Source organism: Pseudopipra pipra, chromosome 3, assembly GCF_036250125.1.
Source record: "Pseudopipra pipra isolate bDixPip1 chromosome 3, bDixPip1.hap1, whole genome shotgun sequence".
NCBI lineage: Eukaryota > Metazoa > Chordata > Aves > Passeriformes > Pipridae > Pseudopipra > Pseudopipra pipra.
The window spans coordinates 88017726-88161904 of record NC_087551.1 but is presented as its reverse complement, the minus strand read 5'-3'; the positions used below and the strand labels follow the sequence as shown (position 1 = coordinate 88161904).

Here is a 144179-nt window from a genome sequence, read left to right as displayed (position 1 = left end):
GCCCATCGTCTCCAAATGAGGGTCTTCAAGACACAAGGGGGTCTCCTTTCACCCCTCTTGGCTCTCCTTCGACTCCAAGCGAAGGTCTCACTTGTGGACTGCCAGCAGGGACAAAACTCGCTTCACCACAGGCATATCACGAAATGCAGGGGCATCTTCGTGAAAGTCCCTTCCTCAGGGGTTCACCCCAGAGTCAGAACATCTTGGGCAGCTTTTAGTTGAAAGCCTTTGCCTCAAGAGTTCTACCAGAGCTCCTGTGCTCTGTCTCAGGCTGTTAGGCTTGTCAGCAGCAGCGAGGGGGGCCAAGGTCAACCCCCCCCCCATTCCTTCTCCGTCCCGGTCCAGCTTCAGGACATCTTTGAGCTTCTCAACTCCTCTCTCTCTGGTGCTGCAGCACTCCAAGGCTCCTCTCCTTAATAGGAGTCCATCTCCCTCCTTTCTCAGAGGACTCAGAGGAGTATGGGGTCTTATTCTAGTTCTTACCCCAGCTTCCTCTCTCCCTGCTGCTCTCTTGGCTCTCTCTTCATTAGACATCTCTGTCTGCTTGCCTGGTTGCAAGCCACCTCTGCTGCGTTCTTATCTTTTTGGCTCTCTGCCATCGCTTCTGGACGTTGCCTCTGCCGCTGCTGTCTCTGCTCCCTCACAGTGGAGAAAACTTTCTTAGCTCTCACCTGCAGGCACCTAGCCCAGCTTTGTGCTGTTCCAGGTCCCTGCAGCCCCCGCTGGGGGCTGGGGGGGCCAAAGGCCCCCAGGGGGCTCCTGCCCTCTGCTCCTCGTGGCCTCAGAACATGGTTACCACTTCTACAACCAAACTACAACTCTTCCGGTCAGCTTGTGGTATGTTTATATTTCGCAGGACCGCAGATTGGTTCAAATCTCCAGTGTCACCACCCCTTAGGGGTCACCATTTTCTTAGCTTCAGGGGGAAAACCTGGTTCAAACCACTACAGGAAGATAGCATAAATTTTTCTAATGTTGTCCTGTATCAGCACTATTTCATTAATTAAAATTATTTGAAGGGGATGTCAATGTCCTGATGCCTAGACAGCTATAATATTTGCTGTAAAAATTTTCTACTATGAATAGGTGAAATGAAAGACTCATTAAATTAAAAATCTGCCAAATGAAATCCAACACATTCCAGACACTGGCAAATATAAAAAGTTTTATGGAGTAATTATAGATTCTCCAGCCTTTGTAACAGTAGGTTCTGAATGTCTTTTCACTTGTGCTGATATATTTAAGAAACAGATTAATTTTAAGAGAATTTAATTAAGCAGTAATAAAACCAGAGGAGACTCCAACACAAGGTTTTCAGTTTCTTCTCTAGCATATATACTTTCCCACTGACTTTAAGACATATAATATAGCTAAAAATGTACTGATTCCTAAGACCTAAGCTATCTGAAAAACAAGTATTTAATTTCTTGACTTATTTTGTAGTTCGCTTTCATTCCACTTCAAAACAAAGTGAAGCCCTATTCTAATTTTCCAAAAAGAAGGCACAGAGAGTGTGAAATGGATATGCAATACAGCAGCTTAGCCAACATAGTATTCTGAGATATTAAGGAGCCTTTCACCGAAAACACATCATCTGAGCAAGCAGTATGGGTTATTATCATCAATTTATTGAGCAAGTCTTTGTTTCTCCATGAACATTTTAATTCTGTAGCTGGTTTTGATTCATTGTCATTTGCCAGTATGTTTGTCAAAGAAGTTTCAGTGAGTTTTTAAACTCTCCAAACTTCCTTCATAGTTAAAAGAATTTAATCGCATTTAAAAGCCCTTTGGTAAGTATGATGATAGCTTGCTCCTTAAATAATTGGTCTCTATAGAATTATGAGAACATAATGGTTTATTTTGAATTATTATATTTACATATTATAGTGTCAGATTTATATTCACAGCATTCACAGCTTTTTCTTTTTTGCTATTCTACATATGAATCCTCAGATATTTTGTTGTACTTCACTCTGGTTTCTTCTGCAAATATATTCTTTGGTTGTTTTGAAACATTTTGCTAAAGGAAGATAATAGTTTTATTTCACTTCATGAATCAGTGATATTAGAAGACCTGAAAACTAATTTCATGGTGGAAAAGTATGCTATTCAGAAATGTTTCCTTTATAAAAGGTTTGTAGCTAAGCACACCTAGAAGAGTTTACTTTTTTGCTGGGACTTGGTGTAAAGCCACCATGAAGTGTTTACTTGTGCTACTCTGGCTCTTCAGCAATAGCCTTGGACAGGTTTGTTGTATTCAGCCAAAGGATGCTCCAGGACAGAAAAAGAAAATTCAGAAAACACGTAATCACTGTGTACTAGCTTGGCCATTTCAGAACTGTAGAAATCAAGCGCAAAAGTATTTAAAAAGACATACCAAATTTGTTTCAGAATACTAGTGATCTAATTGAGTTCATTGAAGTTAACACCTTAAGAAAATATTTTTAAGGCTCTTTTTATGGCTACACAACAGAAGGTCTCCATACAGGGAGAAAGGTACAGTATATCACAGTTAACAGTGACTCAGCAGCCACTTATCACATATAAAAATATGGTTTTATATATATCAATGGCATGTAAGTTATATAGAATATGATGAGGTCCATTGATTCCCTTCCCTGCATGATTATTCTTCATATGTGAAGTGGTTGACTTTTTATGTGATAAATGCAAAACATTTTTAAGGATGTGTTTGTATTTATAACCAATTAAGTGATAAAGAATTAATAACCTATTTTTCTGATTTATTTTTTTTCTGAATGAACACACCAGCTTTGCCTACAACTGTTTCAAAAATTTACTAAGAAGAAAAATATCTCATCTTAATGTATAGAGATTTCCATTTTGAGTCTTATTTAACATCTATTGCAGCAAGACCAGAAAAGGAAGAACACAGAGAAAATAGAAAGTGATGTATTGTTTCAATGTTTCTGTTACACTTTTTTTATTCATACTTAAGTGAAAGTGCCTCTGGGCTCCAAAGAGATACTATTGCTATTCATTTTGGTAGAAAAAAAGCATTATGTTGCCATTTTAAAGATGGATGAATGCCTAAACTGGAAGATTTATATGTCTGAGCCTTAAACTTAAGAGAAAAAAGTGGCCCAAAGGTAGATCCACTCTCACCTCAAATCGTGTAATCTGAATAGTACACGTTGTAGCTCATAGCCTCAGGATGCAGGCCCTTAAGCACTGCAATATAAATACAGCTTTTATAACTTGAGCTTGAGGTCTGTGAAAGGGAAGGGGGTGGGGGAGTGTAGTTTAAACTTGTCTATACTGAGATGTAGTCTTGTTTGGGGTAAATTCAGTGATTCAGTGAGTCAGTGAGAGTAAGGCATCTAGAAAAGTAGCAGTCAAACCTTCAGTTCTACTTATAAAAAAGCAAGTGGAGAGAGAGAAAGAATGAAAAGAGAAGATATGTACCTGCATGATGATATGAATCTCATTAAAAATTCCCAGAAAAAATAAATGCTTGTTTTTTAATATTCCATTTTGTATGCATCTTTATTCATATTTTGGCAGTAATTTACAAGCCACAAAATTACCCAACTCTAACTCTTGCCCCACGGTCGACTTTAAATCAAGTGCTATAATCAGAAATATGTTTTAAAAATCCTATATACTCTTTTATTGATCTTTATAGGTTTATCAGCTAGATTAGACAAAATTTTATGGTCTGAGCTATGTCTTGTTTAGAGAATGAACACAATATTTGGAGAGGAAGAATGAGTGTTGGCCATTTTATTTAAAGAGCAGAACTTATATATTTTATCAAACCCATATAGTAATTGATCACTTGAAATAGATCCTTTTACAGAAAGTGTTAGGATGCCTCTCAACCTTTCAATCTAGAATGGCTTCCAAGAAAATATGGAAACATAAACACATCTACTGAAATAATTCTATTGAATCAAAAAAAAGATCTGTAATAGCAGAGAATCTAAAAGGCAATGAAATCAAAGGAAAAAACCTCCTGATAGATTCCTGGAAACTTTGATTTTTTTGGGGAGTAAATTATTTAAGGATATTTTTAAGCTTCATAAGCAAGCAAACAAGCTCTTTCTGTTACATTGACTTAGAAACAAAACCAACCAACCAAGCAAAACAAATAAACCAGCTAATACAAATACATAACTAAGAATCCTGGTGTTGAAATTTGAGATTTACCAAAATAATTATTATTTCCTATTTTCCAGCTGTAAAGAACAACAATTTGTGTATGTTCTGTGTATCTCCATGGCTTCTCTTTGACACCTCAAATGGACATGGCAGAGGTAGAAGATCTCCTTTCCAATCACCTGTATCCACAACCATGTGCACTTCTGGAAGAGGATAGAGATGCTTCTCCATCATGGGACATGATCATAGTGATGATTACATCCATTAACCTCCTCTTTTGCACTTCTGTTGCATCTGTTAATCAGTATGGCACACTCTAAGATGGGCATTAGGCCATCAAACAGAGAATGACTCTGTATGAACTGGAAGCTTTCTGCCAACACGTTTGTCACATATTTAATATTAATTGTTGTCAGTGATCCTACAGCCAACTCTTTTGGCATTGTGGTAAATACTGAGCATCTCACTACTGAGTATATTCATCTCGATTGCTCCATACATTTGTTCTCATAGTTCACGAAACATTGAAAAAAGTAAAATCAAAATAGCCAGTAAGATGATCTTACACTTCAAAATCTGTCTCTTATCTAAATAATTATATGGAAAATATTAAGCTATACTTCCTATACCAATTTTCTTTTATTACTTGTAATTCCAATGGAAGCCACTGCCAGAAGAACCTGAAAGAACTACAGTAGATCAAGACCTTTTAAAATTGTAATTCTGTAATGGCAAAAATCCCTAAACAAATATTTATCATGTGTGGTCATTGGGAACACAAACAAAATAACAAATGGAAAAAAGAATTGTGCAACTCTATAAGTTATTTTAGCAGAATAACAGCTTTTGGCATTATAAACCATGTTTTCATAAGGGCAAAGATTCTTAATTTAACTGCAAAATCATATCTGTGCAAGTAATTTTTTTCTGATATAAACCTGAATTTGTAACTCAGCCTTGAAAATACCCCCACACACACACTTTATTCCGGTGTTCATACTGCTGAACTTTGTATGATTGATCATGTTTATATATCTTTATTCCTGAGTTAAAATTTTGTTATAATCAATCTTCAGTGTTTTTTCTTAATTATATCAGTTTCCTAACTTGGGGAGAAGGATGAAAAGTAAAGTAAATTCTAATGTGTAATTTTGTTACAGGCACAAGTTATATTTTTCAGTAAAAAGTGTCTTCGGGTACAAATCAAAGAAACAAAACAGAACTAGGTGAAAAACCAGGCACATGTGTTTCTAAGTTTAATACTTAGGTATTTTAAATAAATGACCTATGTATTATTCCTGATCCCTTGAAGTTGTCTTAGGCAGTATCTGAGCATCAGAGTGATATCATAAATGATCCTGCCCTACCAAAGTTTTGAAGACTGGAATCTACAACTGCAATTATAACCAAGTAGCATTTTTAATACCTTTTAGCCAACTGTGAAGCTACTTGAAAGCAATAACAACAATGGGGAAATTAGAAATGACAAAAATTTTCATATTTCTATTAGCAAACACAAAGAACAGCTATAACAGTGTTTTTACATTCTGACTGTGTCCATTTTCACTCTTATTACTGTTACATATTTGCTAATGGGGGAAATGAGATAATCATTTTATCTTATTCAGGATGGAAAGTGGACTTCTTTTATTTTTTACTTTGTATAGGAACCTATTTCTTGATTAATAATTTTACCAGTTTGTAAACACTTTGTTTACATTGATCTTTGTTTTCATTTTATTTTAATGAAGATCTCAACAATGTAGATCCTAATTTGCATTGCTTCATATATAATTAATGTTTCAAAGCTGTGAAGTGCATTGACTTGTAATAAGTTGTTACTTATTAAATGACACTTTGTGAATATTGTTATCACAAATATGATTAGGCAAATACACTTTATAATGTCACTGTGTCCCATGTAAAACCATAAAATAGCCCTTATAAAGCTGGAATTACTACTGTCCTTTGCTCATCCTCTTTGTTCCTTAGTAATGCAGAAGCTTCCTGATTCTTTTAACAAATGAAAGTGCCAGCTGTATTACTGTATGCAAATATAGCAGAAAAAAAGGAGAAGAAAAACAGTCAATGTGTATGAACATATAGGAGGAGGGAATGATAGTACTATTGAAATCAGCTGCATGTTGGTATCAAGTGACATGGAGAAAAGACCAGAAACCCTAACCTCTTTAACCTCTGGTGCTTGGAGATTAATGTGAAATAAGTGCTACATCTCTGTAGATATGGGGACATCTGCTCTTTATATACCCTATTTGTCTCCCTCTCTCTCTGAAAGGGCAGCTGGATCTGGCTACAGTGTGCTTTTCAGTCCATATGATATTCAACAGCAGGCAAGAGTTCAAAATCACCTCATTTGATTGCATTTGTATTGCATTGCCATGGCACAGGAACCACAGGCACAACAGAAATATTTGAGAGTTCTATGTTAGCTGAGGTATTTCTAAGGAAAAAAAAAAAGGTAAACAAAAATAATTAAAATGTGGAAATATTCCAGAACAAATATGTAACAATATATTGGGGTTTTATTGATCAGGAAAAAAAAAGTGTATGTAGTACTGAAACAAAATTGCATCAGTTCATTAGTGTTATCCAGTGTGAATGGGCTTGACAATTGTCTCAAATTGTTTTTACTTTTCATGGATTTAAAGTGCTGAACTGACATTTCAAGTTTTTAGTGTCTTCTGGATTTAAGTACAAATAAAGCCACAGATATTAGCATGTCAGTTGGGCATGTGTTTAGGTGTTTTATTGGATCAAAACCTCATGTTCTGTGGCTCAGTAAAGAAATTTCAGCAGTTGCCTTTGAAGCATATTCTACAGTGTTATCCAGTGACAGACCTTTTCACTGTAAGACCTATCAAAATCTTTCTTTTTGATTTACCATAAAAATGAGTTATTTTCTGTCTATCTAAGTGTTCTGTTGCTCACTGCACAGTTAAGCTGGCAAGGCAGAGCAAAAAAGGGGACAGTAGCTGAAGAAGTCAATAACTAATCGATCCCAGGTTTGGGGGTGAAAACTGGAATCTTTATTGAACACACGGAATGCAATTTAAGGGTCTTGGGGGCAGGACATGTTAATGAGGAGGACGGGTTATGCTAACTAAGGGATGGATTATGTTAACTAGGGGGTTACACAATTTTCTGCTACAGTTACACAGGTGGTTAATATTTCCCATAACAAGGATTACATGGGGGGGAAGAGAACAAAGGGGTTTCTACATGGTCTCATAACATCATCACAAAGTCTTTCCATGTCTTGCTGCAGGAGACAGGCCAATCAACGTAGCTAGATATTAACAGGTCTTGTGACGAAGCTCAGAGTAAGGAGTTTCTCCCAGCTCCTGCTGTCCATGGCCTGCTACATAATCTCCTCAGCTCCTTCTCTGCTGATAGCCGAGCCCCAGATCCCAACAGGTAGAACATTGATCTTTTCATAAGGATCTCTTTCAGAATGGAAACATTTAAATTGATAGTAATTTTGTTCATATAGGGCCTCTGCTTCAAATGCTATTTTTGTTTATTAAAATGCTCCAGATCCTCATCTCTGAGGATTGTTCATAAAAGTCACAGGAAATTAGCCTCATGAGGCCAGTTAGTCTTTATGATTACTGCTTGTAGCTTGTAGCCTTGTATTTTATCTTTATATCATGAATCACAGCTGAGCCAGTGTTGCCAGGTGATAAGGCTTGGACCTTTAGTTCAGACGACAGTAAAATATTTCTACTTCAGATCACTTTGTAACATTTTATGAATGAGACCCAAAGAAACAAATATACATTTCCTTTATTAAAATAAACATATATTGTGTTACAGTTTACTCTGAAATTATAGTAGTATATATTCTATATCACATACTTGAAGTTCTGCACACCCACTCAAATTATGCTAGTAATGTATCAAAAGCATACAATTTTGAATCACAGCCACAATCATGAAGGCAGTAGTCTTTACTATTACTTAAAAGGCATGAAGATTTGGATCAGAGTCAAAAGCTCCAAGAAGCTTATCATCTTCAGGATATGAGAAGAAAAAGTTTGAAATAATGACAAGTGAAACTGTGAGTTTGGAATAAGGAATACTATAGCAGGATCATAGCAGTTATTCTGTTGTTTTAAACCTAGAGAGTGTATCAAAATTATACTTATATTAAAAATGTAGTATTCTCCCAGAGCTTCATCCTTAAACAGATGCAAAAAACTGACTCATTTCAAAGGGGCAATTCATGGTTGTTAAACAAAACATCCTATATGAAACACTCTTCCCCCAAAAAATGATTACTGAAGAAGTTTGTAGATGGTGATTACACATGTATTATATGAGCAGCACTTTCTGTTTTCAGGGAGGTGTTTCATATGATCCAATGAAAAAGACCTACCTGCACATACTTTTGAAAATAATTAATTAGACTACATTTTCCAAAACAGAAGCAATGTAGAAATATACAAACTATAATTTATATACAGAAGAATCTGCTTTTCTTAGTTGGAAAAACTAACAATGGAAAATTCTGTTCTTTTGTGTATAAGAGCATGATTCAGCAACACATTTCTAATGTCAAGGTGCAGAGCAACCACCAGAATTTTTATTGACTATTTTGTCTTACCCTGTATTGACAGGTCTTCACTTTGAAATGAAACAAAGCAGAACCAGTACCAAGAAAACAAAACACAACAAACACAATACTTTTTTTCTCAGCCTGTGTACACCTGCCTTACAGTTAGCAGCATGAATTCGTTGTCCAAACACATAATAAGCTTTATCTACCTAGTTAAATCTACTTAGTTTTAATTATTGTCTTGGTCATGGGATCTTACATTCCAGCATGGGTCAGAAAACCTATTAGTAATCTTTGACCCATGCATTAAACTTCATATTATAATGTTTGTCTTAAGGATTTCCAAATAAGATAGTTTCACATGAAACTAAAAAATATCCTGTCCTTAAACCCACATGTGTTGAGAACCTCAAAGCAGTTGATAAATATAAGAAATGTACATTCAACCAGAATATCTATTTTTCATAGCAGTTTCAATCTAGGTATAGAGACATTATATAAAATAGCCTGACAAAAATAAACTAATAACCTTACTAGAATCCTTCCAACCAACAGAACTAATGAAAGGAAAACCAAAAAAAGCAAAACCAAACTAGCCAACAAACCTCCCTTTGGTTCCAACAAACCTCCCTTTGATTCTAAGAAGTTTTTGGAAAATACAAATTTTTGTACCGTGACACTAATAGAATATTTTTAGATATGTTGCAGCAACAAGGCACAAATGTGAAAAGTATTTCTGCTATTTGGATACCTGCAGGTTTAATTCAGACAGCTACTGACATAGGTCAGGCTATGTTGTCAATCAGTCATGGTACCCAGTCAGCTGATCTGTTTCTTACCCGCATAAACTCAAGAAATAAGAACCAGTGCACACCAGTACTGTATGGTGCTGGAAATAATTTCTAGTGAACTGTGGTTACAAAACACTGAAGAAATATGTACATCACTCACCACCAGAAATAAGTCCTTTTTTTTTTTTTTTTTGCACAAAGCAAAGTGTCCTTTAATGAGAATGGCTACATTCACCTTTATCTTGCTTTACTCCTTAGACCACACTGCTGCAATATTAATTTGATACCAGAAAGTATCAGCACATTAAAAAATGGTGTCTTAAAATGACCAGAGAAAATCACATTATCTGCAGGAAAGACCAAATGTCACAGCTCATCCTTTGCATATGAGGCGTTCATGAAAAGAAAGACTGTTTGTCATTTCTTATTTTTATGCAAAGCAAATACAAAAAATCACGTTCTGTACAAATGGAACTAATGTGAGCACAGTGGCTAGAAGTACATTTGCAAAGCATCCAGCCAAAGTGTTTGCTTTGTCACATTGATTAATATCCAACACCTGTGCCAAGCAGGCTGTAAAACTGTCTTTTGTTCCAGTCCAGTTGATATGCTGATGTTCAGGATAAGAAAATAGGTGCCATCTTATTCCCTAAAAAATAGCATTACCCATGGTCACTTGGATTGGAGTTTATTACCTCATGTAAAAGTTGATGTTGATGTTCCATATTATGATTCCACATGCATCTTCACAAGTGGGAGTAGTAAAAACATTTTTCTTCATCATAATCTGACATCGTAACCTTTATTTAAGATGAAATTTACATGAATGACCTTAGAATTTTGGGATTTCTTTTTTCCCCATAGTTTGTGTACATATTTCAAACTCTAACTAATTAATTTTCTGTTTCAAGTCATTTTGTCATAGCTTGAAACTTGATAGGAAAATTGATTTATTTAACCGTAAGTAAAAGGTAAACAAATTCTTTGAAGGAATTACAATAATAAGAATTTTAAGTCACAGACTGTAAATGTTGTCATTAAATTTAATGGTGAGCTGTGTTCGTTAAGTCACACAACTTTGTTATAAGTTTCAGAAGTTTATAAGTGATTTAAAACTAAATGTACTAGAATAAATAACTAGCTCTACAATTGGTAACGGTAACACTAAGCATTAATATGCTTTGCAATTAATGAAAGTGTAATATTAGTCTAGCTTTTAAATTGTCAGATGTATTTTCTGGTTACATGATTAACCATTTCATATTAAATTATCAATACTTCAGAAATATAGAAACTCCACCGGTGCGTACAAAGAAAAGCATTGACTGTAATAGAAAATTTAATTAAAAATAAGAGAAGGATTTTGCTTTTAAGTCCTCTTTTGCAAATAAAGACTGAATTTTCCTAGGATCTGCCAAGAACTTGTAGATCTAGTTTATTTGCATTTTTATCTTTTTTAATACCAGTGGGACAAACCTGCTGAGTCATCTCCTCTTCTGTTTGCATTTGGATTTGTGCGGAATTGAATCCTGACTCCATAAAAAATTTCTAAGTTTAACAGAACTGGTCACACTGGTGTCAGTGGGACCCTTCATTTAGAAAACTAAACATCTGCATAAACATCTGTGGATTCAAAGCTGTAAAAGGTCAAAATCAATCCCTCTCTAATCTGTCAGCATTTTGCCTAGAAGGCCATCAAATACCAAGGCAAAACAACACACAAAGTGTGATGTTGAAAAAAAAAATCAGGAAGAGGTGATTACGGAATGTTTTAAAATCCCATACCTAAATAAATTTATATTCAGAGCAACAGAAAATTATTTGAGAGTAAAGAATGTAGGCAGCAATAGGTTTACAAGTCAAAAAACATTTATTTAGTCTTTATTTAGGCATCATCATGAATTTTACAGGAGTATTGAAGCTTTTTTTCTTGACCATATGAAGTTCTCCTCTGCTGGATGATATGAATTTACCTGCTAGCTGCTAAAAACTGCATCGAAGAAAAATACCTCTAAAGATCACACCTTTTTTTTCTCCTTTGTGCTAGATTGCACAGGAGTGAGACATTCTTATAAAACACAATGTGCTCTGATTTATGCAGCTTCAGTATCATGATATATTAACAGTGTGTATGAAATAGCTCTGAGTAATAAAATTTGAAATTTTCTGTAAATGGTCTTCATAGCACATAAACAAACCCAATCTTTTATTTGTGAAAGGACAACATTCATTTCAGTCTTATAAACCTGGTTTGCCTAAATTTGCATCAACAATATACAAAAGCATTACCAAATATTATATTTTATTTCTTTATTATATTTATGACACTCTGTGCTGCATTTCAAATGCAGTCAAACCTCAAGGGTGGAACTTTGAATCAAACACAGACATTAAAGTTATTTTCCATTAATGATAATTAAATACATAACATTGCAGGATATCAGGCTCATTAATTTGACATGACCAATCCTGGAACAATTACCTCTGTACAATTAATTGGTGATGTTGTTTCTTAAATATTTTCAACTATGCTGCCAACTATGTTGGCAGCTTCACTTGGTTGCTACACCATTTTACATCAAGTACTGACCACTTGTATGTATAGTCCTGACACCTCTGGCACTATCCTGTGCCTGTGCACTTGCAGTGCCTCTTCTATTTTACATGCTGGCTCCTCCACTACAGTCTTGAGATGGTCCACTTTCACATACATTCTTACTCTGGAGTCTGACTGGTTTCATTCTCGACACTAGGGGTTTCTAAACTTACTTGCATATACAGATGTAGCCCTTTCTCAATTACTTATTATAGATATCTAATTACAGCAATATTAATGGCGATCATCAAAGCTTAATTCATTAATTAAATATTAATTAATTATTTAATTAATAATAATAATTAAATCAAAACTTAAATTCATTTGATTCTCTTCAAGTAGCAACAGCCTTTATTAAACACTGAATTCACAGTACCAATGAAAGAATTTATGATAATGCTATAAGCGTGAGCATTATACAATGAATGCTGAAGCAGCTGGCATTTGTAGTGCTAAACAACTCATGTCCAAAAGCTGCTATTTCTCCATTCTCAAATGATTATACTTATGCTCATTTCAAGCTGAAGAAACAAAAAGTATGTGACAAGCTAGTGACACTTAAGCTTCATCTTATAGCGCAATGAAGAAAAGTATCTCTGGGAAAAAGGAAAAAAGAAAAGGAAAATAAATTTTAAAAAAAGGAAAATAAACAATAAGTTGATTTTATTTCATTTTTGCTGCAGGACTACTCCAAAACATCCCGGTTAAGCATTTGTGCTACCTGATCAGTCTAAAATATATTTTAAGAAATATATGCCATAAAATCACCCAACTAAACTCAGGTTTTGTCTCCTTTTTTTATGTCTATATCACCTGTTTTGTGAAATAAGTGATCACAAACTGCATGAGCTGTTAACTCTATTTAAAAATGCGATACTGTCCCTCCAAAGTTAGAAAAACCTGTAGATATTTGCTGCAAAATTCTTGCTCTCTACAAGATGAAGCAACCTTAAGGTCAATTGGTTTCTGACTTTCATTTTATAGGACCATTATATACTGTATATTAGAAAATACAACCTTCTTATCATAGGTATAGTACTACTCCCACTAAAGTAGCTAGGCATTTACCCATCAACTCCCGTGGGAGTTCAATGAGACTCTGAAAATAAATTCTGTTCTATTTTCTTAATATTTCTGTCCTCTTCTTAGGTCAGATCATCCTCCCTGCATAATGAGAAACTGAAATACTTACAAAAGTGTAGGAGAGACACTACTGATATTGCATAATTTAAATTCAACAGTCCTTTAATTTTACATTAAATCTTCAGACAATGTCAAGTACTTCTTGAAAAGAAGGAATTTTAACTCTTGTTTGTTTGAAGACATTAAGCTGACTAACCAAAGATTTTATCATGTCTTTTTGCTACTTTTCTGTTCTGTAAACAGTCATTCTTTTTATGAGTTTGAAATTAGTTTAAAATTAAGGTACTTGCAATATTTCCTGTTCACATTAATAATTTTTAATTACAATACTGATGTAGAGAATACACTGGTTATCATTATCCTTAGTTCATTTACTCTGATTCCGATCTCAAAGAAAACCTGGAAAGTAGTGGCCTTTCCATCTTTCCTATCTACAAGTTTTTATCCAGCACACCTCATTCTTCTTCTAGTTCTGCAAAAGTAGCCAGTGCAATTTTCTTCTGTTTGCACAATTACATAAAAACAGTTTTTTACATTTTCCTCCAGCTATAAACCAGAAAGTTGTCTGGGAAACAACCCTAGACCAACTGCCATTCCTCCAGGCTAACCTAGACATAGAGTGGTGGTTAGTACAGGCCCAAGTGGTGAACTGGATGCAGCTGCCCTTTTTTGAAGTATTGGCTGCAAGTAGTGTTTTTTCTCTTGGTCTCAACATCAGTGAGCAGTACTGGACCCATTTTCACAGAAACACAGAACGGGTAAAGGTGGAAGGGACCATGGGAGGCCATCTAGTCCATTTTCCCTTCTTAAGCAGGGTCATCCTAGAATAAGTTGCACAGGATTGTGTCCAGAGGGTTCTTGAATATCTCCAGAGAAGGAGACTACACAACATCTCCAGGCAACCTTTTCCAGTGTTCAGTCACCCACAGAGTAAAGAAGTTATTCCTGATGTTCAGATGAATATTCCTGTGTTCCAGCTTCTGCCAGTTGCCTCTCATCCTATTGCTTGGAACCACCAAGAAGAGCTTGTCCTGCCCTCTACTGAACCTGCTCCAGGACCTCAATGTCTCTCTCGTACTGAGGAGCCCAGAACTGGACACAGCACTCCAGATTTGCCTCACTAGGGCTGAGCAGAGAGGCAGGATCACCTGCCTTGACCTGTGGGCAATGTTCTTCCTGATGCACCTCAGGATACCATGGGAGACAGTGTCAAAACCCTTGCTGAAGTTGAGGCAGACAATATCTACTGCTCTCCCCTAATCTATACAGCTAGTTGTCCCATTGTAGAAGGCAATGAATTGGTTAAGCATGATTTCCCTTTAGTGAATCCACGTTGATTACCCCGAAATGTATTTTTTAATACAATCTTCAAACAAGAGATAAAAAATAACCCAAAGAAAACGAAAAAATTCACAAAAGTATTCAAAAAATACTTAAGATTATTATACATGGAAAGATGTCTCCAATCTCAAACTTGGTTCACTAAGTTTTCTGACAGTACGTCTGAAGTAAGCTGTCATGCTCACTGAAGACATCATGTATCAGACATACCATCATCAGAGTGTTTGTGGGTTTTTTAGCTGAATTAAGAAGTTGTTGTTTGGACAAGATTTCAGAAATTCTTGGAAAATTCTATTGAAAATTCTGCCTCTTTAATAAGAGGGACACCTTATGACATGAGGCATTTGGATGTGTTGAATTGTACCCTAGCAGTTCTGCTTTAGCTTCACTGATTATAAATGGCATGCAGGTTATCAGCTCAGGTATCAGTATCTACATCAATTGTAGCTTAATATTTTGCAGCTAAGAACATATGTTCTAAATTTTACATGCCTTTTGGTACTTGTTAACTTTGGTCTCCGGAGCTGAAAAGAATCAACAACAAGGTCATTCACAGACCTTGATTATGGCTATGCCCATGTGAAAATGTGAAAAAACTAATGGATTTCTAGAACTTGAAAGTGTTTGCCATTTAAATTGAAAAATGTGCTTAGGAACTGAATTGGAATATTGGCATATTGAAACTTCATTGAAAATGAGAATACACAAGTCGAAAACAGAGCTGCTTAAAAAAAATCATTTTGAAGAAAGTGAAAAATGACATTAAATTTTTTGCCAAAGGAGGAGGAGGAGAAGAATCTCTCTTGTGAATATGAATGTTTTAAACAAACTTTCATGTTGGAAGTATAAGCTGGTTTTAGTCAGAGGAGTAAGATTTAATCTTGGTATTTGTGTGACAATTTAGTTACAACAGTAACAACAAAATTTACACTCCTGACATTTGAATTATGGGTGCTCTTTCCACTGAATCAATCATAATATAAGTCAGTGGTTTCAATTGTTTGGAGCAGCATTTTAATTTTTCAGATAATTGTGTTTTGCACTGCAGAGGTTATTTCATTTTTGAAAGATCTGTTTCTGAGAAATAGATTTGCTCATAAAGCCAATATCCATAAAGCACTGTTGCCAGTCCTTCCTTTTTCTTTCAGAAGAGTACTTTCTTTATAAAGCATAAGAAAAAGAGGAAACATTCCTTTGCATTATTTTTTCTTAGCAATCTGTGGAGTATCACTCCAGAAGAATTATGTGAACAGGCTCCAGGCAAGTTGGTGGAGAGTCATCACCTCTTTCCCTTTATGATGCAGTTTTCACACATAATGTAATTCACTGCTGTGTAGCATACATCACCATCTTTGTTTCTTCTTAATGAGATTAACATAAATGGATTTGTGCACACCTTGTCAATCTCCTGTCTCTTGTCCATCATCCAAATGGAAACTAAACCTTTGCATACTTTTATATTTTGGTTGAAGCAGCAATATTATCAAGAATTCAGACTTTTGCCTTTAATCCTCAGCAAGTTACTTGTTTCTTTAGAAGACGAAATGGACTGATAATCAACCTATAAGGTCTTATTAAACCACCTCACAGTTTCCAGAAGGTTGGAGATTTACTGTTGCTTTCACTAATGAACATTTTTGAAGCAGGCAAATGCGTGCACCAATGTTCAGTTATGAGGAAAACAATGAAATAAAAAGAATCTTTTTGCTTATTCAAGAAATTACCAGACAAGCTGGAGCCATATTCTAAAAATATGTTCAATGAGGCACAACTGCGGAAGTCATACAAAGCACCACATCTTTCCAAGAAGAATACAAAGGAATTTTTGAAACTTCATTTTGGAAACAGTAATGTTTTGGATGTGTTTCCAAGTGTAATAACCCAGCCTTCTGCAGCTGTCATTCTATGGAATGGTGATAGTCTTAAATATAGACAATACTAATTTCATGTAATTTTTATTTTCATTGCCCTACCTATGTCTGTTGTTTAGTAACAAGCAAAAATTTAGTCCTTCACAGTCCCAGATCCTGTTTAATACTGTCTGTATATTTATGCTGCATATGAAAATCCAGAGGCAAAAAAGGTATCTACATAAGGAAAATGCCAATACAGTAGAACTATAGTAACATCAATAGAGTAAATGCTGCTATTAATAATAACACATTAAAACCAGTTGTTAGCTTTCCTTATAAACTCTTTCAGTTAACTCACTTTTTTATGGGTCATATGTTTTGCCCACAATATCTTACCTAAAAACTGTTGTCTTATTTTGGTGTGGCATTTAGTATTTCTAATCTCATGCTTGTCACATGTTACTTTGATAGCTGACTTGATATCAGTCAGGGATAAATCTAAAAATAATTTTCTCTAAACTTTAATGTCTTTTCAAAGAATGTAGTCTCTCCTTGATGCATATATATATCTCCTAAAAATGTTAATGGTGTGTTATGCAATCATTGATAGAGAACATAATTTGAGGACACTAAATATTTCCATATTTTATAGATAATAATCATATCTCAAAGTGCTTAATTCTAACTTTAGTTACAAGGCAGCTCTGAACTTAAGGTAGTTTGATATTAAGATTCATTATTCAACTACCCAGGGAAAAATATCAGCTAACATGCTAGACTGTCTAGAGAAATTATCAGCCAGCTTGATTATCATCACCTCCATCACAACCATCTTTTAGCTGTATTCTTACTTTCATAAAACTGGGTCAGGTCCTTAGCTTAAGTCCTTAGATGTAAGTCTCTTACAACATAACACATTTCTCATGAGAATACAAAGGAGAATCCAAAATATTGCAGTGTCTTACGTTGTTTTCAATCCTTCCCAAACTGTTTCTAAGGTCAAAAGTTTGATTTCCTGTTGAGGAATATTAGCTCTGTTGAAGTCAGTGAGTCATATCTCTGCTTATGTAACTGTATTGATATCAATGGAATTAAATCAGAAAAAAAAAGAGGGAGCAGAATATTCATCTCCTAGTTTTTGAATTTGACCCAAGCAGTTATTTCATAAATGTACATATGCATGTGCATGAAAATTTTGGAATTGAAATAATAATTCATTTTTTTATTGAAATAAGTGATTCAGCAGGTGCTGTGTATTTAATTTGCCAGGTAGATATACATGTGTATCAGTAAGGAACACAAAACTCAGAGAAAGTGCTTACAATCAATGACTTTGTATGATTGTCAAGGCTAAGTCCTCAATGTTATACTTCATCTCCACATACCCTGAGGAACTCCCTATGCTTACTGTCTTGTTTTCACTTCTCCACGTTTTTTTCTTTGTGTAACTGTGTCTTTCTCATGCTTTTGACAATATTCCTTTTCTTATACATTCTTAAACAGAAATTCCACTTTAATATTAACTAAAACACACACCTTAAATACTGCAGATAGCTTAGGACAATTCCTATGGAGGATCCATAAAGTTCCTGTACATGGCTGTTTATGTTTGTGGTTCAGAGGAGTCTGAAACTGGAGAGGAACTGTGGGCCTCGTGATACACAAGAGTCAGAACTAGAGAGTCCTGGCATCCAGAGGTCAGTTACTGGGCAGTCTGGAGGGATTCACATTGCAAATGCAGATATGTATTTCCCACAAAGGGACTTTCATTCTGATCAGCTAGAAAGGGCAACAGGATGAGGCCATTGGTGCTGTTTGTGTCTGAGTGCTGAATGTGTCACCTATGTTAATCTGTGTATGTGCACTGTGCATGTATGTGCTTGTGTGTTTACAGAGAACACTGTCACACTACCAGCTTGACCTGGGGGCATGGAGCAGTGGCAGCCTCAGCTCTATCAGACTACTGGATTCAGCAACTTCTGTTGCTTTTATTACTGATTTTGTGCTATTTCTGTAAAAGCACCTGTAAATCCCATATTCCAATTCTAATTTTTTATGCATTCATCTCTGAAAGAAGTGCTGCAATTTTTGCATCTTATATCAAGCACTTTTCAGAAATAGCCATAAAGTAAATCAAGAAAATTGCTTTTCATTAAATTATTTTTGCTTTAAGTAACAGTTTTAAATTGATCTCATAATTCTGAACCTCCTGTAGTTATTTACATCAATAAAATCTGAATGTGATGTGGATAATACATGGTGCTAGATCAGAATAGCAGCAGTCTTCACTTACTTTGCACAGCAGATGCAAAAACCAAAAAATATTATCTAGGTATTCATAATTGGTTCAATAATTGTTAATCAAATTTACCACTTATTTTAGTAATAGCAGGCAGTTTATTTAGCTATTATAGCCTAATAGTTGTTACAAAAGAGACCTCTAGCAGCATCTGTAAATATTTATGCATCAAGTATGCATTTTTGTTCGATACCAACAGGTATACCTCAAGCCTGCATGGATATTTGCTTCTGAAATATCATATTGTTTTGCTAATGTTTATAGCATTCTTGCAGTGAAAGCAGGAGTTCTTCTGAAGATACTTTAAATCAACATTAAATCATAAATATTTCCACCGATGAAGGGTATGGTCACCCCCTACATAAACTTTTCAGTGTGGTGAATTCTCTAGGGACGACTGCAGGGGAAAAAAAAAAGGCAACCTCCCAAACAAATATTGATGTTGGGAAGAGAGCATATTCTTCCTTTGAATCACTCAATACAGCTCTCTGGGAAAGCAAGAAAAAGGTAAAAAACACATTCTTGAAATCTAATGTATTCAATATGTATCATAGTCAAAGTATCAATACATTTGTAATTCTAGTACAAGCTTGTTGATATAAAGAGTTTATATAGTTCCATTATGGTATAACAGAAAAAGAAAACCATACTTTCATAATTGCTTAAACTAGACATTTGCCTTCCAATAGTCTTTCTTGCATCCATACTCATGTCTGCAGAGCACCAACTTTTACACTTAGCAGGTAAGAAATTGTGAGCAAACATTCTATCTTCTCACAGTGTTCCAGAAACATGAAAGAACATAAAGTCTCTCCCCAGCAATGAGGGTGTACTAAGCAAGGAGACCTTAAAGATATAAACTGTAGTTTCATGGCCAGCTAGTGTGGGCTGATAGCAAGAGCAAAATAAACACCTCAAGTTCATATTGCTTGCTTTTCAAAAGAATAATAGGAAAATATATTCAGCTTGCCACTTAAGGCAGCTCAGGAAAAAAATCTGATTTCTTCCTAGTCCTGGAAAGCATTTTATTAAAAGACTATATACCTGGAAAACCTTACTTGTTGTGAAAAATTCTGTCAATCAGTTTCTATTGGTTCCCAAAAAATAACAAATCTTTTAGGAAGAACCATTTATTTTATTCAAAAGTCTTGAAATGAAAGCAACCACCTCCTCGGTTATCTATTTGTTTCTTTGTTTATTTTTTTCAGTGGAAGACATGGGTCTGTGAGCCCTAGGCTCACAGGTCTGTACTGTGCCCTCTTACATCTTATTAAGGTGTCTAGAAGTCTCTATCTACTTGAACAACAGAATTTCAAAACTACAGAACTACAGTTTTCTTGGACTGATCCTAACCCCCATTCCCCATCCCCCTGTGCTGCTCCAGGAGGTGGGAAAAGGTAGAAGAATGGATGAAGGAGTGAAGTTGAGCCTGGAAAATGGAGGGCTGGGGAAAAGGAGGAGGGGAAGTTCTGTGGTGGATCAGGCACTGCCCTTTCCCCTTGAAGGCTCTGTAGCCTGTGAAGAAACTCCACCAGAGAAGAATAGGGCATGAAGAATGGAGCACCAGAAGGAAACCTGTATGTCCTGGCTGCAACCACCCACCATACTGCCTGTTGTCTCACTGAAAGCACTGAGTGTAACTTGTGGCAATAACAAGCAGGGAGAGGGGATTGTCTGGACTGAAGCTGGGCCTGGGAAAGGAGGAGGAAAAGCTGTTTCCCCTAAGTGTGAAAATGTTTGCTTCTGGTTTTTTTTCATTTTGTTTTGTTTGCCACTACTTGAATCAGTAATTAAATATTTATTTTAATTGGCAATAACTTAATTAAATTGTTCCAAGTCAAATCTGGTTTGCCTGCAACAGTAACTGTAACCTCCCCAGTCTCCTCTTCATCTCGCTCCCATTTTTCCTGTTTTCTCCCTCTGTCCTGATTATGTGGAAGTAAGTGAGCAGCTGGATGGGCTCTTGGCCACCAGTCAATGTTAACCCACCACAGAGCAAAATTTGTTTTAGAGGAGCTATAATTTAAAAAGCAGATGTGAAAAACTTTCTTTTTTCATCCTTGCTGAAACAAATTTAGCTATAAAACACAAAGCAAATGGGACTCTGACTGAGGAGAAAATATTTTTCCTTGGCTACATATACTAATCAAAGTTCTCTAACAAATGATAAAGAATAGAAGAAAATTATTCAATCTAATAAAAAAATCTTTACATGATGGAGGAGAAGTGATGCAAAACACAAATGAAACTTACAGCTTCTGATGAGCAAAGCAGCTATTAGACTGCCCAAAAATATTTATGAAGCCCTAGTTTTCAGATTCAGTGACATACTAGTGGGATACAAGAAATAATGAGAACAAAAAGCACTGCAAATATATCACCAATTACTACTTTAATTATGAGCACCTGCAAGACGGACTTTACCATAAGCAACCACAACATAAAACATCGCATACATTTACCAGTGACCCAGAGAAAGTGCAGCACTTTGCTGCCCAGCTTAAGCCTCCTGTCAGTCTTCACTGATTCAAATAAAAGAAACCTGGGTTTAACTATGAAGAGTATGGTCCAAATCTCTTTCATGAATAATTCTTGTCATAAAGAAGTTTGCTATGTTGTATCACTCTCTGAGGACCTGGCTGAATCAAGCTACAAGAGGAAAGGTAGAGGCCTTTTCCCTGGAAACATTCAAGGTCAGATTGGATGGGGCTCTGAGCAACCTGAGCTAGTTGAAGATGTCCCTGCTCATTACAGGGGTAGTAGGACTGGATGAACTTTAAAAGTCCCTTCTAACACAAACTATTTTGTGACTCTATGAAATAACTCAGGAAATCCTCACTTTCCCTCAGTGTACTGTTTCTCTTGCTGTATGTTCACCATTCCACTCCCTGTACTACTGCTTATGTTCACAATGTTGTGATATGGACTGAAATGAGAACTACTTCTCCAGGCTACAAGCATATATAAAGCCTGTGATTAGAAGACAGCCTTCATGCATTGAGATTCTGAGGACAAAGGCAGAGCACACAGATGATCTTGTCGAAAAGCATGCATTTTCAGTTTGCAAAGCAGAAATTATTTCTATTGTCTGTTTTCCAAGATCCAAACCAGCAAGCTATGAATGCTAGGAAAATATGAAACATATGCCTAGACCCTGATCCTGCCAGCAGTTCTGTATCAACCTAATGCTAAAATCGTGCAATTCCTATTTATTGATGGATACATTTTTTAACAGAACCAAGACCTTATGTTCCAACGCCTACATTATTTTCACACAGAGCTTTACGTCCAATAAATATTCCATTTTTAAATCTTTACCATCTACCATTTGTCTAAACTAAGAATTAGTCTGATTGCGTTTTTACATTACATCTATTTACAGCAATAGGCCTAATGCCAGCAGCTAAAGCGATCTTTAAAGATAAGGTTTGTGGAAGAAAAAGTCTTTAAGGTTATTCTATTTTCTCAGTACAGAAATCAAATTGTCCTCCCACTTACTATTCTTTTTAATACCCCAATGAGAGAATTACTATTAATTATGGAGTGCAGTGATAGAAACAATATAAAATGTAAATGTGTAATACAAATCATTATTATCCATAGATCAAACTCTTAGTCGAGATTTATGTTAATCAATAGATGTGCTTTATATAGTACTTCCCAATGCAAAATTGAGCATATTGCAATATATCACAGTCTTTGCTAATTACAGGGTTTTAAAGTTTTCTTCTAAGGAATTCATCTCCACAGAATGCTATCTTTATCACTTTGGTATCCATTAGTGCTGCCATTTCCCATGTGTCATGATGCTGTCCTAAGCCAAAATTCTTTGCAGTGCTTATGAGTCAGATAGACAAAATCAGTTCAAGTTAAAACCTATCACCAGTCATTTGCCTTATAGGTTATCTATTGTTCTTGTTGATTTTTGCTCAAATTCACTTAAAATATAAAATTCAGGAGTGATCCTGATTGCATTTATCTTATCATTGTATGTAAGTTTCAACTTATGTTTTAAAGCAATTAAATAATTAACTCCCTTTTTATGCTTGTCAAATGTGAAAATGACAGACACAAAACATGGTATACTCTTGGACTTTTTTATAACATCAGCATAAACAGGCTGTAATTTGGGGAATTTTTCCTTTTTGTCTTCTCTGAGATTGGATTTTAGTGGTAAACAGAAAATACCTCTCATTAAGAGCTTGTAAAACAGACTAAACAGTCTGTATAAAGAACCTCCTATAAAAAGGAGGTGGTATAGAAGGGATATAGTGAAAGTCTACAAACCTGTAAGTGGCACAGCAGGCATGGAAGAACTGTTTAGGTGTTCACCCTCTGTTCCACTGCTCAAGCTTGTGACCTTCATTTGAAGCTACTAGAATCCAGATTCAGACTAATGAAGTGCAACTGATTCTCCAAATCACAGCAAGCAGATGTGCAGTACTCCCTGACAAAGAACACTGTGGATAAAAAAAACCTGTATATAAGTTTAAGGGGAGACTGAACAAGTGTTTGAGATAAACTGAAGACAAATTTAGTATGGCAAAGTGTTGCCTGTCCCATTACAGCTGTACCTTTTTCAGATTTATGAGGCAAGCACGATGCAAAGTCAATTGTCTTGATTTAAGTGCATTTCAATTAGATGTTTACTACACAAGAATGTCACAAGCAATGTCTGTTGTTATACAATTTAAACACAGTATTTACTAGTTCTTTTTACTCTGAAATATAGTAATTACATACATATCACCTTTAAAAACATAAATGCTCTCAGGCTGACAGATGGCTTATCTTAAAAAAAATTATAATTTGCATGTTTAGCATACTGACCATAATTTGTAGTTGACTACTTCTTTCCCTTTGAAACCTTTGACTGATTTACTATCTAATAGTTCTAAAGGGAACTCTTATCAAAGGTTAAAAAAAGTAACCTTTCAAATTTGTAATTTTAAGGTTTTATTTCCAAATGTGAACACCCATTTCCGCATCATCACCTTTTGAATCACTTCCAACTGTAACAATTTTCATGTTGTTGCCTTAACTGATTTGGAGGTCAAATTTGTTTTCCCTTTTTACCTTCCACTTTTCTGTTATCCATTATTATTATTAACTGGAATTTTTTTTTCCTGCATTGTGTTTTCTGAAATGCATAAACATAACACTCAGATTTTTCTTGTTTTTAATTTGGAAGTATGTGCTTGAAACATTTATGTTAATTAATTCAGATTCATTACTTGGGTTCCTTGAATTGCTAATTTCTGGTTGTTTAATTCCCTTTGGTCTACTTCCTTGTCACTAGTAATGATCCCACCTTTCATCAGTAGTATTCTCTAGAATGGCCAGATAAAGAATTTTGGTACTGTTGAAAAAAGGTCTCTCTTTACAAAATCCGACCTTGTTTGAGTCAGAATGGGGCTAACCCATGTAATCATATACCCAGCACAAAATAAGTGAACTCTATAGCCTCACCCAAAATCAATTTTACTTTCCTCTTTATATATCTGTGACCCAGTTCATATCATTCTTATTACCTCTTGGCTATAAGATTATTCTTTGTCCCATATCCAGATTCATACACTACCAATTTCCTTCTGTTTCTTAGTATGTAAGATATTGTGTTCTATGTCTTCTTTTCCTCTGGATTTCATAAACTATTTGACTTTGTAAAATTCTTAACAAAACCATGAAAAAGCAAACATGGTAAAGGTCATAGTAATGTTTTTCCTGACACTTTTTATTCATGATTAGTGAGGCATAATTAGCACAGTGTCATGAAATTATCAAGATAGCTATGATGAGAATGAGTTGAGTATTTAATACATCCTAAATATAATCCTCAGGTGAAACAGCAAGAGCTAGGGCTTTTGCTAACCATGCCATCAGCCAAGGAACAGATTTCCTGCTATTATCTACAAATCCTAGCCTGCGTTAGAATATGAAAATGGAGTAACGGAGTATATGTTTGCTATTCACTGAAGTATTCTTGATCACAAGCAATTTATATTATACTGTTCTCCAAATCATTTTATGAGTGGCACTTTCTGAGCTCAGAGTTGTTATTATTATATTTCATGACCAGATTGTGATTGGTACAAAAATGTAGCCCATCAAACAATGTCAGATGTGTCAAAAAATTGATTTCCTGGAATTTTAGAAGAGTAGAGAGGCCTACTTGTGCTTTGTTAAATTCTACAACTTCTGTCTGGGAGGCTAGAAAAGATGAGAATGACATGAGATATAGCAAAAGCCACTAATTACAGACAATAGACATTTCACAAAAAAATTATGCAAAAAAGGGAGAAAAGTTGTAGAATATGTGGTTGTTGGCTTCAGATTAAGGAAAAAAATGGGTGACAAATAAGGAAAAATCGATAAGATGCAGATGTGAATCCTAAACTTTGGTGCACTCAAGGTACTGAACCAAAATTAAAAATCCTTGTGAAAAAAATTGTTTCTATGCATCTTATAATATTATATTTGACATTGTTGCAATAAGGCATTGGGGATGTATTTTGACTGCTAAGAAAAAGAAAGATAGATGACAATTTATTAGTACAGGGTAGTTATGTACAGAAAACTAAATACAACCCCCAAAACAATGCTTACTCAATAAGTGGAAACCTCTTTTACTGAGAGGAAAAAAACTACCATTCAATTTATTTATTTATTATTTATTTATTTATTTACCATTTTACTTATACACTTTCACAATTTCTTCTGATACTGATAGAGAATATCTAGACATTGTCTTTATTGACAACTTACGAGTGATTATAGAAATCACACCAGGTTTTCCCCTATGTGAAATATTGACGATGATATTTCGGGTTTCCTGGAACTGTCACCTCTTCTTTTCCTAGTAAAATGTCAATCCACAGACTACTTCCAAAGAGATAGAGGCACTGCGTCCTGGCCCTAACATAGACTTACATTCATCTTGTGTCAATCCCTTTGTTAGTGTTCAGAATAACTGAACACTAACAAATGAATAATCATTTGCTGGCTGATCCATTCCCACTGACAATTCCCATACAGCTCCAAATATCTTCTGAGAATATTTTGCAGCTGCTTTCAACTGATGTGTTTATGCTGAGCTGCCAACTCTTGCTTTCCATACAGGCACTAAGGTAAGCTAAAACACATATTTTCTTCTGTCTCTGAGTTCTTTTTAGGGGCCAAAGTGAAACAGTGATAGATATGTATATCAAAGCATTATAAACAATTTATTGTTTATAACATATCGGCATAGTATCATATATTATTGTTTATAATATATAAATATAATATCATATTACATACATATATAACCTCGTATTATATTCCAGAATGCCATTACACTAACAGCTGAAATTTGTGCACGTCATATACTACTCATTGCAAAGAAATTATGTGTCACAACCTTACTAGAATAAAAGGATGAAAAATAGAATCTAGTCACATTTACTGGACAGTCTATTTATCTGAATAATAATTTTTAGCTGCCAATATTTTCTGAGCAATGGGAGGGATCCCACTTGCAGACAATGATAAACATTATCCCTTTTCATTGACTGCTCTTTCTAAGCAGCATCTTTTGCTCCATAGGTGTTAGGGGCAAATTGCAAAACAATCTAACTGAAAGATTTTTACATCATACAACTCTGCATGATACATCAGCCTCTCTCTCTCTTTATGTACTGAATAGACTGCAAACTATCATAATTTCTACAACAACCCTAAGGATGTTCTTCTGATTAACCAGTTTTAAGAGGGTGATAAGCAGTTTATATATTCTGGACATGATTCTGAGTTTTTTTACCTCCAATATATTCTGCAGTAACATAAGACAGAGAGGAACATAAATTGAAGGAAGAATCAGCGCAACTGGCAATATCCTTTTTTCTAAGAGCGTGCATATAATGTAGTGAAGCGAACAAGTAACACAAAGTAGTGCAGATAGACATCTGAGCTTTAACTGGCAAAAAGCTTCATGATTAAAAATGAGTCATGTTACTTAGTTTCTAATATAAGAAATGGATTTGTTAAGTGAAACTTGGCTCCAGTGAAGCATATGGCTTCAAGTGTTCATACATATAGTCAAACAAAACATGTATGTCCAAAAGAGTCAACAACAGGTCAGCTAGTTCACCCCAGTAGCATGGAAAGATGAGCTATTCTATTCCTATTTTCTTCCAAAATTGTTGTAGTGCATGGAGTTACTCACTTCCCTCATAGGACACAAGTAGCGATATGTTTATTGATATAAAGCAGTGATTTAAGAAATTTTAATAGTAAATGAGACTGTGCTTTAATAAGATTTGATGCCAAGGTACACTTGATTATGTACCACACAGAGGACAGAGTAATACAAAACTGTCAGAGAGGCTCCCCACACACTCTAAGTCATGAGATTCAGAAATATCCCTTTTCATTCTAAATTCCATTCTCAGAGGAAAGTCTATATGCAGCTTAGTCCCAGACTTGGTCAACATTTATGTCTATGAAAACACATGCACAATCTATCCCCCACATCACTCACCTAAGACTTTGAAGTTTAACATGCTTTTAACCTTTTATTGTTGCAACACTGAATCTCGCAGGCTTGAGGAGTCACCTTGAGAAGTGTTCCTGCTCGAGGGGAGATCCTGACATGTAACCTGCTGCCGTGCAGGAACTAGACGATCTTTAGGGTCCTTTACAATGCAAACCATTCTAAGACTGTCTTATAATCATATTGGCCTATCAGCAAGATGTCTGGGTCCCCGTTCCACACAGCTCTTGACTACCATGTTGCCATTCATTTCCCAAAGTCCAGAGTAACCTGGATGCAGCATCACAACTCCCATTGGTGATATGGCTTAAGCAAGGAGGGGGGCAGGGAAATGCACAATGTCACAATACTTGCAGTGATAAAGGCTCATAGAGTTTCTCTAGGAAATATGTTCTAATGCTAAAAGAAAAAGTCCTGACACAAATAGTGCTCACTTCTTAACCTATTTACAGGTTATGTGGAGAAAACAGTTTATTATCTTTCTTTTGGCAGGTACAGTATATATATAACAAGGCTTTTATTTTATCTTTCTTTCTCCTTCTTCTCTAGATAAAATGACCCAGTTTCTTCAATAACTTAGCCAATTATTCTCCATCCTCTTTTCATGCATCTGATTATTTCCACCTTGCAAATGTCCTTGTAGAATTATATCTCTTTTTCTGCTGGTTTCTCCATTTTGTCAAAATTATTCTGAATTCGACTTCAATATGCTTACAGATTCTAGAAAGTTGATGTCATCTGTAATTTTAATCAATGTACTTGCCATCCCATCAGCCAGGCTGTTAATAAAACTGCTGAACATTACTAGAGCCATCACAGGCACCCTTAGAATTCTGCTCAGCCCATTTCTCAAGTTTCACAGTAAACCTTTAATAGTTCTTCTTTTTGTACAGATTTACAATCAAGTTTTTGCTCATCTGATAGGAATCTTATGGAGAAAATATTGTAGGCAGTATCAAAAGAATTGCAAAAATCAAGCTATATGGTGTCTGACTTCTCACCTGCAATTGCTACTTTTTTATTCCTTCTAAGAAAATAACCAGATTGTGAATAGTTGTTGACAAAGGAAAGTTGGTGACTGCCCATTTACCTGGTCATCTTTGGAACGATTAAAAATTGTGATTATTTTGGTTTTTTGCAGTCATAGGCACAATACAATGAACCAAAATATTCTTATACTAGATATATTCTTATATCTCAACATTGTAATTTATAATATTTTCTAACTAAATATACAGCTTCCAAGTATATATTTCAATAAAATTTTTCCAATAATATAGGTCTCCCACTTCTTAAAAAAAAAATTTCCTTTTAATGATATGCATTATAAATGCCTTTTTCAGTTTCTGCAACCTTATTAATCTTTCATATTTCCATAGGCAGCCATTAAGTATCATCTTATGAAGCAGCCTGTCAACACAATATGTCATATTTGACTCTTAATAGCATGTTGCTATAATTCTATAATTAGAATTTATTCTGCCAGAATTATAAATGCCGCAAATTTATTTAGTTTACATATTATGTCATTATATGTCATTATCTTTGTTGGTCTGTGTATAAACCAGAGAAATAATAAAAAAAAATAAATTCAAATAATTAATATGACATACATTTCATGCAGACAGAATATTCAGTTGTTCTTTTCAAAACACACTTTGGCTAAATTGAAACCTCTTTTGGAAAATCACAAGGTTTTTTCAAGTGCATGTTACCACAGACAACGTTAAGGTGGTTTTTAGTCTTTTAAAAACATGTTCATTGTTTAAAACAGATACATTTAAATTTATTCATGTATAATTTCTGGAGAATCAGTGCAAAAATTACGTAGCTGTTTCTTTAGGAATTGCTTTTTCTAACTTAGCTGTTTTTCACTTCAACAATGTAGCTCCTTTAGACTGGATTGAAGTTGCTAAATCAATTTGATTAATCTTTCAGGAGGAGAAGGGTAAGATTAATATGGGAATTCTTTACATTATGGTTTAATAACTCTATTTTGTGCAATAAGTGACTAAGCAAGCAAACGGTAGATAAATAAATGGGGATTTATTTCATGTACTTTACAAGAAAGGAGATAATTGAAATATTGTCTTCAGATTTATGCCAAACAGTCACACTGCAAAAAACAATAAATCTCAGTATTTGATAAGAAAAAATTCATTCATCAAGTTGTTAAAGCTTTTTCAACAGATTTCACCACTATAGGGAGAAATTCGTGTGGCCAGAGCTCAATTAGAGTTCAAACTGGTCAGCACTGTGAAGGACAACAGAAAGGGCTTTTTAAAAATATGTTAACAGCAAAGGAAAGATCAGAGATAACATTGATCTGTTATTTGATGAGGTCAGCTACCTCACAAGTAAGGACATAGACAAAGTAGAGAAATTTAATGCCTTCTTCACCTCTGTCTTAACACCAATCATGGGCCCTGGGACCCTGGAAACCCTGTGTTGGAAGACCATGACCGAGGGGATGATAAACTCCCAATCAACTCCCAAATTTTTTGAGACTTGCTGCTCCAGCTCATTGCATATAAATCTATGGAGCCTGTTGGGATTCATTCCAGGGTACCGAAAGAGCTGGCTGATGTTGTCACGGGACCTCTTGTCATTATTTTTCAATAGTCTTGGGACTCTGGAGAAGTCCCAATTCATTGGAACCTGCTAAACGTTGTCCCAGTTTTAAGAAGGAACACATGGCAATTACAGGCCTATCAGTCTCATTTCAGTGGCTGGTAAAATTATGGAAAAGGTTATTCTGAGAATTCTTGAAAACCACTTGAGAAACAATACAGTCATTAGTCATAGACAGCATAGGTTCATAAGGGGAAAGTCCTGTTTAATCTACTTAATTCATTTTATAACAAAGTCACCTATTTAGGGAAGCCAGTAGATATGGGGTTTTTTTCTTATTTATTTTAGCAAAGCTTTTGGTACTGTCTCTCACAGTATGTTTCTGGGCAAAACGTCCAGCACACAACAAGACTAGTCCACAGTATAATGCGTAAGCAGCTAACTGACGGGTCAGGCTCAAAGAGTTATAACCACTGTAAAGAAAATTAACTCTACACCAACCAAAACCAGTACAAATCATTAACCTCAGTCAGGGAAAGTATTAAAAAAAAAAAAAAGCTATTACATAGCCTACTATTTAGTAAAAATTGGACATCTACTTGTTAAACCCTTCAGAGCACCTCACTGTAGATTTGAGAGCAGAATCAGCCCTTGAATTAAGGTCATCCAGGTACAGGGCAAACGATTAACTAAAGAGGTAAAAACCTCTTCACTGGTCTGTGAAAAGTAACAGAATGTCTTAAAAAATGTAGCAGGTGTGAGTCATGCTGGATAGTATCCTTTAAAATTTTCATCATGAGATCAACTTTGCATTATAACCTAACTTGGGTTACAATAAAAAAGTTGGATTATGGCAAATTATTGGTCACTGCATTCCTCATTAAGGAAATAGCTAATCACATCACCATCCTCAGTAAAGGTTGATTTTTTAATCAGTGTAATTCCTTCTGGTTTATTTGTATTGAGAATTTTTATGAACTAGATCTTTGTGAAACATTTTTTATTGTTCAAGCAGGTCATAAATCTATTCTGAATAATATGAAAGCTGTCTTCTAGACTAACACAGAAATAAGAGTTCAAAGTCTCACTTTCTCATTTTCTTGAATAATACTAGCGCCGTCTTGTTAACATAAATCATGTCCATCAGCTGATACTTCAAGATTTTCTTCCTTCTTCCTAACTTCTTTAGCCATCAGTCCCTTTTAACAATATATTTCTTATAATACCAATACAAAGACTTACAAAGAAAAATAACTAAAATCCGTGTAAGTCTGAGACATTAAGTGCCTGAGATTTCCAATACATGCTAAACTCTTTAAAAACAGCAGACATTAATAGGAGTGTTAAATCTACTGAACCTCTTCATGCATTCTGACATGCTCTAAAATTAAAGATAGGGAGAAGATAAAGAAAGACTGAGGACTATAATGACTGGAATAGACTGTGATTAAAGGCATTTTGCAAATGAGCTGACTCAGTCAGACAACTCTTATTACATAGGATTATTCATTGTGAGCCAAAGTATCACAATGTGTTCAAAAAATAATGCACTGGATTTAAAAAGTAACATTTTAAGCACTTCATAACTAAATATAGAGAATAGCTTGTTGATACTAAATCATAAAGGACCAATTTTATTTTGTCTCACAGGGCATCTCTTTGAGGCATTAAATACACTCTTTAACATGCTCTTCAGAAGCCAGTACAAAAAAAAAATTAAAAGTCTGGAGTCAGAAGAGATCTTATTCACTCCCTTTTCACTTATCAAAATGTGTCATTGTCTGAGTATCACTTTGACTATTCCTATGCACTTGACCGAACAACCACCTGAAAATTAAAGTATGTACTATACTAGACACAGATATTTGATATTTCCAAAACTGAATATTCCTTTTTCTGTTCAGTAACTCCTAACTTCAAAAAATTAATACAAAATAAGAAATTATTAAAATTGTAAAAAAAGAATAATTTGCCTGCTATCATTTTCTCCAGAAAACTAGTATTTTAATGTATGTATTTATATTTGTTGTCATCTGCTGCTTAGATTGCAGTTTTTATATAACTTTATTACATGAAAAAATGTTGCATAAAATTTATTTCATACACTTGCAGAATCACAGAATCTCTGAGATTCCAAGGAAATTTTGGAGATTCTGTAGGCCAAAAACACTGCTTAAACAGAGTCAGATATAGCAGGTTACCCAGGGCTGTGTCCCGTTGTGGTTTCAGTATCTTGTAAGTGTAGAGGCTCCACAACCTCTCTGGGTCGTTTGTCCCAGAGTTTGACCACTCCTACAGTAAAAAAAGTGTTTTCTTCTTGTCTTATTTCCAGTCCAGAGCGGCAGGAATGGGTGTGGCCAAGGCCCTGTATTATTCTATACCGTCATGTGTCATGGCCAAGGGCAGGGAGAAGGGACTCTCTTTTTCTTGGAAGGAAGGCTTCCCTTTCTGGTGGAGCAAGTGTGGCGGATGGACCAGTGTGATAATGCTGGTCCTGACTGGAGGAAGCAGTTTGGGTGGCATGGCTGTGGTCAGGTCAGGCTTCTACACTCTCTTTTTGTACACTTTTGTTATTAACATTGTTAGTGATACTGTTTGTTTTATTATCTCATTGCTGGTTCCAGTAAATTCTTCTTGTCTCAATCTGTAATTTTCATTTTTTGTGCCTCCAATTCTCAACTCCATCCTCTACGTGGGAAGCGGAAGGGGAAAGGGGGAGGAGCATGTTAGCAGCGTCTGGTTTAGGAGAGTCTCAAGGGGAGGGAGGCCACTAATAGGGGAGTGGAGTTCCTAAACCATGACATTTGTGTTCAGACTGAATTCCATGTGTTTTAATTTGTGTCTATTGATGAGATCCCATCAAACTTTCTCCAGGCTAAGCAGTTCCAGCTCTCTCAGCCTCTCTTCAGTTTGAAGATGTGTCAGTGCCTTATCATTTTAGTAGCCATTTGATGGACTTATTCCAGAATTAGAACTTTGCATTTTCCTTTGTGGAATTTTGTGAGATTGCTGTTGGTCCAATTGCCCAGCCTGTTGAGGCAGATCTGCGACAGATCTGCCTGATATATCATTGTTCTTCCTGATTTTGTATCATCAGTTGTTTTCGTTTATTTATTTGTTTGTTTGCTTGTTTGAGATAAAATTAGATTATACTGTAGTTCTTGAATATATGAAAACCTGTGATTATAGAGATAATTGTGCTATCATGTCATCCAAAGTCATCCTGAAAAGGAAAAACCTCCATAAAGATACACTTAAACCAGCTTTAAATAGCATATTTGACTAACTCCTTAAAAGCAATTCTAAAAAAAAGGTCATATTAAGCTAAATTATGTCATATTTACATGAATTAAAAGTGACTGATAAGCACTGGTTCTCACTAGGCAGTGATAATCACTCATCTGAGCTTATCTTACCACCTGTGTGATAAAGTCTTCTAATATCTCAGTCAAAACAAAAATGTTCCATGATATGTTCCTTTTAAAAATCAGAATGTCAGATTCAGAGTATTTATAATGTACATATCTGGGGAAACATTCACACCCAATATTTCATATTATTACCAAATCAGATTTTGTTATAGATCTTGTTTAAATTCTGAAAAAGTATACTCTCAGTGTGCCAGAAGTAAAAAAAATGCATTGAAATTAATCTTTGGGGCACATTCTTTTCTCAGACACCATCTGCTAGTGAAGCTATTTGTTCAGTGTGAAAGTTTTGGGGGTTCTTCGAGGTTGTTTTGTTTTCTTTTGTTATTGTTGTGGTTCTACTATGCCTTGAATTAAATAGTTCATTTTAAAACAAATGTTTGGCTCACCCAAATTTTTTACAAACTACATATCATGAAATACACAGACTTTTTTCTTCAACATTACTTCTCTTTTAGCAATCTCTGTTAGTGTGGGATTATATTTTCAGCAGTTTTTTTAAAACAATGACTTCCAAAATTTTTGAGCAGGGAGGCATTGAAACATCATATCTTGCTAAATAATTATTTTAGTGGAAAAAAAGCGTTAGGCAAAGAGAACTTTAGCCATAATCTGCTTAACTTCTGATGATTTAAATAATATTATAGAATGGTCATCAGAAAGAGGCACTTCTTTATGTATATATATACATATACATGTATACATATATATACACATATAAATGAATAGGCTGTGCAAGTGTACATTGGGTTTGGTATCTGTTGTGGAATAAACCCAGTAGGAAGGTAAGTACCAGAGAGCTGCTCTTTCACACCCACTCAGTGGGATGGGATAGAGAAGGGTAACAGTGAGAAAACACTTGGGTTGAGATAAAGCCAGTTTAATAGGAAAAACAAAAGCTACACATACAAGAAAAGTCAAATAAGGAATTCATTCAGCACTTCCCACGGGCATCCAAGTGTTCAGTTATTCCCAGGAAAGCAGAGCTCCATCACATGTGATGGTGACTTGGGAACACAAATGCCATCACTCCAAATATCCTCTCCTTCCTACTTATTTTCATCCACCTTTATTGCAGCAAATGACATTTTATGAAATGGAATATCCCTTTGGTCAGTTGAGATGACCTGTCCAGGAAATCTTGCCCCCCAGACTCTTGTATAGCCCCAGTTTCCTTGCTTTTGGGTTCATGTGAGGAACAGAAAAGACCTTGATGGTGTGCAAGCACTGTTCAAGGACTGCTAAAACATCCCTATTTTACCTATTTTTTTGGTCACAAATATAAAACATAGCATTATAAAAGCTTCTATGAGGAAAATTTACTCTATTCCATCAAAACCAGTATGGCATTCTAAATTATATTTGTTTTGTAGCCCATTATTTTCTTTCTATATTCACTAATAATCACCCCAGATCAGAGTACTTTGAATCTGTAGTAATAGTGGCATGGGAGCATACTTTATCTAAATCCTTCCACTTCTAAAAGCAGAAATGCTTCCTGATATTCTATGTGCAGTGTTAATCTGATTATTTTAATCCTTATTAATAATTATAAGGCAATCTATTGCAACAAATATTAATGAAATAAATATCTTCCCCTTCAAGAAGAAGAAGAATTGAAATACCCTCAAAACATCAACACAGCCCTCTTCAAAGACAGCTTATTGAAATCATTGTTTCTCTATCTGCAGCATGTGCAGAAGAACCCATGCAAGAGCAGATTTTCTGGCAGGAACTGTGTAGCACAGGAAGGATGAACATTGGAGCTGTTCATGAAGGACAGCATCCTGTGGGAGAAACCTGATGATGCAACAGGGGAAGAGTGTGAGCAGGGAGGAGCTGCAGAGAGGAAGTGTTATGAATTCACTAACCCCATTTTCCATCCCCTTGGGCTGCTTGTTTGGAGGTAAAATAGTCAAGAGTGAAGTTGAACCTGGAAAAAACAGGGGGAGGGGTCAGGTGAATGGTGTTTTTATTTCTCACCATCTTACTCTGTACAAATAGCTGTCAACAGATTAAACTCTCCGTTTTGCCTATGACAGTAACTGGCGAATTGGGATCTCCCTAACCTGGTCCCAATTCAGGGGCTTTTCCGTCATTTTTTTCTCCTGTGTCCTGTTGAGGGGGCAGAAGTTAGAAAGCAGCTTGGTGGGCCCCTGGCAGCCAGCCAAGGTCAACCCACCACACACACTGAGGATCTATCTAACTCTTAGATTTGGTGAGCAACATAGACATTTCCCAATTGCAGATCTAGAGATGAAAACAAAAGAATGTTATTAATCTGTGCTAAATAAAAGGCCTTCCCAAGTATAACTAGTAGGATGAACAGCAAGGATGCCTATAGACCAATTTGTCATAAGTTGCTTCATTTATGCAGCTGTTCTGAATTTGAATGTAACCTTCACTAACCGTATTGAGGGTTTCCTTAAATATAATTTACAGAAACTCTGATAGATAACAGTAAGATGGAACCTTTTTCTGTGTTGCTATATGCTGCCTCTCAAATATATGTAACAGTGTTTAATACACCATCTACTATTAAAACAGATGGTGTCCCCACTAATGATAAACAGAAAACTGAATTTATGTCGGACATCATACTAAATCTTATTTAGCTTAATTCAGTACTGTCTTCCCACTGCTGACTATGAATCCATGACATAGTTTTCTTTTGCTTATTTTTCTTCCAAAATTTATCTCACGTTTTCTTCAAGATCTACCAGAAGGAATATTTAATGAAGAAACTGGAGAAACTGCTAGAAGGGTTCAAAAAGAAAGTCCTCCCTTTTTCCCACTGTTGGTTGTGATCAGATATCCAGAAAGATTGTCTCTTCAGTTATGTGCAACTGTTTTGATCATGCTCCAAGAATTATGCAAAGAATATTTTATAATTGAATAAAAGTGATACTTTTAATGAGGTATTTAAGTGGAAAACACTGAATCAAGCCAATTTTACCTCTTCAGGTCTCAGGAAGCTCAGTAATGCCTTCAGTCATCAGGAAGTGTAAGCAAAATAGAATTTGTTCTCAGTAGGTATTATCAATGATACTGACAATTTACTCAAAAAAAGATAACACAAGAAAAAAGAAAACCAAAACACAAACAACAAAACTTGAAAGAAATCAGAAAGTCAACACTTTTAGACTTATGCAAAAGTAGGCATAACACAAAAAAAAGGTCAAGATGGAAAAGAACTACCATATTTACCTTAGATATCAATTGCATGGCAAAGAACAGGCATTTTTAAATAGAAGTAAAGTCCCGTAGTGATTTTTCCTAGATTTTTCTTCTAAGTATAAATTATTATCTTTAATGGGAAAGGCTACTTTTGTCTTTGAAGATAGGTCCCCTGTCTTCATCGCTGATGGTTTACTGTCAATTTATAATTTCTGAAAAATGTCATTAATGCTAAGAATATAATTTCTTCTTCTTTTGGTTCATTTGAAAGCTAAATCAACTCAAAGAGCACCATAACCAAGCAAAAGTAGAGACATATGAGAAGTCAGATGATGAATCTGAGGAGTAAAACCAGAAATAAAATGAAAGCAAAATCCATACTGCTTGTTGGTCTCAAAAAATGGTCAACCTTTTCTGAATTTTTATTTTCACTTGAGGAAGTAGGAAATATTGGACAAATGCCTGTCAGTATTGGTTTTGTCAGCTTCTCATCTGGTACCTCATTCTGGTGTCAAAGCTCTGCTCCACTGAGTATCCCACATAGCACACTGGAGTCACTTTCCACAGCTAGCAGATAGGCAGGTAGCCATCAGAGGCTCTCTCTGCTCAAATGGCCATCTGGCTTCTCTGTTTCCAGATTCTGGAAAACACTTAACCTTGTACTTTCCTGCAGAAAACAGAAGCAGTGGAATTGGGAAGCCACTGGGAATTGGGAGCTATATATCTCAAAAAAAAAGATGGTGTGGAGAAAACATAAGGACACATATAGAGATACTAGACGAGAGGAGGCCAAATACAAAAGACAAAATGATTATCCAAATGGGTAAGGGGTCCAAGATCTCAAGGGGACAGTAATACAATATTTCTTTTCGTATTGTTTCTTAAATTGTTTCTTCTCTGCTACAGAACAATTATAATGCAAATATCAATCAAGATTTCAGATGTAAAAGTCCTTAAAGTTTTTGATATAATACATGTAAAACATTTGAAAAACAGCAATGGCCACAGGCAGAGCAGGCAACAGAAAGGATGAATATAAAAAAAAAAAAAATCACAGTTTTGCTATCCAATATTGGGCTCTTTGTTCCTGTATGAGCTACATTGATTCACTGCTGTCTCTGCCCAATTTCATGGTTCATTGTCCTTGCTAAAAGAAGACTGGTTCCAACTTCATTGTCCTATGCAAAAGAACAGTCCATCCTTCCAAAGATAACAAATGGCCATTAGGCCTTACTGTGAGTACAAACACCACAGACACTGGCAGGTGCACTGTTGTGGAGCGATTCAAATCTGTTACAGTTGTCCTCTAACAGGGTAGTTGTTAAATGTATATTTACTATCACTGTCAGTCTTAGCTTTCTTCAGCAGATGATGAGCAGACAGCTTAAAAGCAAGACAACATTATTTTATACTTTCTCCTCTATCTGTTTCTATTCTACTGTTACATGTGCTACACAGTACATATTTTGGGAGAGAGACAATGGTTGGTGAAGAGATAAACATTTGGTTGTTTGAGACTGGGTCACCAAGACATAATCATTATCATCATAATAAAACAGAACACCGTCAAGGACAGAGTGTTTGAGAGTTCCAGATATACCAGGAAGAACTGAAGATCTTGGATTATTTTAGGAAATACAAGAAAGTGGAGAGACTATTGTTGCCTGGAAAATCCCTTTTCCTCTCTCATTCATAAAAACCCCAGATAGACAGTATTGCAAAATTGAAGCATGAAAAGAAGAAATTAGAGCAGTACCTCTACTGTATGAGAGTAAACCTGTATAAGAGGTACAGGAACATGTCTCCACATACATTTATTCTTTCAAGGAACAATCTGTTCCTCTCTTTGCAATTTGCATAGGATTTTCCAGCATGACCAATCCCATTTTGAAAGATACTTTGATAGCTTCCCGTATCCTAAAACAATTCTTAGCCAGTACAGGATAGTATCATGTCTCCCATCTTCTCATCCATCATCTAATATAATTAAATACATTCAAACAAAATAAGTATCATATTATTACATGAAAAGCAGAAAAATAAAAAGAAAGCAGAGCAGCAATGGCAGGGTTGATTTTCTGTGGAGACAGCAAAAATAAAACTCTTATCAGTAAAAATGGAACAGTTTTTCAATACCAGATTCTTACACTGAAGTATCATTTCTTATTGGCTTGAAATCTTTGCTGTGCTAAGATTACACAAAGTTAGTCCGCCTTAAAAATTATGTAGAAAATAGAGAATAATAAAGATACTGCTTCTTCTTGACTTATAAACAAAAGAAAATAACAGTGTTTTTAAACTCAGTGATACTAGATATCGCTAGGCAATAGCTCTACACAGAAAATGCACTAGGTTTAGTAGAATCTTCATTTAAAAAAAAAAAGTTCCTGATACTTGGCTGTAGGCAGGTATTTTTTCTGTAAGAGGATCCAGTCTGTAGTATATGAAAGTTGAATTTCTGGTTTAAAAAAAAAAAAAAGAACCCTGATTTAATAATTTATTGTATAACAAGGAAAAGAAAGAGAATGACTCCACATCACATTTTAAAAATACCAGTCTCAAGAGACGTATTCTATATTGCAGTACTTACTCCATTGAATGCTTGATAATACCAGTGAAACCAGAAGACATTCATTCTTCTTCTGGGGAGAGCTAGTAACCAGCTAGTTGGATTTGAGATGGAACTTCTTGGATGTGGTAATTTTTTTGCTTAGGAAATGGAATGATCTTATATGTGACCTCAGGCCAATGTTCTCATGATAAGTTAGTGAAAGGACTTGACCTGGGATACAGAAGGAATTATATTCATGTATCCCTGTATTGTGTGTGATTAAGTAGGTTTTTATAAGACTTCAGAGGTAAAATAGAGGAAGGGAGTGTCTTGATCCCTTTCCCCACCCTCGACGTGGGGGAGCCCAGTTGTGGTTCCTTCTCCATCTGAAGAACCATTCCGACGTCTTGAGGGACGGGGAAAGGGGACTCCAGCGCAGGGGTTTTTCAGGCCCCGAGCCTGGAGGGGAGAGGTGCTCCCCCCTCCCCCCACCACCCACGTGGCCCCATGGCAGGCACAGAGACAGCACACCGGGCGTGGAGAGGAGGCAAGAGAGCGTTTATTGTTGGGGATGTCACATTTATAGGGTTAGGGAGAATCACAGGTTAACCAATTAGAAGTCTCAAGGGGCTTACAGGAACACCCAATCACAGGAAGGGGTTAACAAGGACCAATGGGACACCTCAGGACACCTTTCTCAGGACATTCCTGCATGGGAGATAACAGTTGCTGTGGGGGGTGTTGGGAAGAAGAAACATGTGTTTACAAAGAGACCACAAAGAGCCATCCTAAGACATGTTCAAACAAGTTTCTCATCAGACTTAGTGCTACAGGAGTGTATATACCTTTCAGAGGAACATAGATGTCCCTGGAATAATAGGGGCAGTTTTTTTAGGAAGCATCTTTGAGATGTATGCATAGTTTGAGGAGGGTGGGAATGGATGGGATAAAAATCTACATTCATAAACAGTGCCAAGACTACGTTCTGACCCACAAGCCTAGAAACAACTTACAGCCATACTGTTAAACTTCCTTACCTTCCAGATCGAGACGGCCATATGCAAATTACCTTTTGAGAATGATTCGTGGACATAGCCTACTCCCAGACCATGCTCAGACTCTTTTGGGAGAGTGCAAGTCACCTAAGGCTGAAACTGCACAAGAAACCAGCCTAAAAACTTATTAAGATACAGCCCTATCCCAAGTCTTTGCACTGCTTAATTAATGAAGGTAAGGACTAAGCACCTACTAACCCCTCATCAATATAATACTGCCTGTTTAAAATGTGTATGTGCAATACCTGAGACAGATGAGTTGAATCAAAAAAACCAATGTAACAGTGAGTCTTTACTTTTAAAATTTTATTTTAAGTACGGGAAATACTTTAAGTAGGAAGATATGAATAAGAAAGAAGGTAAAGAGAAAAGATAGATGAGCCACAGCACAGATGAAAAGTCTCAAACTTAGTGTTTCCATTAACCTCAAAAAACCCCTACATGGTAGTTCTAAAAATGAAATATTTCATGGGGTTTTTTCTCATCTCTAAGGGTACATAAGAGAAATTATCCTAAACAGTGAGGTGTATAATACACTGACTTGTTTTTGCACAGTGTTACAACCTAATATATTCCCTCTAAAATCAAGACCTGCACCTAAACAAAAGAAACAGAGTTAAAAATAATCCAGCTCACGTGAGGTAGTTTCAGACCCTGAACAGATTCAGCTCTTATCTAACATATGAAGACTAACATTTATTTAACATAAATGAAGACTACGAGGTATATACAGTATGAGGAAAAGGAGCAGGTGACAGCAGTTGACACAGTACTGAAAAAAGCTGGGAAAATGCTGCAATGTGATAGTCACTTCGAATTTGTAATTAAACTACTTATTTTTTTTCCTCTTTTATGTTAATACTTTTGAAAATCCTCAAAGAAGACATAATTTTCTCCATGTACCTAGATAAAGTCCTCTAATATTAAACTTAAATTACTTTTTATTAGAGTGTACCAATTGCTTGCCTTAGAATCGTTAATATATTATTATGCCGTCAATAAAATAACACTTAAAATATCAACTATTTTCAGCTTTGATTTCCATTTTCTGGTCTAAAAATGCAAAGAGACATTCCAATGCACAAGATGTAGTGGTGAAACATGAAAGTATAAGAATAAAGTTGTCCCGTTGCTGTTATTTTCATAATGCATACATCCCTACTGAAATAATTACATCATTAAAAGACATGAGCTGTAAGTATTTCTTCAATATATTAATATTTTGACGATGTATCAAGCAGATGGATCATTTTTCAAATATAGGATCAATTAATAAAGAAATAAAAATTTCTCTAGGTCTAAAGTTTCTGTAGTGCGTGTTACTGCTGACCTACTGAGGTAATGACAGAAGCTTGCAAACAGGTATAAATTACACTGACCTGCACAAGAAGAAGAAACTGTTCACTTATCTGTGGATAAGGTAAAAAATAATTTGATTTACTTTATAGACAGTTTTAACTTTCTATAACAGGGGACATAGTGAACCACTGAGTGGAAGGACTAGTAACCTATTGGGAAGACTGGGACGGAATACTTTTTAAGAACATTTAAGAACATATTAGATAAGTATCAGGAGGGAGTTTATAGCCAATGTCTTTGAATGAAGAAAAAGAATTACTAAAACCACTCAAAGATTAAATGATCAAAAGCTCTTACTGGAAATATTTTGCACAAATTTGATAGCCTAGGTTTATGGAACATGCATGAAAAAATTCTGCTGGGAAGATATAGTGAATAGACTATTTCTTTGAAGAAGAGACATTAAAATATCTCTGCTTTTTTAGCACAGCAAACAAATGCTCAGATGGGACAAATCTTCTCTACAAAGTGTGGTCAAGCATACATATTTCTCACTGGAGAAAGGGGATTTTATCAATGCATATAAATACCTAAAGGGAGGAAGTAAGAAGAGGAAGGCAGACTCTTTTCAGTGGTGCTCAGTGACAGAACAAGAGGCAATGGACTCGAAGTGAAACATGAGAGGTGCTGTCTGAACATAAGGAAATATTTTTTGACTGTAATGATGATTGAGGACTGAAATGAGTTGCCCAGAGAGGTTGAGTCTTCCTCCTTGGAGATATTCAAAAACCACATAGGCATGGCCCTGGGTAACCTGCTCTAGGTGACCCTACTGGAGCAGAGAGGTTGGGCAAGATGACCTCCAGAGGTTGCTTACAACCTCAACCATTTTGCAATTCTGTGATATATTTCTAGGATGAAAAGCAAAAAATGTCTATAAGAAAAAGAAAACTGAAAATGGTTCTCTACCAAAAAAAAAAAAAAGGTGTACAAGCAAGCTATCTATATTAATTTCAAATAGAGTTTAACAAGCTTGGGAAAGACAGCAAAATATATATATATATATATATATATATATATATATGAGGAGTAGTCTTTGGTTTAGGAATTAGGATATCTAATATAGCAGCATCATCAAAGGAATCTTTTGGGTTTAGTCATACTTAAACTGTGTTAAACCATGATTTGGGATTATAAAAGAGCAGTCATTGGTCACAGCTAGAATAGGGTCAGAAGGGGAAAATCCTGCTTGAAAAATATCAATTTCCTTTTACAACCAGGTCAAGGAAATACAATAGAAGACCAAGCAGCATTCTGTAGTATGCTGTATCAAATATGCTGTATTTGATACAGCAAGTATGCTGTATCAAATACCTACATCAAATATAAAACAGAGTTAAACAAACTAAGGAAAGAAAAAAACTATCTATAAAAAGGAGCATTCTATTGTTTAGAAATTAGGATATCCACTATAGCACTACAGAGTGCTGCTTTGTGTTCTTCTGTTATATTTTGTTGACCATTAAAGACCCAGAACAATCCGTCATTATTTCTGAAAAACATATGTAATACTGAGTCTTACACTAAATGAGAAATGTTCATTAAAAAAAGAAGTATCTGTGTCCACCCTTGAAACTCATACATGTTTCTGTTGCACCAAAGCCTACTGACATTACACCATACACATATATTTTTTTTGTCTCGCTCAAGACTAAGACACAAAACACAGTTCTGTCATGAAATATTGAGCAATCAACGTTAAAATGGCGCAATATAGTCTTATGGCTGTATACATTTTATTGGGTTTCAGTAACACAAAACTCACTCCGTGTCTATGATGCAGCAAAGTAGAACTAGGCTCAATTTTAAATGGGGGCTATATCATACAATCTTTAAGTGTAAGCCATTAATGTTATTCAGCAAGTATCACAGTTTAGTGCTCAACACAATGTCCGTGAAATGCTATTATCTAATGAATATAAAGCCAATATTGACTTACAGCTCATTGAGCTCATTGATATTTGTCCATGGGTCATTGACAGCAAACATTTTCCATCTACTGTGATTGTGTTTTGATACATATTTATATCCAATAGTTTATTGTTGCAATTATACAAAAGATTTAAAATTACATTGACTTTAAAGAAGTTATGTTAAGGAAATTCAGTTTAAAGGTAAAGTGATATCCTCATCAACATCTTACAGCAGGAACCTGTTATTATCCAATTACTGCATTACTGCACAAAATACGAAATCCATCTTTTAATCAATATTTTGGTTATTGACTAAACAAAGCTTAAAACTGACTGGACTGCTGTTGAAACCCTGGATGATGGAGCATATGTTACTGGACCAGACTTTCACATATGTTAAAACAACTCTACAAAAGGCTAAAGTTTACTGATTCTCATTGGTTTCTCGAAATCCTTTTATAAGGTAAATCAGTACCCTAGCATATTAGGACTTGTATGTACATTGGTGCTACGTTGCTAGTTGCAAAAGACAACTCCTTAAAGAAAACTTTAAATACTCATTTATTTATTTGATAGCATTCTCTATCACTACATCAGGAAAAGCTATTATTTACCATCCAATTACATACAAAACATAGCCCAATCTTCAATAAGGTAAGAAACAGACAAAGACTATCTCCGAAGACTAATCCAGAGAAAGTGTAATGGCCTTAGGAATTGAAAACCACTTAGATATGTAGAAAAAAGTAATAAGGTTATCTCAACAGTGATTTTTTTTTTCAGTTTCATTATCTATTTTACAAATCAACGCTACTCTGCTTTACTGAGAGAGGTAAATCTAGCCTATCAACTGCCAAATCACAGCATGAAAAATACTTTTCTCTCAAAAGCTGTGTTTTCAAACTTTACAAACTTCGGAGGGCTATCAATAGGTAAAGCTTTAGCAGTGAAAGGCCTCACTTTGTTACAGTGAAGTGACTAACTTAGTACAAATGGAATTGGAAGGAGAAACTTGGCCAATCCATTCACCTCCACAGAAAAAAAAAATAAAAAACATAAAAAATTTAAAATAGATAAATAAATAAATAAATATACATGCTGTTGTCTATGGAACAGTCTCACAATTCTTACCACAGAATTAACACAGGAAAATTTGTTCCTCGAAATAAAGAAAAAATTTCTTGTCCTTTCTCTAGGTGAATAATGTTATTGTGAAAGTTTTATATTCCCATAATTAAAAAATACAGGACCTGAATTAAATTCTCCTAAATCTAATTGCTCTACTTAGACATTTAAGTAAAATCCTTAATCTTAGCTGCATTGAATCTAAGTTAGGTATACATCCTTGTGTATCTTGTTCCTTATCCTGAGGTTTATAGATAACAGTAACATCAACATTCTTCACAGAAGAATAACAAAAATAACAAAAGTAACTCTAAGCTAAAACTTGGCTTAAAGGTTTGCAGTCCAGATAGGAAATTATTCTTTATAATCTAAACTATCATTATTATCACTCTGTTGAGTCTAGAGAAGAAAAGATGGAGAGAGGATCTCATTAATACATATAAATACCTCAAAGGAGGGTTCCAAGAGGATGGTGTCAGACTTTTTCCAGTGGTGCCCAATAACAGAACAAGGAGTAATGACCATAAACTAAAACATGAGAAGTTTCACCTCAATATGAAGAAGAACTTCTTTACATTGATGGTGGCTGAGCACTGGAACAGGCTGCCCAGGGAGGTCACGAATTCTCCCTCTCTGGAGGTGTCCCTGTGTAACCTGCTCTAGGTGTCCCTGCCTTGGCAGGGAGCTTGGATTAGGTGATTTTCAGGGGTTCTTTCCAACCCTAAGTATTCTGTGAATACATTTTAGAAGTGAATTATTGCTTTTTTTTTTAATGTTTGATATCCACATAACAGAAAGAAATAGCTACTTCAATAAGCTCTGTATATGCAAGGCCTCTTTCTAGCTCTTGCATTTTCATTGTTATAAAATCAATTATAATAATAATAAGCTAAAGTTGACATAGTGGTCAGTAAGTACAAACATCAGTTAAGAATTCTTTTTCTCTTGTCTATTTTTAAATGCACTTATATTTGCTTTGAAAGCAGATCATGAATACAATTCTGTAGCAAGTCAATAAGCTGTCACAATCCCAGTTTGGAGGCAAGAAACTGAAATACTTTATTGGACTCACAACTTCATATATAAAGGGTTTAGGATTTACATATTTAACAAGAGGTTTACATATTCAGTGTGTGTGGGGGGGTATTCATTCCATTACAATTGGGGACTTTACAGAGATGAGGTAAAGTGGAAATCCTAAATTACAAACTTTTGGGTCTTAGAACTTACATCATATGGGAAAACCCACTTTATCTGGGGGGATTTCACAGGGGGGAACAGGTAACACACAAAGGGAGAGATAAAACACAGAAGGTTTTCTGCACAGGTTTGATGAGATCAGGGCATGGTTTCTCCAGACTTGGGGAGGACATTCCAAATCCTTGACATCAGTGGATCCTTGCTGGGACTCTAGATGGAGGTTTTTCCCAGTCTCTGCCAGCCCAAAGTTTTTGTTTAAACTTAGCAGTTTTTCTTTTTCTCATATCCAAAATTTGGAATCCAACACAATTCAACATTTAAATGAAAGTTGAAATTGAGTAAAACAATTTTGAGATTGTATTAAATCTGGCTTTATAGTGGTTTCTATATTTCTATTCTAAAACTTTTTTAATTCAAATATTTAAATATATTTTATATTTCTCCTCTTTAAGACCTATATAATTAGAAAAAATTGTTATCATTTCTTCTCTACTGTAGATTAGATTATATATACAAAAAAAATTTGATGATTTATAAATATTTAAATTTATTAATTGATTGATATTAGCCTGGTTTTGATCACAGATTTCAAAATCTAGCACTGGATTACACAATCCTGACTAGCAAAAGACTGAGTTAAGAAGAAACATTTTTACATTTTTTTTTAATAAGTAATTTGAAACAAGAGATGTGACTATGTGATAATAATATAAAATTATAATCTCCAAGCTAACACCATATTCACCATTTCCTCTTGTGAAATAACTGATGATCTTCTTACTAAATTGTTGAATGGTATAATTTGCCTATTACTTGTCATTTTGATTTGAGTATGGTTTGTAACAGGCAGAAGCAGCTTTATTCAAATAAAGGATTTTTCATGATTAAAATAAAATAAAGATTTCATTGAGTTTTTCCTTTTTCTTTTATTGAGGTGAAAGAAAAGAATTTTGTCATATTATCTAAAAAATCTAATACTTTTTAAGTAACAGGATAGGTAATAAAGAATTCTGATACTTTGACCTCCCCAAAAGCAGGTAAAATATAAATGTTATTTTATAAATTTTGTGACACAAAGTGAAGTGACTCATATAGAAAATGTACTCTAAAAATAGACTTCACACTCCCACTTCTACTTACTGTATCCCAGGGGACTTATACTAAATAATATCAAAATATCCAGTCAGCAGGATTGTTTGAATATGATTGAAATGGTAATGAGAAATATATTTAAATGATGAGGGGCAGCTAACCTTAAAATCAAAAGTCAGATCACTGAAATCAACAGAGAAGCAGTGCAGGCATGTTTTGCTGTTCCAGCATCTCAGAAAGGACACAAGACAGGTAAAACCAATGAAGGCTTGGTTTTGTTTGTTTTTATTTGGGTGGGGATTTTCTTCTTTCTTTTTTCACGTTGTCTTCAGTGCAGTCAAATTTATGGAAAGTGCTAAAATATGGAATCATGGTGGAATGACTGAAATCAAGACATTCTGAGTTTTTTTCTCAGGACGTGGTTTTGCATAGGTACCGTGACTACTGATACAGCAACCTAGCAGCTGAGGTTCCTGTCCCATGTCTTCTTTTTTATTGTACTCTCTCAAGAAGGAGACTTTCCATTTCAAATATATTGGGATTGGAACTAACCAAGTACTGTTTTCTAACCTCTAATTGACTTCTCCATCTTCCTGCTATTCCTGGTTTCTTTAAAGTGTGTGTTATGAATGTTTTGCTCAAGTTAGCTTTTAAAAGCTCAAATATAGAGCAGGTGCCACCCTGTCTAGACAGGCTATTTTGCATTCTGAAAAGGTTTTGTGTGTTCTGGAATGTTTCCTTATAATCAGTCTACACTTTCCTTTGTTCAAGATTATCCAATTTACACCAAAACAATCTCTTCTCTTTCCTACTGTCATGTTTATACACTTCAATCACGTACCAGTCTTGTTTCACGGATTATACAGAGGTTCCATAGTGAAGATGTTGTGTTATAACAATGTCAGAACATGTATGCACCATTCCAAACAAATCTGAGATTTCTAAACTTGAACATGTGGAAGAGGGTTGTTTGGGGTTTTTTCACTTCTTTTGTTCTTGCATATTCTCACTGCATTACAGAAAGAATAACAAATATAACTAATTATCTCTGTTTAGTCTGAAATGTTTTATGAACTGACTCAAAGCAAGCAAAGAGATGAAGTAGCATGCTGAGATTTACATAATCCATTTATTTATTTTTATTATGATTTTGTTCAAGGTTCTGACAACAAGCATTTCTCCCCTGAAGAACAATCAGGTAGCTAGCTGTGGCAATTCAATATAAACTTAAGTTATGCATATAGACAAGGTCAGGAGTGGGCATATTCAGATTAGTCTTTACAAAGCAGAATGGAATTACTCATTTTTCTGCAAACTAAGGCATTTCTGTTCAATACTGTGTCCCTACAGCATTTCATAAAACTATTTTGTAGTTCCTAAAAATGAAAGCTTATGTGCAGAGAGGTATTGAGGTAAGGAAGAAGAATAGGAAATGAAATAAGCCTAATAAATGAATGTGTTACATTTGCAAAATATGAGACAAAAATATGTAGAGCATTGGCATTTTTTATGTCTGGATTGAAACAACTTGCTTGGATATAAAAGAAAACCAAAGAAAAATACTGGAGATGACACGCCAAATCCAGTAGTCCTTAATCTGCTAAAATAGGAATCACTTTTATAAAAAAACCCCTAAATTGTAAGCTAATCTGTAAGCATCACAGTGGACACAGTTACTTTGTCATTTCATGAGCCTGATTGATGACTGTTGAAGTCTGTATTGGTGAAAAAACTATTTAATGATTTCTTCTGAATTAGGACTCATACAGGTACGTGTTGAAACTTCTCTGACAGTCTAAACTAGAAGAAAGACCTTAACAATAACACAAATTACTTTTCTGGGCATTTTTATCCAAACAGAAGCAAGCATTCTCCAAAGAAATTAGAAGCCTTTCAATTATAAAGTTTCCTTTCACCAATGAGTTTGTTGCTCTGTCAGTCAAGATAATAAAGAAGCTGTTTTTTTCCACTTAGTATAAATTTTATTTTATAATGATATGTAATATAAAAGAAGTATTATGAAAGACAAGGACTGATGCCAGAAAACACATAAATTGAGGATGAATTCATCTGTGATAACTCAGCAGCCCACATACAGTTGTCTAATTACTTTTGAGATACCTAAGATAGTCTGCCTGACCTTCAGGTTCTGCTTCATGATAATCTCGGAGGTCCCTTCCAACCCAGCTGATTCTATGATTCTATGATTCACAAGGGAACAGTTCTCCCATCAATTCCAAGTCACGTTTCTTAGCTTTCCTGATATCTCTAATATCATATAACATCCCAAATGCCAATTAACACTGACATGTGGGTAAATGAATCAAGTTTATTCTATAGCCTGTACAGAAATTCTTGGTCAGAGTGCTAAGTAAACTTTTGACCTCCTGTTAGCACTATGTGATCATCATACATCAGTATCGTAAGTTATATTGCTGTGGTGGGCTGCTCCCTCACGCACACAATTGTTCTGACAGATGTGTTAAGGTCAGGTTCTTTAAAATTATTAGAGAGATGCCTCTGCCCAAATTAAGGTGCAAATGAGGCCATATGCCAAAGTCAATAGTATGGATTTTTATTTAACAGTAAATGCAAGGTAGAGAGAGATAGAAAGAAATAGGAGAGAGAGGGGGACAGAAAGAGAGTGACAGAGAGACAGATTAGGAAGAAATTATATCAACATCCTTGGATTCTGACGGCGTCCTGTTGATTCTATTCTTCTGGTCTTCTTGGTGGTGAGAATCCCACTCTTGTCAAAGTGATAGTTGCGGTCTGGATCTGTTGAGGGAAGCCCAGTGTAGTGAGGGAAGAAGCCCATGTTGGTGAAGGAAGTCCTGTGTGGTAATGGAAGAAGTCCGTGTGCGTGAAAGGAGAAGCCCATGGTAGGCATGGTAGGGGAAATCCAAGTATGTTGAGCAGTCTGTCGTGTCTTTTATTGGGCTTAGGCTAGGTAGAAATGCCTCTGGTGCCACCCCTGGAGTAGGGAGTTTTACAAGGGATGATGTAATACTGGATCACAGGACGTGTCATGAGTCTCTGACACTTTCTAAGATGTTACAGCTGCCTGTTACATCAGCCTTGAGTTCCTTATGGGCTATCAGCAGAGATTAACATCTTCAGGCTATATGTGAATTGTCCCAATGCTTCCCCAGAGGGGAGTTATCACAGCTGAATCACTCCTGTAAGGACAAAGAAACACTACCCCACCTCGAAGGATTTGCTTCTTTCCTTATCTTGATCAATACCCAACTGGTAGCCTGAGGTGTCTGGTGTGCACACCTTCAGCACCTGGGCAGTTACTTTGCACACTGTCAGTTTGCACCTTGATTGTTTGAAACATCAGCATTCCAGTCTTTCACACTTGAGGATGCATTCTTCTCCTAGGATAATTGGGCATAGTACCTTTATCTTATCTCAAGTTCCTATCACAGTCCAAATTAGTAGGGATGTTCAGGGAGGGCTAGGCCCTGGTGAGCAGTTGCTTCTTTGCACAGTCTGCTACAGTGGACAAAAGTCCTTCAGTGATTTTAACAATGTTTAAGCCATAAACCATTTCAGTGTCTCACAAGTTGTCATTCATATATATTCTTATCAATGTGTGTAAATATGTGCTGGGAGGAGGTAAAAAAGATGGATCCAAACTCTCCTTGGGGTTGTTCAGTGACGGGACAACACACAATGATCAGATATTTAATTCCATTTAAGTGTAAGAAAAAGAAAATATTGTGAGGGTGATCAAACAGGAACAGATTGCCCAAAGAGGTTGTGAAGGCTTCATTTGTGGAGACATGGAGCAACTTACGATAGCTGACCATGACTGAGCAAGGATGTTAAACTAGATAATATCCAGGGATTCCTTCCAGCCTCAGAGATTCTGTGATTTTTCTTCCTTAATTGTCAGTCTCTGCCAAACTTGTTAAACTTTTAACAGTTACAGTTTCCTAGACTGGAGACAGCTTGATAAGCCATTGCTTGAAGCATCATGTTCTTCTGTTTTAACTTGTGTCCTCCTGGCTTCACCTAATGTCTCTTCAATCCTGTGTTGAAAAAAAAACCCCAGAAAATCAATCCATATCCTCCTCGCTCCCTTCTCCATATTTTCCATGCCCCTCTTGATCCTATAAACCTCTGTCAAGTTCTCCTTTACTCATATGTTGCTTATAATGAAGAGCCCAAGTTTGTTTAGCTGTGGCTTATTCATTCCTCACACAGATTGATTTCATGCATTTCCTTTATTTCCCTTTTTCTGAAGCTTTCCATTGCAATATACTTTTCTGACATTTAGGAATCCAGCATATACATTCATATAGTGACCCAATTCTTTATAGTCTAGTATAATAGTTCTCTATTACTTTCAAATAATCCTTGACATTATGATGGTTTGCTTGTTTTCTACTGCTAATAAATACTGAACAATCATTCATATGGAACAATTTATCTTAACCCCCAGATTTCACACAGAATCACAGTGGTCAGTTCAGAACACATAATTCTTTATGCAACATGATATGCTTATTTATTTATATATTTAGTTTTAATGAATTTATTGCCCACCAGTATTGTAAGGACTTTTGACAATTATTCACAGACAGTTCTTGTACTTGCTCTAATGAATAATACAGTAATATCAGAAAATTTGTCATTTCGCTGTTGTCAAAGGTCACATCAGCATATCTTGCACAGCCTGGTGTGGATCTCCCATGTGAACTCTCTCCACTATGAAAATTGATCACTTACCTATAGATTCTATTTCTTAACCGTGCGAGGACTTTCATTCTCATCTAAAGTTTTTCTGAGATTATTTCCCTGTCAAAAGCCTTTTGGTAATCTAACAATACATTTCAATGGGATTGACCCTATCAACAAACTTGTTGACCGCTTGGCAAGGTACGTAATGCAAGAATTAATTTTCTAAAAGCCATGCTGATTTCTTCCCCTATTCTATACTTGTGCACATAGCAACTACTTCTGTTCTTCATCTACTAAATTGCCTAGTATGCATTAGTTTTACATTTTACCTGTGTGTCATTGCATGTCTCATCGAACCTGTTCTCAGAGGAGCTGCCTTTGTATCTGTGTAGTATATTTCCTACCTATAACAAAGAAAATATTCTTAACTCCGTAACTGGAGCATGCAAGCTTTAAAAGAGCCACAATTAAAGTTTAATACATAACATGACATTATTAGGTGAAGTGAAACCTTAATGGAACCTTCAGGAGCCTCAGCACAGAGACATAATTTGAATCTCTGACTAGATAGAATCAAAGTTACATTTAAGATTTTATTACACTTTCTAGTGGAGAATTGTTTCACAAATATCTTTTTGGGTTTCAGATTTCTAACAGCTTGCAATATGCAAGGTATTATTAATCTAAAGGTACATGAATCATCACCAGTGTATTTGCAAATGCACATTTTCCTCTCTGATGTCAAAGTAAATCACAGACCATCTCTCTGGATCAGTTTTGCTCTAGTCTTTTAAAGAGCAAAGCCAAGTTAATCTATACTCTATGAGGCAGAAGACAGACAAAAGAGACACCAGCTTTGACACACAGGGTAGCATATGCTAAGTGTCCTCTGATTCATTAGAAAGAAATAGAGTGTCTGCAGGAGGTGTTAAGCTATACATGTAATTAAATCTTGGCAGGTTCAATTTCTTACAAATTGAGAAAACAAGAATTAAGCTGTCTAGTGCATTGTTGAATTTCTTGTTAATAAAAACTTGCATTTTGAACATGCACTTTTTGGTGGGCTATTTGGTAATCAAAAGCTAAGCTTTGTTACTTCGTTTACTTTTGTTTAATCAATCTTTGAATTATTGTGCACCAAGGTCTTTATCAAGATTGAGACCTGATTCTTCCATGTACTGTGTTAGTATGCAATAAAATGAACTGTCTTTAATAGATGGTAATATAAAGACAAAAGACAGTAGAGAGATGGGAAACGAGCTTAAAAAAGTGAAGAGGAGAATAAACTTCCTGTGTCTTGAGCTAGCTACAAACCAAACATCTACATATAAGACATCCCATTTAACTTTAGTCCCACTGAAGTCATCTAAAAGAGTTGTCCTGAATCCATGTAATGCCAGTGAAGAAAGGTAAATTTACTACCTACACTACTGTTTTTCTCTGAATAGTACTTGTGGTCATTTATTTTGGGGAATAAGCTGGATGTAACAGAACTGACTTTCTGTCAGACTTTTCCTTTCATAGGAACCTGGGTTTGCCCATGCAGAAGAGGATGAAATGGAGCTTATATATTTTAGACAGAGGATCAGGACATAGTTAGAGAACACTTTTAGATTTAGCTTGATAATATTCTAGATTTCAACAGTTTAGATACAGTCACTTGCCTGTCCATAGCTTCTTAAAGTTACTATTTCCAACCAGGCTAATTCTTAACAAAAATTTTCTGATTATTTATTATATGCTCGTTTGAGTTTTCGGTTTTAGTTGTTTTTCTGGTTTGTTGGGGGCTTTTTTGAGGGATTTTAAATCTTCTTGAACAGCTTAAGGATAAGATTTACTTCTTGTTAATTTGCATATTAGCCATTCAAGTACCAATTGACCACTGGAAGCAGATGTAATAGTAGACATTTTAAGTTTGATACTAAAACTGAAGTAAGTACACCAAGTTACTCACTTATGGAAAGATTAGTACAGTTAAATGTAAACTTTTTAATAATCAGGAAGAATCTCATTTAATTGGGAAAGTATTTAAAATATATCTTTTTTCTAACTTAGATAATTTTAAAAAGAAAATGTAAAATTAATTCAGAGCTATCTAAATGTTTTGGCACTGCTTGAATGAAGCTTTATTTTGAGTTCAAGAAAAACCAACCAGGTAAGTGCTCATTAAATAAGCCTATCTTTAGAATTAATGTTTTGCACATCACAATAGAGCTATTGACTACAATTGCCATGTGTGAAGAAAGTCAAATTTTTGAATTTCTAAATGTCTGAGGAAAAATTCTCACTTCAGTTCACTATGAAGCCAGAGCAATTCAATTGACAGTAGATCAGAATTTGGCACTTAGTTTGGGTTTTTTCAACCCCAGTGGCACTTTTTATTTTTCATCACAATTCTGATGATAAATATAATTTAGGAAAGTAATTAATTTGCTTGTTCCCTTGCCATTTGAATCTGTCATCTGACAATGGCTCAGCATATTCATCACAAGGGGTCAAGCATGGGTAATGAAGCAGTTACGAGCTCACTGGCAACTACTATGCCAGCACTGTTACTGAAATGTAGTCCAATCCTCTGATTACAGTTGTCTATATTAGGGCACTGAATTTGTTCAGAGTCTCTGTCTTAGCTGCATCATCGTCATCATTCTCAATCCTACTACAAAGATTTTTCCTCAAATCAAGCTATTTTACTTTACTTTGTTTACATATTGATAGAAGGTCTTTGCCTCAAAAAACCATAGAGATAATAGACAGAATGAAAAATGGTTAATCTACTCACGGGGTACTGAGGCATATTCAGCTTCAACTTCCTGTCGTTTTGGAACCACTCCGTCTCTCAATAATCAAAAGTATTTGCTTCTCATTTACACTTATCTTCCTGAATAAATTAGTCAAGCTTTCATTCTGCAGAAATATTAAACAGAGAAAGATAAAAGCAGGATACATTTTTCTTTTAGTTTAGGATGGTCTCTGCAAGGTATAGATTCAGCAATGGTCTCCTCTGAATTGAGGACAGTAAATAAAGGTAACCTTTTTATAGCCTAACCCTAGTACTCTTCTGAATGCTGTTTTTTGTTGAAGCAGTTTTGAGGGATGTGCTACATTTACAGAGATTTTGTAGTCTAATGGTTATAAATACTATGTATGTAGCTATATAAGAGTATTTATTAAGATTCAATTTTTCATTTGAACTTCTATCCTCCACAAATTGTGGAATTTTAAAATTAAATTCTTACATCTTTCTGTATTATTGTCTTTGAGAGGAAAAGACCATTTGAAAAACAGAGATCATGTTTAATGCCTTATCTATTATGGCACCTGACTTAACAGTTTTGCTTATCCTTTTGTGAATAGTGAAATATTCATTCTCTAAGTAATACAATGTGAAAATTCTACATTACTGATCCTTCAAATAATAATGGTTTTATTTTTATATCATTATTTTTTTATCAAAGAAAAAATGTATTTTATTTTACATACATATGTTAAAGTATCTTAATTTGTTTACAACTAGCATATGCAGATGATCAAGATGCTTAGAGTGGCTTTTTTAGTGGTTTCATTATCTCTTTACCTTTGCATAATATAAATAAAATATGCCTCATGGAAAATAAAAAAAATGACCTAATACAGTTTCTTACAGAGTTCAGTGACAAACTATCATTTATTTCAATGAAGGCAAAAAAAATATAAAATAATTACCTTTTGTTAGAAGTTAATACATTTCCTGCTTCAAAATCTTATGTACTATAATCTACTACCCTCCAAAAAAGCAGTGTTAGGAGTTATGGTTACCAGGCATGGCAGTGTAGTATTTCCCTGTTCTTGATGAATACGAGCCATTATTCTTTTTTTTCATGATCCTTCGACTACACTATTAGCTTCCTCAGAGGACTGAAATAACTAGTCTCCTTCGATGAAGGATTCCTAAAGGAGACAGAGTGTGAGTTTCTCTTCTTCTGGGAAACTGATTTTATAATGGTGAAGGTGTCAGACATAATTAAGATGAATGATTGTGTACCCAACTAAATGAATCTTATAGTCGTAAATTTGACATTTTTCCTATACTGTTCATGAGTCTAATAGGAAGAAGTCAAATGCACATCTTCTTAGCAGGAGTCAGAGGCAGGATAAAGTACACAACACTGTTAAATAACTGCTGCGATTGCAGAAGTCTGAAGACCTCCTTCAGACATAATCCTTTCAGGCTTTTCAACACAAATCTTGAAGGAGCAAATGTTATGTTTTATGACTTAAATATGATTTATATGACAAATTTTGTCAGATTTCCTCATTCAGTAAAGATAGTAAAAAAAGTATATAGACTGTCAATCATGCTATCAACTCATTAAAATAAGTCAAAAAAGCATAATCTCATATTTGGTTCATTTTAGAGATAAGTGAATAAGACAGAAATAATGCCCACTACTATTATTTATTTTCTTTCTACCACCTCGTCCCAACAACCTTTAAAGTCTTGTCACGGTAAAATTCTTTTTTTTTAAGAACTAGCAGCTAATCCAGCCCATTACAACAAAATTCTCGGTAGTTAGTTTCCAAATGAATTTCAGATTCCAATGAAGATGATCATATGTTTATTCTTTCAGGGGAAAAAAAAATCACTTTACCATATGACATCAATTAGCTTACGATCAATTATTTACAAGCAGTAATAATAATCTGTGTGTCTCAGTGTACTGTAAATAGGGAAGTCATCCAGCTACTATTAACCACTGCCAAATTTACTGGTAAAATCTTTATTTATATTATGTATGGCTATGACTAATCATTTCTTATTAAGAAGTGAGCAGCGACTATCAGTCCACAATATGTAATGGTCCAAGACAAGATAATGTTATCTTTTGATAGTCTGATTTTTGACAACCAAATAAAACCTGCTACAGAGGTAAGAAACACAACAAAGAACAAATATCCAACATCTTTAAAGCAGAACATACATAGTAAATTCAGATATAATAACAAATTGCAAGATAATAAAGAAAATAAAAAATAAGCAGATTTTACTATCAAAAAAAGTATAAAATTGATCTCAACATGATCCAAATGAAGAAGAAGAAATCATTACCTTAAGCATAAGATTCCTCCTGGCAAAGAGTTTGCTATAATTTGTGCCTTCTTACTGAAGAAAATAGGTTTCATCAATCCTAGGGCCCGAGGAGATACCATATGTGACCGGTATTGCCCTGCTCCCCACCCCCTGGTAATGTGGTTAGTATAACTTATATTATTTTATAAAGTAAACAGCCATTCTCTATGGTTGAGTGGGTGATGCATTCATTTCCTGTGAGCCAACTAGAAAAATAAAAAATATTTCTTCTTCTACTCCATATGGGTCTCAAGATTCCTGAGTGCCAGTCCAATTACACCCTTCCTTACCAGCCTTGCAGGTCCTAGGCACTTGGCCAAACAGGTGTTGTTGATGACCACAGCAAAGAACAAAGAAGCATAACAGCACACCGAGCGCTGTCTATAAAATCAAGCACATGTCAGTTAGTCCTAAGTGATCTTGGATGGTTAGAGGATGTCTTGGGCATACCATTACTGAAATTATAGAATTTTCAGTTGTCAAAGTGAGGCCAGGAGTGAGCAGAACTGCCATCTTGGACTTCTGGAGGGCAGACTTTGGCTTGTTTAGGAGTCTGGTCAACAGAGTATCTGGGAGGCAGTCCTGAAGGTCCAAGAAGGCTGGACATTCTTCAAGAAGAAAATCTTAAAGGTGCAGGAGCAGCCATCGCTATATCCCGAAAAGATGAGTTGGTGGGATAGACTGACCTGCCTGACCAGAGAGCCTTGTCTGGCATTCAGGGGAAAAAAGTGTTTACTTGGAAGAAGAGCCAGGCAGCTCAGGAGGACTACAAGGATGTCGTGACATTATCCAGGGAGAAAATTAGAAGGAAGACTAGCTAGACCTTCATCTGGCTCTGCTGTGAAAGATAATGAAAATGTTTCTATTAGCAACATCAGCAACAAAAGGAGGGTAAGGAGAATCTCCATCCTTTATTGGTTGCGGAGGAGGAAACATAGTGACAAAGGGTGAGGAAAAGCCAGAAGTATCTAATGTCTTCTTTGCCTCAGTCTGTGATAGTGAGACCAGTTGTTCTTCAGGTATGCATCCCCCTGAGCTGGAAAATAGGGATGGGGAACAGAATGAATACCCCATAATCCAAGCACAAATGGTCAGTGACTTCCTACACCACTTAGACATGCATAAGTCTATGGGGTGAGATGGGAACAACCCAAGGGTATTGAAGGAGCTAGTGGAAGTGCTCTCCAAGCCACTTCCAGATATTTACCAGCGGTCCTGGACTGAATGTTAGCAAATATGATGTCCATCTACAAGAAGGGTCAGAAGGAGGATCTGGGGAACTATGGGCCCCTCAGCCTGACCTCAGTGCCAGGAAAGGTTATGGAACAGATTATCTTGAGTGCAATCACGTGATGTGTATGACCATATAAATTTCTTGGTACGTTTGGGCTGATACACTTGCCTTTGAGATGCACCTGTTAAAATTTTGACGGAACAAATGACAATATGGCTAGTACTCTGTGAGTTCTGATAGAGCTCTGTTTTCCTGGAATTATTTTTCTTCAAGTATGACAACTTATTTCCAGCATATAATTGGGAAGCATAACAATGACTTAGGCTGCAATTTGCAATGCAATGTAATATAAAGGTCAGTTATACAGACTTACATGACTAAAGTTGCAATTGGAATAAGGTAAGACAAAAGAGCATGTTACTGTAGTTCTCTTCTCCAGGACTCAACATAGCAAAAGACATGAACAAGTAAAAAAAGTGGGGTAAAAACTCAAAAAAAATACTTTTATCAGCTGTCATCAGCAAAAAAGGAAAGAGAAGAATTTAGGTCATGTTTTTAGTATATATAATTCAATATAACTTCCTCTCCCTACCTTAACAGTGGGACATCATGGTTTGCCTGCTCAGTAACCATTAGTATCTTTAATGTTAGAGACAGAGGCAGATTTTATAAATGGTCAGTGTCTTTAGAAAGTGTGGAATTCCAGGGCACCTCTTCTGATATTAAAAATTATTTTTAAATGGTCACAGAATGACCAACACACTCAAAAGGAGGTCCCTTCAATCAGTACTTGAATTCCACTCTTTAAATTTTAAACGTCAAAATCTTCATTGAGCCTAATGAAACTCAATAACAGTTCTTCAAAAAATAAACACAAAGATTAGAGCAGAGTAATGAGTCAGCATTCTCCAGATGACCTGTTGTACCTGCAAAGGTGTTCAGTCTCAGCCTGTGGTCTCAGGGAATTAACTGAAGTGAACCTTTTTCTCAGTGTGAGATTCCATGATTGACATTTCACAGTGGATCATTATTTGGTATACAACACTATATGATATCAACTTGTTTCTGGATCACAGAGTTTTATTGCTTTGGGGTTTTTTTTTAAATATCTAGCATTAGGTTGAAGCAGTCATGACAACATCATTTTGGGCTTTGTCCAGTGATAAGGAAGAGAAGACACAGAGAGAGATTTCCTAATACAATTCTTTCAATTGGATAAAGATAAGAATGTGACTTAGTAAAGATAGTAACAGCCTTTTCTGTTAAATTCAAAGGCTCTAGTTTCACTTCTTGCACGTGATCCAGCTAGGATCAGTGTCGCATTCATAAAAGTACCTCAGAATTAGCATACTGCTCAATATTGAAAGCTTTTACAGCTAAAAAATGTTGGTAGATGACAACATAAAATATTTATAATCAGCTGTCATCTTGATTTCTGTGGGACAAATCACATCAAATAGATCTTGTAAGTGTTTAGGATCAGCCCCAGGCTCTGTCTCTACACTTTTGTTAGGCATAATCAGTGTCTCACACACAGAAACATTAAGAGGTTTTTCAACTGCTGTAATGTGTGCAGTAGCATACATTATTTTTTAATATTTTTTCTAAGAATTATATAAAAAATTAGGGTGAAGTTGAAAACCTAAAGTTTAAATAAACGTTGCACAGATTGCTCATGGTGGTTATGGGATCTCCATAACCAAAGGTTATTAAGAGTAGAAAACACAAACAATTTTACTCCAGCGCGATAGGACAGACTACATAATTTCTTGAGGTCCTTTCAGGAGCTAATTATGATGATTCTGACATGCCTATGCAGAGAAACAAAGAAATATTGAGTACTTCTTGCTTCCTTGACAAGGCTGCAAACCTGCAGACTGCAGGTCATTGAGGAGAACGATGTCTCTGGGTCAGCAAGTTGTTGTGAAGAAGCAAACAACTATCAGCTGTAATTCGTTTGCAGGCTGCTTCCTCCCTAGACCAGGAAAGAAACAGAAAATTAATTGAAAATCTGAATTAAAATTAATTCTCTAGCCCAGTTCTGAGCTCTGGAGACACGCTCACTGTTAAAAGAAACTTTCGTATTGCAACCTATCCCCTAGAAAGAGTGTAAGGGGATTGAGGATACACTATGTAATGGTTATATATGGCCTTATAAAGGATAAGAGTAGGTATTTGACTACATCTGAAATCATATTTATGGAGATGGATGATTAGGAATTAGGATATGGACAGAGTGTGTCAGTATGGTTATTATAAGGTGAAATGGCTTCTAAAATTTATTGGGCCATGACCAAACAGCATAGGTCCAAAAGGGTTAAGGAAATACGAACAGAAATTGAAGATGCTTTGGCAGACATTTTTATGTACTTCTGCTCTTCAAAATAGATCAAGTGAAATCTTAGATGACTGGAGAGCAGCCAACATAATGCCATTATTTTAAAATGGCCTAAGGAGAGACAAGGGAGGTAAAGACTTACCTAACTCATTGGAATTCTCAGAGAATATGGCTGTCAACCTAGACAAAAGAGATATGCACATCACACAAACGTTCAGAAAACATTCAGCTACTGTCTTGGTTGCAAAGTCAAGAAATGAATTAAAAGCAGGCATATTAAGCTGAATGGAGTAAATCAGCTATAATAAATGCATGCCGAAAATAGAAAATAAAGTTAATGAGGATGTTTCTGACCAAGCCGGCTGCTTAAAAAAATGTGTAACAAGAAGTGACACAACTAGACTGCTAACTGCACTCCTCCTTTCAGAAAGTCTTCCCAAAGGAGGTTACTTGCTTGAGATTGACTTGTTAATGTAGCTCCTTTCAAGTCTGACATGTTTGTAATACTACTGTTCTACCCTCTGCTGTCAGAGCTCCCTCCAACATACTGCCCTTCTGCACTTTAAAACAGGTGAATTTGCACATTCTTGGAAACATTCTCCTGTCATTTGCAGAAAATAATTACACTCTATTTGCACCATGGGGAGCTGCAGCATAAGGTTCCCACACTGTCCTGAGAGACTGAGAGGAAAAAAAATCAGCTCTGTATCTATACCCTTTAAATCCACAACAACTTTATTGGTAGTACTAGTAATGGAACATTTTTATAGGTGAGGGTGTGCCATAGTCTGGGATCACAAATAAGTTAAACAAATAAGCATATTCAATCAAATTGTTATCTACTAACAACCTTTGCTAACAAGTCAAGAAAGATTTGTATTAGTAGGAAAGCAAGAAAGGACTCTGATGCTGATTACTCATTCCCTAAGACATCCAATCCTATGACTGTTTTAAAGATAGAAGAGATGAGTAAAAAACTCCAGAGGGATATATCAAATGCTTTTATACCTTGAGTTGGTATCACCAGCCTTCCTTAGCAAATATACTAGCAACAAAGCAAGGAATTTGTTATTTATTTGACATCTTCCATAACAAAAATGAAGAATTGTATTAAATATTCTTAATCAGATTTGAAACTAACATGAGAATTAGTTTGGGATATTTTCTGAGGTTACTACAGTCAAAAAAATTAAATAGTTAAAAATAATTAATAATAATTAAATTTTGTTTTATTCAGTAAGTGGAGGATATTTTAATCAGTGTCTTCTTTCCCACAGATACTTCATTTTTTTTTAAGTTATTTTAAATATTTTAGCTGACTTTGAGTTCTGAGATGTTTTTATACTGGAAACATCCTTCTTGAGGATGTGCAGAAACTAGTTAGATAAACATGTTTTTGTGCAAGTCTTTAACAGGCAACAGGTTATACCATAATTTTGCATGTACTAGTCACCAACTGTGAATTTTAATATTCTGTTTATATCACAAACTCTAAAGAGGTCAAACTACTATATAATATATATTAATTATATTTTTGACAATAATTTGTGTGTTTTTCCATTCCATTTGAAGAAACCATATTAGTGGCACCAGCTTTGTTAATCTGTAGAGATCATAGAATCATGAAATCATAGAATGTTTTGAGTTGAAAGGGACCTTAAAGATCAGAGAAAATGTTCTCAAGTTGCTAAAGGGGAGGTTTAGGTCAGCTATTATGAAAAAAAATGTTCCAAAGGTGTGTGGCTGTGGCAGTTGGGGATATGGTTTAGCAGTGAACACAGCGGTGTTAGCTTAATGGTTAGACTTGATGATCTTAAAGGCCTGTTACAGCTTTATTGATTGTATGATATTATGACCTAGTTCTAACCTCCCTGCCATCAGCAGGGACACCTTTCATTAGACCCAATTGTTCAGAGCTCCATCCAACCTGGCCTTGATCACTTCTACAGCTTCTCTGAGCAACCTGTTCGAGTGCCACATCACCCTCAAAGTAAAGAATTTCTTCCTAATATCTTTAACAATTCAGTTATTCATTTGACATCCAAAAAAATCAAGTCTATATACTAAAATTTTGTCTAAGGTCTATGTTCTGAACCTTAAAAACTGAGTACTGAACTCCTGAAACTGACTGTTAAACCAATCCAAGATCAATTAATTTACGAAAAAATAATATTTAAATCAACAAATAATAATTTTTTAAAAAGAAAATACACATCTAAACTGAATATGAACAATCAGCTACATGCAAAATAAATGTATTGGCCAAAACTTTTAAATTGGGTTGAAAAAGAGTCTTGTGGGCCTGTGTATGTGCTATACACATGTAAGTATAGTTCCACGGTCCTTAAAAGTCCCCTCCACAAAATCAGCCCATCTCCTACATTTTTAAGTATTCTATCTCTCAGAAAATTTTTCCTGTTACCTATCTTTAACCATCAAGATATTGCGTTGTACAGGGCTGCAGGGGGGCTCTGTGAGGAGAGGCTGGGTCTACCCTGTGCCGGACACAGATGGTTCTAGCCAGCTCCAATCTACCCAGTGCAGGGCACGGCTGAGGTGGGGGCACCTCAGGGGAAAATGTATTTAATGAAAGGGATAAAACATCTGACGGAACAAAAAGTGTGAGAAACAACCCTGCAGACACCAAGGTCAGAGAAGAAAGAGTGGAAGGAAGTATCTGCAGCCTGTGGAGAAGACCATGGTGGAGCAGATATGGAGTACCCCGCTCCAGAGAAGTTAGATATTCCTGAAGGACTGCAGACAATGAAGAGTTCAGACTACAGTGAGGGAAAAGCTTGAGGATGAAGAAGTGGCATAGAGGAGCTGTTGTGGGTGGCTTGATATGTGTCATTTGGGGTGGGAGAGGAAGTAGAGGAGTTGGGAATGAAGGAGTGAAGTTGATCATGAGAAAAGTAAAGGTGGGGAGGTAATACTGTTCTTTGCTTCTCATTATCCAAATCTATTTTAACTGACAACAAATTAAATTAAATTTCTCAAACTTGAATCTACTTTGCCCATTACATTAATTGGTAAGTGATCTCCCCATCCTTATCCCAAGTTTTTGCATCTTATTTTCTTCCAGTCCTCTTTAAGACAGCAGCTGGGTGTAGCCTGGCAGCGAGCCAAGGTTGATGAACCACATATTTATGGAGCTTAAAGGGATCTTCCTCTTACCAGTGAGAGAGAAGCAACCCTAACTACAAGAACAGGCAAAAGAAATTACTCTCTAAAGCATTTCTATCTCTTTTCATTGTCTCTAGATGGAGCTAAGATTAAACAATCAGTGTAAAAAGTCTAAGGTTAGGTGAGATGAATTCTGCTGCGGTTGCCCGAATGAGAGTCAGAAAGGGAAAAGAAATTAGTAAAAATAAAAAGTGTTTAAGATTTACCTGGTTAGATATGGTGTTATTTTCCTATATCTGGCAAATGTCATCAGATTAAATTAATTATGAAAAGTGTGACAGGTATTGCACTGAGAAGTGTTAAAAGAAGTAATAAACAAATCATCAGATAAGACATCTTCAGTCAGAGAACATATGCTAGATAAAGACTTTCAGTGCTTTCAGAGGTAAGAGGCCTCTCAGCTCAAGTAACTGCATTGAAATAAGAGTAGCTTGTACTGTTTCCAACAGAAAGATGTCAAATAGTGGAGTTCGTGTGGCAGTAAAACAGAAGATTCAGATAAAAATAAAAAAAATAAAACTACACTTCTATTTCAGTCTCTCTTTGTCATTAATTTCTCTCACTAAACACAGGTATTTTAGGAATCTCATAGTACCACTCATGTAGTTATTTATGTATTCTCCATCAGTGTCCCAATAGCCAAATCTAAATTAGAAAAGCCATAAAGAAAGTTATGTTGTTTTACTTTTTTTCCTTTCATTCACTTAAAAGGTTTTCTCAAGGGATAGTTTTTAATACTTTCTGATCCACAGTTATGTCTGCATGTTTCCTTCTAATTAACAGAGGTAGCCTTGTGGTTTTGCACCCAGTTTTGCCCTGAACTTTACTAATAGGAAATCCAAACTCAGTAGCGTTACAATACAAAAATGAATACAGTAGAACAAGTAAAGATGAGTTGGTAAAGAAGCCTATATTTCCATGGTGTAATTCATACTGTTATCAACAGCTTCTAAGGTCTGACTATTAAAAAACCTGCTCTCTTAAAAGGCTGTATTTTGGGTATTTAGCCCCAAAGAGCTAAAATAAGAGCAATTTATCTCTTTTCAGTTTTTCTTCAGTGTATTAATAATATTTGTTTAAAACTCATTCATAAACATAAACTGTGCATACACAATACAGAAAAAAAAAAGCAAAGAAAACCTTCTCTTCAGCCACAAATATATATATTGTAAATCATTAATTCCCAAATGGTAATCTTTCACTGTTGTATGCTTAAAAATTTGTCTGAACCTCAGACATGTAATCTACAGAGTTATAGCTCTTGGGAAGAATATACTGACTTTTCATTTTGATAATATATTGAATATTATAATTAAAGTAATGGCATAACGATATCATCTGTAGTGAAATGGAAGGACTGAACTGAAAAAAAAAGGAATTAGAAGTCAGTAATTACTATAGGGATTCGTGTCAGGTGTTCCTTTTGTTTTGCTTTCAGCTGTGAAAGAAAAAAAATATATAAATACTTTTGTTGTTGAAATGCTTAAGAAGAACCAATAACAGGACTGGATATAACATAAAACAAGCATTGCAAATATTTACTACCTTATAAATTACAATGAGATATATGATAAATAAAAGCACTTTAAAGTGTTGCTTTCATCAATTCAACATGCTGAGATTCTTTTTTTTGGAATTGTCGTAATTCTTAATACGTAGTAATCTTAGAATTTAAAGGAAGCACTAGATGCCTAGATTCAGGGCTGTTTGTTGTTTGTTTTTTACCTTACCTTGTTCAAGTAGAATTTGAAAGCTACCCTTCCAGATTATTTCTAACTTAGCTTTTTCATATTCCTAATATGAAAATAGGAAGAATTTTAGTGTTCTCATTTATTTTCTTTGAAGAATACTTATGAATTCTGGCACAAAATTGCCAAAAATTCTCCAGATAGAATGATTAGAAAGGATCTTGAATAATGATAATCTATTAACAGCGTCTATTATCCATAACGTTCTCAGTCTAGACTTCATATGTGTGACTGTGTTCCTAAATGTTTTCAGTTGGAGTTTTAACTTCTTTGGTTTTTGAGTGGCAGGTATAAGGGTTATTCTACAACAAAGTAAAAGGTCCATGTGTGCCATAAAGAAATTCTATATCCTTATAATCTCCATGAAGTATTAGAAGACAACCAACAACACCCCATAAGGCAATTAGGGTATCAAGGTAAGTAAGCAGCCAGCTGAGCATTACAGTTTTGGGTTTGGGTTTTTTCCCCCAACAATTATAGTAAGATATAACGTATTTTTACTAATCTTACCTCTAAAGAAGTGAACCAATTCTTCCGTTTTTTATACACTGAATATTTAGACTTCAAAAAGTTTTTTTTTTGAAAGCTCAAAAAGCTCAATACAGAAGACTGCATTAAAGAAAGACTATAGTTGAAAAAACACATAGAAATCAATTTCTGTATAGTCCCATTATTTCATTTGTCTGAAATGTCTAATAAGACTAGTAATGACCTCTATTAAAAGTATGCTATTATTCCTAATATTCATACCAAATAAGCACTTATTTCATAGCTATAAAGTAGAAAACCCAAACAAGAAACCAACAAAAAACCTAACCAACCCCCTAAAGCCCCAAACACATGTGAAAGACCAGGAATCAGAATGGGAAAAATTTCAGAAGTGGAAAAAGATGTACAGCAATTGAAAGGACTTTATCATACAGACTTTACAATTATGTACATACACATTGTATGCTTCCCCAGAATTTGTATCTCCTGGGCATGTTCAGGTTTGTCCACTTCCCTGCTTTCCTGCGGATTGGCTGGAGAAGCCGCAGAGAGTAGACAGCCTCCATTCGCCCCTTCTCTCCCCGGTTCCTCCCACGTTCCCCCCTCTTTCGCCTGTGCCCCTATTCTGATTTGCTCCCCCGTTTGTCTGTCTCATGCCCCACCCCATGTTCTGGCCCTTTCCCCGCCTGAACGGACGAATAAATGATTCTACCTGCATCCTACCTTGTGTCCCGGACCCGCGCTGTGTCACGGCCCCATTCCCCTTTCAGACTGTGGCACAGACATAAGTATTTCTATAAGACTTAATTTTGTTCCAGAGCTTGTTTAGTCTTTAATAGTTGAGTTTCAGATGATTAAAAATGTTCATGCAGTCATTTCATTAACGTATGATTTTTCTGCAAAATGTATTTGAGAGTGAGTCATTTATAGTTTGTTGTAAGTGGCTATGTCAGTATTTTCTACAGGTTGTTCTACAGATAACATTGATCTAAACTAGCAAAAAAAAAAAAAAATTCACAATGATGTGGTTGCTCTGAATAGGAGAAATGGGCAGAAACAAAAGACATAATAGTACAGAAGAGAGAGAAATCCATCCGGAGAGCTGAGAGGTTTCCCCGTTAAGCTTAATAAGTTGCTTTTAAATTTAATCCTAATTTTAATTAAGCTTCAAATTGAGAAATATTTTCAATAATTGCCCATATATTCAAAGAGAAGAGTCTACACGTTTCTTCAGTAAACCAAAGGAACCAAAACCAACTCTTTATTTTAGGGACAGTACAGAGTTGAAAGGCTAATAAGTGAAAACAAACATATTAAGAACACTGAAACAAATTAATATAAAGCCAATCCTAAAGTGTTCAAACTTAAAAAAGAAAATGATAATTAAAATCTTTGAGGCTGTAGAGTAGTGGACCTTGATTTTACAAGGTTGTTTGGAGTTTCCTAAAGATAAATGTCATAGTATTATCAAGGATCTGTATTGCAGAGGGGTGAATTTTTCTTATTTCTTTTTTATCAGTTTCTATGTTCCATGCTTTTAAAAGTGGAAGGTATTAGACAAAGTGAAATTCTTCAGAGGCAAGGGGAGATTGTTCTGCTGAAAAAAAAATGTTCTAGGGAAAAAAAGTACCAGAACTAACAAGATTTTGCCAAGTGAGAGGACCACAGCAATAGCAAGAGCAAGTGGCTTGCAAACACAGGGTTTGCTGAGAGGAGCAGAGAAAAGGCACTTAAGTCATAAAGGTGATAGAAAACTGGAATTTCAGTCTTGATAGCAGATGATTTTTGTAATTTCATGATGTCAGGAAGGTATTATTGAATGGAGAAGCTGAAAACTTTGTATCTTGTCTTGCAACCAAGAAAATTATGATCTGAGCCATTTTATGTCTGTAAGTTTGATCTCAGTAAGACAAGCTCCTGGACTATAGAGAAAACTTTGAAGAAGAAGATGATAGACAGAGGAATACAGAAACTGGGAGAATGTGCAACACAAGTTTGGAAAGGTAAATTATGACAGATTAATACCACAACATTCTTCAATAAAATCATTGTTACATGGGGGGGGGGGGGGGGGTAAGGGGGGAGAAAAAAGGAAGGTGATAAACCAAATCAACCTGAATTTCACTATGAAATTGAACTGGTCGTGTGCCCTTACAGCTGGGAGGGCCAGTTGTATCCTGGGGTGCATTGGGAAGAGTGTGGCCAGGAGGTTGAGGGTGGTGACCTTCCCTCTCCACTTGGCCCTAGTGAGGTCACATTTGGAGTGCTGTATCCAGTTCTGGTCTCCACAGTTCAAGAAAAACAAGTTGCTACTGGAGCGGGTCCAGTGGAAGACCACAAAGATGACTAGGGATCTGGAGAATCTCCATTATGAGGAGAGACTGCAGGAGCTTGGCCTGTTTAGTCTGGAGGAGAGAAGACTGAGAAGGGATGTCATCAGTGCATATAAATATCTCTAAGGTGGATGTCAAGATGATGGTGCCATACTCTTTTCAGTGGTGCCTAGTGACAGGATAAGGAACAATAGCCACAAACTAAAACAAAAATAGTTCCACTTCAACATGAGGAATAATTTCTTTATACTGAGGGTGACAGAGGACTGGAACAGGTTGCTGAGGGAGATTGTGGAGTCTCCTCTAGAGACGTTCAAAACTCACCTGGACATGCTCCTGTGTAACCTGTGCTAGCTGATCCTGCTTCTCTAGAGATGCCTTCCAACCCTAAATATTCTGTGATTCTGTGATTCAGTAAAATCTTTACTGTGGCACAACATTGGAAATATTATATGAGGAAAAAGGCCAGAGATTAATAGTGGAACTATAAGGTGAATAAACAGCTTGCAAATAGAAAAATACTAAAAAGTAGCAGGCTGGCTACCAACAGATCAAAACTGAGCCCAGAGACCACTGTTATTTAATAATTTCATTAGTGATCTTGGCAAGGATATTAGAAACATAATAATGAAATTTGCCAAAGACACTATGCTGGAAACATCATCAAGCAACGTTTAGGAATAACGTAACTTGATGATCTTGAGAATCATGGTAATAGAAATTAAATTAAATATGTGTATTACAGATGTAAAGTCACACAGTTTGCGATTGAATAAACAAATTTTTTTGTCAGCAGAATTCTCAGCTGAAAATTGAGAAGGAAGATGACAAGAGTTTGAATGTAGGATGTCTATGAACTGCCAGCATTTTCTATCTGTGAAAAAGAAGTGAAAGCGTAAGGCACATTAGAGGATACATTTTTCACTATAATTAAGGAAGTATTCTATTAAATATATTTATCAGAGCACAGTATTGGTCAATCAGGTTTGAGAAAAAAGAAGTCAAAGAGAATCAAGCAGAAGAAAGATATAATTTAACCATGTAGAGAACTTAAGTAGAAGACTAGAAATACACAGGCTTTTGACAACTCTCTGCAATGAATTCCAATCAAACCAGGTGCATTAAATAAGCTTCAATTGAAAGAGCTTTTATAGAATACATTCTGTCAACACCTCAAAATTTTTCACTGAGGAAAACACCTTTTTCATTTACTTAATTTTGCTTTATATTTACCATGAAAAGAAAGCTGGAGAGGTATGTCAACAAGATATGTAATGCATTTATGAGCAGTGCCATAAAGAAGGTCTGTAGGGGAAATCGTTGTCTCAAGTAAGTTTATAGTGCTAAAATTATTCCTTTGCTAAAATTATTCAAAATGCTAAGCAATGCATTATTAACTGTATTCTGCTGGGTGCTACATAAAAACGTTCTTCTAGTAGAAATAATGTTACCCACAACACACCAGTCCATAAATTTTGACCAGCTTTGTGAATGGTTATATGATTTGGGAAACATGAATCCATGTTGCAGTGAGTGAGCAATTTTTTTCTTTTTATGGGTTTGCTAAAAAGTTACTGCATGAAAAATAAAGGTGGAAATAAATTGAGTTGTGATGGCTTGATCTGATGGCATCATCAAGACACCCAGAAAAGCTGTGGGAGGAGAACAAGGCCAGATTTCAGGATTTTCCGAAATCTTCGAAACGTTAGAAAAAGTGAGGAAATCTCAATGTAGGTTTTATTGGAATACCAAATACATTCAAGTTATTTGTGTGATAGTTTCCTGGTTGAAAGTATGGAGCATGTCTAGCTCTTTTAAGTGCTGTTTTTTCTCCTTAGATCCTTAAAACAGAGGAAAAACTGTTGAGAGAATGGGGTATCTTTCTGGGAAATTTATTTCCTCTTTGTTCTGATCCTGTCAAAATAGCTTTTTCTATCACCTTCCAGAATCAGGACCCTTGATTTATTCTTCTAGTTTAAACAGAACAGATACATCTAAGAGGCCCTAGGCTGAAAGATAGTATTGGACAAAGCATTCAACCTAAAGCTAAATGTATTCATTATATTATATTATAATATTAAAGGAAATAGTCTGGGATTGGGAAAAAAATAATGTATGATAGACTTGCCTTATAGATGTTCCCAAGTAGCAAACCAAACCAAACCAAAAAAAAAAAAAAAAAAAAAAGAGCCAGGAAGAGGAAGACTGTGCACATGATTCTATTGATTTATTGATTTAACCCTTTGCTTCATGTGTTCTCTATCTCTTGAGTTAAATAACAGACATAGATTTGTTTTGAAACTACTGATACAAATTTTTTAATATATAATCCTAGCAGCAGAGAAGAACAGTACTTTGACCAATAAATATCAGGTAGCCTGGGGGTAGATCAGTGTAAGGTAAGATCTGGGGCTAGGAATTTCCTATTCTGGAGACTTCTAATAATGAGCTTGAGTTGTTGGAGAAGTGGAGGAAAAGAGGAGCAGGAATAAGCACATTATTTTTTCTTTTAACAATCAGTCTTACTCTCCAAGATGAAACCACCTCCAATCGTTATGATCCTGCACCTATATATAATAACATAAGTATTTTAAACATGTTCTCATTGAAAGCGCAGGGTTCATCTCTGAAATAGTCAGGATAGTCTCCTTATATAAAGCGATACTCCTACCTGAAAGCAGAGATATAGAATCATAGAATAGAATCATAGAATCGATTGGGTTGGAAAAGACCTCCGAGATCATCGAGTCCAACCCTTGGTCCAAATCCAGTCCATTTACTAGATCATGGCACTCAGTGCCACGTCCAATCTGCGTTTAAAAATCTCCAGGGATGGTGAATCCACCACCTCTCTGGGCAGCCCATTCCAATGCCTGATCACTCTCTCTGTAAAGAATTTTCTCCAGATATCCAACTTAAATTTCCCCTGGCGCAGCTTAAGCCCGTGCCCCCTTGTCCTATTGCTGAGTGCCTGAGAGAAGAGACCAACCCCCACCTGGCTAGAACTTCCCTTCAGGTAGTTATAGACGGTGATGAGGTCACCTCTGAGCCTCCTCTTCTCCAGGCTAAACAACCCCAGCTCCCTCAGCCTCTCCCCATTGGACTTATGCTCCAGTCCCTTCACCAGCCTTGTTGCTCTTCTCTGGACCCGCTCCAGCACCTCGATATCCTTCCTGAACTGAGGGGCCCAGAACTGAACACAATACTCAAGGTGTGGCCTCACCAATGCAGAGTACAGGGGAAGGATCACTTCCCTGCTCCTGCTGGCCACACTATTTTTGATACAGGACAAGATCCCATTGGCCTTCTTGGCCACCTGGGCACACTGTTGGCTCATGTTGAGCTTCCTGTCAATTAGTACCCCCAGGGTCCCTTTCTGCCTGGCTGCTCTCCAGCCACTCTGTGCCCAGCCTGTAGCGCTGCATGGGGTTGTTGTGGCCAATATAAATTGTATTAATCCAATCTTAAAACCAGTTATTTTTTACTCAACTAGAAAAAGACTATAGAGTGATGGACACCAACATAAATATTTATATTTAGTCATATCAGTCCCACTGCTGTGGACCTTTCTGTTCAGACTTTGAAAATTTCAATTCAAACCTTTATTCAATCATATTTCTCAGTTAATACTGTGAAGAGTTATGCTCTTAATTCTAAAAATCCCTGCCTCAACTCTTTATATAAAACAGTGTGACATTTTATTTAGTAATTCCAGTGTGACAATTAGAAAATAATAACTAGTAATATTTTTAATGTCTGTCAATATTGGAATGGAGTTAACAATGCAGTGGTTATAACCTTGGAATAAGCATATGCATACTGTTCCACTTAACATACTCATATGAATATAAATAGAAATAGTAACAAAGCTTACATATTTTTATGATTCACTCATGGCTAGGCTTCACGAATGAAGATTTGGGAAGGACTCTACCCACGTTTGTTACAAGCGCATTGGTGGCTAAAAAGGCAAATACGAGATAGGCACGTCCGGTTGCAAAAGGCACAGCAGAAAGACTCCTTAGGTGGTATATTCTGCAAGGCACGATTCTTTCTGCATTGTCTTTTCTCTTTAAGAGTGATCCTGCGTGCATTCTCAAAAGCATCAGCAGCGTTACAGATGGTGTGTCTCCAGACCTCCCGATTGGAGGCCAGAGTAGACCAGTGATGGTGATCAATATGGCCAAGGCTGAGATGTTGTTTCAGGGAGTCCTTGTATCTTCTCTTTGGGGCTCCTCTCTTGCGGCAGCCAGTGGCAAGTTCACCATAAAGCAAGGTCTTAGGGAGGCGGTGGTCCTTCATCCTTGAGACGTGCCCTGCCCAGCGCAGCTGTGTTCTCAGCAACATGGCCTCAATACTTGTGACTGCTGCTTGTTCTAGAACAGACACATTAGTCACATAATCTGACCAGTGGATGTTTAGGATTGTACGGAGGCAGCATTGATGTTGATGTTTAATGTATTTAAAACACTACAGAAACTTCAAAAATATTTTTATGCATTCTTCCTTTTTCAGTTCTTTCAATATGATACACACTCGCTTTTCTTGTAGTAGCACTTAGTTAAAACAACTCATAGTATTGGTTTTTATCCTTTTGCTTGTTCATCTGAAACACTGCTGGTGCCAGTATTGCTTCAAGCTCTTTAAAAGTAATGGTTATGGGCCAGAAGAGCAAAGACAAGGACGAAACACCATCGCTTCAGGGCTCTATTCACTTCTCTTTAATCAGGCAGAGCTGCCATTGAAATTAGTGACAGCTTTGCTTGAATAAGAAGGTCTGGATAGGGATTTCAGCACTTTGAGTGTATAAAAACAATCTGCCCTACATGGCAGGAAAGGAGTAGCAAAGGAAGAACAAATAGTTTCTCTCAGTTAAAAAATACCCTTTATATCCCTTTTCTGTGGAATCGAAATAAAACTATATAAATTTTTTTGTAGAACATGTTCTTTTCTCTCTTACTCCTCTGTAAACATATAAACATCTCATATAGTTGCCCATACACTGCAACTCAGCCAAAATCCCTCATCCCTACCCCTGTACATCTCTGTCCCTGTGTCACATTGGCTTCTGTACAGGTGCGGTTTTTTTCCCATCTAAGAAAAATTCCTATCATGACCAAAAGAGAACCTAAGTGCACTAACAACATGACCTAATGTAACCTAAGTACTCTTATAATGTACTGTATATTTAAAAATCTTTATTCTTAACAGAAAAGTAAAAAAAAAAAAAAAAAAAGAATTCTGAAATATATTTTGAAGTCTGAGGGTATTCCCCAGCAGACTGCTTTCAGAGCCACTGAGTCATGATATTTGAGTTACTTCTTTAGAACACTCTTAACTAGTACCATGGGAATAAAATACCAATGATTTATTGTCAGAAAATAAAGATAAATAGCAGTCTGGTACTCTGCTGTCTTTAATATATACACTGTTAGTATCTTTTTATTTATTCAGACATAACGGGTTTTGGCAAAAAATACAGCAACTGTAAAACACCGAGAAAGAGTCTCAAGTGTGAATTTCTATGCTGCTAAATATATTGTCCTCATTTACTGACACAGAGTCACTTGGCACTTGCTGGTGCAACAGAATTATAGATTATGCAATTCTTAATCAGCTGTGTAATGCTCAAACCTTCCTCACCCAATTGTACCAGTTCAATTTAGGTCATTAAAACTGCCACAAGGCAGCTTTCCTCCTCTGGCATTGACTGTCTGGAAAGGCATGATTTTCTAGCAGTACAAGTCAGCAGTCACCTGCTGAGAGAGCTGGTGTGGCTTTTAAAAGCTGGTTCAGCACAAGAAGAAAAAGAGAGCTGACACTAACTATAATTGTCAGAAATTCAAGTACTGTGCTTTGAAACATTTGAGAAAAAAATTGGAAAGGAGAAGAAAAAAATAGAAGACTGAGAAAAAAGGGAAAAAAGAAGTCTAACAGAGAAAACAAAAGGAAAAAATAAAAACAAATTAAAAAGAAAGTTCCTTAACTCCTGATATGAACGTATTGAAAAATAAAACATCAAAAAACATAAGTCTGTTCATACTTTAAAGAGAGTTACAAAGCTTAAAGCAATGGGCAATACTTCTCAAATAAAATGGATGGTTTAGGTTTAACAGTGTATGGAATTGATCTCTGTTCATTAAAATCATATGAATTTCTCTGCTGATCTCGGTCTGTATCAATCGCAGCCTCCAGCAAGCACAGAAGCACAGAACCAGAACAGTTTGACCAAAAAAAAAAAAAGTCAGAAAGACAGAAAAATAGATCAGTAAATGTATGTAAATATTGATTATTTATGTATACATATACATGAATTTTCCAAGAATGCATCTGCCCTATTCACTTGTGTTTTCACAGGTAATATACTCTCTTGTTTAACCAATCTGTGGTGGCAAAAAGTAATTTAATGCTGTACAAATAGATAGAAGCTATTTTACAAAAAAACCTACACACAATAGGCTAGTGTTGTGCTTGAATGTACATCTACAGAAACAAAGTGCGTGATAACATCCATGAGCACTGGGCATGAATTCAAGCTGACATTTATTTGCCTAGGCAAGCTAAAAATATTGGTAAATATGAACAACTTATATGGGAGGAAAAGGAAAGGGAAGAAGTGGTTACCATGGAGGTTGGCGGGGGAGAAGAAGGGAGATTTATGTGTGAAAATTCAGCCACTTCTGAAATTAAAATAAAAATCCTACATATTGATGTAGTGGATGAGTTCATAATTGAATATATAAATATTAGCTTATTCAATACTCTGACTTTAGCACAAGGGCTTTCAGAAGAAGCATGGTACAGATATAGAGTAAAATATCTGAGAAGAAACCATTGCGTTTACAAGTGTTTTATTGTAAGCTTACATTTGAAGTTGGGAGTTCCCTGGTGGTCTAGTGGTTAGGATGCGGCGCTCTCACCGCCGCAGCCTGGGTTCGATTCCCGGTCAGGCACCTTCTCCGGGCAGATGGAGCTCGTCAGCCCTGTAAGGCCATCCATCTAAGAGAAGGTCACTCTAAACAAACCTACGTCCTGAGGACCTTGCTGCCACCGTCCAAGCTCGCTCGGCCCCGGCAGATGAACCTTAGGATTAAAGGGTGGGCTCAGTTCAGCGCACACTGTGTCTCACCTAAAAAATCCACTGCGCAGGCTCGAAGGGTAAAGACCTTTCCCAAATCTTCATTCGTGAAGACTGGCCATGATGATATTTGAAGTTGGAAATATAGTGAAAGAGTTATAGCTCAAGGAGGAAAGGCACCAAAGACAAATTGGTGATGATATTATTTTTGCTGGCAAGAGAAAGATGACAATATGAAGAATTTTCCAGTTTTCCACACTTCAAAACGTGCCATATTCTCAGTATTCTTATATGATTTTCTTTTTCTCCCATTCTAGATAATTTGGATTTTTGGTTTGGATGAGAAAAGAGAAGCAGTTCTGGCACCGAGATGCAATTTATCTTTTTCAAATGGTGAAAGTTCCTGCCTCCCTTGACCTATTTTCAAACTGTGTTTCACACTGGGCACACATCTTGTTCTAGCAAAGAACTTCAGAGGATGGGGGCTTGTTACATCAAAATGTTTATTTTCCAGAGTCAAGTTTCATTATCCAAAGGGAGACTCTGACTAGAACAGTCATACTAGGAATGGTCTATTTGGTGCCACACTTTGGTTTTCCTATATTTGTCACCTTCAGCAGTGCAACACTCACTCTCTTTCCTTTTTTACAGTTACTGTCCCTTCAGATTACTTGGTTTCTCCCAGTTATATTTTTATGCTCTTCATTTAGGACCAGAAAACATTTTAATATTTTTTTGTGAGATAATCTATTGTATGTTGCTGATTTGCATGACATTAGCAGTCAGACTGGCCATTAGCAGTCAGACTGTCAAGAGTTCTCTCCCTCGTTGTCCATATGTTCTCTTTTTTTGGTAGGGGGAGGGTAGATCCCTTGTACTCTTGTACTCATTGTTTGCTCAGACCTAAGAGGAACAATGGCAGCTGAAGGTGTCTAGGTGAATAAAACAGCACTATAACAAGGAAGACTGATCTGGTCCTGTCCTCCCTCTTTACACAGTTTGTGGCCCACCACCATGATATCCACAATTCATGTGTAATACCTTGTATCAAACTTCTATCACCTTCCAAAAGTGTTACATCTAGAGGGTGTTTGCATCCAAACTTTATAAGAGAAAATTTCTCAAAATCTACAATAGCTTTTTCATTCAAGAATACTGAAAGCCAACATGCAAGCAAAACTGTAAAGTTACAATTCCCTAATCCTCCAGCAGACTTGGAAACATACAGCACCTCTTTGATGTTTGTAGACAATGTGCTAAGCTGAAGAGAATGGACTGGGGAACCCAAAGGAATTCAGAGTATTTATAAACTGTTCTCTTTGCTCTCCTATTGGTAATTCATCCTGCTTCATCTAGGGAATCAGTAAACATAGCTTTAGTGCAATGGGCTAAAGAGAATAGAAGCTTCCCAAAGATGAGATCTTTCATTTAGAATAAAGTGCAATTGTAACATCGGTGCACTGTGGAATCTCACAGAATCACCATGATAGCATTTTGATTGAAGTAGGAAAAAAATCTAATTACAATGTAGAAACTATTAAACCCAAACTTCAATAAGTAGCTGTGTTTAATGCAAGGAGATTCTCATATGATGCCATTTCTCAAAACATTCAACTATTTCAAGTTTATAAAATGACCAAGAATGTTTGTCTACAATTAGATATTAGCAATACATATATACAGAAAAATTTATCCAAAGAATGCAACAGTATCTTTTGTAACTAATAGACTGCATTAAAATCTATATGTTTCAACTTGTGCCTCAGAAAAGAACAATTAACATTTATTGTATCAAATTTGTTGTTTCACAAAATGGCCTGAAGTTTACTTACTAAAAATCACTTCAATAACAGGAGTTCAGCAGGTGAATTCTTCACCACTTACAGGTTGTAACATAATCAAGGAGAAATTTGGAGCAAAAGGAATTTGCTGGGATTCTAAAGAGCAGTAAATTTACATTATTCAGGAGGTAAAAACAGTCAACCATGAAAACAGTCTAAGAAAGTGCCAGATGGATGTAGCACCAACTTCTGAACTTGAGCTTGGATGTTCTGAAAACTGACCTATTTCCTATTCTGATTATAATGGATGGATATAGACCACAAAGTAAATGACATTTCTAGAAGCTTATTGAAATTTTCTCTTAGCCTTTGAAAGCAAGTTAGGAGACTTTGCATTGAAGAAGCAATTGTGATGATAACTTATAGAATATATTATCTATTTGGGGACTATAGACAGTTTTTTGGGGACTGTAAGGTGTGACGCCCTACACAATAGGAGCAAGAGTAAGAGTATTAAAATAAAAAGCAACCAGCAAGCCAAGAGAATCAATCATGTCTGCAGTACTGACAAAAAGAAAAAGTGACAGAGCTCCTTGGTAAATTTTCTGGTAAAGTATGTTTGGAAATCATTAGGTAGGAATTGTTTGCTCTTTGTTGATGCTTTATCCAAGACGTGAAAACCTCTGGTGCGATAATGATCTTTCACAAAAAAAGTGCAACAAAGAAGTGCTCAGCTCAAACAACTTCTTTTACTAAAAGAAAAATGGCAGTGATGCAAAATAAGTTAATCACTTTGGCCATGAGGAACAACTGTTTTGTTTTAATTACTCAAAAAAAGTTTAACTTAAACTTTCTAAAGTTCAAAGCAGACACACAAGTTTATATGTGCAATATATAACCATAAAACTTGCTGACAGTTGAATGTGCTCATTATGAATTGTAAGTCAGCAGCACTACTTTCAAAAACAGAAAACTGTGTTAATATGCAGACTTCAGCTGAAGAAATAAATGAAATAAATCAAATATTTAGCTTGATACATTTAGACATTTTTCTATCTATGCAATGTACTTTCAGATCACAGCTTCTTTGTATTTATTAGTTATTCCAATATATTCCCCAAATACTTTATGAAATTGTATATTATATAAAATACAAATAAAGAATCAGAAACCAGGTCATGGTTTATGGCTACTCTACACATCTGAAATCTTTTATCAAGAAAGTTGCCCCAACTGAGTAATTCAAAAAGAGGTTAATGGAGAAACCAGCATCAATAAGCCAGGAAAATCCCTTTTACACTTTTCTAGAATGATCAACACCTCTGAACAATGTAATTCATTGTGGATAAAGACTGTCAGCCTACTGATATTAAAGACTAGGCTAGCAGAGGAAAATATCCACAAAACAACCAATGAATTAGAAACTGATTAAATTAATATCTAGGCACATAGAGATAATCCAGTGAAATAGATTTAATGCTTTGTATTTAAATTATCCTACTGAAAATAATCTAATTTAAAAGAATATTAGAGATATGGCAGCTGGGAAGGTAACAAAGTTAGAATCCTATCTGTGTAATTTACTTGCATTTACAAAGCTCTCAGTCTGCACTTTACTTATAATTGGTCGCTCACATTTGCTATCTAGGACATGTTCGTTCCATGTGGTTCCTGTAAAATTATCTACTGATAAGTCAAGCATTCAGAAGCTTAATGCTGTGACAGCCAGGCTTGTGATTTCAGTTTTGCATAAGGCATTGCGGACTTCTCTGTTCAGACATTTCTTACTTTTGAGGAGATCAAAATTCAAAGCGAAGGGAAGTAATTTAAAATTCTAGATAAAAACACATGAGTAAATTTAACCTTGTGCAAAATACCCTGAAGCATCAAGGAACAGCAGATTGTCCCATCATGATACACAGTTTGAAGCAGGGTTCTTTTCAAGTTATTTCATTGGGATGAAAAAAATAAGCAGTGCTGAGCATTCAAGGTGGTCTCAGCATGGAAGTTCAAGATTGCTGCATGAAGTGTTTATAATGTAATTTCACTATTTCCATGTAAAATAACTAATGTTAATGAACTAATGAATGTGCTGCAGCCTCCTTTCTGCACCTTGCTCCTCTCCATGTAACTAAAGTATGATGAGTTAAACTGCTTTAGCAGCATTAGGTTTCATGGCAGATCAAGATCTTTCACAGAAATCAGATTCTTAAATCAGTCACTGTTCCCCCCCAAAAATATTTCCGGCATATCACCCTCTGCAGAAGCTGATCTATTTTGACTGCCTTTTCTTATTAGTAATCTGCATTTGTGTTTTCTCAACACCTGGAACAATGTAAATTACCACATAAAAAGGGATAACAGAGACCAGAAATAGGGTGGATTACAAACAAAAGATCTCTCCAATTTACATTGCTTTGATAAATGATTTGTACTTAAAGCTATTAGTTTAATCTTTAATAATCTTCTGTTTTCTTTTACTAGAGAAAAATTTAATTTTTCTGTGTCTGTGTCTTATCTACTTGTCAAATGCAGACTTAGTGTTCTCTAACAGTTAGGAGGACATAAGAGAGTGTTGAAAAATTACATATGATTCTTAATTTCATAATGCTAATTTCCTACAAGAACATTATTCTTACCAGACATTAGTACAAATATAAAGACGCTTTTAAGCTACATTAAAATTTTAAGTGTTTATCTATTTCACTGGTAAGATAGAAAGCTGTTTATGAACAGACCGGATTTCACTAATTAAAGCACTTGTGGATAATACAGAAAAAAACCACTTTCTTTTAGGTAAAAAGAAGTCATCTTCCTAAAAAGTTGGCTCTATTTACTGGAAAAAAAATTTCAACATATTATTGAAAAGAAAGAAAGCCAAAAATTCTGTCTGCAGACATTGTAAGGAACTAAGCATAAATCATAACAAATGAATGTTTCATGCAGATGTTCCTGTTGGTGCACTGAAACAAATCAAAAGGAGCTCTAAATAATAGTTTTCACATGGAAACATAATTTTTCTTGAAAGAAAAAATTAAAATACACATTAAACAAAAGAAATTACTTGTGACACTTTCGAAATGCTCCCCAGGTGAGCGTTCTTCAGGACAAAGTCTATAGCCATCATATGTTCTAGGGAGGGCCCTTGATTCGGAGAAAATTATTTTGAAAATGGAGAATGCCAGGGATGAGACACCTCTAATGAGACTTCAAGGTCTAGAATTTAAATACCTTTCAAGTTTCATTTTACTTTAACTGTGACTGGCTGTCTTGGAGTAAAAAATGCAGATCTAGAATCAAAGACCCCCTTTCGAGCACTACAACAGACAGAAATTGAAGAGAACCTATGGATTGCACAGCCAGTCTGTGACTCACAAGCACTCTGAGAACATCCTGTGGCAAGCACTTCTGGAATTATTTCAGGAGGAAACACTAACCTCTTCTCTGCACATGGACATGTTTGAGTTATCCTACATATATTTGGTGATACATCATGAACTGTATTTTGTGACAACAGTAAGTTTGAAAACACCTCTGAAAGAGGAATGTCTTTCACAGACCCTAACTATGTGCTTTAACTGCCTTGCTTTTGTTTCCCAACTGCATGACTTTGAACCTGCAACAACATTTCTGTTATACTCTACAGAAGCTTCACCAGTAGGGTTGAAAAGGGTAGACCCATGAGTAGATAGACTTCCACAATGAAATCAGGTATCTCTATATGGTTGCTATGCTGTCAGAACTGTTTGGTGGGTAAACAAACACACACGAAAATAATGAATTATACTTGATTCTGCAAATAATTTTGCCTGACTCCTGACTCTGCTCTTTCATCTAAATTAGATCCTCCTGGTTTTTGGTTTTCAAATTGAAATGCATTGAAATGCATAAATCTGTGTTTAAATAACAGTTAACATTTAAAGAGATTTACCAACATTAAATTACAAATGTGCACACCACTGCAATGCAGCAAGTTCTGAATTAAAATATATTTATGTAATAATTTGAAACTGCAACATCCTTTAAGAAGAAATACTGTTTCCTGGTGGCTTAGTTTTATTTAAAAAATAAATAAAAATTAAAGGTATGTTACAGAGTATAAGTCTCAAGTTTTAGACTTATAAAATAATTTTACTTTCATCCTTTTTTTGGATTTTTAAAAAACCCCTCAGACCAGTTATAGTAAGAGAGCTTTGCAAGCAGGTCTTTTTCAGTCCCTATTAAAAATATATGTGAGATCAGGAACCCTCAGATATTATCAGTTTTATAGCCTGGAATCAAATGAGCCTCCACTAATCTTTTATGAAGGATTCTCTTCCGTGATGCCAAGTCCCTCATGATTTCAGGAGCTCCTGAAACATATGCTACTAGTCCAAAAGGCATCACAGGCACAAAGCTAAAAACAGGACCTTAAGACCCCCCTTGGGAGCCTCAGCCTTATTGGCTGTATTACATGGATCAAGAGGCTGCTCTAGTAGCATGAATTTCCCTGGTGGTTTTGTGCTGCCTTAATCCAAAACTTTTTAACTGATTCTTTTCCACTTAACAATTACAAAAGTTTGGCAACCAAAACCCCCACAATCTTTGGAAATTTAGTGACATAAATACCACTCTTCTGTTCCTTGTGTGTTGGTCTAGACCCAAACTAAGTCAAACAGCAGTTAAATAGACAAATCAGTTTCTATTAAAAACAGCAACGTAGCCACTAAAAGCATTAAACATGTACTCATTAAGTTTTCATTTTATATAATCCTCAACCTTATTATCAAGAGTATTAAAAGACTTTTAATTACAAATATGCATGTTTAAGAAACAATCCAAGACTGTAAGCTTGGAAACAATGCATAAATTTGTTCATTTAGTTAGTTTATTTTGCAGAATCTTCTTTTTTTTTCAAGGATTATAAGAGGGCTTATTCTTATAATGATACCTTCAAGTAAGTTGCCAGCATGTAATTCAATAGCCACTCATTATTTGCCTAAATTTAATTGATTGAAGAAATGAAGAACCAGTAGTCCAACAATATTTTTATCTGTATGATCCTTCCTCTTGTCAATTCTTCCATTTCATGCATTTTATTGTGTATTTTGTTTTGTATTTTGTTGTGTATTGACTTGTGAAAGTCATACTAATCTTTTCAAGATGCAAACTGATTGATGAATGGCAAATAAGTTCTTTGAATTTTGCCTGTAAGTTGAGATGTGCCAATAATTGGAGATTAATGTCTGTGTCAGATGTATCATATAGTTCATTAATGCCTTCACCATGTTCTTCTGAAAGAATCTGGGACTTCATTTTTACTTCATGTCTAGTTCCCTTGATCATAGCAGTATATTACAAACATATTTACTGTATGTAGCAACAGTTCACGCTTGTGACTGGACAATGGGCATAAAGGCCTGTGCAGCCAGAAGCTGAATGAAACCTCTGCATAGTAATGGAGTAACAACCCTCAAGGTGTTGTTGCAAACTGAACAGTCTGAAGAAAGCTGAAAAAGTAAGCCTCCTGATTATGAGTTCATCAAGCCATTCTCTTGCCATGCCTGTGTGTCTCATATTCTTGGCTTCTATGCAGTTAAGATGAAATCTCTTCTATCCTTTGCCTCAGTCCTTTGGCACAAATAATTACTTCTGTAGATTAAAAACTTATGAATTGCGTTTTTTTAAGGGTAAAAATCACAACCAAAACAAGAAAATAAACCTTTGCAAACTCAGTGCTCCCTAGAGTAATAATTGCAATGACCCATGTACATCAAAAGAACAACTCAACTTTGGGAGTAAAGGCTTCCATTTTCCTCTCAGTAATTTCTGCTTATGTTAACAGTAACCTACATAAGGCCTCAAGATGGAAAATGCATTGTAAAAAACTGAAAGTATACTTATAAAAAGCTGCAACATTTGAATAACACTCGCCACCATGTGAACTTTTTCACCAACACATTCTACAAGCAACAATTGTTTGATTAAAGAAAATACAAAACTTTCAAACAAGGATCATAAAAGCTTGGAACTGCAAAAAATGTGTGCTAAAACACTGGTGTGGATCTGAGCCTTAATATTTACACAGCACTCTATATGTTTAAAAAGTACCTCAGAATTTTTACCTAATTAATCCACAAAACACATGTGTAATTCCCACTTAATACACAGGTAAACTGTAGCACAAAAAAAATTCCTTTCAATATACACAAGTAGGTAGCAGATGCAGAATTGTGACTCAAGATCTCTTTATGCTTCACCAAGTCCATATTCTCCCATGCCAACCAAATTTCTGGTAATCGAAAGATAAACTTATAAAAGTTGCAAACAACATGACGACATATTCCCTGCTTCAACCAACATCTAAACACAGTAGACTTCCCTGTATTTCATAATGTGTCTAATGACATGAGTTAGAAGACATATGGAGTACTTCATTCATAACTGGGTTACCTTGGGTTTGGTTTTTGTTTTGCATTGCTTTTCTGGCACTCGGCTTAAAAGTCTCCCTCCGTGGCCTTTTTTTTTGTGTGTGTGTCTGAACATAATTACAGCCAGGTTTTGTTATCTGGAACTTTATATTTCATATTCTGTATTGCTGTTCAATTTTAGTTCCTAACAGCAAGAGGTGAGGTTTCTCAGTGATTAAATAAAGAGGCTGATAGATATGATTACTTCTGAAGAGAAGAAGGAAAAGAGAGAAGTCTTTGTGGTAGTGTAATTCTGTTTGTTTCTAAGCAAGGGGAATTATGATCAATAAAGCTCATCAAATGAACTATAGTTATGAATAAAATAGTTTTGATCATGTTTATGAAGAGTTTTCTCTAAAATTTAGAGCACCAACAGAGAGAATCTCATAAAGCAGGAAATCAAGCTAATTGCAGCAAAGAGAATTAGTCTTCCTTGAACAACAAATGCTAGAAACTGGAAGTGATATTTCCAGACATCAGATTTGCCTGCACTTCAGTTCGAAGCAGAAAGCTAGACTATGTAACACAGATATGAGGGTTACTACAGCTGTAACTAAACTGAGGGCAGTACAGGTTGCCTACTGAATAGTAAGTAAATCATTCCCAGTCCTGTAATTCTGTATGTATGTTTTTAGAGGTCACCAAGATACGTGGCTTCAGTTCAGCACTGTTAAGTTGGTGTTATACTGATTTTATTGCTATGACTGTAGTATGGGTGTGCATATTCTGTTTGATTTTTCATGACCATATCAGCAATACTCATCTAAAGAAGGATAAGGGGTGATCTGTGAGTGAGGCAACTGAGCTGACAAATTTTAGCAAAGATAAAGCAGTATCATCAAATTGCATTTCAGAAAGAGATCTTGTTTTATTTGAAGTGGTAGAATTAATAATTATGGAGCAAAGCACAGATTTTCCAATAGAGTTTTATCTATCTATTTGTATTAAAAGACTCCTTTGCTTGTATCACACACTAGTGTCTTACAGTGTATTTCTCATGTAGGACTGTCCAACAACAGCAGAGATTCTGAAGGATGAAGTGACAGCAAGGAAAAAGTGTCAGAACAGGGGAAAAAATGTTTTCAGTTTTGCAATCCACTATTTCAGTCTAAACAAACTGTATGATCTTTGAGCAGTAACTATGAGCTTATTTAGAAGGTTATAAATGTAATGCAATAGTTATCTTAAATGGAATTAATGGTAATTTGAAAACTTAATCTATGCTTAAGAAGAGTACATTTATCCTAAGTCTTCTCTCTGACAGTGACCAGTAACAGATGCCACGGGGAAGAAAAATTATACAGTACAAGTGTAAATACATAGTTCCCTAGAAAATTCCCTCAATTTTTAGCCTACAATATGGAAATCATAAAAGTCTGTGGTTAGAAACATCATTAACTAATTAAATTTTGAACTGCAAAGCTCTCTGAGCTCCTAGTCTATGTATGTAACAACATTACTTTGTAGGACTGGTCATCTAGTCATCTAGTGCTTGCCTAACTTCCATTATAGGTCAGATATAACATTGTGAAACACACAAAGCGCCCCAATCTCAATGGCAGACAATTTGATAAATACTCTTAGATCATATCAAACACACTCCAGTAGGACTGAGCACCTCACAGAGGAATTTGTTGCTTGGCTTCGTTTTTGAAAGCACGTTGTCTCTGATATCACTAAAACTTTTTTTTTGCGGTATTTATGTAGTGTATTTTGAAGCTGTAAGAGATTGAAATGCTGCAGAATGGTACTTTTCCTCATCACATATACACATACATGGGTTTGGGTTTTTTTCTTTAACTTGGCAACCCAGTAAATCAAACAACTCAAAGAGCATATCTATTGCATGTCAATAATAGGAATGGGGTTTTTTTCTATGCTAATTATACTTCATACCAACACTGATGTTAGAATATTGACCTGTATGTGCCTGTGAGTACTTTAAGTTCGTAGTTTATAATTCTACCAAATGCGCTAATAGGAACTTTGTAATGCTAAAAGTGCAAGACGTTAAATACCTGTGTAAAATAACGTGTTTGTCTACCCACCTGCACTCCACAAGTGAAGAGAAAAACTCTATCTTATGCCATAAGACTCTGTAAAATATTTATTAAATTAGGGACTATCTTTTTGTCAATGTTTGAGACTATTTACTTAAAAAAAGAAAGTCTTTAGTGTTAATTTTTGGTATTTTATTCAAAAATAACAAAAAATATTATGTGCTCAGCTGCATATTGTAAATCAACATCTATCTTATAACATAGTCACACAGGAATGATTAGCTCAAAGAAGCAAAAATGGTTGGATAAGGTGACCTTTCAGTCAATTGTATGACTGTCCTTCTGCCACAAAAGCTAGTATTTCTTGCATTGGAAATTAGTGGGGGAAACAGATGATCAACTCACCTCTATTCACGTGTACTGCAGTTCAAAAAGAACTCGGTGTTCCCTGGGGCAAATTAGTTGTTGTTGGTAATATGAGCTGCTGCTGTTGGTACAAAGAGCAAAGTAATACAGTAATATTTTACTAGAGTCAGATAGTGTTGTGTAGTAAGAGGCTAGGGCAATTTAATGCAATGCCATTTATTTATAATGGAAGACTGAATCTCCATCCACTGAGCTATAAACTTGCATTTTGTTGAATATAGTCTATTTCCCTAGATCACTGAAGATATTAAAATCTGAAGGCTAAGTTATTGATATGGAAACCTGTGGCTGAGCTCTTTAGATCTATCCAGTTTTCTAGCACATATATTTTGGAGATCTTAGATGTTTGTTTCTTTTTCAGGCTTTATGGTATACTTAAGCCAGTCACATAGTCACTATTTATCTTATTGATGATGTTATAGAAAATATGGCTTTAATAGCCAAATGGGACAGAAGTTCATACATGGTATAAACTGATTTATCTTCAAAATCAGCATATTGTCACTGACCCTTCATATTTTAAGAAAATGGTCAGATATAATTTTACAAGTAAAATCATCCCTCTCAGACTCATACTTGTATTCTACAGTGGACATATAATTGACATCACTGAATTGAAAAGTTTCATATAAATTTAATTCTAGAAACAATGAAGAAAGACAGTCAAAATTTTTCTTGTACTTTATAATAATTTAAGCTATGCAACACATGTACTGTAGTGTTATCTCTCTCTTCAACACACACTGTTACAGAGCATTATCCAAGCACCATAGAGGAAAAAAGATGAACTCAGATTTCTGCTTTTGATAGGTCTAATATACTCATGGATACTGAATGATAAACTATAGTTACAATAAATCATATCCTGATATGGCTGACTTACAGAATTCTTTTATGTCTAACCAGAATCTTAGCCATACCTACTGCTTTTATAATTTTCACTGCCAATGTTACTTCTCTATCAGGTCAATTTTTTAGTTTTTTTTTTTAATTCGAGGCAGGGTACACTTATTTAAAAACTGCCTATACAAAACAGAATCTGCATCATGGTGTCTAATAGGTAATGCTTTTTACTGAAGTGGGTTTAATTCACAAAGATACTAAATTTACCAAGGATACCAAGCTTCAAAGAATGGAAGTAGTAACATATGAATGTATGATGGAAGAACAAAATAGTCCAAGATGCTTTTCCTAAGGATAGTAGAAAGGTTGTTCCCACAGTCCTAGATATGTCACAGACAATGCCATTTTGATTGTTCTCCCACTATTTCTGCTAACAGCTAGATATGATTCATTCAAAATCTGCCCACAATCTTAAATTTTAAAAATCTGGCTCAAATTCCATCTTGGCAAGATCAGAGAATATACTGAAAACTAAGCCAAAACTATCATTATGAGTTTCTCAGATGATGCATGTGGCAGAGAGTCCTCAGATGCTAATGGAGTCTACATTAGTTTTCTGCGTGGAGAAAGTGTACATAAGAAGAGTAGAAAAATACATACGGTGTATATCCAGACTCTTTTTTTCTCTAGTTACTAATTTTTGTTTTATTTAAGACATTAAACTTGTTGGGTTAAATTAATTTTTGGTCTAGGACCATCAAAATCAATATGACGAAAAAAATTAATCTGATGAAAGTTTGGAAGCCTCTTTGTGTTATGCCCTAAGGCTGAATCACAGTCACTTATTACAAGAGAAAACAGAGCTCCTGCATTTATCATCAGGAGTCCTTAGTTTTCAGCCAGCATTAAACAGAACTGTCTGTTCCCCCAAATATTGGTTAATGGGCTTTTGTTTTCACCAGGTCTTTCACATCTGCATATCACATGTTGATAGTTACAGCTCAGACACATTGCCTAGAAGAAAGCAACATATATTCCTAAGTAATATGAGCCTTCAGAACTTATGGAAAAGAGCATTACAAAATACAAAATACGCCAGCGGAACTACATCTGTTTATATCAGATAAGACTTAGTCTAATGTGCAGTGATATTTCCAAGGGTGACTGCCAGCTGTGAATTAAGAATGCATATTCCCTTCCTGCAGCACTTTGTTTGTGCAAGCAGAATTTGGGGTAACTATATTTTAAATACCTTTCTAATTGTTCAGGGCAATTACAGTAATAGTGGTATTGACAAAAAGAAAAGCAAATAGAAATGTTATTATATCCAACAGGGAAGTAAAAGGGCTAGGGAGACTTTTCCTCTACTAGTTAGTAACAATCAATTCAATATTAGTGGTCCCTGAAAAGTATTGTGACTGTACTCACCAAGTTGTTCAGCTTTCCTCTTCTTTTCTTATATATAACTTCATATGCTTTATTTTACATAATAAAAATCCAAAGTCACAGTGATACCAACCTATTGGGTGCACAGACTTCAATCCAATAACATCCAAGCTGTGAACTGGACTGTGTAGTCACCATGCCCTACACTAACAAAGCTTAAAGACTTTCTATTGTTAGCCTTGCAGTTTCCTTGGTGTCTGAAGTTAAACACAATTCTCCAAAAGTGATAATGGTGAAACTCCTGTGTTTTGTATTTGATTAGGTGAAGAAAAAAGACCTGATGTCTCCCTAACAATGGAATTGACACACCTTGACAGAAGGAAGAAGCATCACAAAGGGTCTCTTAAAATGAAGTGGTTGCAACTACTTTGATTAAGTTAGGCCATAAGGTGGTCATATATGTAGAGAGCATAGGGCAGGATGCTCTCTCATCCCTGTGAGTTAACTCCTTCAGACGAATGAGGAAGGTTCCAGTTATAAGAAGAATCAATAGACTTGTGATTTGGGATGTTCTTTTTTTTTTCAGTGGTCTCGGACAAAAATCCAGGATTCTTGGCTCTTAGCCCCCTAGACATACTAAAAGATATGACTTAATATAAATATTATAACACACGGGGCAGATTTACTTTTTATTCAGACATCTAAAAATCAAAGGAGCTCTATCTCTGCAATGAATGTTGTAGGGTAAGACATAAATGATGCAAGTAAGAATTATTCAGCATTATACATTCATTCAGAAAAATAAAAATCCCAGTCATATTCAGACATGTTTATTTGAGACATTTCTACAGATGAAGGCCTTTGGGTAGCATATTCACACAGGATCGAGAAGTTAAAGCCATTTTTTCATGCTTAACTGAAAATGAATCAGTGCATTAATTGGCAGAATGTAATAACTTTGTAATCTTAAAATTTACAACACATAACAATGCCAACTATTTAATAATAAACATCTCAATTGGCATTATAATTTTAAAGATCAGAGAGAGATGTATCATCAAATTTCCTTCACTATACAAAGAAAGGTATTAATAAAAAGGGAACAAAAAAAACCCATCTTAAAATCAATGCCTGTCTAATTTTGTGAAACCATTAAGATCTCTCGGTACTTTGCTACCTTATGCACTAAGTCACTCTAAAAGATTGCAATGCTTTTTAAGACGTTTCAAGGACACAGTGAAGAAGAATTAAATTATTGAGTAATGTTACTGCTTGTTCTTGTATTTACATTTATCCTCAATGAAGTTAATTTATTGAGGGGGAGGAGGCAAAAAGAACCATACATCACACTAATGTAAAGTCCATGAAAAATTTGTCCATCATGCTGTCACTGGACACTGTCGAGCAAGGTTTGCAACCTTTTTATCTGTATCTAAGAAAAGCTGCAGAATTTAGTTACTTCAGTTGTCACCAGTTACAATATTTTCCCCTGAATATATTTATAAAGAAAAGGAGGAAAAAGAAATCATTTGTTAAAAAGAAATAGCCTCTAAAGCAAAACCTCCAGAATCTGATGTATTGATTCTCTTATGTTTCCCCAGATGGCAAAGTGGTGAAACAGAACAAAGAACACCCAGAGGCAGAGAGACAGTTGCTGTGGCTTCTCTGTATAGGACTTTAGGTAAAGATGAAGCTTATGGTCTCATTGTCCCTAATATTGCTTTGGTTCCTTCCACATTACATGCATACAAATTCCCATGTGAAATCTGTGAAAATGAAATTTAAAATAGACTGTAGTCATGACATGAGAGCTATCAGTGAAACCCCAGGTCTTAATGCAATGTGTAAAGTAAGTAGGTACTCAGAATGAGATTGAAATCTCACTGCTATAGAACAGAACAGCACTGTAGAACAGACTACTGGACAATAAGATTATGACAAATCCACGATGTTTTATTTTTGCAACAAGGAGTTAATTTAAATTCAATTTCAAGTTAATTTAATTCAATTTCAACTAAATTTCCTGTGCGAAAACTGAATCTTATTTTCACTGATATTCTACCTATCATAGAAAAGCCCTAGAGTAGAAGCTTTGTTCCAGAGAATTTGCATTGTATTCTAAATCACGTGAATAATCACCATTATTTGTCTTCTTGAAATTAAAGAAGTATTTTAAAATCCAATATTCTAAATTGAAAATAATCAAATTAAAATGAAACTAAGGAGAAAAACAAGCAAAATAAAACCTTTGCAAAGATAGTAAAGTGTACAGTTCACTCTGCCTCTAGCCACATTATTTCCTACTGGTTTTTTCTAGCAGTATTTCCATCTCTATCATTTCATCTCAATTTGCTCTGTTTGTTTCAAAGACAGGGATGCTGTTTTATTCCTGCTGCAACACAAAACTCGGAGCCATATGGATTGTCCCGCAGAGACCCCTATGGGCTCCTACAAAGGCTTTGCAGCCTACACATGGTCCTTTTAAAAGTATTCTGCTCCTTTCTAGACCCATAAACCTCATAGATAATATGAAGAGAAGACAGAAAACTCCCAGTGCTGCTAGAGATCATGAATATAAACATGAATATAAACAGACTGACTTCATGAACAACCTGTTTATTAAGAGATACAGAGTCAGTAGGATCAGTGCATCTGCTAATGAGTCTGAAAGCTTTCTTTTTTGCCCTCTAATAGGGCAAAGAGGGTAGCAGCAATAGTGAAAACATTTAGACATGATGCACTAGATAATCTTGTCTGGCCTGAATTATTACATGGCACTAAGCAAAAACTATTAAAATGTGGGAAAAGGACCAATAACATACAATATATCTTGTGAAAACACTCTGGGGAATTTATAATTTTAAAAAGTTTTTTCATTAAGATAGGATCAACTTCTATTGAAGTATTGATGTTTAGTGTATTTTTCTATCTAAATTTTATTATGGAACATTACCTTTCAAAATGCAGCATGTAAATGCAGGTGAATATTGAAACTGGCAATACAGGGAACTGCTCAGAAAGTTGGTAATTAGCTTTACAACTTGACAGAACCTGGTACCTCTGAAGTTTAGTTGGTTCTTCCTTACCTGTGCTGGCTTACTGGTGAGATAGCATTGCTATCATCTTTTCCAGGAATTGCATACTTCTCTTACTAACTCTTTTCAGCTTTCTTCTTAAGTCAGCATTTGGCTTCTGATGTATGCAAGACCTTTTATCCCTCTTTAATAAACTTTGGTAACAGACTGTATACATTCTGAGTGCAATTATGCTTTTCAAAACCAAAACCAATTGAATAGTGCAAAGGCTTTCACAAGTATTTCAGTAAATTATACAAAATAATACAATATTGATCTTTTATCAGTTCAAATAATAATTATCTACCTTTAGATTACAAGTAACCTAGCTATAAAAGTCAAAGTAACAATTTTATTGTCCCGAACTGATATATAGAAGTCGTGTGTAAAAGTTGTTGGAGCAATTCTGTGGGAAGCAACAATAATCATCCATTGCTCTCCTGGACAGACACAGCACACACATGCAAATGTATATCACAGCCTCATGGTCTTTCTCATCCTGCAGCTGTAGAAAAACCATGGGAATATTGCAGGAGCACAGACTTCTCAAAGAACAGTCACTCTCTGATTCTTCCTTGACCAAATTTCTTAGTCTAAGAGAGTTTTACATCAGCAGTGGCATCAAGAAATTCTGTTGCTGTAAAAGTAAATTCACCAGACCTTGAAATCCTTTTATGGATTTAGACCTACTATAAATTCAGAACATTCTACCCAAGTTCTGCATTTACTTTTAATGTAACTGTAGCACTGAAATTTTAGCTTGATACTTTTGCTGTCAAACCCTTTCCAACAGAGTCCTTATTTTTTTCTGCATCACTTTATGCAGAGCACCATTGTTTTACAGTCTATGTGCAGAATTATATTAATGGGCTGTACTCACTATTATCAAGAGAATGTCCCCTTATTGAAGTGAATGGTTAAAGAGTTTTGTCATCAAAATATTGGATAGATCATACAATAGGGTATTGTAATACTGCAAATACTACATATAGGTAAAATTTGCATGTCTACACGTAATTTTCTTGTTGTCTGGGATTTTAAACTTACACTCCTCTGTGGTCTTCTTCAGATGTGTGTTGAGAAGTGGATAGGTAGATCTTATTATTCCATACCAGCAAACAGTTCTAAACCTAAACCAAGGCAGATCTTTTAGTCTTTCTTTCTGTAACACCAAATTATTCTCCATCTCTGCAAGTTGAAATCTCAAATTTCAAGTAGCATCTGCACCAATTTATTAGCTGAAAAATTGTCTCTGAATCTCACTTTGCGCCTTGAATTGTTCTCTAATTACCTTTCAGAAAAGGGTATATTCAGATTACATTTCCATTTTTTCAACAGATTGTTTTGGTCTTGTTAATAATACAAGAATGGTCTCTGAAATGCAGATATAAATTATGATTGCATTGCAATATAATTGTAAAAAGCCTATAAATATACTGCATTGTTTCCAAAGTATAATGAGGAGATCATATAGGGATACAACATAAAATTTCAGACGCTGGATCGGCAACTGAAACAAAAATAGGTACTTTTTTTTCTCATAAACATATGGTGGAATCCTATCTGATATATTTAACCAGTTTGAGAATTATAACATGTCCTGGACTGTTTTGTTAGGTCTTTTCTAGCAGTATGGGTAAAATTTCTCTATTCTCAATGCAGTAGGTAAATCTGAACTTACATGTGAATCATGAAGAATCATGCAATTTTTACAGAGGTATGTAGGTAATGGGGCCCCCTGGTGGTCTAGTGGTTAGGGTGCGGCGTTCTCACCACCACGGCCCGGGTTCGATTCCCGGTCAGGGACCTTCTCCGGGTAGATGGAGCTCGTCAGCCCTGTAAGGCCATCCATCTAAGAGAAGGTCACTCTAAACAAACCTACGTCCTGAGGACCTCGCTGCCACCATCTGAGCTTGCTCGGCCTCAGCAGATGAACCTCAGGATTAAAGGGTGGGCTCAGTTCAGCGCACACTGTGTCTCACCTAAAAAATCCACTGCGCAGGCTCAAAGGGTAAAGACCTTTCCCAAATCTTCGTTCGTGAAGACTGGCCATGATGTAGGCAATGGTTTCAAAATATGATTTATACTTTGATGCCTGATGATACAAATCCATATGCAATTATACCGGTGAATTCTTATTATATAAGGTGAATTCTTATGTATTGATGTAAAATGCCAAAACAACTGCAGAAGTTTTTTTGTTTTTTTGTTTTTTTTCCCTTGTTCATTCTTTATGGAGAATGGTTAACTGCAGCCAGCCAGATATCAGTTCTTCAGTTTGGCACATTATGCATTTCTATTAGAAATGAGAAAACACCTGTGTTAACACAGGTTTCAGGACAGCACCAATGATTCTTTCACCGATGAAGAGTAAATTATCCTCCCCCCCCCAGAAGCCGCCGCGTGGCCTGGGGCCACCCCCGGGCCCACGCAGAGCCACCCCCGGCAGGGGAAAGGAGAGAGGGAGCTTTGCCAGTATGGCTTTGCGCCATTGTGAGAGAGGAGAGTGGCAGCCTCGGAGCACACAGAGGTTTGCCGGTCCAGTTTGGGGGAGGGGAAGGGTACTGGGTGGGCCGTGGGGATCCTTGGACTGGCAGGTGGGCAGGCGGGGCAGCCCTGCATGAAGTGTCGCAGGTAAGCAGTGCGTGGGAAGATATGAGGTAACACAGTGGGGGGAGGATAAGGTCAGGGTGGATAATGGTTTCTTCTGGGGCGTTGGGAGTCTCGGCCAGGTTAGGGCCTTGAGAGGTACTCGAGCCCTGGGTGGGTATGGGGGCCGGAATGGTTTTGTTCGTTTGTTTATTTGGCTCACCTGCGGCTACTGCCCAGGTTCGGTATGTTCTGGATATATTTGTTACATCCTGAAAGGGTGGTCAGGACAAAGGGTTGTTCCTGAGTATTTCCTTGGGATTGAATATAGATAGGTGGCAGAAAAGTAGGAAGTGTAAGATTTGCCCTAATTGTTTTAATAGTAGAAATGTAGCCTGTGTACCCCTTTGTGGTTGCGAGCTATGCTGGAGATGGTACACGCCTTCGGTAGGGTCACCCATGCCAGACAGGTCAAAACCGTAGGGTCAGATACAATACATCCTTGGGCAGAATGAGCTCGTTAGCCTTCTGGTAGTCATCCTAGGAGAAGGACAACTCTAATCCCAAATCGGGGCAGATGGAGCTTGCTTAGCCCTGTAAGGCCCTTTATCTAAGAGAAGGACACTCTAATCAAACCTATGATCTGAGGACCTCACTGCCACCGTCCAAGCTCGCTCGGCCCTGGCAGATGAACCTTAGGATTAAAGGGTGGGCCCATTTCCGCGCATACTGCATCTCACCTAAAAAATCCACTGCACAGGCTCAAAGGTAAATTATCCTACCTATATCTCTCCTCCCTTCTAAATTAAAACACTTTAAATCCCTTCTGATATACTTTTCCTCATTAAATAGTTTAGATAAAGAGATTTCCGGACTTCCACCAGCCATACTGGCGCTAATACTAGTAGAGTAACCACTAATAATTCTGTATGTGTTTATGCTGTGCATAATGCCGCCTGTAGCAAGGTTGCACTAATTGGATCAGGTAAAAGGAAGAAAGGCACCAGAACTGCCAGCCTGACCTCATTATCTCTTCTTGTTACAGTTTAGTTACAATTGAGGGGGGGAACTGAATTCCAGCAATGAATATTTATCTCATTAGGTCACCTGAAGTATGGCAGGGGCTGCCTCTTCCCCCTACCTGAGCCAGATTGGAAAAATGCTTTTCCAGGGTCTTTGGGACATGCCGGAAAGAGGGTCCTTGGAGAGGAGCATCCCGGAAGCTGGGCAACAGGACGTAGAAGTCCGAGCATGGGACAGAACTCTCTCTTTTTATCTGGCTTTGCCTGCCAGAGCACTGCGGACACTCCGAGTCTTTGCTGGGGCACCCAGCCGTCTCCTCGCTGTCCGGCTGAGCCCAGACACACCATCGGACAGTCAGCTTGCTGTTTATCCCATACCGAAGCCAGGGAAACCACCGCAGCACTGGTGGTTTCCCCAGCCCCTGTACAGCACCATCGTCCAAAAGTGAAAGCAAAACTCGTCACCACCAGAGCTGCACCATCCCCGTGCTGCTGCCACGCCGCCTCAGGCCCCTGGAGCTCAAACCCTGGCAAAGCTGTGCTGTCTTTGCAAGGAGCTGCACCCCCTGTGGCAGACATCCACCGCCCGCTGCCCAGCCCCAGTGGGCAGCAGGGAAAAAAGAGCCTTCTGTAGCCATGCCAGCAAAAAACCTTTTCAGATGAAATAACCTTACAGATTTTGCTTTTGCCCCTTTTTCCTCTTTTTGTTCCCAAGGTGTGGAGGCGCCACTTGTTTTTGATGGATCTTTGTTTTTGTGGGTAAACCAGTATTTTTCTCCTTGTATTTTTGTAATTATTACTATTTTTTGTTAGTAAATAGTTATTTTTTCACTTATACCTCCATTGTGTCTCCATTGTGACAAATATACAAGGTGTAAGACAGGATTTATTTGTAAAAGATAGATTCCTAGAGCTATAAGGGAGCCCCTAGATATCCAAAATATTCATATTGATACAATAACATACAGTACAGAGCAATGGGTAACCCATACCTTTCTAAGAGTGGCTGCTAGAAGTGACCTGAGCTGCCCTAATCATTAGATATTCGCATGTAGACATCTGAATGATGCACAAGGTGTTTGCAATGCCTGAAAAAGTTTCTCTCCTAATAAATTGCATTGTACATATACTGATTTTAAAATTTGAAACATTTCTATACAATTGCCTGAAATGTGTCTTTACAGGTTATAGGCATCATTACACAAATAAACCTATTCCACCATTCCTGTAGGTAAATATTTGCCACCTTTGTTTACTTTTGTAGCGGTTTGACTAATTAAAGTGAATGCTAGATTTGAAAAGCTAGACAATCCAAAATTTCTCACTGAAAATAAAAAACAGGGCAGAGGCTTTATGGGAGTTCTGCTTCACATAATTTCCTTGATGCTTCCACAGCAACGTAATTATTATTTTTGTGCACAGTGTACACAGAACTTGGATGTATTTCACCTCTGCTATGGAAGAAAGCAGTTCTTAACACAGTCCACTTAAATATAAAATATTCTGTCAAGTATTTAGTATTTATACTCCAGTTTGGTATCTATACTCCAATTCTAATTTTATTCAGAATGTGATACTTTTTGAAAGGTACTAACTAAAAAAAAACGTAACCTCCGAGTTTCAGACTGAAATAATTTTTTTAGCTCTCCTAATGGTCCACAGACTAATTCTGAACCTTATGCCTTTTTTTTTCTTTGGGGGGGGCGTGAAGTCTGACAAAACTCACAGCATGACAACCAAGAATTAATGGTGAATCTTTTAGCCAAGTTCCAAGTCTAGTTATTGCATTTATGTTAGATATATTTAATCATCGAACTCATTATGAAGACCTATATAAAACTGTCTTAGTGGATATATAAGAACTGAATTTTCTTTCTATATTATCTTAGTGTTTTCAGTAAAGAAAGAAATTACATTTATTTGCCATGGTGTGCCCTGTTAAATTTATGCTCATTATTATATATATCTTAATTCATACACAATTATTAGGCAACATTTTCTGTTTCTCCAGCATAAATTGAGTTTAACTCCTCTTGCTTTAATAGAATTTTGCTGCACATACAGTGATGACACAAAGAACACCATTTTGCTCAGTGACACTCTGCAGATGCTTTCAAATGTCTTCCTGTGTGAAACCAGGACACAGGCAGAATGTGCAGCCTGCATTTAGAGGTGGAAAGCTTTTGTGGTTTCTCCAGGAGATAAAACTTGAGTGGTCCAGTTGAACCCATACTCCTGACTCGCTTTGAGAGTGGCACAGAGCTTAGAAGTAAGGAGACTTGACATACTAAAAATATTCAAAATATTACATGGAATATGATATGTACAAAGACTAACCTTTAGAGATTTCTTTAGAAAAGTGCCAGACATGGGCTTTTATTCCAAAAGAGGCTTAATTTTTCTATTGGACATTTTTAGTGATATAAAATGAAATTCAAATCTAACAGAAATATCAAAGCTTATTCCAAAATTGAAAAGAAGCAAGTTATCAGAAGAGAGTAAAAGACCCTTGAATAATTGAAAAACAGCTACCTGCTCCGTAGGGACTTGCCCTCTTGAGGTTTTAAAAGGGTTGCAAGAAATGCAGCTCGCACCAACCAAAGGGCAAGACTACAAATTTGAATTGAAATATTAATTTTCTAGTAGAATATATATTATTAAATGTAAAATAAATACTAAAATAACTTACTTATTGCAAACTTCTGCATTACCTTTAGGATCATCCCGATTTTGTGGGTTATTCTGCTTATGTTGCTTATGCTCATGGGACGGTGAGAAAACTATAACAAAACTATAACAAAAACTAACGCCTTAACCCTACCTTCCTTCTCCCCAGGCTTGTCTTCACTCATTTTACATCTTCTCTCCACCCCTGAGCAGTGCAGGGGGATGCAAAATGGGGCTTGTGGTCAGGCCATAACAGCTCCCCTCTGCTGCACCTTCCCTCTCACACTTTTTCCCAGCTCTGACGTGAGCTTACCATGGTCCACAGCTCCTTCAGGAGATCTCCATGTGCTCCAGCATGGGTTCCTTCATAGGATGCAGTGAGGAAGCCTGCTGCCCATACTCTTCTTCCCGGGTTGCAGGGGAATCTCTGCTCTCGTGTCCGGAGCACCACCTCCCCCTCTTTCTTCAGTGGCCTCAGTGAGAATTGTTGCTCTCATATATTCTCAGTCCTCTCTCTCATGGCCTATGGTGTAGCATCTTCTGCTGCTTCTTCACTATCTTTCTATTGACATGCCCCTGCCTTGGCTGTGGGTTCAGCTGTGTCCTGCAGTGTGTGGATTGGAGCTATCGGGAACCAGCTGTGTCCAGCACCAGGGAATCTGCACCCAGCACAGCCCTCAAAAACTTTCTCAATTTCCTCTAATATAAAGGAAAGTATTTTTTTCAATAGTCTCCTACTTATTAAGAACCATCTTTAGGTCTGTACCTACCATCAATGGATCTGCCAGCAATCTCACTGAAATTATGGAGAATCTAAATCTAGCTATAAAGCTCTTTCCTAAAAACTGCTCAGGTTTTGACTAGTTTAAAAAAATATTATATCCATTACAGTCACCAAAGATATTGGATAAAACCATGCTTGTTTCCTGTGAGTGTCTCAATGGACATCTGATTTATCAAGGTCCTTTTGTTCCATCAGCCAAGTCATAACTGTGATTGAGAAGATGGAGTTAAGGAGTGGTGTGAATCCCTTAGATACCTGGACTAATTGGAAAGTTCTTGTATTTGCTGATTAATTCTAGAAATGGATCATTACATGCCATTTTTTTATTACAACCATAAAGTATAATGTTGACCTGTCATCAGAGATGAAGAAATATTTTAAGTACAACTGCTCAATCCTACTCTCCCTAGAAGTATCTTGTTCTTCTGACAAGTCTTCATTATGCTTTATGGCATTAATTAGAGACAAAATATAGAAAAATATTTCAACCCTCTCAGATACTAGACAAAAGTAATATACTTTTTCCACCAATGTGAGCTAACCTCTATATTGAAAGTGCCACTGGAGTATATGAGAATACTCCTTGGACTGTCTATACTTCTATTTAAACAATATAATAGGGATTGTCACTCTTTTCCCAGATGGATGTCTTGTATTGTAGAGCAATAACCAACAATATTTTGTATGGTAGATTACAAAAGAAGTTTCAATTGTCTTAGGTGAACTTAGTGTCTTTTTTAACAGTAGAAATCTCAAAACACTTACTAATAATAAATTGAGTACTTTGAGCCAAAGTTTTCTTAGGGAAATACCTCCAGCTTGTGGAGACAGGCAGTTACAGGTAGCTTTCATTCAGAACGAGGTGTACCATTACGTAGATGAGCTAATCAAACCTTCAGATACAATACTCTTTCCCTTTAAAAAATAATTGGTCACTAACTGTGTATCACATTGTTGATTGTCTGGCAGTTAAGGTGAAAACATCTACAGGGCCAAAGAACTCTCTGCAATGAACACTTTAGCCTTTTGCAGCTCTCCCCAGGCTGTACCTGCAGAATAACACAACAAACTCCTATAGTCCAAATGACTTTGGTGCTCGATAGGCTCAGCCAGCAGTAATTGCTCTATTGCAGCTGGAAGGCTTGGCTCGTTTTTTGCTAGGAAACATTTAGTTATTTGTCTGGCAGATTTTTTGTGGAAATTAGCCATCAGATGATCTGAACTATGTGGCACAAACATATAGAGACACAGTATTATTTTAAAAAAACTAATTTTTGTGATCTTGACACTGGGAAACTTTTTCATGGAGTATGAGAGTCACAAACAGGACAGTCAGTTGCTCTACAGATGGAAACAGGAATCTCTGTTGCATGCATCCTTGCAATAGTGTCTTCAGCTGGATTGCATAAGCCTTCCAAAATTCCTGTTCTGCTCAGTTTGTAAATTCCAGCTGGTCTGTGGTCCTACAGGACTGCTCCAGTTATTGGCCATCTTAACTACACATAAAATCTCTCTTAACTGTCTTCCCTATGTACAAAAGGCTGGTCTACACAACTATTTCTACATCTGCTGAAACTGTCTCTATTGACCACTTACAAGTGCCTTATCTAAGTACAATTTTGATACTTCTGCAGCAGGAAACACACAAGGGAATGTCTGGAAGGGCCAGATTTTCCACTTGGGATTTTAATCGACATATTTGAGAAGATGAAATTAGTACACCCAGAGCAGAAGCTGCCTGAGGGAAATACTCTGAAAACCTTCTTGAAGCCACCTGGAAACCTTCTGCAACAATTGCTCAAATACTTTGTTGTGAAGAATGTGGGATTTCAGTCAATTAACCTGCATCATGTTCGGAGTGTTGTTTCTGCAGAAGAATGGTTGGGAAATTTCTCACTCCCCAAGGAATTAGCAATCCAAATTGACTGGAAGTGTAAGAGGTACCACTTTGATACCCAGCTATGCAGCAACTATAATATGTAGCATGTGACCCTTGTATAACAAGGAATAAGTGATGCTCCTCGTGCGGTGGTGAGACAAAGAGATTTTATTCGAACTCGCGCGCCCTTTTATCCTTACATATCATGTGACTTTCTTAACCAACCAGTTTACTAACTCTGGGGCATGCTCCTTGGGCTCTGTACCTGGCACATCCTCTGTGCCACCTTTGGCCCGCCCCTACACATCCCCTCTTTTAATTATATTAAGAAGTCACAAAAACAGTATGAACAAAAATGCAAACAACAATGCAAACAACAATTTTAACAATCAAAACATTATAAAACTACTAAGCTTGCAGTGATCCGGCACATTGCTTGCTCAGTTGCTTAACTCTAATGTAAACCTTTTAAAACCTTCTTATATTCCTATAGGGTAGTGCAACTTGGATAATTACTTTATTAACTTGGGGCTTATCTTAACTGTCTATAAACTTATAACTTTTTAATCTGAGGGTTTTTATAACTGGGGATTTCAAACTTTATTTAAGAACAGGGTAATCTTAGCAAACTACAATTTCTCAAAAGCGACCTGTGGCTGAGGTAATGTTATTTGTGAGGTGTTTGGTTTTTATTATTTGACCAATCACACAACCATTTTCATTCACACACTCATATCATACATCGGTGGCCACCGTACTGAACACACACATGAACACACACACACACACATTCTAGAGATTGCTTTTCACCACATTGGTCATTTCCTAATGTAAACTTGAAAACATAACATAACTCTTTTCCAAACTTCTGCGTTGCTCTGGTTCCTGTTGCTGTGGTCACATATTTGAATAGGGTTTTACACACCTGGAAGAAACTTGCTTGAGTTCTTTTCTTATAACTTTTAGGCATAGCTTTCTCTCCATGTCACAAACCTAGGTATCTCATCCATCGTCCTGAAATCAAATCTTACTATGATTAGCAACTTTGGAGAAACAAACGCCTGAGGTGTGTGCTGCTTTTCAGACCTGCTTCTTTCAGCACTGTCACAACTCAAAATTTTATAACATACATGGCTTTATACAAATGTTCTTACAGGTTACACCAGTTCTCCCCCCTTTTGTTTAAACTTAGCACGTTTTTCAATATGTGTTTTTACTGTTTTATGGATTAGTGTGAAATACTTGACATGAGAATTTTCCTATTTCATAGGAAGATAACTGCTTAATTTTAATGTTAATCCATTTTAGAGTACCAAAGGTTTGCTAAGCAAGTAACTCATGTGTTTTACACCTTTGTGTTTTGTCTAGTGAATGTAGTGGCAGTTATGTTTTGTGAATGTATATCTATTTGCATGTACAATTTCAATATGTCCAATTCAAAATGTATATCTCTGATCGCCAAGCCTCATTTGCATTTAACTCTCTAGGGTGGTTTCCTGACAGTGTGGCATACTTTGATGATGTAGCTTTATTGATTGTTATTTGAATGGTCTCTTAGAGAACCTGTATTCTGATGGAGAATGAATGAAGCAATTGCTTGCTTTAAAACTCTGGGTATGGTGTTAAACATTGCTGCTTTAGCAGCTTTTCAGTTTCTGTCAGTCATTGGCTGTGGCAGGTCAGGATGTGATTTTGCGTGCATTTGTATACAAATCATACCTTTTGTAACTCACAGGAACCAACCAGAACGCATTTCAAAAAACAGGTAAGGGTTAACAATATCTCAAGGAAATTAACTTTCAAAACAGATTATCAACCTCATAGCATAATAAGCACAATTATAACATCAAAGGATTGTTTTAAAATTTTCCCAAGGTAATGACAATCAGTCCAGAACTATACAGAAGCTTAGTTCATGGCTTGTAGTTTTCTCACTGTTCCGTGGCAGGATTTATTTAAGTCTATTGCAGCATATTGTGTTTTCCTAGATGCATATGTGAAGGCCCTGAGGCCTTTCATTGGTTCAGTTTTGCATCTGGTGTGGCCCTTAAAGGTAAACTGTTGATTTCTGCCACAATCTGTGCTTAAGGAGATGGATTAAAATATTACCACCAAAACTTGCCAGGGCATCTTGAAATCCAGCGTCCTCAGCTGTCATCCTATCCAAATTGTCCTTTCAAGGCTGGAATGTTGGTAAAGGCAGAATTTCTTCTGTCCAGATCCTCAGTCGTGCTCTGCCCTAAATGACAAGCTTACAAACTCAATAGCAACTTACACAGATTTAGGTGGTGGGGTATGACTGAAAGAGCTGTTTTATAACTAACAGCGGCTTCTCTCAGTTTGATCCCACTGAAACAAAGCTGCAATGCTTCATACCTGCTGGAAACAAAAACTAGGCAGATTTGCCTTTCAGGATCTCCCCTGTTTTGTTTGCTCTTTGTTACCTTGGTATAATTCTCTAACAATTGGTTTGCCTCTGTAATCAACAATTTGTCAGACTTTAAGTTGGAGTTCTCCCCTAGCAACACAAAGAGAGGTTGTAGGTCCCCTCTGTTTATGGCTAAAACCGGTTTTAAGCAACTGGTAGCTTTCTGAGGTTTCTGCAACTCGTGTAAATACAAATGTTTTTTACCTCGAGCTGCGTCACTTGTGTAGAACTTTTTGCTGTGTTGTCTTTTCCATGGCAAGTCCAGAATTGTGGTCGTTGGATCCTTCCTGAAACAAACTGAAGATCTGCACCTTGGGCAGTTTTGGTTAAAACAGCAGGAACAGTTAGCAGTTCATTTCTTGTGGCATTGGTTATTAATGTGTCCTTTGCATAATGATGTATTATGGCTGTCTGATACTTCATCGAGGTATTTTGCATCTTTTGAGGAGGTACAGCCTAGCAGTGAGTTTGAACAGTTTGTGCACTGCTTAAAACCATGATGGGAAAGAGGGGTTTCTGGGCATCCTCAGGGTGACAGAGAATGGTAAAAGAACATTTTTTTGAATCAGTTACCACTTGTGACAATTTTGCTAGAAACCCTTTAAATAGAGGCAGTCCAATCTGCAAGGCTTCTGCATGTGTTTTGACTGCGTGTTCCGCTGTTAGCATCTGTAATGTTTTCCACCTGTCACCTTTCTTTGGGGTACAGGGTACATGGTTATTTTGGGGGCTGGTTATTGGTGTGTGGCTTGCCTTAAGTAGTTTTCTCTTTTGCACATGAACAGTAGTGCTAAAAAAGAGTACAGCTAGCAATGCTATTACAAGCAATACAATACTTGTAGCACATCTTTTGTTTTGCGTATGGCACTCTTGGTACAACTGAATCATTTCTCTGCTGCTAGGGTGTTTATGGAATGTTGCAATTAGGGGTTTCCAGGGACAATTCTCCTGATAGTGATTCACTTTTCCACAACTAAAACAACTAGTTGTGTGTCTGACTTCCTTGTGTATTCTCATCTGGGCATCTAAAGCTGCAGCTAGAGAGGCAGGTAGCTGCTTCTCAGAGCTAGCTTTTTGATAGGGTTGCACTAGTTCAGTAAAGTCACAGTTCTCCCTTGCAGGAGAGCTCTGCAAGGCTCTTGCATTTTCTCTTTCAAAAGCCAATTGCTTGTACAGCATCTCTCTGGCTTCATTGTATTCAATTTGCTTGTTTAAAGTCGACTGTAGCTGGTCCAAACATCTTAAATTCAACTCAGTATAACTTTGTAACTCTCCACTGTTGGACAGATAATCATTTTGATCTGCAGTGATAATGTTTTCCATAGCCTTTAGGGCTTGCCTGGCTATCTCTTTATGGTATTTTGATTGTGAATCTAAATTATAATTTGCTTTCCCGCTTGACTGGTGTGCCGTGGTGTCTGCCTGTAGGTATTTCCTATGAATAGAACAATTTTTCTGGAAATCAGCTAACCAGACTGTATATTGGGTGTTACTGAGAACTAGTTTTATCAGTTCTTTCCAGTCAGATGTAGTGAGTGGGTAGGTGTAACTCAATGCCTCCAAATATTTAAATATATTGGTTAAGGACAGACCAGAACCACTTATCAATTGCCTCAGGAATTCTGCGGCCTCATACAAGGCCTGACTCTGAGGGGGCTGGCTTAGGCTCATATCGCCTGGGCAAGCCTGAATAATATTCAGGTTTTCCTTTCGTATTGCCTCGTCCAGACATTGTTCCCACATGTTAGCTGAAATCTCCTCCTGTGCCCTATTGATCCCTCCCGTTGGAACTATGTTTAGCTCTTTCTCTCCCTCCTTCTCCCCTTCCTTCTCTCCCTCCCTCCATTCGTCCCATCCCTCCCCCCTTTTGGTTTCGGCAAAACCGGTTCCTTGTGGGGGGATGGTGGTCAGTACAGGCGATGAGTGGGGGGCGGGGCTGGGCTCTCGGCCGGAAAAGAAAGGTTGGATTACAGTTTGTGTGGGGGAGGAAAATGGCTGCGGCCATGGCTGTGCACGTGGTCGCTGATCATTTGCAACGAAAGGGAATGAATACATTAAGTTACTCTCCCTATCACTGTAACAGGACTGCCTTGTGTGGACCCGGGGGTCAGAAGTTCGCATGGCAGTGTCTGTCTCTTCCCAGCGACTTGTTTTACGTGGCTGTCGTGTCTCCCGGTATGATCCCTGAGTTTGTATTACCATGTTGTGCTGTGCTTACTTTCAGCAGTGTGTGCGGGGGGGGTGTGGTGTGGGTTGTTTGTCTTTCTCTGTGTGCCTCGTGCAGGCAGAGTTTATCAGAGTAAAACTGCTTTATGTTGCAAAGTTTAGCAAAGCTCTAGAGTCTGAGTTTTGTTTCAATGTATCAGAGGTTTCTATGGAAACAGGTGTCTTATGTTACCTTATTTCTAGCGGCTGGGAGCACACGTTTTGAGTCTCTTTGTAGCAGTTGGGGCTATCTGCAGTCTTTTTTCTGCAGCTTTTGGGAGGTCCGGGCTGTGTCGGCTGCGGCGAGGGGGGTGCTGCTCCGGCGGCGTGGGCGGTTCTGCGCACGGCTGGAGGCGGCTGCAGCTCTGGGCAGGTCCCGGCGCGGGGGCAGGCTCGGCAGATGCTGGTTCGGCGATGGCAGGCCGTGGGGTTCCGGCGGTGGTGGCTGGTGTCCCGGTGCGGCTGCAAACTGCGGGCTCGGGACAGCGGCGGCGGCGGCGGGGGGGCTAGGACCCGCGCGAGCGGCTCCGGCGGCGTGCTCGGGGCCGCGCGGTCCTAGCGCCGGGCCGGCGGCGAAAAGCGGCGGAAAGTTCTTTTGGGGTTTCCGCGGTTTCTGAAAGGTTTTTCCTCAACTTGAAGGGTCTACACTGTTCTCACAAACAGGCAGGGTTCCGCAGGAGGTGGCCAGTCTCCTCCGGTGCGCAAGACGCGCAGGGGGCGGCCAGCACACGTGCTCGGCTCGGCCGCTTCTCGGGTACTTTCAAACTACGGGTTTAGTAGTTGCTAGGCAACAGGCACTAGGTGCCGGGCCGGCGGTGCAGCGGGCACGGAGTTCTGCGCTTTCCGCTAGGCAGAAAGGCAATGCGGGGGTCGCGCGGTGGGGCTGGGATGGTACGGGCGGCAGCGAAAGCTTCTCGCACGTGATCCAGCAGCAGTCGGTAGCGGAATACCGCTTTTACCAAACGACCGACACTTAGGGAATCAACAGGCTTTTCCCTGACGATCTTAAGGTGCTCCGCAGCTCGGGGCTCCGAGCTGCAGCCACGTCTCGCCCAGGGATCAGTCTTAGACGTGTGGGTTCGCTCCAGACAAACTCACCGCCTTTGATGTTGCATGGACCCACTCCGCTCTCTCCGGCTGCCTGCTCTGACCTCTCGGCTTCTTCCTTAACTCTTTCTTCTCTTCTTCCGTGCACTACGTAATCTTTTTCGAGCTCGCTAATTAACTATCCGTCTCTTAGATGCCACTAAGACCACGGGGTTTACTGACGTCAAAGTTTTTTGCGGTAAAGACTCCCATCTCCGAAAAATCGAGACGATCCCGGAGTCACCGGCTAATCTCCTGATTCAGGATGAAATATCTCGCTTAATATAAGCTAAAATTGTCCCGTTCGAGCGCCATATGTAGCATGTGACCCTTGTATAACAAGGAATAAGTGATGCTCCTCGTGCGGTGGTGAGACAAAGAGATTTTATTCGAACTCGCGCGCCCTTTTATCCTTACATATCATGTGACTTTCTTAACCAACCAGTTTACTAACTCTGGGGCATGCTCCTTGGGCTCTGTACCTGGCACATCCTCTGTGCCACCTTTGGCCCGCCCCTACAATAATACATAAACTGTATTTAATACTTTTATCTTAAATTCCATAGTGTTTTCCATATTTACAGTACCTCATAAAATAGACTTGAGGTACCACATGTATTTTAAGTTGGTCTATAAACTAGATTATAACTACTTCTCAAGCAGAACAAGAAATAAACATGTTCCGAATTATTTCTCTATTCCACCTCCTAGAAGCATTTAGCTTCCAGTTGTTGCAGATTCCTAAAGTACCCCAGTCCAGTACTTCCACAGAGGCTACACACAGACTCTCTGCATAAAAATAGACATGTAGGAAACTTTGCAGAAGACGATGGACATGAAAGCAGTTTTTGCTCATACTTTACTCCGAGCAAACTTGGTACCTGCACACATTTCTACAGAAACATGGTCATAACTCTTCAGGTCTTTTACTTCATGCCTTTTACTTTAGGTTAGTTCTTCGACCTAACAGAACTGCTGCGTACTGACAAAAATTTTGAGAAATTTTAGTCCCAGTGATAGTCAGGTACATAAATAACTATACAAAGTAAGGAACAAGCAATTTCCAAAAGCAACTCAGATTATGCCTAAGAAATTCTTTTCTGTTGGTTTTTTTCCCCTAGTCTGGAAGTAGCTTGTAATCCTAAAACCAAATGCTTTGCTTCTCCACACAGTGATCTCTGTTGTCTACCTCCACAAAGAAGGCAGATCCAATCTGACTTTTGAGAACAGTCTTTCACACACCGTATCACTAGTGGGAATTAATACAACAGAACAGTCCCAGAGACCACTTAACAGCTGAACATACACAGAAGGAACAATTAAAGAAAGTGAGTTTTTAGAAGATTGATTAATTAGTCCAGTTTTAAACTTTCCTGAACCAGAAGTCATTAATAACACACTCCCTGCTAGTGGCTAGTTCTTATTATCAGTCATTATAATTATCTCTATGTATTCAAACTATTCAGTCCTTAGCAATCACAGATGACACTGGTTGCCAAAATGAAATACTAAGGAATTTATGCCACTTAATTATCACTGATGGCTTCAGTCCTGAATGTTCTTAGTCTCCACGGTGAAGGTAAGATGGATCTTCAGTGGATGTCTTCTCCCCACCACCAAATTTTATAAGGCTAGTTAATTCCCACCCCTCAGCCTCAACTCCAGGCTGTATCCTGCCTGATCCTGGGGGGAATATTACTTTTTCAGTCTGTGGCAGGTGTCTTATGGTGCCTTATCCTGCTGCTCATGTGTTGCTGCTGCTTTTCCTAAAGCAAAAGAAGTATTTTCCCAGTTCATTAGGGTGCATTTTTTCAACAAGCACTGACTGCCCATTGGTGTGTCATTAATAGATCTGGGGATGCTGCCCTCAACCAGTCTTCATATTTTCAAGGTCTTTGCTATTAACCCACACTTAAACTGTGCACCATAACAAGAGACACCTGGCATCAAACTGAGTTCACATCACAATTTCTCATATATTGATAATCAGCCTAACAGGCCAGAGCTGGAACTTCACACTGTTTGCATGAGGTGCAATAAGCATAAGGCCCATGGCAGGCAATGGCAATACTATTTTTACTGGCTTATTAGGTAAAAAAATATTCAGGCAGTTATTCTACTAATCTGTTCCTGTTTGGGTTCAAAAGAAGCTACAATTAAAGTCTGCTTTGCATGCTTCTACATTTATAGGTGTGATATGCATGTGCTTTAGCTACAGCTGTTTTATTAACTAGTATAGCTGTAGCATCAGGGACTGAAAACTACATAGGGCCAGGCAGTTTTATGAAATTTATTGCTAGATAAGCTTCCTTAGGATAAGGAGCAGCTTCTCAGGCTATGTTTACCAGCAGGGAATCCCTTACACATATTGATGGCGTATTCTTAGTGTTGACTAGGTCAGCCTGGGAAATAAAGCTGAGCTAATTTCATATGTCTATAGAAAATCCTCCAAAAATCAAGTTTTGATCCAAAAACCGACGCTGACCTCTAGGTCCTGCTACACCTTTATTAAGCAGCTACAACTGCTTTCTGCCTCTCCTGTTACTACCTATTAGGCAGAGGAGCCATCACAATCATCTTTGTACCCGTTAGTTGGCTTCAACGGACATTCCCAACTCCTCTGCCACATTTCAGTGCCATACCCAGAGCTCGTACTATACATACACTTTTGTGACTGAGATTGTCAATAGCTATTGAAGAAGAGAGTAACAAGCTGCTATTCTTGGGTTTTGAGCTACATGTACTGCATGGCAGTTATATCACTTAATTTTCAAGTATTCACAGGCTGTATCCAAGCTTTTCCCAGCCTCATATATTTGAAACTCTGTAGAATGGCTTAACAGTGTGCAGCTGCTTAGGACAAAATCCAAAACATCTATTTAGGGGTCTAAAAATAGGCATTTAAATTTACCTAATTACAAAGTACTAGAAACCCCACAGCACTGCAGATATGTAACCCTGAAGGCAACAGAAATTCCCCTCTGCAGGTTAATTCAGATTCTGTTATCAGATCAACCAGGCACAAAGTATGTAAAGGAGTCCAGGATCTTCAACTCTTTCCTCTTAGTTACTCGCAGACTCTCTTTCTGTCTCACCTGATTTCTACAGTCCAAGAAAATGACAACCTGTTTTTCATACCCAAATTTGAGATCATTTCTACACAAAGATTCTCCTATTGCCTCATTACTGAATTACTGTGTAGGGCTAAGAGCTGGACTCGATGATCCTTGTGGTCCCTTCCAATTTGGCATATTCTGTGATTCTGTGACATAGGAGTTTATCTAGTTAAGGATATGTCCTCAGGAGACCTCCCCCATGCTGATTTCCCAATAGATAAAAGTTATCTCCTGAGAGTTTTCAAGTCCAGGGGTCAGGATCTGGAGTTCAGTTTCTCTGAAACTCAATCACACCCTACTCTTAGTGGTCTTGACTCTCCTGGGGAGCTTTCATATCAGGAGGGACAATTAATCTCTTAGAAGTATCTAATTGTCTCCAGCCACTATACCAGGAACTCAGCCACCTTATTTCATCATTTTACCTGGCCAAGCTGGTGCGTTAACATTACAATACTAAATAAAGAAGTAGGGGGTACTTGTTTTATGAGTTATGTCATTAAACAAGATACATAATTCCAATAAAGGCAAGAACAGCTGTGAGAAGGAACATGCTGCAAGCAGTCTTCCCATTAATCAAAGAATGGTGTGTTGAATTTTTCCTTTGCTGATCATTATTGCCTCCTAATGCATGCTGATAGGGATATCTTACTCACTATCTTATCTGTGCTCTGCATTAAGTAATACACCTTGGAAAACTATTAGTCTTTGTTCTTAATATCATGTATATAAAAATTATCGTGATTTAGTGTTGCAGTCCAGGAGAGATATCAGAAGTTTAAGAGGAAGAATGATAATGCTCAGCAAAGGTAATCCTACTCTGGTATTCTACTGGCATTAAACTTTGTTCATTGTAATCAGGATTGTATCAGAATCCTTTACTTCTGGTTTTGTTATGGCTCATCTTAATCAGGCACTCTTTTTAGTATTCACAGATATCTGGTGTCAATGTTTAGTTTACACCAAATGAAGATAAGTGGTTTGGGTTAGCTTCTCAGATGACAATCTAATTAAACACTTAAATTTGAAAATATAAGTGACATAAAGTACAGAGGTGTTTATGTAGCAGTTTCAGGTATAAAACATCCATGATTAAAGCACTACATTTTGCTTTACTCATTATAAAGCAACTGGGCTCAGTTTTATGCAAAGTGAAGGCACACTTCCTTTTTAATTACCCTTATGGGAGTTAAGTATCACTCAATAAGGGCAGTAAGGAAAAAAACAGCTAAAACAATCCAGCTGCAAATTAAACAATTCAATTATGTATTACAATAGCTGGGGCAAGACCAAGTCTAATGGGCACTAAATGAGAAGGTGACTTCCCATTGGCTGTGTTGGTCATATTCTGTTTGTCTTGCACATTGTCACTGTTAAGGAAGACTGAGGTTGATTGATAAAATGTAGTTAAGAGTCTAGAGTCTCAGACTTAAGTCATAAGCAGCCTGTCACATCAAGTGGCCTGGGATGATCTAGCCATTACTGGTTGTATTTGAGTTGGACTATGCACACAGCCAACAAATCTGGGCTCTGAAACCCTGCATTCACAGGTGGTTATCTTCATTGCCTAGTGAGTCTACCTTATTATTTTCTCCAGACTACCTTCAGTTTGACTAATAAATGTATTAAATACAGAAAAGTCAAGAATAAATTTTCCGCAATTTCTATTTACTAATAGTCTTTTACCATGGACTGCCTAGCATATCTCAGACTTGCCTTCTTTTAGCATAAAATACAGATTTTTTTTTTGTTCCTTTGTTCCTCAGCATAAATTTAATACAGTCTCTGTTCTCTTGAAGCACTTCTTCCATATGTTTAAGATGCTTCTTTTAAGTGGTGCTAGATACAGGTGAATCACTAAAACAGGCAGCTGTATACGCTTAATATCTCTGCATAGAATATCCATTAATCAATGAAACACTATTGAAGTGCCTTGTAATCCAAATGAGAGGACAGTAAATAAATAGTGCCTAACTCTCCATATTTCGAATGCTGCATTAATTTTAAACTTGAGAGAAAGGAACGTACAGATAATCTATCTCTAAATGATAAGTTCAGATTCTCCAACCTATTTAGCTGTCTATATAACTTGGACATTATATTTGAGGATTGCTTCATTATCATAGTACATTTATATGTAAGCTATGCTCTTTTTTTCTATTTCTTTTTTTTTTTTTAACACAGCTCTCTCATACTTCATTGCTCCATACCTCTCCAGGTTTTCATAATGTTTAAGTTTCTTTCTTGATATGGTATGGCGTCATGTCAGGTCAGCAAATTCTTCAAAACAATTTCTGATTCTTCAGGAGTCTTTCCTATGATTTTTGAGCTATGACTTTTTAATCCCTGCTCCTCAAAATGGTATTGTACCTAAAACAGGTATAGACTCTAACTCTTAGCTAGATCTCCGTCATGACTTCTACTACACTCTACAGTCCCCTGGAGCCTTCATTCCTTGGGCACAAACACACAGAAGAAGCAAAGAATGAATACCTTTCTCGATCCAGAGGGCTACACCCAGCCCTGTCATCGTTAAGGAACATAGTCTACTAGTAAAACAAATGCTATTTACTGCTGATAGGCATTGAACATAAATGTTTGTTATACTCATCTACCCTTAGTCTCCAAGTTTTCTGCACTCCTTTTTTTTAATTATTTTTAGTGATACAAAATGGATTTAACATTTATTGATAAGTTCAAATAATGAAAAATTTGAACATGCTTACACCTATTATTGTATATAAAAGCCAAAAGTAACTTCTGCTTGTGTAAGTTGATCCTATGTTCAGGGAAAAGATTCAGTGATTTTGATTTAGTTACTTTTCTATATATGTTTTTGCTTGATGAAAAATTAGATTATGGGGTTTTGCCAGAGGAGGCTCAAAATGGGGTGAGGGGAGTATGGTATGACTATACCATAGAAATTTTCCATCTGCTTACTTAGAGCATTCTCTGGTGCTCCAATCCAGTTAAGACTACCTCAGCCTATTAGTGACTTATGTCTTTCATAGGACACTCTTTTTGACTGTAAAATAATATATCTCATTCAAGCTCCTTTTTAACCATATTTGCTAAAGATTGTACTCTATTTTCATACTGCAGTAGCATCTCTGTCTGGAACTGCTGAGAGAAGAACAATAGAATGTTTTGCTTTCTGGGGCTGCTTCTGGTGTTAAAAAATAATTTCAGAAAATATATCTGTGCAAGTGTGTGGTGGATGATGAAGTTGTACATTTGAAGCAGTTTCCTTTTTTCCTTGTGTATTGCAAACAAAGAAGTGTATATCCTCCTGCAGAGGTTGTTTCCTTATATTTTTTACGTCACCTTTGTAATGATTCTACATTAAATCTCTCTGCTTGCAGAACAGATTCCTGGTTTAGGAGGAATAGCCTCATCTTTTTATACATTTTATTAATGTTATGAATATTTGGACTTTCATCATTTTGAACTGTCATAGTTTGAAGGGAATAATCTTAATCTTAAACCCCTTCTGCTTGTTATGTCTGATTCCACAGAAATTCTGATAAAAGGTTTTTATTTATGTCCTTACCCCTGTATCCTACTCTTTTCCAGTCCCATATTCCCTCAAAAGATCCTGGTTTAATTTGATTTGAGCTTTATTTCAGTCACTGTACAAAGACAATTTCTCTACTAAAGGCAAGAAAATAATGTCCTAAAAAGCAAGTCCTGTGGGAGATCTGTAAATGACAATCATTGCTTAAAATATCACAGACTTATTATGCTAAGTATTTCAGTAGTGAATAATGTAGTCCAGTCTTTAAACTTGCAACCCAGTTTCTTATTTCTCTTTTGGTTTAAGTCATTCACAGGAATTCACTGGCTGAATTATATTTCTGCTAACTTGCCATTCAGTTTTAAGAGAAATGTCATTTTTGTGGAAACCAATTCCTTCCTTGGTTGTGCAAAATATCCTTTCACTTTTTTAATAAAAATATAATTCTCTATATACAATTGGAGCAAATAAACAGTGCAATAAAAATTAGATGCTCCATTATTGCAGTGTTAGAAGTGCTACTTAGTATTCAAAGGAAATATTATAGGGACTCAGTTTTGATTTAAATAGTGACTTTGGGTCAAAAAGTGACATACTAGTATTATATAGATAGGCTACTAAAAAGCAAAGCTGTTCAGGTACTTGTCTATAGTCTGGCTTTCTGATGGTGCCCACAACATAATTAAAGAATTGTGGTGGTGTCTGGTTACCGACAGCTGCCTTCTCGTCTCTTTGTTTTCTCCTTTGTTGTCTCTGATTTACCGCAAGGCTGTACAATTACTGATCTATTATTCCATTGCCAATCATTAGCTAGTTCTTATTAACAACTTTTTGCCCATTACGATACTGTAGGTATCACAATGTTACACAATCCTTGTTGCTGCATTTCTCCCTGCAGATTTCTTAGATTAAAATGGGCGTTAAAGTAATTTAGACTAAGGAAGTAACAAAATGGAAGGGGCAATTATGAAGAGGTAAGTGAGTAACCTAAGGTCAGATTTACTGAATCTTAACTAAATATCCAAATAGCAAAGAAGCTTAGGCACAACTCAACTTGTTTTAGTGTTATTTCTTAATTATCCTTGTATTGAAAGTTAACATTTTCATAACATAAAACCTGAAAAGAACTTAATTAAATATATATCTTTATGTGTGTGTGTGTGTGTGTATTGCTAAGGAAATCTATGTGCTTCAAAATACTGTTTTTCTTCTATCAAGTTTAATTCCTCTTGTCTTGAGTGAGGTGTCATTCAATATTCTTATAAATAATCTGGTTAAGCGAGTGCAGGCTGCTCTTATTAACCCTTCTACAAAGTTTAAGCCAACAGGGGTAGCCGATACGCTGCTGGATTAAAAGAAAATGCAAAATAATTTTGAGAATTTGAGGAAACAATTGCATAAAAGTCAACACAAGCAGGTTCCAAGTGATTAATCATCCGCATAAACTTGTTTCAAAGGCATCTGGTTAGCTAATAGTTCTGTATAAAAACATATAGAGGTTGTAATAGATCATGAAGAGAACGAGTCAAAATGCTGCGAAAGAAACTCCAACCAAAATAAACCACAACAAAAAAACCCCAGAGGTTATCATGAGATATATAGAGAGAAGCATTGCCTGTTAGATACCTTTTGTAATTTTTTCCATGTACTTGTTACTCGTAGGGCCTTAAGGCTGAAACATTGGGTCCAGAGGGTATAGACAAGAACAATGAGAATGATTAGAGGTCTAGAAAACATGACCTATGAGAAAAAATTGAAAAAAATTGGAATTGTTTAGCTTAAGGAAGATTGAGGTGAATTGAGATAATCTTCAGAAAGAATAAAAGGCTGATGTTGGAAAAAAAGGAATACTCTATTTATGACCACAGTAGATAGAATAAATAATAATGGGCTTCAGTTGCAAAAAAGTATAAATTTATATTTAGGAAAAAAATGTTTAATGGTAATATTAGTGAAGTTTCTTGTGAAACCGTGGCATCTCATAACCTTTTTTTTTTTTCTTGTGAGGTGAACTAACACCTGTTAGAAACAACTGAGGGAAAGTTGCTGCTGTCTGGGATATTTAAAATATTGTGACCTACTGAAGTTCCTACCAGCACTATGAGTACATGATTATAAGATGCTTATTTTTCTTTTTAAACATTGGTGTATTTCTGATAATATAGTAGATATAACATACAGTAGGGGAGTAGGGCCTTTAAAAAGTAGTGCTGTGGGACAGGTAAATGACAGCAGTATCTAAATGTTTTTGCCAGATCCTTACATGAGGGATTTAGTTTGTGTCATGTCTCCTAAAAGTCAAAACCATCAGACTGCATCCAGAAGGCTGGATAGTTCACAGAATGATATACAGCACTAGAGCATGTAAAACTTTAAACAAAATACAATTTACAGGAAAGAAGCATCAGCTAAATCCTTCCCTATCTTATGAATTCTCAGGCTTTTTTTGAACTTCTTGAAAACTCCACAGGCCTTTGAGCCAGGCTTACATGGCTCCAGTTAAGTCCCTGCTGTGCTGAGTATGTCAAAATCCATTGAACTGTTGACTGCAACTGGCTTGATAAACTGAGCTGTTTATTCTGGGAATTGTATGCATTTGACCAGTTTTGCATTTTTAATAAAATGCCTATGGCTTAACACAGGGAAAAACAATAAAGTTAATGGTGCTGATACTCATACTGCTTACATCAGTTTGTGTTTGAATTAACTTCACAAATATCAGTGAAATTTCTTCTGGATTACACTAATGAAACCAACTCAGAATCAGGCATACTTTTTATAAAAAATAAATCTATGTTTATTTTTTTAAAAGTCTTCATCTCCAAATGCATTAAATACATAGTTAAACACCAAGTTAATAGCACACAGTATTGTTCCCCCAAGCCATGGCTCAATTTTCTCACTCTGATTAGCTAGCAATTTGTACAATTACACCTAAATGGATGCAACGCTGATTTCACCGCTTATTTTATTATAGCACTAAAGCAGGTACAGAACTATCTGCAATGCTTGTTTACGGTGTTACTCATAAACAATTTTTTTACACACTCTATTAAAATTTCCCAGCTTGATTAGCTACCAATCTGCACTAAAACACTCAAGTTAAAATGAAAAGCTAATTGCTCTGAGTTTTTCAGATAATTTACACGCAACAGGATTTATTGGTGCTAATGAAGCTCCAGAATGGTATGGCTTCTACCTCACATCTTTTTTCTACCTTTCTACTCAATAATAAAATACAAAAAAAAGGTCAATATGAGAAAGTTCTTTTAGATCTGTAGGGTAACCAATAATCTGATGATTAACCCTTAAGTCTGTGAAAAATCCACTGAAATCAGTGAAACTCTAGGAACTCTAGCTGAAAATTATATTTCAGGACTAATTATTTAAAGAAAAATATGCAGTTACAGAAAAAGAATTCTCTCAATTCCAGCATATGAGGTTTTGTGTCCTAGCAAAATTAATCTAATTTTGGTGCAAATCAGACATTAATTCAGGAGCTTTCTGAATGAATGGGTCATGACTCATTTTTATGGTGCTATCAGCAAGTTTGGGGGGTACATTTTTTTTCCTTTTTTTGTCTCTTTTTTTTTTTAATACAAGGCCAGACAAATTTTGGAATTCTAGAACAAGAGTTCATGAATATAATTTCTAGATAACATAGTTGCCATAGTTTGAAATAACCCCTGATAATAGTTTGTTCACTTCAACTGGTGCTTATTTTCACCACCTAATGGTTCCTTCTTTTCTCCACCTTGCCCGATGCGCAATATCCTGCAATGTACAACATATTTCCCCTGCTGTGCAGTTTCATATTGGTTCAAGAGAAGGGACATAAGTCTCTCATCAACTACAGCCCAGCTCATGGCTTGAAAAGGCAAGGCTTCTGAGCCTGGAAATGCAGAAGCTGGGGAAAAACACAGAAATCAAGTCTTGAACAAATACCCTAATCACTGAGAAGCTGTGGTGGGGGAAAAAAGTTTTCACCCTGGAGTTAAAAAAATGGTAACTCCCGAGGGGGTGGTGTCACTTGATGTGGACCCAATGAGCACTCCTGCAAAATATAAACATATCACAAGCAAATCGGAAAAGAAGGTTGATCTAGTAGTTGTTGGAGAGAAGTGGCCATGTTCTGAAGCCATGAGGAGAAGGGGCAGGAGCCCTGTTGGGGGGCCTAGCCCCCCAGCCCCCGGCTGGGGCTGTGGAGGCCCGGAACAGTGTTAAAAGTGGATCGGGTGCCGTGTTCAAAGGCTGGAGGAGTTTCTCCACTGTAAGCAGCAGCAGGAGATACTGAAAAGCAGTGGCAGAGCAGCAGCGACCAGAGAACAGTGGCAGAGAGCCAGAGGAGATAAGGAGCAGCAGAAACAAGCATGAGCTAAGCAGAGAGACAGAGATCCCTAATGGAGAGAGAGAGAGAGAACTAAGCTCTACAGAGACAGAGTTTTGGGGTAAGAACTGAACCAAATCCCCCATAACCCCTTTTGAGACCCCTCCTAGGAGGAGGGAGATGGACTCCGGCTTGAGAGGAGTATTGGAGTGCTGCAGCACTGGAGAGAGAGGAGCTAAGAAGCTCAGACATCCCAGAGCTGGACCGGGACGGCCAGACGGAATGCAGAGGGGGTGACCTTGGCCCCCCCCCCACTGCTGCCGCTGCCAAGCTGGCAGCAGCTGAGACACAGCACAGGAGCTCTAATAGAACGGCTGAGGCAAAGGCTTTCAATTGAAAGCTGCCCGAGACGTTCTGACTCAAGGGAGCTTGAATCCCCTGAGGAAGGGACCTCCACGGGGGTCTTACAGCCTGTGATATGACGTGGTGAAGCAAGTCTGTCCCTGCTACGCAGCCCACGGAAGAGAGAGCTGTGCTAAAACCTTGTACTAGTCAGTCTTGAAACACTCAAGTCTATTTGTGAATCCAGACCCACATAAAATCAAGTCAGTTTCCTAAATCTTTCCACTTGCCAGAGCAGTGCACATCCCAGATGCTCAGTCAAGATGTAATGTGAGAGGAAAACAAGAACAAAGTCCAAAATCATGAAAGTCCTGATCTGCCCCTGAGGTGCCCCGCAAGAGAATGAGGTCACCATTTACCTGGTACAACAGTTGCCTGAAAAGTGTGAGACCTGAAATCTAAAATCATCTTGGGCTGATGAGGGTAAATGCCATAACTGCTTTAAAACTGTCTCAGCTGTTATTTGTAGCTACCTTCTACTTATTCTTCTGGAGATGGAATGATATAGATAAAAGTTTCCAATAATCAGGCCCAGAAAAAACCCAACCCAACCCAACCCAAACCAAAACAAAACAAAATAAAACAACCACAAGGGAAATTGACTTTTGTACTTCATTTGAGATGGAATTAATTTCCTTCACAGAAGCCCTTAGGGTGCCATGGTTTGTGAACAAAAAGGTGTTAACACACCAGTGTTTTGACTACTGCTGAGCAGCTGCACAGCATCAAGGCTGGTTTTGCTTCTCACACTGCCCCCACGTATTGAGGTTATTGTAAGAGAAAACCCACTGAGGTTATTGTAAGAGACTTAGAGATCACAGTTGCCTTAAACACTGTCAAAGCCATAGGAGGATGTTGCTTACTACGGCAAACTGCATAAAGAAGCAACTGCTCATCTGCAACCACCGAACATTAGCCCACCCCCACCCCCTGAATATGCCTCCATGAATTCTTGGAAATTGGACAATAAGTCAAGCCACCTGACTGGAACCTGTCTAATTATCTCAGGTCTAAGGAGAAGTAAACAAGGCTGAGGGAGAAGTAAATAAGGCTGGAGGAGAATTGGCTTTCCTTTTTCCACAAGGAAAGTCAAATCAGCAGCTCTGGTGAAAATCACCTCTGGCTGGGTCTGGCAGGGTGAGGTCATAACTGACAGACTCATTTCTGAGATCTTCCATCAAAGAACTGCATGTGATGCACAGTGTTGCAAAAGACAGTGTAAAACATCCCCCTGCAGGAGGATGCTTGGGTGTTCCCACGTATACCTGAACATACATTATGTTCAGGTTGAACTCTGTGTTTCATGGGACCCCCTCTACTGAGAAGACCAGAAGAAGAGGACCAACAGGTCACCATCTGGATCCATGGGATGGTAATATCTTTCTACTTAATCTGCCTCTCTCTCACTCTCTTTTTCTCTCCCCCCCACCCCTCCCTGCCTCTCTCTTTCCTATTTCTTTCTATCTCTCTCTGCCTCACATTTACTGTTAAATAAAATCTATACTATTGACTTTGGCATATGGTCTCAATTGAACCTTCATATGGGTAGAGGCATCTCTCTCTAATCATAATAATCAGATCAGAACAGTTATCTTTTTTTCTTCCTTCTTCCCACTCTGCTTCCTGAGCTAGTGGACTGAGGAAGAGGGACTAGGAGATTAGGGGTGGAGACAGACAGGACAGCTGACCCCAGCTGACCAAAGGTATTTCCCATGCCATATGATAATATGCTCAGCAATAAAAGCTGGGGAAAAGAGGAGGAAGGGGGTGGTGTTTGGAGTGATGACATTTATCTTCCCAAGTAACTGTTATGTCTGATGAAGCCCTGCTTTTCTGGAGATCTCTGAACACCTGCCTGCCCATGGCAACTATTGAATGAATTCTTTATTTTACTTTACTTGCACATGCAGCTTTTCCTTTCCCTATTAAACTGCCTTTATCTCAACATATAAGATTTTTCTCACTTTTGCTCTTCTGATTCTGTTCCCCATCCTGCTGGGGCAGAGGTGCATGGACAACTCATGAGGGCTGAGATGAATATGAGAAGCATAAAATACTCCTCCATGCTGATGTGAAACAGATAAATTCTGTAAGGATCACACGGATCACTGGTGGTGTTCTAAGTCCAAGAAAAAAGAAAACAAGATAGTTATGACAAAAGTTTCAAGAATGTTAGGCTACTGGCCAGATACCAATTGGCTCTTTAAAACAATTGCACTCAGCGAGCAAAAGTTTTTCTTCAAATAGAGACACTAGAGAGTTTTTTTCACTGATTTATTCATAACTAGAATATGTCCCTGACATATCAAAGTCACTAGAGAACAGCAAATAGAAATTCACAAGAGAAGTTTTTCAGAATAAGAATTCAGAAGTTATCCTCCCAAACTTGTGAGAGATATTTCTTAGCAAACGTATGAGGTGAAATGCATGTATGAGAAAAGAAACATCCCTTGATAAGTAAGTGATAACAATGTTCGTTAGGAGCTCATTGAATTCAGTAATGTTACTTTTACATTGGCAGGAATAATACTATCAGTAACTGAATTTATGTTATGGTAACTAAAGCCTGGAAAAAATATCACAGATGAAACCACTGCCAGTTTACAGTGTATTTTAAATTCAGAAATATCTCACTTCCTTCAGATAGACCAAATGTCGGCGCTTTCCCAAAGCGTTAAAGCTTTTCAAAAGAAATATTGTGATGACATTAGAAATTAATGTGATAAGCAAGTTTCAGTAAATATCTTGTTAAAATGTCAATAGCTAGGCAAGGAAGACAAACTATTCATGTTCTGAAATGAATTTGTACCCAGAAGAAAGCTTTACCGTGTAAAGATATTGCAGAATAAATATTTTCAAGGAAATTAAATTAAATTCTATTTGGAACCTTTACTGTTTCTTCTGGCATGCTTTTTTAGTTATGTTAAAAGATGGTTATCCTTCTAAAACTTCACAATCAAACTAAACAATGATAAATAAGCAAAAACTAGTTACAAAAGAATATTACAAGAAATGGGCTATTGCTTCTATTACAGAGGACATCAAACTAGATATTCTAATTGTCCCTCCAACTTTAAAAAAACTCATGATTTTATAAATCTTGAAGAAAATGTTAAAGAAGCTTAAAGATCCCACATGTGATGTAGTTGAGGTTGTTTCAGGAAGCACACAAGAAAACAATGGAAGCTGATACTCTGTCAAGTAATTCATCATAGATTGTGCAAAGCAACGAACTCGATCTACCAGTTTTATGAAAAGTTGAGTCACACGTAAACACAATACAACAATACTGAGACTCTAAGTGTCATTAAGAAAAGCTGAAGAGAAGAAAAGAATATAAGTAGAAAACTTGACTCTCTGTGATACTACCTAATGTTGGTCATAGAGGAGTTTGAACTCCCTGGAATCTGAGCTGTGTTCACTAAATGTTGAATTAAGACTTGGAAAATAAATGCATGAAACATCTGCCTCCACACCTCAAAACTAAGGAATTTTTTCATGGAAAAAAAACCCCAAACAATAACATTGCAGATTTTTTATTTTTTTCATTTCCAAATAGAAAGTGATTCTGTGAAAATACATTTATAACAAGAGAATTAAAAGTGTAAGAGGGAGTATTAGCAAAAGTCCTCTGTATCAAAAGCAAACTCTGTCAAATAACACACATTCAAAAGCAGGGTTTTATTTGAGAACATGCCTCTTCATTGTGGTATATTCCACAAACTAAGTCAAAGTTTGTAAATGAGGAACAAATAATATAATTTTTCCCATTAATAACCCAAATACAAATATTGTAGAAGACTATATGCATGCTGTTGCACTATTTCAGCACTTCAGGACAGAAACAGTTTTATTCTAGAATCTTCAGGGCCTTTGTTTCAAGACCAAATTTATTCTTCAAACAGAACAAATCCAGAAGGAATACAAATCAATGCAGTTTCCTTATTAAAAAAAAAAAAAAAAAATTAGTCCCTGCAAGACCTTTTCCATTTGTTTGGTTTTCATATGTCCTCTCAGAATCATGCCTCATACTTTAATAGTTTATAGCATAGTCAGAGACAGGGAGTACTTAATCTTCTTTTGGACTATTTCACCCTTCCTGAGAGGGAGTCCACACAGCAAACAAAGGATGTGGTTTTAACTTCCAGTGTCTTTTCTGCATTTTGTACCTTAAGCTAAATTAAGGAAGAACTATAACTTGAAGCTTAGAGTATCCTCAAGTATTAATGAAAGAATCTAAATATAGAAAAGATATTTTAAACTAACTCAAACCCTCAACTCCAGTGGATCACTCCTTAGTGAACATTTTCTCATTGTTTGTCCATTTTAATTCAAACAATCCAAACCAAAATGGGTTTTCAATATAAAAGAGATACTATAAAAAATGTAGAGTTGTCTTCCTTTCTTACTATGTACTACAGCATGGTAAAATACATCTCCATTTCTGAGGCAGTTGCCTATGAAACAGTAATGTGGCAATTAGGATTATTTCAAAATAAAAGGAATAGTGTGGAAAAGCATATCCATGTACAGAATCTGATACCACTCAGAGGCCCAGTTGATCACAATGGCTCTTATGTTGCTTGATTCTCTTGCCTTTATTTGAATTTAAATGCTAACTTTTCCCAACTCTAAAAATAATTTCTGTGATATTTTTCAGAACCTGTCCACTATTTGTTTGGTACAAAATCAGCGGAATCTGAGCATTTGTACCTAGACACTGATGTGGAGCTGTGTTATACTCTGACTGAAGTGCATCTTTTTGGGAAATGATATGTCAATTCATAAAATTATAGTGTAGACTAGGTTCTTGAAAACTTTGTTTAGCAACAGATCACTGAAAAATAGCATGAACTCCATTGTGTTTGGCAATGAGCTGTCCAAGACTTCTTGGGATGATTCAGTGCACTGTGGACATGGAACACAGGTCTGTTAAGAGCCTTGTGATGCTTGTCTGGTATTAGATGTAATTGAATATGATTGATGTTGGAACCTTAAAAATGGCTGTGAAAATGAACACTTATGGAAGATCTTTTTAAGTTCTCAGATTCACACAATCACAGAATGGGTTGGAAGGGACGGCAGTGGGTCATCTGGTCAAGTGGGTCATCCTGCTCAAGCAGGATCATTCTAGAGCACATTGCACAGGATTGTGTCTGGATGGTTCTTGAATGTCTCCAATGAGGGAGACTTCACAACCTCTCTGAGCAATCTGTTCCAGTGCATGGTCACCTGCACAGTAAAGAAGTTCTTTCTCATATTCAGGTGGAACTTCTTGTGCATCAATTTCTGCCCAATGTCTCTCACGTCCTATTGCTTGGTACCACCAAGAAGAGCCTGTCTTCATCCTTTTGACACCATTCTTTCACATACTTGTAGACATTGATGAGATCCCCTCTCAGTTGTCTCTTCCTGATACCAAACAGGCCCAGCTCCTTCAGCCTTTCCTTGTAAGAAAGATGCTCCAGATCCTTAATCATCTTTGTTGCCCTCCACTGCACCTGCTCCAGGATCTCCACGTCTCTCTTGTGGAGAGACTGTGGAGCCCAGAACTGGGCACAGCACTCCAGATTTGCCTCACTAGGGCTGAGTAGAGGGGCAGGATTACCTCCCTTGACCTGCTGACAAGGCTGTTCCTAATGCATTCCAGGATACCACTGGCCTTCTTGGCCACAAGGGCACACTGCTGGATCACAGACAGCTTGTTGTCCACCAGGACCCCCAGGTCCTTCTCTGCAGAGCTGCTTTCCAGCAGGTCATCCCCTAGCCTGTATCGGTGCATGGGGTTATTGCTTCCCCAGGTGCAGGACCCTGACTTTGCGTTTGTTGAGTATCAGACAGTTCTTCTCTGCCCATCTCTCTGACCTGTTGAGGTCCTTCCAAAGGGCTGCACAGCACTCTGGGGTATCGGCCACTCCTTCCAGCTTTGTGTCATCAGCAAACTTGCTGAGGAAGCAGCTACCCTTGTTGTCCTTTACATCCTTGGCCAGATCTAATTCCAGGTGGGTCTTGGCTTTCCTTGTTTCGTTTCTACTTACCTCTGACAACCTCTCTATATTCATTCCAAGTGGCCTGACCCTGCTTCCATCTCCCATGTGTTTTCTGCTTATACTTGAGTAATGACAGGAGTTCTTTATTCATCCACGCGGGTCTCTTGCCCCCTTTGCCCCATTTCTTGCTCGTCAGGCTGCATCATTCTTGATCTGGAGAAAGCGATCATTGAATATCAACCAAAATCTGAGACTCTTCTTCCATGCAGGACCTGTTCCCATGGGATTCTTCCAAGAAGATCCCTGAAGAAGCTAAAGTGAGCTCTTCTGAAGTCCATGGTTGGTTAACTTGTTGACCTGCTTCCTCCTCGCTCAGTCAGGAACTCCACAGTCTCACTGTCACTGTGCAGCCAAGGCTGCCCCCAATAGTCACATCTCCAATGAGGCCTTCCCTGTTTGTTAATGTGAGGTCAATCAGCAGACCACTTCTTATGGGATCCTTCACTTCCTGTGACAGAAAGTTGTCATTGATGCTTTCCAGGAACTTCCTGGGCTGTTTGTACTTATCTGTGTTGCCTGGTCAGGCAGCCTGTAGCAAACGTCCATGACAGTGTCACCCTTAGTAGTCTGCCTTTTTTTTCAAACCCATAAGCTCTCAACTCACTCGTCATGCAAACCAAGACAGAGCTCAATACATTTCAAATGTTACCGCACATGAAGGGCAACTCCATCACCCTTCATTGATACTCAATCTGTTAGCTCACTGGTAACAAAGTATCTGAAGAGGGAAAAAGACACAGAACAACTATGCAGAAGTTATATTAAATTCTTTGCACATTTAATAAGGAAAAAAGTTTCAGGGTGTAATGAATATTATGTTACAGAAACAGGGCAGTTGTTCAACAGTTGTTCAAACATAAATTTCTTTTTTGATCTCTGTCATTGAGTGAAGGAGATGTAGCAAAGGAGTCTGAAGTTTTCAGTTGTTTAAAAATAATTGCTTTTAATCATATTCTAAAATACTGAAATTCTAAATGATATTGAAAAATAATGATCCAGGAAAGAGACCAATGTACACTAAGAAATACTCCTAAAAAAATTTTGACTGTTTTGTCAGGAAAATCAGATAAGCCAACATAGTCAAAAGAGTAACAGAAGCTACAAGAACTATAAGGCTGTGGCAATAATTTTTTTTTTCCTCCATTAAGATGTGAAATTGAAGCTTTGCATCCTCTGGAGCAAGCTGGACCTGCATTGTTTGGCCTAATCGTAGATTCATCACCTCTTTTCTAAAAAAATCAAAAACTGGTATTATTTTCTTTTAAAATAAAGAGAGCAGAAGATTAGGAGAGGTCTTGTGTTTTAATAAATCTTCTGTGTAATGGATTGATACAATTACTATAGAAACCGAGCCATTTCTTTGGGCATTCAATTCATTTGTATTCATTTTGTATTTACAGTTTTTTGATTATAATTCATGTTTACAGTCCACTAACATAAAGGTTTTATATTGGAAATAAAGAATTGGATAAGAAAGCTTTTTGAAAACTGGACAACTGAAAATCTGGCAGTGGAGTAGACTGGTGATGGATTTCATGGAATTATAATTGTGTTATCCAAATGGTATTATCAAAACAACCAGCAGTAATTTACAGTACTAGCCTGCTGACACTCTTAATGGTAGCACTGGGATTAGGCTCCAAATTCCTATTGATACCCATATGCCAAATTTTTTCAACCCTTTTAAAAACTGTTAGTATTTGTAGTCAACATTATACAACAAATACTAAGATAAATTAAACATTCCATGAGTAAATCACAGGTAGATGGCATTCCACTGTGGTTTTTTTGACTTTTTAAGTTGCCTTTTTCAGTATTTTCTAAACGAATAGAAAAAATAATTATATTTTCCTTATTTACAGGATTTCTGATGAACAGCTTTCTCAGCAGTACCATATGCAGAAACATTTTTTCAGAATTAGAAAGCTTTTATCCCTGCTTAGGCTAATACACTTAGACAAGTCAGCAGAAGTAGTTCTTGAACACAGCAATTTTATAACCACAGATGCAAACTAGATATTGGAAGAACAGTTTGGTGGCAACTTACCATTCCCAGATCTCAAATTCATGTGAATTTTCTACCTTCCTAATGGTGTTACCCTCTCATTCTCATCAGAGACATTATGAATGGGATTTCTCTCACTTAACTGTAAATGTTTATACAGTACAGTCATATTTCAGAAGTAGCCATGTTAGAATTTCTCCACAGTTAGTAGACCAAAAAATAGCTGTGACAAAATACTTTAATCTCTGCTTTTGAATAACATTAATTTTTCCTTGATTTTTTTCTGTTGATTCTCTCCACTGACATAACAGGAGTTTTCTGTGACTAGTTCATACACAGAAATGTCTGCATTTCGTCAGAATAGTATGTCCTCCCTTGATCCAAAAGAACTGTAGTTTCTACATACCTAGATCCAATAGTGCTTTCAGAAATCATTTGAAAATATGTGACCATCCTTCCTCTTCAGGTGCAACAGGTCATTCTCCTTGATCCTATTTTATGCTCCTGGCTGTAGCTTTCTAGAGCAATGTGCTGCTGATCTCTGTGTGGAGGATATGGGACACATTGAGAAAGACCATCAAAAGCAGGTCATATGCTCTGTGAGAACAGAGGATGGAACCTGAGTAGGAAGAGAAAAATAATAGTTATCTTATTCATAACTTTAAATATGTTTGAGAACAGTAAATAAGTAGATTATCTTTGTTTCAAAAAATAGTTTAAATTATTGATTTTGAAGAATTTTTTACAGCTATTTGTGCTATTTCTTCTTAGATAGCAAATTTTCTGAAAGCTCTGAGCAATTCTTAATGAAAATAATAAGTTGTATACAATAACTTCAATAATTGCAATATGATAGAATCATAGAATGATTTGAGTTGTAAGGGACTTTCAAAGATATCTAGTCCCACCCCTCTTTCATGGACAGGGACATCTTGCGCTAGAGTGGGTTGCTTAAAGCCCCATCCAACCTGACCTTGAATACTTGAACAGCTTCTCTGGGCAATCTGTTCTCATACCTTACCATGTCATAAAAAATTTCTTCTTTCTGTCCAATATAAATATATATAAATATATCCTACCTCAATTTAAAGCCATTACCCCTTGTCCTGTCACTAAATTCCTTGGTAAAAAGTGTCATTCTTTCTTATAATCCTCTGTTATATATTGAAATATTGCAGTATGGTCTCCCCAGAACCTTCTCTTCTGGAGGCTGAGCAACCCCAACTGTTATACTTTCCTCGTAGGAGATGTGTTCCAATCTTCTGACCATTTTTGTGGCTTTCCTTTGGACCCACTCTCACAGGTCCATGTCTTTCTTTTACTGAGGACTTCCTAGTGGAGTAGAAAGGAAGAATCCCCTCCCTCAATCTGCTGGCCACATTTCCTTTGATGCAGCCCAGGATATGGTTGGCTTTCTGGGCTGCATTACACCTTGTCGGTTCATGGCCATATTTTCAACCACCAATGTTGCCATGTCCTCTGCAGGGCTGCTCTCAATCCATTCAGTACCCAGTCTGTATTGATACTGGAGGTTGCCCCAGCTCAGATGCAGGTCTTTGCCATGTCAAAATTCACGAGGTTTACATGAGCTCACTCCTCAATCCTATAGAGGTCCCTTAAAATTTCACTCTTCAAATTTCAAGAAACCATGAGAAAAATTTTTGAACATAACAATAAATGACTAAATTATTATAACTTTCAAATACTTTTAATTGCCATCTGATATTATCTTAATATTTTTCTTATTTTCTCTGTATCTGTGAGGCCAAGAAAATATTTCAACAAAAAAATAAATTTAATAATATGATAAATTATGAGCAGTAGCAACATCAAATAAGACATACTGGAGAATGAGCAAAGCAAACCATTTTGTTAAATAGCTGCATGATCCAATAATGACTGATGGTTTGGAAGGAAGAAAAATCTAGACAGAAAATCATCCAGAAGCTTAATAACAAAGGTTTCAATTTCCCAGTCACTCGCGTATCCAACTAAGTCAGCTCACTTAGGTAGTTTAAATGAAATTAATTTGGAAATGTTAGTGGAAGATATAGCTGTCTGCAAAACTGGGGCCATAGAGGGCAATTCTGTTTTCTCTAATAGACAAGAGGAGAACTCTTATTACACAAGCAGGAACTGGTTCAGAAAATAAGTGAGGCAAACTAATCTTCAGTTGCCACCAATTAACATATTATAAAGCATGTAGTAAGACCAGTTTATTTCCCTCTTTGCTTTTTGGAAATTCTTAAGTTATTGTTTAAGTTTTTTAAAGGCCAAATTCAGAAGTTTCAGTCATGATAATTGTTGTAGAAATGCATAAGCATATTCAGCTCAAAGAGTGTACAGTCCTATAAATTGGAGAACAAAACAGAAGGAAAAATGTACAAACATATGGGCTGATATAAAATTTCTGTAGCCTGCACTTAATAAAATAAAAGCAGTAAGTAACTAAATGAGTCACTAAATGATTGAACAAAATATTTCTACTGGAATAAATATTTATTAACAATATTGAATTGATGGAATTGATGCTAGAAACGGTTTGTTGCAGAATAAGCTATAGGAACATTTGATTTATTTACAGTAAATACTTTTTTTTCCAGAAAATTTATGAAGGAAAACATTAGAATAGCCTTTATAAATATTTTTCTTACTGGTAAATAAAGTTGAATTAACTCTACCAATATCTCCTTGTTTTACTTTCCAAAGGGAAAACTGAATGCATCTCATTTAACTCATTCATTTTGAATTATGAACCTCAAAACCTAAGGTTTGGAGGTAGAAAGACAAGCCATGAGTAGCTAGTGCTCTCTTTTATCTCTGCTTTCTAGAATTTCATCAGCACAGCAGTGCTAATGTCCAACAAAATACGAATTTTTGCTGAGAGGAGTAAAATATTTTTCTAAATTAAAAATAACGGAAAGGGTGGTGTTATAGTTGTACTTACTTAGTGCTCTCCTTGTGAAAGCAATTCTGCTGTGGAAAGGGTAACAAACTTCCTGGGAAGTCCCTAGGCCTGCTCCCTTTGGGTCTGAAGCTTGGAAAACTAAAAAACTGTATAAATCGTGCAGAATACATAACTTCACCAGTGCTGGGATACAGCACGAGGACACGTTGTTGCTGCTTAAGTGCTCTGCAATTTAGTGCTGTGAGTGTGTTTTGTGGGAGCTCAGGAGTGCTCCTCACTGCAGGTTATTCACCAAGCACACACAGGTGTCCAGGATGAGCACCCCTCTGGTGTTACTCCCTGGCGTTGCAGCTACAATGTTTCTGTACTCGTCCAGCAACTTCATAATTTGTCTGCAGACCCAGAAGCACTTTTGAATAGTTCCTGTAGGATAGATGGGCACAACCCTCAGAGTCAAGTTCCAAAATCAGAAGATTCACCAGGAGGAAAACTGGATTTCTGAGACTTTTTGAAAGTAAAGATCCCCTAGAACTACAAATCATTTGAGAAAATCTTGACTCACGTCTTTTTTTCTGTGAATCCCAGGAAGCAGTATCCTGGGCTTTAACACACTTAAACTCTCTCTAATGCTCCCTGACTTGCAGGGTCTCTCTTGGCCTTTCCAGCTGTTCACTGATTGTTCTCAATGCTTGACTGCATCTCTCAACTACTCACCCTCATCCTTTGTGACAGACCCTCTATCTTTGATGCTATGATTTTCTGCCATGTCTCTTTTCACCTTTGTGCCTTTCTCACTGCTCACAGGCTTAAGGACTAAACTTCTCTCTCAGATTCTATCAGCAGGGATTTAAGACTCAGCTTCAAAGAAAATTATGCTCAGATGAATCTGATGCATCACTTAACGCTCTTAACACAGACTAAAGCCTACTTATGTGTAAAAAGTCTTTCCCCCACACCACCAGATGATGCTTTTAGTAAGCATTGAAATGGGTAAGTTTAATAGGTAATATAAGTAAAGCAGCAGAAATGATATGCTTTTGTTTCAAAGTTCCACACAGCAGTGACAGGCTAATCTTTAATGCATTATCCAAAAAGTGTCAATTTCATAGAAGATGTATCTTCCATTGGTTGCAAAATTCATTTGTTTCATTCTTTTGAAAACTTCTGCAAGCCAGGAAAGAAATCAATATCTCCCTCTCTTTATCCAGTCTTTCCAAATTCTCTACATCGTCATGATCAGGTTATTTCCTCTGCTGCAGACTTCAAATATTGATAAGTGAAGGCTGCACCATAAAGTGTTTATTACCATGGAACAGACTGGGCCTAAGTTTAATGCAAAAACACTATAGGGGATTTGATTTGCTTTTTCAAGAAAAGATAAGGAATTGTAGCATTGTTTACTGTGCAAAGTGCCATGTCCAATCAGCATTAAAGGGTATTTTAGGGCTGCTACCAGAAAGAAGGGTTGTTTTCACTGATGTGTCCTTATAGCTGCTAGCTACAAGTTCAGTTTATTTCCCTTGTAAGTAAATACTGTACCTGTACATGAAATTTCTTCAGAAAAGAGGCAGAAAGTGTTTTTTTTCTCTTGACCTACTTTAGCTCTCGGAAAAATAAGTAACTTCTCTAAACACTCTATTGCCTGTATGCTGTGTCCTGGACGGCAGCTAAAGTTTGTGTTTATGAGATCAAATGAAGTTCTCGACAGTATTCCTTTCCTTTTTTTTATACTTGAGAGATGTTTGTAATACTATATTACATAGGTCACTTGTTGTGTAGACAGGAACACAAAAGGTAACAGTATCTCTCTTTTAGTCAGTTTTTTACACCTAACTACTCCTTCTTAAACAGCAACGCTATTGAGAGGCATTTTTAGGGTTTGAACCTGACATCAAAGTGCTGTGGATTCATCATCCCTGTGTCTGAAATTTCCTGCGGCTGCCATGAGAATTGTTAATGTACCATGCTAACAAATGTCAGCAGTAGTAAAGAAAGGACCACACAGACTCAAAATTTAATTTTAAATCTGCACTCTCTAGAGATTCAAGCTCTGCCAAACATCTAAGGAAAATAAACTATCCCTGGGCGTGTCTAGCAGGCAACACGTTCTTCTCATCCTCATTCCTTGGGCCTTCTGTAGCACTCAAGCCATTCCTATCAAAGACTTACTCTTTAAAGCAATGCAAGTGGATTTTTTTTCTCCCTTATTGTTTGCTTCTTTATTTTTTTAAGCTTCATTTATCCACCAGTACATAACTAGACTTCAATTGTAGACATGTCAATTAGATTGCAGTTCCTTTTTACTGGGGTTAGTAATATTTTAAGATCTCTATGGTCAAGAGCTACACTTATTTTAGCCCAGATGTTCCCCTATAAAGTATATCTTGCTCTTCTAAATTAAAATGGTCAAGTTAATGTATAGTTACAGATTGCTTTATTCTATAAGAATTTTTGGTCACAAGATTACAAAAGGAACACAGATTAAGCCATGAATGTTATCCCCGGTACACCAAGAAAAAAGCATAATTAGCATAATGGTAGAGGACCATGTTATTTTTAAAATGGAAAAGTTCTGTAATTGCTAAAAGAGTAGATAAGATGCTAAGTGCAAAAACATAGCAGAATTTCTGATCCAGAATAATTTAGTTCACTTTTTCTCTCTGCCTTGGGTCTATAAAATAACATCACGCATTGTTCAAATTGGCCATTTTAAGATAGTTACACATAGGGAGAACTCTTAGCAAAGCAAAGGCTGTGTAAATAAAGTCCTCAGGAAAGTCCACAAAATTAAGGAAAATATGATTTTTTTCCTGAACTCCAGTTACTGTCTTTTCTGCTCACAGAAGAGATTTCATCTTCAGGTTCAGTTTTCTTTCTCAGCTTCTCCACAGCATTTGTCTCAGAAGTTCACCTTGAATGAGCTACCCTCAAAAATCATTCTTGTTTTTTCTGTCTTTTATCAACTTCCATCTGTCCACAAACACTAGTATGGTTCTGGACCTTAGTATCTTTCCTAATTCATGCACTTGAAATTTCTCCTCTGTTCTCGAATCCTGTCTCTGTCTAAAGAGATATTTTCAATTTCCTTTTATAATTTGATTCTGTCTTCTTGTGTGTACTGAAAATAATTTATTTCCCTCAGATTTTCCTCTGTGATATTCTCCCTCAGTTATTTGGCTATGTTGTAAACCTCGAATCTAATTATGAAACAATATTTATCTCTTCATTCAATCTACATTATAATCCATATTTATGCTGAGATTCCACTCATTTTTCTAAGCATTCAAACCTAACAGGGTAAAAAACCCAAAATCAAACCCAAGGAAAAGTCCAGAGTTTATGAACTTTACTTGAAATATAAATAAGCATCAAGTGTTTTCAACAGTATTTTTTTTCATTTAATTGCACAATAGAATCTGAATGAAGAAGCAAACAAGGTATAAACAAAGTAGGAAAGCAGAACAATTTCTAATTCTGGTGGCTAAGGGAAAGGAAATCAAAATATATGTCAGTTTCTTGAGATAACTGTGAATTGTTACCCCATTATGGAAGAAGCAAGGAGACTGAGTGTAGACAGGATTTATTTCTACGCCCATGGGCTTGAATAAAGCATCATGGGTTTGTGTACAGCTTTGATAAGAAAATAAATATGAGAATGCTATCAAAAGTTGAATGGGAAGCAGGCAAATCTTCAGTCCTCTGTTTCATGTGCCTCTCTTACCATGAGTTCATATCCTCAGACGCTGCCATTGCTGCCCCTCTACATTGCAATAGGGTACAGATCCTGTGGTGAAGGTGAAGATCCCGCTGACTGTGGGAAATTCTTTACAGAAATCTAGTTATAAGATAGTGCTTTAGTTTCCTCTTCAAAATGCAAGACAAAAAAAGAGACAGTTCTTCAGAAAGACTTAAGCACATATACCAAATTATTTCAAAATGAAGAATAAGTACTATCATTAATTGCGACTTGTAGAAGTAGCATATGTGATAAAGATTGTGATGTCAGCACAATAACCTAGTGATACTAACATAGCTTACACCATTGTCAAAGTTCGGTTCCTCAGATGGAAGAGTTTACTGCAGAGTTTAAAGTAATTGAAATCACATATGTGCATTCCCACAGTCACAAACAAGCCCACACATGCATATACCCATTCCTTTCACTTACCTGTCTATTCCTGTTTTCTGAAGAAACACTGACATTTTTTCATGGAAAGAAGAAAACAACACTTTTAGAGGCAGACGTGAGTCTTAAGTGACTTATCAACAATGAGAGCATTTTGTATAAAGGAGAGAAGACAAGTGTGGGTTTAACTGTTGGCTGAGTAAAAAGGAAACAGAGAAGCTGTGGCTCAGTGGACTGCCAAATACAAGGCACATGTACGGCTAGGAAAAGAGAGCCAAGTGTGGTTGACCTACTTATATCTGATCTGCTTTAATACTCTCATATATCCAGTTCTTGAAAACGTTAGATGTTTTCAGGGCCCTGAGTGCCTTCCCTGCTGCCTCCAGGGTTCAGCTGCTTGGGGTCAGGGATAACTTTGAAGATGCTCCTCTCTGACTATGAGAAGCCCCAGCAGTGACTTGTTCCCCTGCACCTGGGAGATTCTTTTAAGCTCAGGCTCTCTCCCTTGATCTCTATTTGAACAATTCTGCAGGTATTCCAGTCCTGTGCCTCCCTGACTCCAACCTAGAGCCTAACTTGCAGGTGTGACTGAGAGTTTTTAGCTTGGCATTGTACCTGCCTCATTACTATGGACCTACCTGATGTTTTGCACTCTTAGCTGAACAAAGTGACCACTGCCAGAGTTGCTTGCCTGTGTCCATCCCATGTGGCCCCTGCACTGCCTCCATCCCTGTCACCTGCCCTTGCAGAAGCTGCCTGCTCTTGCTGCTTCCTGGCAGCTGTAAGAGCTGATTAGCAAGTGCAGCCACTTGCAGAGCATAAATGTCCTATAAATGCCAGGTGGAAGGTTAATAATAAATAAGCACAATAAAAATAACCCTGTCTAATATAAGGAAAGCACCACATGACATGAACTCCTCTGTGCCTACTCTGTAATGGGTGGCTGCCTGGTCAGTAGGAAAGGGGTTGGATTGGTTTCGCCTGATTTTGCTTCATTTTCGACTTGTCACACTGCCTAAATAAAGGAGACTAAGTGATGAGGCCAGCATGGAAAGTGATCTGGTGACTGGATACTTTGGGGTTCCTGAAAGAGATAGGAGGACCCCAGAGCAATTGCCATTGCCTGGTTTGTGAACAGCTGTGCTCTGGAGTAGTCAGCAAACAGAGGTCCCTGCAAGATGCTGAAAGGAGCAGCAACAGCTTTCATATTAGAAAGGCCATATGTTTCTATGCATGGCACATTCTGCATCATGAACTTATATCACATTTAGAAAAAAAATCTGAGATTGTGGCAGCCCCAACATTTGCAGTATTGAAGAGTTTATGAATAGAAAATTTAAATGAAAACAGAAAAAGAAATTTTTTTTTTTATGGAAAAAAAAATGTGTAAATGTAGAGCACTCAGTGTCTGAATTGTCTCATTATAGTTGTGCTCTTGATCCAGCTATATAAAACTATTTGATTCTCAGGGAATTCCCTGCAGTTCTCTGCAGGCTCAAAGGCTTTCAACTCGTAGGTCTTCTGCCAGCATACTGACCTGAGCTGTCTTGCCTGAATCTGGGCATTAGTCTTCATTTAGCTGAGATCACTGGCTGTGATCTCTGCTGCTGCACAGCCAGAGCAACGAGTTCAGTGAGAGTGACAATCAGCACTATGTTCAGACTTAAAAAGAGAAAATATGAAAGAATTATAATAGTGGGAAAAGAGTAGAGAAATCCAGGTAGGTGAAGCCTAGAAGGAGGGCTTTTTACTTTCTATATTTCATTCAGGGCTATTGTTTGTGAGAGATTTTTTTTTCTGCCTTTGGACAATGTTACAAAGAAAAGGTAATCATTCTCATGGTAGTGATTCTGCCTAGCAGGCTGACAGGTTGAGCACACACATAGAGTCTCTGAAAAACAATCCATCTGATATCAGGTCACATAAATGAGTCATGAGTATTTATCAGTGTGTCTGAATATTTATAGTAGAAAAACATGGTTTGTTTTATATAGTACTGTGCTCTGTGTCAAATAAACTTATGAATCTAGTAGACAGTCTAATGCTGCCATTGCTGTAGAGACCTAATTTTACACATCATATACATATTATATGTTATACATTAAAAATAGCATTCTGTTGCCTTGGTTTACTTCTGCTGTAGCCTGTAACAGATCTATAGGAAATCTGAATGTCACTTTCTTTACTCCAGCAGTAATCATAAATTACTTCATGTCAAGTGTCTTGAGAGTCCTCTATGGGTTTCATTTCATTATTTGGCTGTGTATATACCTGCTGCACAAGCAGTGTTCAGTTACCTGGGGTCATTTTCATTCATAGGTGTTCTGTAGACCCGTCATTTATAAATACCTAGGGTCCTTGTACACTCAAGCATAAACTGTTCATTATAGTTTCAATCATTTCATACTTACTGAAGTCAATAAAACACTGTCTAAAGGATATTTTCTAAGAAAAATGTACACCACTAAACTACTTAAACTTATTTATAACCTCTTTTTTAAGCATTCAAATAAGCACTCAATGCCTGAATTAAACAGAGCTCTTGTAAAGGCTTCAGAGACTTTTAAACATCTTTATATGAAAACTAGAAAATTCATAGTTCAAATTTATTTATGCAGAAGTTCTCTAAGCTTGTCTTTGAGACTTAAAATCATAATCTACTAAATTATGTTCAGAAAGTTCCACTCAAAGAGAGGACTAAAGAAATCAGCTCTAAAAAAAATTCCACAACACCTTGTCATTTTTTGAATACTAAAAGAAAAAAAAAATCTGAAAATCAAATAGCTGAGGGAAATAATTTAATAGAACTAGGGGAGAGATGTTCAGTTCTTGTTTGTGAACACTACCCAAAGCTCTCATATTTTATATCACTGTTCCAGCTTTTATTATTTGCCTCAAAAATAAGGAGAACCTGCATCTTAAAGCAAAATAGGATTTAAGTAGAAAAATGTCTGAACAGCTTTATTTATTAAGCTTTAGGCATACTGACTGCAAGATATCTTAGAACACACACTCTTGCACACTTTCCGCAAATTTCTAAACAGATTATTAAAAAAAAAAAAGTCCATACTTTTATATTATATTCATATCTTCCTTTGGCTTAAGATAAACGTTTCATACTACACAGGTTTTATCCGTGACCAACTGCTGATAACAATCTATTCAACCTCTCCATGTATTTATCCTTACCCTTTTCTTACATAAAGAGTTATCTGACACATGAAAAATCAGGGTTTATGTTTTGGTCTCAGTTTTCACTTTTTGCTTTATAGAAAATGACCATAAGAAATATGATCACTTATGACTGCACAGATTCACCTGGTAAATAATAATCTAGTTGTTATAAGGACCATTTTAGGACATCTCATTTCTTCCACAGTAACAGAATTTTCTTATCTTGGTAACGGCTACTTTCTTACTACTATAAACAAGATACTTATCTTCTTCAGACATCAAACTTAATGATGCCTCAACACATTTGTCCAAACGCTCTGTTTGGATGGGAAATGTTAAATAAAAGTCTGGATTTCTAAACATCACTTTTCGCATAATTTTTTTCCATCTGCAAAAGCCCTGTTACAGCTCTTGGCATTTAATTTTATTTTCTTGGGTTTGGGGGATTTTTGTGGGGGATTTTTTGGGGGATTTTTCATTATGTCTGTCTTAAAAGAGAAAATACATGTGTAAAATGGAGCACATTTTTTATATTATCATATTAATCATAAGACCTTACATCTTAACTTTTTCTGTAGTGGTGGTCAGTTACAGGCTGCCTTAATCCCTCTTGATCACGGCCCATCACAGGTCACATACTGATTTTCTTTCAACTAAAGTGATATTTTCCTAGATGCTTAGTTTGCCATTGGCTCTACAGAATTAAAAGTCAGATTCTATTTATTTTTTTGCAGAACTTTATGGAATGCGATAATAACAAAAGAGATTCTTGTAAAGTCTTTAACACCTATTGCAAAAATACACAATAGTATCTTCTAGGTTCTTAGAAATCTGGATAGAATTATTGCTAATGGAAAGAAGTTGAGAGGAGTCAAAAATTCTGTTTAAAGACAACTCATCATGGATAGGCTTCGTGAATGAAGATTTGGGAAGGGCTCTACCCACATTTGCTACAAGCGTGCTGGTGGCTAAAAAGGCCAATACAAGATAGACAAATTGCAAAAGGCACAGCAGAAAGACTCCTTGGGTTGTATATTCTGCAAGACACGGTTCTTTCTGTGTTGTCTTTTCTCCTTGAGAGTGATCCTGTGTGCTTTCTCAAAAGCATCAGCAGTGTTATAAATAGTGTGTCTCCAGACCTCTCGATTTGAGGCCAGAGTAGACCAGTTATGTTGATCAATATGGCCAAGGTTGAGATGTTGTTTCAGGGAGTCCTTTTATCTTCTCTTTGGGGCTCCTCTCTTGCAGCAGCCGGTGGCAAGTTCACCATAAAGCAAGATCTTAGGGAGGCAGTGGTCCTTCATCCTTGAGACGTGTCCTGCCCAGCGCAGCTGTGTTCTCAGCAACATGGCCTCAATACTTGTGACTGCTGCTTGTTCTAGAACAGATGTATTAGTCACATAATCTGACCAGCGGATGTTAAGGATTGTACGGAGACAGTGTTGATGCTTGCTTCAGCAGCACATATACTAAAATTGGAATGATACAGAGAAGATTAGCATGGCCCCTGCACAGGGATGACACGCAAATTTGTGAAGTGTTCCATATTTTCTTTTTTGGGGGTATAGCTCAGGGGAAGAGCATTTGACTGCAAAGACAACTCATAAGAAAATAAATAAGTCTGTAAACCAAAGAGACTGCGTCTATTATGTGTCTAGAAGCAACTGCTAAACAGTGAAAAATTTGTTTATGTTCTTAGCCAAGATATCAGATGTTTGTCTGACAAAATGTATATGTTCCACTTTCAGGCTTGGTCTCCCTCACTGATGTGAAATAAAATGAAATATTGTTGCTGTTTGTTGAGAAGGTCTCAAGGCATTTCTTAACACAGTGTATTACAATTTGAAGAATCTTGCCATGGTTTCTTATTTTTGCTCTATTATTTTTCCTCTGCCTGCATTTCTTCTGATGTTATGTATCTCATTCTGTCCATATTTTAATTGTAAAAACAGCTGTCACCATCAGTTTAAAAGTGAGGTCCAAAATACAGTAAAACCTGCAATGATGAAATTAATACTGTGTATAATATCTGTGATATGAACAATAAAGACTGAGCATAAATAATAACTAATGCATTTCCCTCTAGCACCAAATACTATGAAACAATAGAATTGTATATGTGGTATATGTGCAGGGCAGAGAATAGGTCATTGAGGCTGGAAATTATTAAATTCTCTTTCAGTGATACAGGGTCATTCATTACTGTTGAACACACAAAGGAAATGAGTATGTTTAAATACCTGTGAGCTCTCACACACAACATACAGGTACCTTCCAAAATGTACCATTTCCAGTCACAGCCTTATCTTTGAGTTCTGAATTGGAGTTTGCCTCTAGGACCATTTTAATCCTTCTTTTTTGTCCCTCCTAGTCAAAAGCATAAATTGTTTTACCCAAGAAGGACCTTTACAGTCCAATTTCACTGTATAATAATGTTATTTTTAGGTGAGTCCCATTACTGCCAAAAACAGCTGTTGCAAGTAAAAGGACTGAAGCTGCTTTCAGACACTCCTCTGAAGAGAAGTAAACAGCAAGATGAAGAAATCTTCTGAGTCTTACAGAGATGTCTCTGTAATACTGGAGAGTCCCAAAAGAAGATCAGGTAGGGAAATGGATTAGTTATGTTTATCTGTCCCTCAAAGGCAGTGCTTTCTTCAGCTTATCCTTTGATTGTAAGCAACAATTAATAGAAAGTTCTCATGTTGTGTTGTTCATCCTACATATTTATACCTGTACAGAAAGAAGGTTCAGGGATCTTGTGACATCATATCGAGAGCAGTAAATTGGATTGAAATTTACCAAGAAAATAGCATTTTTTCTTTCCTAATTAGAATCGGGTGAAATTGAAATTCCAGTTACTTCTGTTCTTCAGTGTTCTGGATCTCAGCTGAGAGCTTGCCTCTGACTGTTCCTTGCTCCTTGATTAGTAGGCTTCACTAGACAGTGTTGGGGCCAGAGGAACAACAATCCCTCAGAGTGCAGCATTGGATCAAGTTCAAGTTATACAGACCATTTTAGGATTATAATGGTTTTCCTGACTGCATCACGACTATCAGGGTCTTCCAGATTGTGTTACTGTTTGTCAAACAAAATAAAATAGAATAAGATATCAGACAGAGACCTAAACTGTCAATAATTTTTGGTGGTAGGAGGGTTAGTTTGTGTTTATTGTTGTTGCTGCTGTTGTAGGAGGGGTGGTTGTGGTTGTTGTTGTTGTTATTATTATTATTATCATGCTTTTTAAAATTTATCTTTCATATTGTGATTTTAAGTATGTCAGTAAGAAGCCTGAAGAAAGAAAAGCCACATCTGTTAGATACTGGTGGTTATACTAGGTTCAGAATTTATATAATATTCATTTAAGATCTAGGCACTACAATTAAACATTCCACTTGAAAGTTGCATCATCTAAAACACCAGACTGAAGGAGCAGATATTTCTGAATTTCTATGCTACTGAAAGGATCATTCCATTCCCTGTCACTTCTTGATACTTTATGTGTTGCCACAACAATGTGGAATCTGGTTTAGAAAAGGTTGTTCCATACCCTTCAGAAAAATATCTCATTGGAAGACAAAGTGAATTGAGAAATAGGCTTAGCTTGTACCCATAGGAGCAGTTGATTAACAGCTGTTTACCAACCGATCTTCATAAAACATCTCTGTTCTTTATATGGGCTTCTAGTCGTGCTCCTCCTTAACAGTTTGTTTCTAAGTATAATTGTTTAAGAGTTTATATTACAACTGTTCCTGAAGGCTGTTTCCAGAAAGAGAACTCTTCCTATAGTTTCTTGTCTTTGCAAGGAAATTCCTATTTTCAGGAAATGTTTGCAATTTTCTTTCAACTGACTGCAGAATAGTTACTTTGCATTTCAGTAGATATCTTTTGAGTGCAGTTGTTTATTTTGACATTATCCCTCTTGCTCTGTTAAATATATGACTATTTATCACAAATTCCTGTTAATATTTTCCTCGAAGAAAATAACCTGCATATATAAATATATTTTCTTTCTTTGATGCTTGAAACTGGGTTTTATACATATTGAAATTGGTGAGAGTACTGGCTGTCTGTCACTGAGGCTAAAAGCAGAGAGGAAAGCTTATGGAAATGGTGGTTAGCTTCAAAATGCCAAATGCTATCTGCTGGAACTGTTCCCTGTTTGTAAAAATAATGACACAAGCACAAAGGACACACATGGACAGACATGCTGGATATGAACACATGCAGATTTGAACAATGTCCTGAGAAAAGACCTTTGGGATAAGTACTGGCTAGAACATGTCTTGGAATCTGAGCAAAGAAATGTTCTCCAGCTGTTTGATTCCTCTCATGTAGAAAAAAACAGGATTTTGTTGATATTTTTTGTAAATATAGTAAGCATCAAAGACCTACCTACTTTTAGTCATTTCTTCCCAAAACAGGAGTAATGGGAAGAACCAAACACAAGAGAAGGTTACCTCTTGAATGCAGACATAAGAATTCTTGAGGATAAATGCCATGTGTTCTTGTTCAGAGGTTTTTTGTTGTTGTTTTGGTTTGATTTGTTTTTTGTTTTGTTTTGCTTTGTTTTGTTGTTTTGGTTTGGTTTTGGTTTTTATCTGGATTACTTTAAACTGTATTTGGTAGCTAATCACATTTACCAAAAACAAATTGAAATACTGATTAAACAGAGCTATACAGCAAATACAGTGATGACAGATTGCCTATGTCCTCATGGTCACCACAGAAGTAAAGTCTACACAAACTGCAAGTGAAAGGGCTCTATTCATTTTTAGTGTACCTTCAACCCAAAGACTGATGGCTTGTCCAAGATCAAAATAGTAAGCAAGGAGCAAAGCTACAATCAAAATTCAGGAACTCCTATTATTTTTATTCTTGATCAACGTACGGTACGCATGGGGATAAAACTAACAATCTAGACTATATTTTAGATTGTAAAGCTTCACAAGGCAATGCTGAAATCTTATTTCTGCTTATGCAAACAGATTGACAGCTTCATATGACACAGAAATAATTTTAGAAAGTGTATCTTGTGCATGTTCAACTCTTCTGGACATCTGGTATCTGTTGGTCTGATTTGAGCTGCAATTCTGACACTTTAAGTTGTTTACAACTGGCATAGAATTTATGGATGCCTCTCAGATGCCTTGTTGTTGCTCTCTGGGTGGTCTAACTTCATAGATGGTTTTTTGCTGCCTCAGAAAAAAGCAGGGAATTATAGGGATTTTGAAGCAAGTGCTCACAAGTTAATAGAATATTTTAGACCAGGGAAAAAATATTTCCTGTTAGAAACATGTGTTCAGATCAGATAGTTGAACAACAAGACTAGATTACTGATTTTTTGGGGTATGCATTTCATCCCTGTGCTATTATAAGAGCAGCATGGTGTATCACAGACCTGCAACAAAAAAATCTGAGTTTGCTCTAATAAATCTTTCTGGAATAACATTTCTGAGTTTTAACCATTTATTACGAAACATAGGCCATATCTTATATGAAAGAAAAAAGGTAGTATTTAAGTAGAATTATTGTGTCAGTCTATTATCAAACTACTTTCACCCACAGTTTTCTGCCAAGACTATGATGAATGGACAATAAGGGGGACCTTAAGGAAATTAAAGGTGCAAGGTTGCATTTTGAAAGGCAAAAGTTTCAGTCTGGCATATCAGAAATAGAACTAGGTATCGCATATCTTTTTTAATATATGATATCAGAACAGAAGAATTCAAGGTGGATGTATTAAGAAATGTTTAGTAGCTGGTGTGTTAAAATGTGTATAATAGAAAAGAAAAATTTAAAAATACAGACATTTGGTTTGTGAATCTTAAATAATATTACTGCATGTGTTTCAATTTGCCAGTTAACTCTTGTGTACTTTTCAGCTTTGCAACCAATATTAACTTTTAGGAAAATCTATAAAGCATGGTTCAACAGAATAAAGGAAAGTGCTTTGATGTCTTTTGTTGTTCTTTTTTCCCTTAGCTCCTTCTCTGCTTCCTCTCTGCCCTTTGTATCAAGCTCAATTTTTTCTCCCCTTCGTTCAGATCACTCCACCAGGCTACCCTAGACTGTCTGTCTGATGTGTTTCATTGTGTTCTTCTCCTCCTTCTTTTCCCATGAAGCCAGGCTTGACTTCTCCTCCATTTCTTTTATGTTAATAAGTTCACTGTGGTTTTTAGGTCATGGTTCTAGTTTTGTGGCTCATAGTTCCTAAATTTTATTCCCCCAGCCAGTATATTTTCTCGATAAAAATGCATCCTAAAAATGGCTTTCTAAATAATTTTTCAGTTAAGTAACCATAAAATAATACAATTAATTTTATTTTTATGATCAAGATGTGTACATATTATAAATGTGAAATTGTGCTGTCTTATGGATGCTGCTTGTCCTTTTCCTGTGGTTCCCAAACCCCTGAAAAGCCCTGATTCTTCCTCTGGACAGACTGGCAGCTTCCTGCATGTGGTGCTGATACTATTAGCATCTTCTTCCTTTGAATCTGTCTAAATTTCAGCAGTGCAGATGTTCGTATGTTTTCTAACAAAACAAAATTTGATCAGAAAGTAATAATTAATTTATTGCTATATTACAGCAAGAATACCTCAGGCCCAGAAACCATCCCCCTCCTAATCTGAAAGTTTAGTATAACAGATGAGAGTAACTCAAAATGGAGATCTCTCTCACCTCCTCAGCTAAACATGTATTTTCAGCTAGTTAAATTTCACTTTCCTCAGCTCATGAGGATACGCTGTATCAAGTTATGTGCTGAGAAAGCAATTAGAGTACTAGATGATGTAGCACAACTGGAGAGCCACATGGGGTTTCACGATAAGAGAGGTTTTTAGAAGACACATGGCAAAAAAAAAAATATGTTGTCTACAGGGATCTTTTCAGCATAAACCCTTCCCTGAAAAGCATAACCCCAGCTGACATGCAAAGCCCTGGTTTCTTGTCCATTGCTTGACCCATGTGCAAGGAGCAGCTGGTTACCAGATTAATAAACCACAAACTAACTGTCTGGTATGTGAAGTCATGAAAAAGGAGAAAGGCCAAGGTAGGATGCTAGAAATACGCGAGACAATTATGAGAAGGGAGTCAACACTGTGCATCTTACAATCAGTGCATGCAGTTTGACAGGTTGTGCATTTTTGCCAGTATCACAGCTCAGAGCTCATTTCTCTGAGCAGCTGCAAAGTTTGGGAAGCTTCCAGCTCACAGGAAATTCTAATTTTTTTGTTTGTTCATTTTGGGCTGATTCAGAACAAAAAACCTTTTTTCTTTAAAGACATTTTCTGGAAACCATAATGCCATTTTTTAGCCAGCTCTGCTCCATGAACTACTACATGGCAGCATGGTACACCAATTACTGACACTCTCAGTTTGGCTTGAAAGTGGAATCTAATTGCTGATGGCTATAAATGTCACTCTAGGGAAACACTGCCCAAATAAACTTAACAAAACATGAACTATCTAAGTTGTCCATTCAGTGTCCATAATTTTAACAGGTTTTTCTCTTGCTGATTAAAAAAAATAAGAAATAGTCAAGTGCAAAAATAAAAAAAAAATAATTCTTGTATTTGAAATCTCTTTATGAAAGAAAGACAGTAGTCTACACCTGAAAATGTAGCTTTTCTTTAAATTGATTAGGTATTTATAAGTAAAATAAAATATTGTATTTAGCACAGATTCATCCTTCAGCAATTTTGTTAAGGCCAGACAAAAATCCAAACCAGAAACAGAAAACTTTCTAGCATTTTACCCTTAAAATTTTGCAGGATTTTCACCGGAGCTTTTTATCTGCAATGTCATGCTTGAATAGCTGTAGAAGAGTAGAAATGCTCATCAACGTTTCTCATATACAGGACAAATGCAGTGTGTTTCATCATAATTTTAAACCAGCTTAGTTTACATTCCTTCTGAAAAGTCAGTCGTGCTTGTTGGACCTATGTCATGTATTAACGTAAAAATCTTTACACAAACATGCATTATAGCCCCAAATAACCACAACTACCATAGCACTTCTTTGAATCATTGGGATTAAGACATTTTGACATGTTCACAAGAACAGAAAGAACTAGTCATTTTCAACACAGCCTAGGCAAGCACAACTGAAGCAACACTTCTGAGGGTATGTCCTACAAGTGAGAAGGAGAATCACAGAATAGTGATCATCTAATCCAACCCTTTTGCATAAGGTTGCCCAGACTGTGTCTAGTTTGGGTTTTGAGAATGTGCACAGACAGTGAGTCTCAGGACAACCTGTTCCCGTGTTCGACCACACTCATGGAGAAGAAGTTTATGTTTAAATAGAATTGCCTCTTGTCCTATCACTGGCCACCTGCAAGCAGAGTTTTTCTTCATCTTCTTTACTCCTCCCATCAGTTATTTTTACACATTGATAAGGTTCCCCCGAGCCCTCTTTTCTCCAGGATGAATAGTCCTATATCTACCCTCCTATGTCAGATGCTCCAGTCCTTCAATGTCTTAGTTCCCGTTTGCTGGACTTGTTCTACTCTCTTGGAGTCTCCATTGTTCATACCTCCCTTGTATCAGCAAGCTCAGAACTGGACATAGCACTCCAGATATGTCTCATCAGTGCTGAGCAGAGGTAAAGGATCATCTCCTTAAATCTGCAGGCAACACTTTTCCAATAGGTGTCACGGTAGCATATGTACCTCAGTATGGAAATCTCTACTTTGTTGTAAAGCTGTCCCTATAGCAGAAGTTTCCAGCATCAGCTGATTATTTCTTTTTCATTCACTGTAAAGATGATTCAATGCCTATGAAAAGTAGGACTATATATGTTGCAAATAAACATGATGTTGTTGGAGTCTGGACTGACACCTAGAAAACTCAGATCTCTGAGCATACCCTTCCAATCCTTTGACTATTGCCTGCTTTATTTTAGCTTTAAAAAAATAGAAGCTAGCTTTGAGCTTGCTTAAGTCTAGAAAATTTGAATCAAATCATTAAGTTAAAATTTCATCATTTTCTTCTCTTCAACAGAAGCTATTCTTTCC

The 144179-nt window shown here is 36.7% G+C and overlaps 1 long non-coding RNA gene and 1 other non-coding gene across 3 annotated transcripts; one reads left to right on the top strand and one right to left on the bottom strand.

Moving 5' to 3' along the window:
• Positions 1 to 51739: 51739 nt before the first annotated feature.
• LOC135411970 (uncharacterized) lies at positions 51740 to 126633 on the bottom strand. Of its 2 annotated transcripts, XR_010429410.1 has the most exons (7): positions 125361 to 126633; positions 123599 to 123667; positions 64673 to 64714; positions 60236 to 60273; positions 59598 to 59730; positions 54194 to 57557; positions 51740 to 51815 (listed from the first exon to the last, which is right to left on the bottom strand). It is a non-coding gene; the product is annotated as an uncharacterized LOC135411970 (long non-coding RNA). The 2 variants fall into 2 exon arrangements; XR_010429411.1 differs by lacking the exon at positions 60236 to 60273 and having other exon boundaries at positions 54194 to 59730.
• Positions 126634 to 136611: 9978 nt separating this feature from the next.
• On the top strand, positions 136612 to 136714 carry LOC135412530 (U6 spliceosomal RNA). The gene has a single exon (XR_010429726.1). It is a non-coding gene; the product is annotated as a U6 spliceosomal RNA (small nuclear RNA).
• The last annotated feature ends 7465 nt before the right edge of the window (positions 136715 to 144179 follow it).